The sequence below is a fragment of the Cololabis saira genome, chromosome 23 (genome assembly GCF_033807715.1).
Source record: "Cololabis saira isolate AMF1-May2022 chromosome 23, fColSai1.1, whole genome shotgun sequence".
Lineage (NCBI taxonomy): Eukaryota > Metazoa > Chordata > Actinopteri > Beloniformes > Belonidae > Cololabis > Cololabis saira.
Window position 1 is genome coordinate 8,291,196 of NC_084609.1, and position 142,546 is coordinate 8,433,741.

Consider the following 142,546-nt stretch of genomic DNA (forward strand, 5'->3'; position numbering starts at 1 on the left):
GCCGGTTTTGGGGCAAGGGTGGGCTGTGCCCACCCAAATGTGCGTCCTGCCCACCTGATCAAAGGTTATGGGGATCCTTTATTTTTTTATAATTTTATTTTTTTATAAATATAAAAAAAATCCCAAAATATCTGTACCGTTTCTGATTGGGTCGGCACTGCGCATCATTTTTAGACACAACAATGAACGCATACCGCAAAAGTTGTGTCTCGGCGGAGGAACCCGACGTCCCAGCAAAATGAGCACAACAGAGAAGAGAAGTGTTCAGAACAGCACAGAGCACACACTGAAGGCTGATTTATGGTTCCGCGTTACACCAACGCAGAGCCTACGGCGTAGGTTACGCGGCGTCGCGCCCCATACGGTGCCGGTCACCGTGTACCCTACGCCGTATGCGTATGGTTGGGCAGACGTGGGAAATGCAGTCTTTTTTTTTGCTATTAAAACATGATTTGTAATGTGAATTTGCAACACTTTAAACTACAAATAATAGTTTTTGACGTGACATCAGAGATTGCGCAAGTTTGATTTTCTTACGAGAACACGATTTGTGATCGGGAGCTCATCGTGAGGTGTTAAAGGGATTGTGACATGAAAAACACATTTTTCTTGATTTTTTGTGTTTTGTTGGGTGTCTTGACATCAATTACACCCAAAAAACAACGAACTTTTAACATTCAGTATATTGTGTGCTTTCTGGGATTTTCCGCATAACTGTGCAAAAACGGCGCACCTGGTTTGGTGGCGGATCGTTACGTAACGACCCGCTAAATCACCGCCCCCTCCACCCAGCTCCCTGTCTCCTCTCCTCTCCAACGCACCATAAAGGCTGATTTATGGTTTCGCGTTACACCGACGCAGAGCCTACGGCGTAGGGTTACGCGGCGACGCGCACCGTACGCTGAACCCTACGGCGTAGGTTCTGCGTCGATTTAACGCGGAACCATAAATGAAGCTTAACACGGAGCTGTTTAGAGCCCCCTCTGTTCTCATCACCGGAGGAAAACTGCTAAGAAGACCCGCGGCCACTGACTGGACTTAAGATAAGGGGACAGTGCTGCTTGCATGCCTTTATTTTTATGATTGTTTGCTGTGGTTCGCCCTGCTGCTTTTCCGTGCATGCTTCGCCTGTCGCTCCGACGCCGCTGTGAGCGTATGGCTGGAGGAGGAGGAGGTTTGGAGGAGGAGCGGAGCAATGATTGACAGGAAAGGGGGGAAAAGAAGCATTTTTCACGGCGCAAAAAAACACTGTAATAAAAAGCCAGGAAAAGAGTACTAGAGTGAAGTTTTTCTTGTTACACTCTTTTAGACACATTTGAGGGATGTTGGCCAAGACTTTTAATAGTGTTAAAAGCAAGTTAAAAATGATGTCACAATACCTTTAATCTCTCGTCGTTTCCCCCACGTTTACTGCACGAGGCACGACCAACGATTGGGTCGAAATCCGGCCCAATCCAAAAAATAGTTGCACGACTTGAAAATCGGCTCAAAACGAGCCGATAATTGCACAGTGTATGTCCGGCTTAAAAGAGCTCCCGACCGACGGTTCAGGGCTTGTGTTGCAGGGCGGTGAGCATCGACTTCCACAGGATGAGAGTGTTGGGGAAGGAGCTGAAAGTGAGGCGTCTGGACGACGGCAACACCACCTGGATCTGGTTCTGCACCCTGAAACGCAAGTGGATCAAGTACGGAGACAAGGTGGGTGCAATCGGTTGGACTGAGGTCGGGGGTCATCGGCGTGCATTTGTTAACGGTTTCCTTCGTCTCTGGACAGGATTCAAAAGGGAACCCGAGTTCGGTGAAGAACGCCGACATCGAGGCAAAGTTTCAGGGGAACCCGCGAGGCTGCTTCGGCTTCAGCATCGGTGCAAAAACCTTCGAGATCAAATTCACAGGTGAGGAATTCCCGCCGCGTAAAACCCCTCGTCACCCCCGACTTTATTCCAACTTTTCCTTCCCTGTTGTGTCTTTTGTTAGAAATGCGGCAGGTGAGCACAAAGAGGAAGAGGAGAGTCACCCGGCGACCGCAATACAGACAAAAGCAAATCGGGACGGGGTGAGTTTCACCACCACGAACTCTCACGACAAACTTACCGATAAAAGTTAACTGTGATGGAGTCTAGTTTCAAAAAGATGTGAATCCCAAGTGCCAACACGCAAACTTCTGGGTTGAAGCCGACCCGTAAGGAGGCAACGTTGTCCCGGATGCTCTGGTCTAATCACTTCAGCTGTAATCAGTACTCGAGTTGTAAAAAAAATCAGGGGGGATGGTGGATTTTATCATATGGGGACAGATAATTTGTGCTGATTACAAATAATATAATATATTACAAATAATAGCACTGACCAAAACACCTGCAGAAATACTGCAGGAATGACATAGCAGCAGTAAAATGCAGCCTTCTGTAAGCTTTAAATATCCACTGGGCTTACATCAAATACATCAAAACACAACAATAAAAAACACTTTTCTGAACTTATCAATATGACTCTGTCCTTCACAGGATAAGTAAAATGGATCACTGCAAAAACTCAAAACCTTAACAAGAATATTTGTCTTATTTCTAGTTAAAATGTCTAATTTTTAGTCAAAAAAATACATTTTTAGTAGATTTTCACTTAAAATAAGTCGAAAAATCTGCATGTGGAACAGGATTTTTTTGCTTGTAATGAGAAGATAAATCTTGTCCCACTGGCAGATTTTTCTACTTATTTCAAGTGAAAATTTACTTGAACAGGTGAAAATTGTCAAATAAGTTATTTTTCTGGTGTTATTTTTCTGGTGATGACTCTAAATGTTGAAATAGCAGTAAAACCACATTCATTGATGAAATGACATAAGGGATGGAAAGGGGGGATGGCAGTTTTACAGGGGGGATGATTTTGACCGTTTTTATTTCAGGGGGGATCCATCCCCCCTCATCCCCCCTCAACTCCTGTAATGGTGCAATGCATTATGGGATACAGTGTGTGAAGTAGACGGGTCAGTTCCCAGAACTCTTGACACTCAATACCGCCATAGTCTGGTACTAATAAGATCACTTTGGTTGTCGTAGGAACTTCCTGCAAATGAGTTTAAAACCCATATGCGTTGTTAAAAATGCTCATTTTTGTTCACTGCGTATTTTTGTCTGCGTAAATCAAACAGGATGTGTTTTGTTTTGTTGTTGCAGAGTTGCTCCGCTAACATTTGGCATCGGGAACATTTCTCTGGGCTCCAGACCTCAGTGGCAGTTCGAGGGAAGAGGGAAGTGGCACGAGTTCAAGCGCCGCGTACGTCGTCCGAGGAGTGAGACTTTATGCAGACGATGCGGTGGTTTATGTTGCTGAGATGAAACCTGATGATTGTTTCCCACAGAGAGGCACTCCGACCGAGTCCTCGGTCACCTCCGCTGACCTGGAGACGAACTTCCAGCAGAACCGCACAGGGACCATGGCCTTCACCGTTGGAGGACAACAGTACAAGCTGGACTTCGCAGGTGGAGTCTTCTTGAATACTTGGCTAACTTAATCTCCGTGGTAACGCAGTTTAACGTGGGGCTTGTTTGTCTGATTGCAGCGATGACCCAGACCAACCTGACGACCGGCCAGGCTCGCAGGATCAGACGGGTCTAAGCATTAGAGAGGACCTATACGGTGCAATCCGGACCTTGATATGCCTCTTTTCTGTGGTTTTTTAACATTTTTATCGTTGGATCTTGATGTGTTTGAGGATGGTGTAACTCTGTTCAGTGTGTCTGCATTATTAGAAACAAATATGTATTTATACACGTATCTATGCAAATTAATTTAGCATTTAGTAAACAATCCAGATGAAGGGAGAATGGACCGCCGACAAAAGTGTTCGGAACCGTTCAGCAGCAGCTGGTAACTAGTCCAACTGTTGGATGGCCTTTTGCTATTTAGCTGGTCGCCGTGGCAACAGCCAGCTCATTCAGCCGAGCCACCTTCCAGGCTTATTGATTTGTACCGGACCCAACTCTCTCCAAGTACCGAGGACCTGGAGGCCTCTGGTTCTCTGGGGTCCTTGATAAGACCTCCGCCAGTCCTCGTTTAATAATCTTTATTTGTCAGTGTACTTCCTACGAAACATCCTGAGATGAGTCCTCTGCCCTTAACCCGTCACTCCTTAGACAAGGAGCCGCTTCCAATCCGGTTAAGGGCCATGCTCAAATACCGTATTTTCCGCACTATAAGGCGCACTGCATTATAGCTGCGCTACAGGAAATTCTACAAACAACATCCTACAGCAAATGCAAAAAAAAACAAGAAGAAAAGTACCGTATGTCAAACTTTATTAACAAAATAAAAACTAGCTTTGCTCCGTCTCGTCAAAGTCTCTATTATGCGAGTCAGCGTCGCTGCTGTTGTCTTGAACGTCTGTGACGATTCCTGAAGTTTTTAGCGCCGTTACTTTGGCGACAACAACTACATTACCCACAATCCCCCTGACTACAGTAACAGAAATTACCGTAATGATCATATATAAGGCGCACTGCATTATAAGGCGCACCGCCGGTTTTTGAGAAAATTAAAGGCTTTTAGGTGTGCCTTATATTGCGGAAAATATGGTACCCCTCTGGTTCCAGTGCTGGTTCTGGTACAGAACTTGTTCAACTAGGAACCAGCTGAGAACCAGTTTGTTTTTCCACAGCTCGGGTGCTAAGGGGAACCACGTCATTACGTCTCTGCAAACGTCAGTTTCGTCGCTGCGTTTGCGTGAAAGTTGCAGCAACAACCAGGTATCTGCTCTAATAGGACTTGGTCCTCGTAGCTCCTCCGTGGACACATCTCTAAAAGACAGGTTGTCTCCTCCTCAGACCCATGATGCTTTGCAGCATCCAGATTCATTCTTATTTGAAAATGTCTCCGTCTCCCAGTCTTGCTATTGCCGTTGGTCTTAATAACTCCCCCTCCGCTTATGTAAGCAGTTCTTTCCTCTAAAACCCAGCAAAGAGTTGGTGCTACCTTGGAACCGGAGCCAGTTCTTTGTCCGTGGAAACAGAAAGCCCGGTTCCAAACTCAGCACTGGCCCAGAACCGGAACCAGTCTGGAACCGGTTTGGTGGAAAAGGGGTAAAAGTGGTGTACCTCGGGTGCCGTCCTGGGGTCTTGAAACGGGGACCCAAACCCACCTCTGTAGCCGCTAGCCTAACACTCCCCTTTCACGGCAGTTCCCTAAAGACGGGTGGAACCTCGGCGTAAAAACCCCTCGACGATGTCACACACGAACAATGTACTGTACTGTATCTGACGTTAATGGACGACCGGTGGCCATTTTATCTGTGATGATGCTGAACCAGGTCAAGATGGTTGTTTTATGATATTAAAATGTTTTAGTCTTCATAAACTGACATCTAAAAAACCTGACGCACACAAACTCCTCGTGCCTTTAAAGCACTTTGAAAATCGTGTTTTATGGATCGTTTACGTTATTAGTATTTATGTTTTTCGTGACACCAGAGTGCTTCGGGGGCGTGTCCTCGGCCACCTGGACATCTCAAGGTTTATTCAACATTCATTAATGGGAGAAATAATAAATTAAATGAAACCTATTGAGTCTGTTTTGCCTTTTTTATTTTCTTCCTCCAAACTTTTCCTGTTTCAGATCAGCAGGGATTCACTTTTGTAGTAATTTGTTTGAAATCTGTCTATCTATCTGTTTATTTATCTATCTATCTATCTATATATATATATATATATATATATATATATATATATATATATATATATATATATATATATATATATATACAGGACTGTCTCATAAAATTTGAATATTGTGATTTTCTGTAATGCAATTAAAAAAACAAATATGTCATACATTCTGGATTCATTACAAATCAACTGAAATATTGCAAACCTTTTATTATTTTAATATTGCTGATCATGGCTTACAACTTAAGAAAACTCAAATATCCTATCTCAAAAAATTTGAATATTCTGGGAATATTAAGCTTAAGCTTTTGTTTTTTAATTGCATTACAGAAAATAAAGAACTTTATCACAATATTCTAATTTTCTGAGACAATCCTGTGTATATGTATATATATATATATATATATATATATATATATATATATATATATATATATATATATATATATATATATATATATATATATATATATATATATATATATATATATATATATATATATATATATAAAGCGTTTTGAGTTAATCTTTCTTGTTACTCTTTTAACGTTGAATCGTGTTCTGGATCTCTGGAAAGTGTCTAGAGACAAAATCTGTTGTATTAGACGCTATACAAATTGAATTGAATTGAATCGTTGTCTCCTTCCTTAAAAACAAGAGACTGGCTGATGTTACGTTAAATTACTGGGAGGATTTGTTGATTGATTTATATTAACCTAAAGCCCGGAGCTTTTAAAATCAAAATGTTGGGTAAGTAGCCAAAATACAAACAATATTTAGGCAAAAAAATAAAATGAAAAAGAAGAAAGACTCGTTGAAAGATTCTGAATGTCAGCTGATTTATTTTTGGAGCTTCACCTATTTAAAGATGACATTTATCCTGTTTTTGCGGTTCCCCGGTTCGTCCAGCAGGTGGGGACATGTACCCGGCACCCCTTGAGTCCCGCACAGAGAAGAACTTTTCTTTTCATCTTTTGGTTTCGTTTTTATTTCCAATAAACGACAACACGGTGAACAGGTTATAAGTTTTCCCCGGAGCTCCGTCTCTGGGACTCTGGTCCACTGGTGACGTCACAGCGCGGGGAGCGTCTGAAACCCCGAGAATAAAAAGTGAAACCGGTTCTGCGCGAGAAAAGGGAAGTTTACGGCCGTTTCAGCAGGACAAACATCTCCTTAAACCCTCCAAAAAAAACGCCTCATCGACCCGTGTGTAATGGTAAGTCCCCACTTTGGGTCCCTGGGTCCCCTTTTCCCCTTTTACCGGTTCCAGGTCGGTTCGGGGTTCGGGCTTCTGGTTCTCACTGGAGTTTTTTTTTTTTTTTTAACTGTACAGATTTTGTTTATTAATAACAATCGAGGCAAAACTTTTGTTTGAATTGCAAAACAAATAGTAAGATGGTGTACATTTTTAACAAAAAATAGTTTAAAGGCTTGACATGGAAGACATTTGAAAGTGAAACAAAGGCTATTACAACAACTTTTTTTTATGATTAATTTCTATCTATCAGCACTTCTGTATTTATGGCAGTCTGGTTCCTTCCTCCACTGCTCATCTATTAACTACCTCACAATATAACTGACAACCACAACTAGTCACAATTATAACAATAACTAAGTACCGGACTCTGCATTGCTGCAATCTCAAACTTCATCTACACACCCCGTACAGACCCCTACAAACATTATTCTTTGTTTATTTATTTATAATTTTTGTTTTTTGTTTACTTATTTTACTTTATTTATTTATTTATTTTTATTTTTTTCATTTATTTTGTTTTGCATGTACCATAATCATGTACTGGCAGCACTTTAACATTTACCTATTTATTATTATTTATCATGTACCACAGCAGGTACAAAATAACACTATAGCACTTTAGTTCTCAAACCATTAATTTCCCCAGCACTGTTTTTATCGTCATTGACCTCTATTGTGAATGCATATGCTATGTTATGTGTGCTATATTGCTTTTTTTTTTTTGTGATTATTATTATTGTTGTTTGTATGATTTTTGCTGATTACATCTGGCAGGGGGACTACCGATGTAAACCAGCCTATGGCTGCAATCTGGGTGCATCTACATTTTTTTTTTTTTATGCTGATTGATGTACATTGTCCCTTACCAAATAAATAAATTGAAAAAATTGAAAGTTATAAAAAATGGCCTAACTTTGGAGCTCTCATTAAATATTTAAATCAGTCAGTGATAATCAGAAATCACATATAAATAGTGTAAAATCAATATTAGCAATATTAAGTAAAACAAATTATAACTTGTGTTAAAGAGCAGTTTTTGATGTATTGCTCACTCATAGTTCCATACATTACTTACACCTATAAAACAAATAAAAACCCTATTTTCTTATTACAGAAAAGAGCTTTAAGGATAATTAATAGATCTGACTATTATGAACCAACAAATAATATCTTTATTAAATATAATACTCTAAAATTCCATGATATAGTAGAGCAGAAAACTGTTTTATTTGCCTTTAAAGCCCAGCAGAAACTGCTTCCAAACTGCATTCAGGATTTGTTCCAAATAAAAGAAACCCGCTATGAAACTCATGTTTGAGACGACGACAGCAAGAACTAATATTAAAAAGAGATGTACATCAATTAAGGCAAGAGAAATGTGGAATATTTGTGACAACGACCTAAAATGTGCAGTTCTTTCTACAAGTTCAAGAAAATGTTTTAAGAAAATATTGTAAATAAATATAAAACACTATAACTATAAAGTATATTATCAAAAACATTCTAGAATGTGAAACGTCAATTTTATATTTTGTCTTATTTATTTTTTGTCTTCTTTATGCATTGTTTGTTTTCACGGATTAATGCTAATGTCTCAGATTTAAGTTGATCACAAGAGAAAAAAGGTATAAGCTACGGCGTCAGCCTACACCTTTTCAGCAAAAGCAATGTTTATTTTACTTTTTTCATTTTGTTTTGTAAAATAACTTGTACAAGGCTTAAGACCGAAACAAAGAATATTCATTCATTCATTCATTCATTCATTCATTCATTCATTCATTCATTCATTCATTCATTCATTCATTCATTCATTCATTCATCCCTTTTGCAAACTGAGATGCTACATACAATAGCTAGGGTTATATTGCCCCCTATTACTATCATTATTATCTTATATCATTGTTTGATATCTGACTTTTTTGCCATCTCTGTATCTCACTGCTATTTCACTACTAAAATAAACAAATAAAAAAAATTAAAAAAATGACAAAAAACTGGTTCAACCTGTTAATCAATTCTAAGGTCACCTAAAGGAAGTTTTATTTATACACAAAACAGATTCCTACAATCTAGACCAAACTTTGTTGGCTTTCACAAAGAAATGTATGGGCTCAAATTAATGCCATAAATATTGTGTATCTGTAATAAACTTTGTACTTGTAGAAATATTTTGTGCGTGTGCAAAAAATATTTGTACTTGCAAAAAATATTTGTACTTGTAGAAATATTTTGTGCGTGGACAAAATATATTTGTACTTGTACCGAAAAACAATATTTTTTTAAATATTTTTTGCAAGTGCAAATATTTTTTGCACACGCACAAAATATTTCTACAAGTAAAAATATTTTTTGCACACGCACAAAATATTTCTACAAGTACAAAGTTTATTAACAGATACAAAATATTTATGGCATTAATTTGAGCCCATAGAAATGTGCCTTTTCTTTTCATCACTGAAACATGAAAAGAAAAATGACTGGTGTGAAACTTTTCATGATGGTAAAGAACGTTAACCTCGATATGCCTAACTTGGAACTTTACGAACATTTTTGAAAGTATTTCGTTTTTTGTTAGTGTATATTTTCATTTATTGTATTTTCCTCTTCTTTCCATTCCCAATTTATTTATTTTCTTATTCGTGTAAGTTATTGTTTCTGTTGTTTGTCATCTGACTATCATGATGTTTTTTTGTTGTTTTTTTTTCGGTTCTCACTGAAGTGTCTGCTGATGGTTTGTTGTTGTTTCTCTGCAGGAACTGGACGAGTCTGGGGGCCCCTGGGACCCCGCAGGTGCGTGGACGCGCCTCCTGCGCATGTGCAGTTAAATCTGGACTTTTGGGTGAATAAAGTTGTTCTAAGAGTCGGTTCTTGTTGTGTTTGGCAGCGGGCGGGAAGCGGTTCGAGTGGCAGCTGCTGGTGGGCCAGCAGTGGCTCCGCGTGGACCACGATCACGTGATCGAGGCTCATTACTGTCAGCCGGGGGCCAAAGGCATGAACATCCACACCAGCCAGGGGTGGGTGTCGCTCCCGCCGCCCCCTGCACGAGCGGAAACCAGCGCATCCTCGCGGCTCATTTTCAAGTTTAGACATTTATTCATAGCCTTGTTAGAAAAACACTCCAATGTGCTGTTATTTATTTATTTAATTATTTACTTATTTGTTCATTTACTTATTTATGTATTTATTTACTTATTTATTTACTTATTTATTCATTTGCTTATTTATTTATTAATTCATTTATTTATTTATTTAATTATTTATTCATTTACCGATTTATTTATTTATTTGCTTATTTATTTATTTATTTATTTATCAATTTACTTGATTATTTATGTATTTATTTACTTATTACTTATTTATTCATTTACTCATGTATTTATTTACTTATTTACATATTTTTTAATTTACTTATTTATTAACTCATGTATTTATTTATTTACTTATTTATTCTTTTACTTATTTATTTATTTAATTATTTATTCATTTACCGATTTATTTATTTATTTATTCATTTACTTGATTATTTATGTATTTATTTACTTATTACTTATTTATTTATTTTCTTATTTATTTATTTACTTATTTATTCATTTACTTATTTATTAACTCATTTATTTATTTACTTATTTATTCTTTTACTTATTTATTTATTTATTCACTTATTTATTTGTTTATTTAAAAGAATGAAGCCATAAATGAAAAAACAAAATGTATTTTCATGACTTTTTTCCCCTTTAAACAGGTTTAATTAGGCGGCTACAGACATTGTGTTTAACATTCCTGCACATTTATCTAAATGTTATTTAAAGCTTTTGCAGGTACAAGCGTCAGATGTTTATGCATTATGGTTAATGGATTTTATTAGTGGTAACTACCTGACGGCGTAAAAACACAAGATTTATGGGGATTATTTGTAGTATTTGTGTCGTCAGAAAACTATCTGGACATAACGAGTGCTGACGTCTTTCCCTGCTGGCGTTGTGTTCACCAGGCGGGTGTTCATCGACTTTGACGGCCTGCACAGCGGCGTGACGGCGGGGGTGCAAAGGCTCCGCCTCCCGGCCGGCGGGCAGCCGGAGGACGTGGGCTGGTACTTCCGGGACGACCGGCTGTGGCGCGAGTACGAGTCCCAGGTGAGGCCCCGCCCCCACGGCTCCACCCCTGACCCGCCCCCAGGTGTTGACTCCTCCCCCTTCCCCCCCAGAGCTCCGTCAGCAGCAGAGACATCGAGCAGCACTTCGCCCTGCAGCCTCGGGGGACGCTGCGGTTCAGCGTTGGGGCGACGGCCTACGAGCTGGATTTCTCCGGTGGGTCTGGCGCGTCAGTGCGAGTCCGGAGACCAGAACCAGTTCCAGATTTTCTGACCCGCGGTTTTTATTCTGCAGCCATGACCCAGAAGAACCTCGTCACGGGTTTGTGCAGGAAGGTTCGCCGGCGACCCAGATTCACGCCCAGCACCGCGGGGTGAGTCTCCTGACACGCCTCCTGACACGCCTCCATCCTCCTGACACGCCTTGCTTGCTTCACGCTTGCATCACGCCCCCCCAGGCTCGTCTCCGCCTTGGCCCAGCCCACATTCACCTCCTTGGCTCCGCCCACATTCACCTCCTTGGCCCCGCCCACAGCCTCCCCCTCCTCCCACGTTCCCGGTGGAGGTTTCAGGTGGGAGTTCCTGGGGGAAGAGGGCCAGTGGACAGAATACCAGGCAGATGTGAGTCTTTCTACCATCATCAGTAAACATTCACCACATTCATCTCACAAAGACCAGACGCCGCCACCTGGTGGCCGGACCGAGAACATTTAGTGGTAAATGTAGAAGTGGAGGTGTTTTCATAGTTTTCTACAGTTTTTCTCAGGTTTTTACCCTCCACCAGCTCCTCCACATGTACGTGACCCTCATGTTCAGAGTTCTCTGTCTTTGGTTATCAGTTCCACTTCGGTTTCAGTCATTTAAGGATGGATGGACGTACGTACGTACGTACGTACGTACGTACATGTATGTATGTTATCATTCGTGATCCAGAGCATCTTAGGAAGGGATTAGATGGTGTTGCGATGGCTTCCAGTGCAACTGTGAGAAACCTTGGAGTTGTTTTCGATCAGGATTTGTCGTTTAAACCATATGTTAATCAGGTTTGTAAAATAGCCTTTTTCCATCTCCGTAATATTGCAAAGATTAGGAAAATCCTCTCGCAGAGTGATGCAGAAAAACTAGTTCATGCGTTTGTATCTTCTAGACTAGATTACTGTAATGTGTTGTTAGCAGGATGTCCAAGTAATTTGCTGAATAGGCTCCAGCTGATCCAGAATGCAGCAGCACGAGTGCTGACAGGAATCAGCAGGAGAGACCACGTCTCTCCAGTGTTAGCGTTGCTCCATTGGCTACCCGTAAAATTCAGAATCCAATTTAAAATTTTATTACTTGCGTATAAAGCCCAAAACGGCTTAGCTCCGCATTATTTGCAAGACCTGATAGAGCCTTATGTTCCTGGCAGAGCTCTCCGTTCTCGGAGTGCAGGTTTACTCGTAGTTCCTAGAGTATCCAAATGTGGATTTAGAGGGCGGGTGTCGGAGCCATATTGGTATTGTTTGTATTTTGTGAAGGTGGTGCCTCCAAGTGGTACTGGTGATAAGGTTGACTGATTATTGAAAATGGTGAATGGATTGTGTTTGTTATTGTTATTGTTTTCTGCTGCTCACTTCCTCCTCCTCCGGGTCGGACCGCCCTCCTGCTGTGATTAAGGAGAGGTTCAGCCGGGTGCGCTGGCTGGTTTTTTGTATTGAAGGAGTGAGGAGTGAAACAGTTTTTCTACCGCTAATTAAGTTCTGGTTTTTGTGATTATTGTAAAGTCAACCACGGAGAATATTTAAGTTGAGAAAATAAATTCTAAGTTTTTTGAATCTGATCTCCGCGAGTGCTTAATCCATTTAGCGAGTCATAAACCTCCTCCTCAGACTACTTTGCTATTTAAACATTTTTTATTGAATGCAAGAGTAGCCATAACAAGTAGAAAAACTCCACTAAAGACTCGAAGGAGAACGGAGAGTCGGTGAATCCAGCCGATCACTCTTGAAGGACGGGCCGGCGAGCCGTGAGTAAAATCAGCTGATTGACTTTATGAATGAAAGCGCCGCTGCGCTCTAAAGGAACACTACGGGAGGAAAAGTTGTGGATTGTGGATGTGGATTGCAATAAAGCAGGATGTTGGATGGATGTTCATGGATGAACTGAAGGATTAAATAAGCAGTAATTAAAAGAACGTTTGTGATTACCTGGAATGATGTCCAGCACATCTGAGACTGCAGCCGAGGCTGAGGACATGTTGAAATCATGCATCGCTTCCCGCAGAGGCAGATTGGGAGCATGCACGAGGAGGTTAAATGAAATAAAGGCTTTGATGACTGATGAAAGAAATATTGATAAAGTCAATGATGCATTTGAAGTGTTTAAAGGAGCTGTGGATGAATTTAAAATTGCTCACAAATCTGTGCAAGAGCTCTTATCAGAAGAGGAAAAGGAAAATGATTATTATGACTGGTATGAACCCAGAATAACTAACCTGAATTATTTCTTGAAGGATGTTGAAACATGGAAAAGAGAAATTGCACAATCAAAAGTAGGACCACTGGACAGCATATCAAATGTATCTCACAAATCAAAGTCTACCACTGGATCAAAAGCCTCTAGATCATCCTCAGTCTCCTTAGAGTTAAAAAAGGCCAAAGCAGAACAGGCTGCTGCGAGGGCTCGAGCTGCTGCATTGAAAGAAAAACACACCTTGCAACTGGAGGAAATAAAACTGAAAGCAAAGATGGAGCAAATGGAGTTGGAAGCAGACCTCGCAGCATCAACTGCTAAAATAGAAATCCTCCAAAGTGATTCGACTCATGAAAGTGACGATGGGGCTCAGGAAGCTCCGGGTGATGGCATGACTGAGTATTATGACTCCCATCCTGAACCAGAAACTGTGGAGAAATATGTGGACTTTGTGCAGTTAGGTGCAATACCCAAAACCCCACTTCACCAAACCATCTTAAGTCTCCACAGACCTCCATCTACAACAGGGGTCGGCAACCTCAGGCACGCGTGCCATGATTGGCACGCGGCGGCATAATCATTGGCACACTGGAAAAGGCCCGCTCGGTTGGTCTCAGCAAAAAATGTGAAAAAAAAAAAACGTGAAAAAAAAAATAAAAAAGTAGGGTTACGGCGTAGGTTCTGCGTCGATTTAACGCAGGACCATAAATCAGCCTTCACAGACAGACAGCCAGGACGCGGCAGCAGCAGAAATGAAGAGGAGCGGCAGCTCAGTTTAAAACACATTTTTGCAGCGGGACAAAAAAGCAGCAGCACTGCTTTTTTGCAGCAGGTAGGCTGTGCAGAGATGAGTGTGGGCTTGCCACCCGCCCCTTGAAATACGGAATTGTTACGTAATTGGGAATTAAAAGTTGCGTTCCGTATTGAACCAATACGGAACCCCTTTGCGCTCCGTTGCCTAGTTAAGCCTCATTTATGGTCCCGCGTTAAATCGACGCAGAGCCTACGGCGTAGGATACGCGGCGACCCGCAACGTACGGCGTAGGTTCTGCGTTGGTCTGACGCAGAACCATAAATCAGCCTTTACCTCTCACTGCTGCTAACTGCACCGACACGCGCGGCTTTAAACAAAAAAAAAAGTCAAGTCAAGATGTCTCCAGAGGCTCCAGACACCCCATCTCGTCCTAAAAGAGGAAACAGAGGTCTCCCAGAGGTGTGTCAGGCAGCATGCTGCAGGAACCTCCACAAACGTAATATAACGTCACAGAGGAGCCAGGCATCTGTTGCACAGTTCCTCATACCTGAAACATCCCTTGAGCTTGATGTGGTATGATATGGGACATTTATTATGCTCTTATTTATTGGTCATAATATACAAGTGAAGGTCGGAAAATTAGAATATATTGCTAAACTTAATTAGTTTCAATAAATTCAACTAAAGGTGAAACAAATATATTATTTCCCACTACATGCAAAGTGAGATATTTCAAGCCTTTATTTGTTATAATTTTGATGATTATGGCCCACAGCTAATGAAAACCCCAAATAAAAAATCTCAAAAAATGTGAATATTTTATGAAATCAATAAAGAATTAAATAATCAAAATTATAACAAATAGTTCAGTGGAGCTCCTCATCACTGAACTTTGAGCAGATCTGTTCGGAGTTCCACACTACAGTTCGGAAAGACAAGGAGCTGCTTGTCTTTTGTAGTTTTGTCAATTAATTTAGGTGTGAAAGGGGGATTCTGGCCATTGTAGAAGTTTAAGATATGATTATCTTGATTTCAAGATTTATTCATGCATGAAGAATTACCCATGATGATGAATGCGTGTTATTATGTTATCAAAATGCATCATTCTTTGCAAAAATTCTGATTTTTTGTGTGTATTCTTGCATTGATAAAAGATGTGATTATGGAGCTTTGAGACCACCAGAATGCACCATTTTGAGTCTATTTTTCAAAATTTTCCGGGGGGGCATGCCCCCGGACCCCCCTAGAGGGTTTGGGCGCGATGCACCCTCACTCGTCCGCGTCAAGAATTTTCCTCTTTTTTTAGGACAAGCTGTTCTGATGCTTGTAAAATATGCTTGCATGTGGCCTGTATAGAATATAATTCCAGGTGTGTTGGAAATGTTTTTGTATTTTGTGTCATACCTTAATGTAACTTTGTTTTAGCCTGCTGTTGATTATGGCACATTCATTCACAAGAAAATTTCACACTGGCACTCCATGTCAAAAAGGTTGCCGACCCCTGATCTACAAGGAGCATCAACACACAAGAGGATCAAAATAAACCTCAAAGCAGGAATGCTACTAAAAAACACAGTTCAAGCCATACTCAAATAACAAATCACCCTGCACAAGAAAATGTCAATATTAATGCTCCTCATGGTAACAGGGGTGTGGTCATTCAAAGACAAAGTGACATAGCAGAACTCATTGTCTCACAGCAAAAACTGTCTCTACTACCTGCAAGAGAGATTTCTGTGTTTGATGGTAACCCGCTGGAGTATCAGTCTTTTATCCATGCATTTGAACACCTGATTGAAGACAAGACTAAGAATAATCAAGACAGACTCTACTATCTAGAGCAGTTCACCGCTGGTTTGCCAAGAAACTTAATTCGTAGCTGTTTGCACATGGAGGGGAGTAGGGGCTATAGTGAAGCGAGACGCCTCTTAAAAGAACACTTTGGAAATGAGATGAAAATATCTGGGGCTTACTTGGAAAAAGCCATGAATTGGACAGCGATAAAAGCTGAGGATGGGAAAATGTTGCATGCATATGCGATGTATTTGAGAGGATGCTGTAATGTAATGCAGGATTTACAGTATTTGGAGGAACTTGATATCCCATCAAATCTAAGGATAATTGCATCCAAACTACCGTACAAACTCCGGGAAAGGTGGCGAACCACAGCCTTTGAGACACAACAGAAAACTGGCAGGAGAATCAAATTTCAACACTTGGTGGATTTTGTGGAAAAGCAAGCCAAGATACTTTTGGATCCCTTGTTTGGTGACATTCAGGACCAAATAACAACCAAAAGGCCTCTCCCAAGAAGCAAAGGTGAAACCAAGTCAATAAGAAGCAGAAACAGCAGCTTTGCTACTTCAGTAGCTGTGAATACGGAGAAAGCAGGATACGCTGTAAAATCTTCATCTGTCCCACTACAACGTGTTCAGACCACAACCAGTGCTAGTATCCCTTTATGTGGATTCTGTCATGGGAAACATGCTCTTACCGACTGCTCACAATTCAAAACACAGTCACATGACATCAAGGTTGAATACTTAAGGAGTCATGGATATTGTTTTGGTTGTCTGCTGAAAGGTCACCTAAGCAGAAATTGTAGAAAAAGATTAATGTGTCAGGTCTGTCAAATGAAACATCCTACTGTACTTCACATTCCCCGGGAAAAAGACCCAAAGCAGGAAGATCAACCGAAAGCCACTGCTGAGACAGAAGAAACCCCCATAAGCAGTGCTCTTGTTTCAGCATGTGATGCTACTGGGGCCGGGAAAGACTGTGCACTTGCGATTGTTCCAGTCAGAATCAAGGTGGGAAAAGGGAGCAGGTACATCCAGACCTATGCCTTTCTCGATCCAGGCAGCACAGCAACATTTTGCACGGAGAAATTAATGAACCGACTAAATGTGAAAGGACGCAAGACAGAAATTCTTTTGCGAACCATGGGACAGGAAAAGCCTGTAGGGACCTATGAGGTCAGAGGACTGGAGGTGGGAGACTTGGAAGGCTGCATATATCTGAACCTACCGAAGGTTTACACACAGGACAAGATCCCTGTCTTAAAAGAAAACATTCTCACAGAGACTGATTTGAAGAGGTGGCCACATCTTAGTGGCATCCAATTACAGGAGATTGATGCAGACATTGAACTTCTCATTGGGACTGATGTTCCTCAGGCAATGGAGCCGTGGAATATAATAAACAGTCAAAGGAATGGTCCGTATGCAGTCAAAACCATATTGGGATGGGTGGTAACTGGACCACTCAGTGTTGAGAAAACTGCAGAACATGTTGGGCTCATTGCAGCATCAGCTAACAGAATCTCTGTAATGGAGCTGAAGGACCTCCTCATCCGACAATATAACCAGGATTTCTCTGAAAACATATATGAAGAGAAAAATGAGATGTCAGTTGAGGATAAATGTTTCACGGAGATTGCCTCAAACTCAGCATTTATTAAAGATGGCCACTATCATCCACCACTACCTTTTCGAGATAAAGGAGGTCTATATAAGAAAACAGATGCAAAAATCTCAAAGACCCTTCAGCCCCAACTTGCGAGTAACTTGTCAGAACCTGCATCATCTGATGAGAGGCACAGAAAGACAAGTGGAAGCATATCAGAAAATTCCTGTGACACAAAGAAGCTTCCAGACGAAAACTGCACGCACTGCTTCATCCTGGAGCTGGAGCAGGGCTCCCAAGAGGCTCTCAAACAACGCTCAGTTGGGAAATTTAACCGCTTGTCTCGTAAAGAACCTCATTCCAAAGAGCGCAGGGACAAGGACCGCAGCCTGCCTGATGATCGCACCAAGCTAGAACTGAAGCAGGAGAAGAAATCTGAACATCAGGTCGATGAATCTCAGCACAAAGAAAGCGCAGCTGTGAAAGTGTTGTCTGAAGAAAAAGGCGAGAAGAAAGCTAAGATCAAAAGTGAGAAAAAAACGGCTCGAAATACAAGAGAGGGGAAGGTAACAGAAGGGTCGGCCGAAGAGGGAAGCTCGAAAGATGCCAAGAAGATGAAGGGAGGGTCTGTGGAAAGTGTCAAAACTGAGAAGAACAAGGGGAAGGACAAACCCAAATCTAAAACAGACAGTGAGAAGGAAAATACTAAAATTGACCCAAATAGCCAGAGGTTACACAAGTCAACCCCTGACATGGACAAAGAACCCCAAAAAGTTAAGCTGACAGAAAGGGGAAAAATACCAGAAAAGTCAAAAACAAGACCCAAAGAGGAGGCGAAGACCCTACTGAAGACCGATAAGAAGTTTCAGAGGATTCAAAGGATATGGCCAAAGATGATACAGGGTCTAGAAGACCAACACAGTTCAACGACCTATAGATAAGCTCTGTCTTCTAATGGAGGCAGCATGATGAACTGAGGGGGGCTACGGTTGTCCAGCCTCCTCAACAGACTTTTTCCTTTGGAATTTGATTGGACTAATGGTCAAGTAACATACTTGTACATTATTTAATTGTTCTATTTTGGCTCCTTTGAATATTATTTATGTAATTGTCTTGCTAAAGCCCGCAATTAGGGGCCGGGATGTCGGAGCCATATTGGTATTGTTTGTATTTTGTGAAGGTGGTGCCTCCAAGTGGTACTGGTGATAAGGTTGACTGATTATTGAAAATGGTGAATGGATTGTGTTTGTTATTGTTATTGTTTTCTGCTGCTCACTTCCTCCTCCTCCGGGTCGGACCGCCCTCCTGCTGTGATTAAGGAGAGGTTCAGCCGCTGGCTGGTTTTTTGTATTGAAGGAGTGAGGAGTGAAACAGTTTTTCTACCGCTAATTAAGTTCTGGTTTTTGTGATTATTGTAAAGTCAACCACGGAGAATATTTAAGTTGAGAAAATAAATTCTAAGTTTTTTGAATCTGATCTCCGCGAGTGCTTAATCCATTTAGCGAGTCATAAACCTCCTCCTCAGACTACTTTGCTATTTAAACATTTTTTATTGAATGCAAGAGTAGCCATAACAGCGGGCGTTCTGCTATCAGGCACCATTACTATGGAACCAACTTCCAATCTGGGTTAAGGAGGCTGACACCACCTCCACCTTTAAAACTAAACTTAAAACCTTTCTGTTTAGTAAAGCCTATAGTTAGTGTTTAGTAAACCTCTAGCTGGTGTTGGTAAATCTCTAGTTAGTGTAAACTCTAGTGTGTTAGAGTCGCTCCTGTAGTTTCTTGTGCTGGCCCCCCCTTTTCTTCTCTTTTTTCTCTTTGTACATGGTGCAGCATCCTCTGCCGGTGGCGAAGAGCATCTCTGAATGCACAACACCGGAACCTGCAGCGTGGGAGTGAGAGGGGCAGGGTAACGGCCCGATCAGGCGGGGGAGAGATTTGTCCCTCAAGACTCCTCTCCCTGGCCCTGCCCCTTCTCAACCTTTCCCCGACCCTGCACCCCAACCTGGGACTTGCTGATTGGGCCGGAGCTTCGGGAGCTGCATGCTGGCCTGCGGTCCCCACCCCTGGTCATCCCGCTGCTGCTTCCACCTGCCTGCTGTGCTGTTGCCGTCCCTGACCCCCAGTCTGGCCCTCGGCAGGAGGGTCCCCACTTATGAGCCTGGTCCTGCTCAAGGTTTCTTCCTCCTAAAGGGAAGTTTTTCTTGCCACTGTTTGGCTTAAGGTTTTTCTCCCAATAGGGGAGTTTTTACCTGCCATTGTTTATGTAATAACTGCTCGGGGGTTTATGTTCATGTTCATGTTCTGGGTCTCTGGAAAGCGTCTAGAGACAACTTTTGTTGTATTAGACGCTATATAAATAAAATTGAATTGAAAATTGAATTGGATGGATGGATGGATGGATGGATGGATGGATGGATGGATGGATGGATGGATGGATGGATGGATGGATGGATGGATGGGTTGATTGATTGATTGATTCATTCATTCATTCATTCATTCATTCATTCATTCTGTATCTGCAGATCTGCTCCCTGGACAGCGCTGCCATCGAGAGCCGGTACCAGCTGGACCAGAACGGGTCTCTGGACTTCAGGACCCCCATGTTCTCCTACACGCTGCATTTCTCAGGTATTCTGCTCACAAACCACAGCGTTTAGCGGCCGCCGGTGTTAGCCTGATCATTGGTCTCCCTGCAGGAATGTGTCAGTTCAACAACGACCTCGGGACGACGAGGGCGGTGAGGAGGATCCCCGACACCCGGATACAACCGGTAAACAGGTAAGGGGAGGTGCTGACTCCGCCCACCTCCTGGTGGAGACACGCCCACCTGAGCTCAGCTACCACGAGTCAGCTGTTCTAGCTTAGCTACGATGCTCAAATACTTTTCTTCTTCTTTTTTCCTTTTTTTTATCCTTTTTTCTTCGATGGTCAAGTAAAAACAAGACAACAAATTATGAGTGTAGATTTATTTTTTTTATTTTTTTTTTTCCCTTTTTTCTTTTCTTTACTTTCTCCTGACACACCTCCATCCTCCTGACACTCCTTCATCGTTTTCTTCCCGCAACTCCAGGCTCGTCTCCACTTTGGCCCCGCCCACATCCACCCCCACCTCCTCCCAGGTTCCCGGTGGAAGTTTATTCCTCCTGACACACCTCCTGAGACAGCGCCGTCCTCCTGACACACCATCGGTTTCTTCCCGCCCCTCCAGGCTCGTCACCTCCTTGGCCCCGCCCACAGCCTCCCCCTCCTCCCAGGTTCCCGCTGGAGGTTTCAGGTGGGAGTTCCTGGGGGACGAGGGACAGTGGACAGAATACCAGGCAGATGTGAGTCTTTCTACCACCATCACTAAACATTCACCACAGTTAGCTCCACGCCGCCACCTGGTGGCCGGACCGAGAACAGTTAGTGGTAAATGTTGAAGTGGAGGTTGTTTTTCATAGTTTTCTAGTTTTTCTCAGGTTTTTACCCCCCACCAGCTCCTCCACATGTACGAGACCCTCATGTTCAGAGTTCTCTGTCTCTGGTTCTCAGTTCCACTTCGGTTTCAGTCGTTTAAAGATGGATGGATGGATGGATGGATGGATGGATGGATGGATGGATGGATGGATGGATGGATGGATGGATGGATGGATGGATGGATGGATGGATGGATGGATGGATGGATGGATAGATGGATGGATGGATGGATGGATGGATGGATGGATGGATGGATGGATGGATGGATGGATGGATGGATGGATGGATAGATGGATGGATGCAGGGTGCGATTTATGAAAAAACCAGAGGGGGGGGGGGGGGGGTAATTTTGAGAAATATTTTTATTCACAAAAATGACCACCCAACAGTACTATAGGCTATATGAAAACTTGTTTCTTGTGTAAACCTTAAACTTAAGCTACATAACGTAGGCGGTAGGCCTATTTTGAACATGAACTGAACCACTGCATTTGCAGAAATATTTTCTCCTAATATTGTTTTTAAATGTGCCAAATAAAAATAAATATACAAAATTAATATTTTTTTAATTCTTTCTCGATATCAGTTTAACAGAAAACATGGGAGCTCTCCTCAGCCGGGGAGATGCTGCTGTCCACCATCCGATCAGCAATGTCACATCTTGTTTCATCTTCTGTTGCATTTTTTCTCAGGATTTTTGGTTGTGATCCTGTAAAATATGAGGAAATGCTGGTCTGGATTCTTTTCATTTTTTCATTCATTTGACTGACTGTATCTTTTATTTTGGCGGGCCGGAAGTTGGAATTTTGGAATGCAAGAATATCCGGTTGGTTTTCAAAATAAAACTGCTTTCTGTGGGCGCGACTCGCTCCCGGTATCAAAATCACAGCACAAGCAGAATGAACTCTGTGTATTTTGGTTGTTATTACTTGTTAATAATTACGATTTAATGGTGAAAATACTTTGGATTGGGGGGGGTACATTTTGTCCCCACCGAGGATAAAAATAATTCAGCAGAGGGTAGGACATGTAAACCAGAGGGGGAAATCCCCACCATCCCCACCGGCAAATCGCACCCTGGATGGATGGATGGATGGATGGATGGATGGATGGATGGATGGATGGATGGGTGGATGGGTGGATGGATGGATGGATGGATGGATGGATGGATGGATGGATGGATGGATGGATGGATGGATGGATGGATGGATGGATAGATAGATAGATAGATAGATAGATAGATAGATAGATAGATAGATAGATAGATAGATAGATAGATAGATAGATAGATAGATAGATAGATAACTCTGAATATCTGTATCTGCAGATCTGCTCCCTGGACAGCGCTGCCATTGAGAGCCGGTACCAGCTGGACCAGAACGGGTCTCTGGACTTCAGGACCCCCATGTTCTCCTACACGCTGCATTTCTCAGGTATTCTGCTCACAAAAGCCGGTGTTTAGCGGCCGCCGGCGTTAGCCTGATCGTTGGTCTCCCTGCAGGGATGTGCCAGTTCAACAACGACCTCGGGACGACGAGGGCGGTGAGGAGGATCCCCGACACCCGGATACAACCGGTAAACAGGTAAGGGGAGGTGCTGACTCCGCCCACCTCCTGGTGGAGACACGCCCACCTGAGCTCAGCTACCACGAGTTAGCTCGTAGCTTAGCTACTACTGTGCTACCCTTTTTTTAATAATTTTTTCTTCCATGGTCAAGTACAAACAAGACAACAAATTATGAGCGTAGATTATTATTTTTTTTTCCCTTTCAATCTTTGTTTTCTTTTCTTTACTTTATTTTTTCTTTTTTTTTTCTTTTTTCCTTTTTTTATTCTTTTGTCTTTGAAGCTCGAATACAAACAAGACAACAAATTATGAGCATAGACGAAACTGCAAAAAGTTGCAAAATATCCAAATTGTATTAAACCTGTAAAGTAGCAGAAGTAACCGTGAGCTTTGGCGCCACCAGGTGGTCAGAACCAGGTAGTGCTCATTTCCTGTTTATTAGTAGCAGCTGCTGTTTCCTGTAAGTGTTTAAATCTCTTTATAATCGTCCAGCGGTCCGAGGTGGCAGTTCCTCGACGTCGGAGGAAGTTGGACGGATTTCTCTAAAGTAAGATGCAACTTTCTCCTGACTGTCTCCAGTCGGTCCGACGTGAAAACGCTGGTTTCACGTCTTTCACGTCGTCTTCTCTGCAGGGAACGGGTCAGTGCAGCGTCTCCAGCCAGGACATCGAGCTCCAGTACCAGCAGAACCCGTCCGGCTCCGTGAAGTTCACCACCGCCAGCTTCAGCTACGAGCTCAGCTTCCCAGGTGAGGTGGAGTTTATTCCCTACATCCAGGTACCGGGTCGGTCCGGCTGACTGGACTGACATCACCTGCTGGTTTCTTGCAGTCATGACCCAGAGGAACCTGAAAACCAACACGACCCGGTCGGTGAGGCGGCTGTAGCCGCGGCGCATCCAGAAAGATCCAGAAGGATCCAGGACGATCCGGGAGGGTCCAGGCGACTTATTTATTTTATTTAACCTTTATTTAACCAGGTAATAGCCCATTGAGATCAAGGATCTCTTTCAAAGGGTGACCTGGCCAAGAAGGCAGCAGCGCATGTCAAAACAAATAAAATCACAAGGTTAAAAGACAGAATACAAAACAATAACAGAGGAACAAAGTAGCAGTAAAATGAAAAAACCACGTGTTATAAAGTGCAGATGCATAGGAGGTCACAGCCAGTTAACAGCACATAATCACATCAATCATATAAAGTGCAGATGTTGAGGAAGACATAACTACCGTCAGGTACAGAGACACTAATGCTTTCACGCTCTAGGTCCTTCAGGATTGAACCAAAGTCATTGAAGGATATCAGGTCGGTCAGTTTTAAGTCTTTCTGAAAGGTGTTCCAAGCAAAGCAGCGAATTTAAAAGCTCTTTTTCCCAGCTCAGTGCGAACACGTGGAACAATAAAGTGCTAAGCATCGTGTGAGCCCAGGCCGTAACGGCTTTGGCTTCTATGGAGATATGTACATAGGTAAGCAGGGACCAATCCCAGAAGGGTTTTATAAATAATGCGCAACCAATTCATACGCCTGCATCAGGGCCGGTTCTAGAAAATGATGACTAGGGCTGCATCTCAGATCAGAGGGGGTGCACATGCCTGGCACTAAATTATGCCTTTTCCCATAATTTCAAGCAGAATGATACTAGCAAAACAAGAATGTTTAAAGTGTATTTCAAATGCTTTATTGCAGCAATATTGCTGCAGAACAAAGAAAATGCTACATTTAGTCTGGGCTACCTCACCCATCAGACAATCTAGCAACAGATGTTTCTTACCCTGAAAATAAAACATAGAAATGTTATGATCTTTTAGATCATACCTGTCTAGTTTTGGATTTAAAAATAAAGGAAATCTTCCCCCCCCTGGCCCACCAGCCCAACGCAGGTCCATTATTACATTTTAAGACAGATTTACAAGAAATCTAAAATAACTACCTGTCAATCACTTACAAACTACAATGTAGCTCAGAATCTGATAGTGACCTTTGTTGACACTGAAATGCTGTGGACATTCCTATGTTTGTAATTCCTATAATGGAATTCAATTCAATTCAATTCAATTTTATTTTTATAGCGTCTAATACAACAAAAGTTGTCTCTAGGCGCTTTCCAGAGACAAGAACATGACCCCCGAGCAATTATTACACAAACAATGGCAGGTAAAAACTCCCCTAGTGGGAGAAAAGTCTAAATGAAATGGAATCTAAATGAAAACCCAAAAGGGAATTAAAGCACATTTATTTATTTTAAATATTTTCAGTTTATATACACATTGATTGTCTTCAAGTAACATTTACATTTTCTTTTAATCTGTCATTATCACTCATGTGGCTCTGGCCTTCATGACTGATGACACAGACGCATGTTTAGTACATTTACTATCTCGATTTTAGAGATAGAATAAAGATAGAGATAGATAAAGTCTTTGCTTTTTTAGCAGAAATATCTTCTCTCCCGTCCATCTCTGATTTGTTCCGAGATTGTTTACAGTTTGGAGAGGCTCAGGAATGCTGTTTAAAAATTATTATATTATAAAGCGGGAAATTACGGGTAAATACTAATACGGGAGGACGGCGGGAAAGAGGGGTGAAATACGGTAGTTTCCCGGCCAAAACGGGAGTTTGTTTTAGACGGTGGCAACAACTGCTTCTCTGAGAACAATGCTGATGTTGTTCCCCGTTGGCATTGGGTTAACATGTGCTCTCATGGAGTCTGCAGAGCTGCAACCTCGCTGTGATGCAGCAGTGACGTCTTCGGAGGACGATTAACTTAACTTAACTCACCTTTGCACTTGTAGGTCATTCGTGTTGACGTGAATCAACAGAGATGTTTTTACTGCTCGTTATATTTATCTTTATTGTTGTGGTTTACTGGCGCCGGGATGCGATAGAGTCAAGTGTTTCCTCCAGCCGGAGGTCAAAAAGACCTTAAAATGCTTCTGGAAAGGAAATAACTAAAGAATTAATACATATTATTATATAATCTGTTAGTGAGTGCAGAGACCCGACCAGCGGCCGCTAGGAGGCCTGAACGCCTCCGGCGCCCGTTTACTCTCCAGGGTGGAAGGTTCTGGTCGTTCTGCTAAACCGTCCCGATAAACGGGCATTATCACAAACTGGAACCAGAAGTTTTGTCTTTATTAAAGCTTAAACTGGAAACAGGTTGCAACTGCATTATCCTCGATAACAGTACTGAATATTCCAGTAAACCCCTCAAACACTTATTTTAAATAATTTATGCACAATTAATGCTTCACTATGTCAAAAACAAATTATTGCAGTAAGATGGAAACCACCACACACGCTTAACATCTCCAATTGGTATTTGACTTTTCTTGATATTATCTATCTGGAAATATCTACAGACCGAATCCATAATGCAAAAGAACAAAATATTTTATTTTGGTAAATGGCAGCAGATCAAATTAAAGCTAAACTTGAAAGATTTATTTAAAATTGATATAGACTACCTTGTTGCAGCTATCCTTGTCCAGTTTTTGATATTTTTATGTTTCGCCTTTGTTTTATTTTGCCTTTTTTTTTCTTTTTTTTTCTCCTTATTATTAATTATTAATTGTTTTCATCGAATGCTTAGGTCCGAGGGGTGGGTTTGGAAGGGGGTGAAAATATGTGTATAATGTTTGTTTGACATCATTGTGGATGCCACCGTTTATAATAAAAAAGACTGAAATAGAAATAAAAACATTTGATCACAACAAAAAAAATTAATTAAAGCTTAAACTGTGTCTGACTCATCTGTGGTCTGTATTTGTCCCAGTAGCTTGTATTTGTCCCAGATCTGGCAACCCTGCCCCCGGACCGTTCCAGCCTCCTCTGACCTTAAAGCAAGAATAAACATATTTACAGATTCTGCTTTAACCTTTAACTGCATCTGCTCAACAGTTTATCTAATCCACAAATGGAGGATAAAACGTCCTTGTTTTATCACTTGACCTCACGCTGCTTTCAGGCTCCGGTCGAGATAAACGTCCAACGAAAACACGTTGGAGCTTGAGGAGATGAACAAGAGACTCTTGTTCTTTAAAAGTTATAACGAATAAGTGTAAACGTGTACATGTACACAAGGTAAATTAGTTTTTCACTTTATTGTGTTCGTAAAAACAGTCGTGGAAAAGTTTGTAACCTGCTTTTAAACCAGCTTTATGTGTCTGTAAAAACATAATAGAATTAGACAAATGAAGACAAATCTCCCTACTAGACAAATAAAATAAATCTAAATGAGATGAATAACATTTAACATTTTATTATTATAACAATTATAATAATTATAATTATTATTATTATTCTAGCTATAATTATTATTGTTCGAATAATAATTATGATTGTAATTGTAATTATTTTCATTATAATAACAATAATAATTATTGTTATTATAATGATTATTAATATTATAATTATTATTATACTTATAATGGTGATTATTATAATTATAATTTATATTATAATAATTATTGTTATAATTACTAGAATAATAATGATGATGATTGTTATTATAATTATAAAAACAATTATGGTTATGATCATTATTATTATTACTATAATTATAATAATTACTATACTAATTATGATCGTAGTAATCATAATAATGATTATTATTAATATTGTTGTTATAATTGTTATTATTATAATAATTACTATAATAATAATGCTGGTGATTATTATTATTATAATAATAATACAAATAATTATGATTATGATAATTATTCTTATGACTATAATTATAATAATTACTATACTAATTATGATCGTAGTAATAATAATAATTATTAATATTTTTATTGTAATACTTCATCGTCCCGGTTCTCGAAGACTTGAACCTGGTTCATTGTTCTTCACAGCTCATTCAGGTTTTAAGACATTTGTTAACGTCTATAAAGATTCTGAAACACCATTTCAGTTGGAGGTCTGGCCCGGTCACATGACTCGTCAGGTCCAGACCACCACCCCTCCTCCGCCGTGCCTGACAGTGGAACGTGTGTTTGGATCTGTCCTAACGGGGTTCTGGACACGAAGGTCACACAACCGAACCTTTGTTGTCCCAGAAGTCTGCTGGTCGGTTCAGATGCAGGTTTCTGACCTTCGGTAGTTGTTTTTAGTGTTTCTGTTGAAAACCCGTCCAAACAAGCGTCTTCTCATCTTCTCTGAGGAGTAATTACGGAGGTGAAGAGTCCTGACTACCCCCAGGGGGATTAATAAAGTGTATATAATAATAATTAATAATAATAATTATCCAGCTGTCGTGAACTTTAACATCTAACATGGTTGCTTATGTCTTTCCCTCTTGGCATTGTGTTCACACACCTGCTGATGATCATTTAATCACTGGACCGGTGATTAGCAGCAATTTACACCCTTAAATCCTCTGGGTTCATTGAGGGTGGTACTTATGATTACCTGCAGGATCCAGGTCCTTTTTTAATAAATAAATAAAAATAAAGATTTAAAGGTGAAATTTTTACTTTGCTGAACGAAATAAAAATCAAGTAGTCGAACAAAAAAGGAAGCATGCAGAAAAAAATGAAAATATAAGTAAATAAAAGTAAATATCGACCATGAAGTCAAATAAAGCCATACAGGACTGTCTCAGAAAACTAGAATATTGTGATCAAGTTCTTTATTTTCTGTAATGCAATTAAAAAAACAAAAATGTCATACATTCTGGATTCATTACAAATCAACTGAAATATTGCAAGCCTTTTATTATTTTAATATTGCTGATTATGGCTTACAGTTTAAGATTAAGATTCCCAGAATATTCAAATTTTTTGAGATAGGATATTTGAGTTTTCTTAAGCTGTAAGCCATGATCGACAATATTAAAATAATAAAAGGCTTGCAATATTTCAGTTGATTTGTAATGAATCCAGAATGTATGACATTTTTGCATTACAGAAAATAAAGGACTTTATCACAATATTCTAATTTTCTGAGACAGTCCTGTACGTATGTCAGGGGTGAGCAGTACGGCGCATGCGCAGTGCGTCCCAGTAGACAGCAGCTTCATTTTTGTGAAATGAGTCATAAAAACCGTGAAAAAAGTTGTGTTGTAAATAAAATCCACCCTGGTGGGTTTCAGTGTTCAATAAAAACAACAAAAACACGCAGGATAAAAGCGCGAGCTTCGACTTTTGGGTGTTTTACGTCCAAGTTATGCGTTTTTTCTGACCACAACTCTGCCCAAACTTGACAAACTGCTCGATATTTTCATATATTTTCGCATAACTTGACAAACATAAATGAAGGTTTTAATCGGAGATGATCAGTTAAAAGGTTTCATCAACTTAAGCAGAGTTGCGTGTGTTTCTCGTGGTGATTTCCTGCGTTTGGAGACATATGTTTGGAGACGTGGCACGGAGCAGCGGTGGAGTCAGCGCTGCGCGCTGATTGGCTGCGGCGCTGCCGGCGACCAATCAGCGGCCAGTGCGATGACCGGGCCCTCTGACGTCACCGGGAGGGCCGGCTCTGCGGGGGAGGCGGACCAATCAGAGCGCGGGAAGAGTTCCCCGGGGCACGTGATTGGCTGGAGTGACTGGAAACGGGATTTCATGGGTCTGGAGGAGTCTGTGATGGTCGCAGAAGTTCTGGGTTAAAGTCAGGCAGCAGGACCAGGATCAGGACCAGGACTGAGATCAGGACCAGGACCAGTCAGGACCAGGACCAGCTGCGTGTGAATTAGGTAAATCTTGCTTTTGCAGTGTTGAGAAACTCAGAGTTTTAATTCCTGAACCCCTGTAGACCTCTGTAGTCCACCTACCTATGGACCACTCTGGACCACTGTAGTCCACTATAGTCCACTGTGGACCACAGTGGACCCTTGTAGTCCACCTGTAGATAAACTGTGGACCAACTTTAGACCACCTGTAGACCACTTTGGACCACTGTGGACCAACTTTAGACCACCTGTAGACCACTTTGGACCACTGTGGACCAACTTTAGACCACCTGTAGACCACTTTGGACCACTGTGGACCACAGTGGACCCTTGTAGTCCATCTGTAGACCACTGTAGACCAACTTTAGACCACATGTAGACCGCTGTAGACCAACTTTAGACCACCTGTAGACCACTTTGGACCACTGTGGACAGTACTGGAGTTGAGGGGGGATGAGGAGGGATGGCATCCCCCCCTGAAATAAAAACGGTTCAATCATCCCCCCTGTAAAACTGCCATCCCCCCTTTCCATCCCTTATGTCATTTCATCAATGAATGTGGTTTTACTGCTATTTCAACATTTAGAGTCATCACCAGAAAAATAACACCAGAAAAATAATTTTCACTTGTTTCAAGTAAATTTTCACTTGAAATAAGTAGGAAAATCTGCCAGTGGGACAAGATTTATCTTCTCGTTACAAGCAAAAAAATCTTGTTCCACTGGCAGATTTTTCTAGTTATTTTAAGTGAAAATCTACTTGAAAACGGTGAAATTGTTGTTTTTCCAAGACAAATATTCTTGATAAGATTTTGAGTTTTTGCAGTGATCCATTTTTCTTATCCAGTGAAGGACAGAGTCATATTGATAAGTTTGGAAAACTGTTTTTATTGTTGTGTTTTGATGCATTTGATGTAAGCCCAGTGGATATTTAAAGCTTACAGAAGGCTGCATTTAACTGCTGCTATGTCATTCCTGCAGTATTTCTGCAGGTGTTTTGGTCAGTGCTATTATTTGTAATATATAATATTATTTGTAATCAGCACAAATTATCTGTCCCCATATGATAAAATCCACCATCCCCCTGATCTTTTTTTAAAAACTTGAGTACTGACTGTAGACCACCTGTGGACCCCTTTCGACCACTGTAGACCACCTATGGACCACTGTTGACCACCTGTAGACCACTGTAGACCACTGTGGACCCTTGTAGTCCACTGTAGTAATAATAATAATAATACATTTTATTTCTAGCGCACTTTTCATTAAAAACAAATCTCAAAGTGCTACAAGTTCAAATCAACTATGAATAAAATCACCAGGAAGTCTTTTTTAAAAAGGCCCCGTTTAAAAGCGTCCACAGTCTGCAAGGCCCTCAGGTGGTGTGGGAGGACTATAGGCGAGGTGCAGTAAAACTGAAGGCTCGATCACCCATTGTGCGGAGTTTAGTTTGTTGGGTTTTTAGGAGGTAGTTGGAGGAGGGATTCCAAGTCGGGTTCCACACATCGGTGGGTGAGGAGAGAGACCTTGTACTGAATCCGGAGTGATACAGGGAGCCAGTGGAGGGTTTTGAGAATGGGAGTGATATGACTGTATTTTCGCACCCTCATTAGGATTCTAGCAGCGCTGTTCTGGATGTATTGGAGCTCTTGAGTGCTTTTGCTAGAATTCCCGATGAGTGCATTGCAGTAGGAGAAAACAAAAGCATGGACCAACCTTTCAGCATCTGCCTTGGTGAGTGAAGGACAGAGTTTGGCGATGTTCTTGAGGTGATAGTACGAGGTTTTACAGAGTTGTTGAATGTGGGCCTCGTATGTGAGATGGGGGTCCATTTTTACCCCAGGGTTGGTGATCACTGGAAGTAGTGGAATGTTTTGATCAGAGAAGGTGATACTGGTTATGGTGGAAGTGCGGACCTGGTGCGGAGTACCAACTAGGATGGCCTCAGTCTTGGAGCTGTTTAGCTGAAGAAAGTTTTAGTCCAACTGTGGAGCACCTGTAGACCATTTTGGACCACTGTTGACCATCTGTAGACCATTTTGGACCACTGTTGACCACTGTAGACCACTGTTGACCACCTGTAGACCATTTTGGACCACTGTTGACCACTGTAGACCACTGTTGACCACCTGTAGACCATTTTGGACCACTGTTGACCACTGTAGACCACTGTTGACCACCTGTAGACCATTTTGGACCACTGTTGACCACCTGTAGACCATTTTGGACCACTGTTGACCACCTGTGGACCACTGTTGACGACCTGTAGACCACCTGTAGACCCCTTTGGACCCCTGTAGACCTGTAGTCCAGAGTGGTCCACAGAGGTCCACTGACGGGACAGTCTGGACTCGTACCCAGGTGGACCCGAACCCAGACAGGATGATCCGTCCGGCGCTGGCGCTGGCCGTCCTCTGCATCGTGTCTGGCGGCAGCAGCAAGCCCACGGAGAGGAAGACCCGGGTCCAGGAGGACCCGCCGCTGAGCCAGCTGCAGCACGACGACGACACGAACTTCGAGTACGACCACGAGGCCTTCCTGGGCCAGGACGACGCCAAGGCCTTCGAGCAGCTGGCGCCGGAGGAGAGCAAGAGGAGACTCAGGTGAGATCAGGGGTCGTATATGTTTAGGTTGGTAGTAGAGCTAGTAGGACTTGATGTTTCAATCCCTGTGGTTATTCGACACCCTTGACATCAGCAGTAGGAATAGAATGTTATCATTGCACATCTTAAAGTACAGGGCATATGCGTATATGGATATGTAAATGTGTGTATGTGTACGTGTGTGTGAGTGTGTGTGTATATATATATATATATATATATATATATATATATATATATATATATATTAGGGGTGTAACAATATATCGTGCCACGAAATTGGGATATTGGGTTATTAATATTATTATATTGTGTTGACTAGTAACGCGCATCCGACCGCGCCTCGACCCGCGGACCAAAATCTTACTCCGCTCAGAAGAAACTAGTACCGTTTTGGTCCCGATCACGGGACTCTTGCAGGGTTTTGAGCTCTGAACTTTTATTTATGTAAGGCTGGTGTAGAGTTAAGCCTTACCTTATTAAATTAAACCTTTTTCGGGTCGTGAGTAGGATAAACATGGGGACAACTTCTGCTGAGTTCCAGTGTACTTTAATGTCCCTCAACAGTGTAGGATTTTAGAACATCAACACAGCACCTAGTGCCGTACTGTGGCATATCACTCCGCCCAATCTAAAACAGACTAATCACTACAGATAAACTGACTAGTGTCATTATAGTCCCTGATTTACATCAGAATATAAAGAATATATTTATAAAATAATGAACCCTGAATTACCAAAATAACCTTCGTAACAAAAATAAATCTCCTCATAAAGTGAGCATGAATCAATCTTTTTTATGATGTAAAATTGTATGTATTTATTTACTTTTATTTAATTTTAGTTGTTAAATTTCTGGAAAAGAAAAAAGTAAAATCATACATGAGAGAAACTATTCAGTTTGTGGCAAAATATTTGTACTTGTATGAAACTGAAGATGCATAATGCAAACCTGACATTTACTTTTAGTTCAGTTTGTGGAAAATGGTTGGCCTGGATTTCTCTTTAAAACTTAAACAGTTATACATACATACATACATACATACATACATACATACATACATACATACATACATACATACATACATACATACATACATACATACATACATACATACATACATACATACATACATACGTACGTATGTACGCATATATATATATATATATATATATATATATATATATATATATATCAGTATATATATATATATACATATACATGTATGTATATATATATATCTTTATTTAAACTCGAAAATCATTGAGGCCGACCCCTCATTTACAATGACGTCGGGCATACAAAAGTAAAAACAAAAAAAACAACAAAAACAGAACAACAAAAGAGCAGTCAATTAAACAAATATGAAGTTACAATTAATAAATAATGTAACAATAAAATCAATTAAAACAGATACAAACAGTGCTTAAAAGATTTAAAAGGGATTTAAAATGACCAAAAGACACTAGTGAATTAATTTTTGTGTTTTGTAATGAGTTCCAGGTGGATGGTGCAGAAAAGCTAAAAGCAGATCTAAGAAGCTCAGTATAGACTCGGGGGACCTGTAGTGTAAGTTAGTCAGTGGATCGAGTGTCGTGTAAACTAGCAGGCCAAGCAAGGAGGGAGGAAACATAAGTCGGCAGCAAGCCAATAATAGCCTTATAGATACAGGACTGTCTCAGAAAATTAGAATATTGTGATAAAGTCCTTTATTATCTGTAATGCAAAAATGTCATACTTTCTGGATTCATTACAAATCAACTGAAATATTGCAAGCCTTTTATTATTTTAATATTGCTGATCATGGTTTACAGCTTAAGAAAACTCAAATATCATATCTCAAAAAATGATATATATATATATACCTGTATACATAAATATGTATATATACATATGTGTGTATTTGTGTCATCTGTCTGGTGAACGTTCTTTTCCGTCTCGTCAGCATCATCGTGGATAAAATGGACGGCGACGGCGACGGCTGGGTGTCGGAGGCCGAGATCACAGCTTGGATCCGTCGGGCCCAGAAGAAGCACGTGTCCGATAGCGTGGAGCGGCAGTGGGCCGACTTCGACCTGGACCAGGACGGCCGGGTCACCTGGGCCGAGTACCGCAACGTGACGTACGGCAGCTACCTGGGTGAGCTCTCGGGCCGGGCCAAAAATGAGAGGTGTCACATGTGGAGTTCCACAGGGGAGCTGTTTAGGACCATTATTATTCTCTAAATTTATTAATGAATTGCCCTTTGTTTTAAAGAAATCTAACATTTACGCGGATGATTCTACAATTTACGCTACTGCTCCTTTAATAGGTGAATTGAATGACATATTGCAGGAGGAATTAAATGTAGTAGCTGAATATTATAATAAATTAATTCTTAATGTTGGCAAAACAAAATCAATATTGTTTTGTTCTAAGTATCAATTCTAAGTATTAATTTAAGTTCATTTTTCTCATGTAGGTAGCAAAGATTGGTTTAAGATTCAGTTGAAACAATATCTTTTAAAATTTAATGAATTATGGTTTGACCTTTGAAAGGAACAGAATGAAGGTTGAATAGAATTACAGGTAGTGGAAACACCATCAGAATAAAGGTGAAAAGTGGTCAAGAATTCTAAGATAAGGTCATTTCAGGCAGGTATTGTTTATGAAGGTGTTTTATTTGATTTCATTTCTATGCTTTTATGTCTGAGAATGGCCACGGTTACATGATGTTTTTTAATTCGGAATTAATTGTTCCGAATTAAACTATTTTCCTTCGAGTTTACATGGAAATAGTAATTCCGAATTGAGGTTTACATGGAAAACACGTTTGATCGGCTTTATCCAATTCCTCTTAAGGTCTGGGAGTTGGGAAGGTTCTGATTGGATAGGGGGGCGGACCGGAAGTTACGTCTACCGGAAGAAAAACAAACTTAGCCGCTACAACTTTGAAAAGCTCACAATTTTTATGTTTCCTGCTATCTGTTCTTTTAATTATTTCCAGGTCCTCCAAGCTATTTATTAAATAAATGGTCTCTGCTCTTGACCACTGTTTACTGCGTGCTGCAATCTTGAAACTTTGTTTGGAAAACAAGCCCAGCAGGAATATAAGCGTCATGGAGACAGACGGGCGAGGGAACGAGCAGCGCAGAAAGACCGGAATTAATTCAAAGCTGAATGAGTGTAAACATGATCGCGGAATTATTCTATTCGGATTTAAAATCTGAATAAACCAGCCACTTACTTCGGAATTAAGTTTAATTCGGAATGGCCATTTTCATTCGGAATTAGGTGTTTACATGGTAATTTTTACTCATTTTAAATCGGATTTAAGATTAATTCTGAATTAAAGAGGAATTAAACTTCCCATGTAAACGCACTGATTGATTTAGTTTTCCTCTGTGTTGTTTGTGAATAAGGGAGTTGTGTCTATTATTGTTTAGTTTGTCATGTATAATGTATTCATGTATATGTGTTCATTTGTGTGTTGTGTGTATGTCGGACCCCAGGAAGAATAGCTAACGCTGTTGCTAATGCTAATGCTAATGCTAATGGGGATCCTGCATAAAACCAACCTCTCTCTGATCCGGTCCGGGCTGGGTTGGGTTGCCGTGGTAACCACCGTCTCTCCGATCCCCCCCCAGACGACCCGGCGGACTCGGAGTACAACTACACCCAGATGATGACCCGGGACGAGCGCCGGTTCCGGGCCGCCGACGCCGACCGGGACCTGATCGCCGACAAGCAGGAGTTCGCTGCGTTCCTGCACCCGGAGGACCACGAGCACATGAGGGACATCGTGGTGCAGGTGAGGCTGACGTCGGTACCGGCCTGGTTCTGGTACCGCCGGGCTCGGTTCTGGTACCGCCAGGTCTGGCCCGGTTCTGGAGCGGTTCTGTTTACCTGACTAGTCTGTTTCCGGGCAGGAGACGATGGAGGACATCGACAAGAACGGGGACGGATTCATCGACCTGCAGGAATATATTGGTGAGTGGACCGGACCTGGAGGACGACCCGTCTCCATCGCTCCATCCTCCATCCTTCCATCCTCCATCCTCCATCCTCCATCCTCCATCCTTCCATCCTCCATCCTTCCATCCTCCATCCTTCCATCCTCCATCCTTCCATCCTCCATCCTCCATCCTCCATCCTCCATCCTCCATCCTTCCATCCTCCATCCTTCCATCCTCCATCCTTCCATCCTCCATCCTTCCATCCTCCATCCTTCCATCCTTTCTTCCTCCATCCTTCATCCTCCATCCTCCATCCTTCCATCCTTCCATCCCTCCATCCTTCCATTCTTTCATCCTTCCATCCCTCCATCCTTTCATCCTCCATCCTTCCATCCTTCCATCCCTCCATCATTTCATCCTCCATCCCTCCATCCTTCCATCCCTCCATCCTTCCATCCCTCCATTCTTTCATCCTTCCATCCCTCCATCCTTTCATCCTCCATCCTTCCATCCTTCCATCCCTCCATCATTTCATCCTCCATCCCTCCATCCTTCCATCCCTCCATCCTTCCATCCCTCCATTCTTTCATCCTTCCATCCCTCCATCCTTTCATCCTCCATCCTTCCATCCTTCCATCCCTCCATCCTTTCACCCTCCATCCTTCCATCCTCCATCCTCCATCCTTCCATCCTCCATCCTTCCATCCCTCCATCCTTTCATCCTTCCATCCTCCATCCCTCCATCCTTTCATCCTCCATCCCTCCATCCTTCCATCCCTCCATCCTTTCATCCTCCATCCTCCATCCTTCCACCCCTCCATTCTTTCATCCTCCATCCTCCATCCTTCCATCCTCCATCCTTCCATCCCTCCATCATTTCATCCTCCATCCCTCCATCCTTCCATCCCTCCATCCTTCCATCCCTCCATTCTTTCATCCTCCATCCTTCCATCCCTCCATCCTTTCATCCTCCATCCTCCATCCTTTCATCCTCCATCCTTCCATCCTCCATCCTTCCATCCCTCCATTCTTTCATCCTCCATCCTTCCATCCTCCATCCTTTCATCCTCAATCCCTCCATCCTTTCATCCTCCATCCTTCCATCCCTCCATCCTTCCATCCTCCATCCTCCATCCTTCCATCCTCCATCCTTCCATCCTCCATCCTTCCATCCCTCCATCCTTTCATCCTCCATCCCTCCATCCTTCCATCCCTCCATCCTTCCATCCCTCCATCCTTTCATCCTCCATCCCTCCATCCTTCCATCCCTCCATCCTTTCATCCTCCATCCCTCCATCCTTCCATCCCTCCATTCTTTCATCCTTCCATCCTCCATCCTCCATCCTTCCATCCTCCATCCTTCCATCCTCCATCCATCCATCCCTCCATCATTTCATCCTCCATCCCTCCATCCTTCCATCCCTCCATCCTTCCATCCCTCCATTCTTTCATCCTCCATCCTTCCATCCCTCCATCCTTTCATCCTCCATCCTTCCATCCCTCCATCCTTTCATCCTCCATCCCTCCATCCTTCCATCCCTCCATCCTTTCATCCTCCATCCTTCCATCCCTCCATTCTTTCATCCTCCATCCTTCCATCATTTCATCCTCCATCCCTCCATCCTTCCATCCCTCCATCCTTCCATCCCTCCATTCTTTCATCCTCCATCCTTCCATCCCTCCATCCTTTCATCCTCCATCCTTCCATCCCTCCATCCTTTCATCCTCCATCCCTCCATCCTTCCATCCCTCCATCCTTCCATCCTCCATCCTTCCATCCCTCCATCCTTCCATCCTCCATCCTTCCATCCTCCATCCTTTCATCCTCCATCCCTCCATCCTTTCATCCTCCATCCTTCCATCCTCCATCCTTTCATCCTCCATCCCTCCATCCTTCCATCCTCCATCCTTCCATCCTCCATCCTTTCATCCTCCATCCCTCCATCCTTTCATCCTCCATCCTTCCATCCTCCATCCTTCCATCCTCCATCCTTTCATCCTCCATCCTTTCATCCTCCATCCCTCCATCCCTCCATCCTTTCATCCTCCATCCCTCCATCCCTCCATCCTTCCATCCTCCATCCTTCCATCCCTCCATCCTTCCATCCCTCCATCCCTCCATCCCTCCATCCTTCCATCCTCCATCCTTCCATCCCTCCATTCTTTCATCCTCCATCCTTTCATCCTCCATCCCTCCATCCTTTCTTCCTCCATCCCTCCATCCTTTCATCCTCCATCCCTCCATCCTTTCATCCTCCATCCTTCCATCCTTCCATCCCTCCATCCCTCCATCCTTTCATCCTCCATCCTTCCATCCCTCCATCCTTTCATCCTCCATCCCTCCATCCAACCATCCATCCGTCCCTCCATTATTCCATCTTCCATCCCTCCATCCTCCATAAGTCCAGTTTCGAGCTTCGTCGCCACGGCGACCAGCCTGATCTCCGGATCTTGGTTCGGGTACCGAGCCGACCCCCCAGACGCCAAGTCGACGCTATTTCACGTTAATATTAATATTAATATTTTACGTTAACTGTTGATCTCCGGTCGTAGTATTTATTTATTTATTTATTAACGAGCACAAGACATCTAACGAATCGGCAGAAGAAGAGCGTCTCCGTAACCAAGGCAACAACACACGAACTGCCACTCAAAACATTCCACGTTGCTGTGGCAACGATAGTTCCGATATATATGACACCAAGTCGGTGGCTCCGTTGTGCAGCGGGAGGATTCGTACCTTCTTTGAAGTAGAGGTTAAAGTTCCCCCTGAAGACCGGCAGCGTTCACGTGTCTCTCTTCCTCTGAGTGGTTGTGGTCCGTCGTTGTACGTCACCTCTGAGTGTTTGGACCTTTGGTCCGACCGGGTACCCCTTTACCCCTTTTCCACCAAACCGGTTCTGGTTCTGGGCCAGTGCTGAGTTTGGAACCGGGTTTCTGTTTCCACTGACAAAGAACTGGTTCCGGGCAAGAAAACCGGTTCCAAGGTAGCACCAACTCTTTGCGGAGGGAACGGAGTTTGCGGAGTTATTAAGACCAACGGCAATAGCAAGACTGGGAGACGGAGACGTTTTCTAATAAGAATGAATCTGGATGCAGCAAAGCATCATGGGTCTGAGGAGGAGACAACCTGTCTTTTAGAGATGTGTCCACGGAGGAGCTACGTGGACCAAGTCCTATTTAGGGGTGGGACGATACGGGTAACTCGTAACGATAATATCACGATGCACGATATCTACGATATTCGATATATTGTAAGAAATTTAATCAACGATATATCGCGATATATGTGACTGAAAAAGAAAAAATACCCATAAAAAGGAAAACGTCTGTATGCCTTTATTCAACGCCAAAATTTCATACAATGTCCAAAGAAAGTGCATTTGTATAGTACCTCACTGCCTCCTAGGCTTGTAAATGTAAACACTGTACAGCTGGACAAATTGAAGTGCATGAACAATAGTGCGGTGACAACCGCGTAAATCCATTATGTGTGTTGTAATAAAATATCGATATTTCCTGTCAGTTTATCGATTATTTATTGGGACAGAGAGGGCAACAATATATTGCAATATCGATTTTTTCCCCCACCACTAGTCCTATTAGAGCAGATACCTTGTTGCTCAACTTTCACGCAAACGCAGCGACGTAACTGACGTTTGCCGTGACGTAGTGACGTGGCTCCTCTTAGCACCCGAGCTGTGGAAAAACAAACTGGTTCTCAGCTGGTTCCTAGTTGAACGAGTTGTGAACCAGAACCAGCTCTGAAACCGGTTTGGTGGAAAAGGGGGTATTGTTAGTGAGCCGGCCGGTTCCCTCAGGTTCCCCCCGGTTCCCTACCGAGTCCACCGGTCTGTAGACCTGAACCAGCGTCCTCTCGTCCCCCTCCGGTCCCCAGGAGACATGTTCCAGCCGGAGGACGGGGAGGAGGAGCCCGAGTGGGTCGCCACGGAGCGCCAGCAGTTCGCAGAGTTCCGGGACAAGAACGGCGACGGCAAGATGGACAAGGAGGAGACGCTGGACTGGATCCTGCCGTCGGACTACGACCACGCCGAGGCCGAGTCCAAGCACCTGCTGTTCGAGTCGGACACCGACAAGGTGAGGTGTCGTCGCCCCTGGCAACGCCCGGGCAACGCCCGGGCAACGCCCCAGCAACGCCGCCGTACCTGACCCGTCTCTGTCCTCTGTCCTTGTTTCAGGACGGGAAGCTGAGCAAGCAGGAGATCCTGGACAAGTACGACCTGTTCGTGGGGAGTCAGGTGACCGACTTCGGCGAGGCTTTACTACGGCACGACGAGTTCTAGACCTGTTTTTTATTTGTCCCACAGAAGAAGAAGAAGAGTTTCGTCACTTTTTAGGTCACAGAGAAGGTTTTAGACGTTTAACCTCCTCCACCCGTCACCGTCGTTCCTCTGGTTTTGCCATCACTCTTTTTTTACCATGTATTTATTTCACCTCTGTTCACCGTGAGGTTGATGTTTGTCACTCGTGTAAAGAGACAATAAACTCCAGAAGAGCTTTTAAAACCTGGTTTGTTGTGATTTTTATCTTCTTTTTCGACCGTGAAAGTTCCAACGTCACACAGACACAAACCGTCGACCTCCACCGGCCTCTAGGGGGCAGCATGCTGATATATGGTGTAAATATACTGGCTGTAGATGATTAATTTGAGTCAGCTATGAGAATAACCAGGATGTAAGTGTGTATGTGTATGTGTTTGTGTTTGTGTTTGTCTTATATGCAGGTGCGGCTTATAGTCCAGAAAATACGATATATTCTGGACTATAAACCGCACCTGCATACAAGCCGCATTCGCTCTATTTAAAAAAAAAAAAGATTTGCAAGCCGCAGATATTTATGTTGTTAGATTAGATATTTATTACATGTACAGAAGGATTTTGAACTGTAAATGATGTACATGTTTGTACCTAAATAGATCCTTTCCTAACAGTGTCTTTAAACACAGCAGAAACTTTGCTGATTAAAACAGGACAGAACCAAGAGAAAATAACCGGTATTTATTAATCTATTTATCTGTTTGAAATCTGCTTCTACTTCTATCTGCTAAAGAAGAAGTAGCGTATTCTTCTTTGCATTTATTTTGTCTTAGACCCCGTCCACACGTAGCCGGATATCTGCGGATATCTGCTAAACCGGAGATATTTTCCTACGTTTGGACCTGTCATCCACACGAAAACGCAAATAAACGAAGGTTTAAAAAAACTCCGGGCAAAGTGAAGATTTTTGAAAACTCCGTTTATGTAGATGCGTGTAGACAAAGACAACCGGAGTTTTGCGTTTTCGAACATCACATTATGCTCCAAAACAACAACAAATCTGCTCTGACGTGCGACTTTTGTTCACTACAGAACAGATGATCCAGCATCTGTTCTCCAAGCTATTTATTAAATAAATGGTCTTGACCACCACTTACTGCGTTACACCGACACAGAGCCTACACCGTAGGGTACGCGGCGACGCGCACCCTACGGTGTAGAGCCCGCCCGCAGAGCCGCAGAGCCGCGGAGCCCGCAGAGCGGCTCAGCGGCTCTGCGGGCTCCGCGGAGGCGCAGCTTCCCCGGGAGCCGCAGATGATCTACAGGTTTGGAATGCTTATGAATGTGGTCGAAAACGCAGATCTTCGGTTACGTGTGGAAGGGTTTTTTTTTAAAAACGATGTAATGTGGATGCAAATTTTTTTATAAACGGAGGGGGGAAATATTCGTTTTTAAAAATACCCGGCTACGTGTGGACGGGGTCTTAGTTTTGATTCTAATTCCGGTTAGAGCGCCCCGAGCGGTGGAAGAAAAATCCACAGAATAGCTGCAACTTTGTATAAGCCGCATGGTTGAAAACCTATGAAAAAAGTAGCAGCTTATAGTCCAGAAAATACAGTATATTATATATACACACACACACACACACACACACACACATATACATGTGTGTGTATGTATCTCTCACTCTCTCTCTCGCTCTCTCTCTCTCTCTCTACATATATATATATATATATATACTGGCTGTAGATGATTCATTTGAGTCAGCTGTGAGGATAACCAGGATGTAAGTGTGTATGTATGTGTGTGTGTGTGTGTGTGTGTGTGTGTGTGTGTGTGTGTGTGTGTGTGTGTGTGTGTGTGTGTGTGTGTGTGTGTGTGTGTGTGTGTGTGTGTGTGTGTGTGTGTGTGTGTGTGTGTGTGTGTGTGTATGTATGTATGTATGTATGTATGTATGTATGTATGTGTATGTATGTATATATCTCTCTCTCTCTTTATATATATATATATATATGACTAGGGTTAGGATTAAACAAGTTTATTACTTCTACTCTTCGTGTCACAGTTTGGTTATTTAGTTCGTGGCTGAGTCCGAAATTGCATACTTCCACCCTAATGAGTATGCAAAATGAGTATGCAAGATTTTTTAGTGCGTCCGAAACATTAGTACTTACACAATAGTAGCTCTATCCATACTCATTCCCGAGAAATGTATTAGTGTGGATTGATGGACACTAGCTAAGCAGAAACTTCCCACAATGCAATTCAGCTGCGTTTGGTTGCTAAGTGCTGCGTATATGTCATAAGTATAATTATAAGTATAATAATATTATTATATAATATTAATATTATAATATTCGTATATAATAATATATAATGTCATCTTGTTTAGGCCAGGATAAACGGGAAATAGCGGAGCGGTGCTGCTACTGCTACTGCTACACGTCACTTCCTCCCAACGGCAGGAAGTGACGTGTGCGCTCTTAATAATACGTCCGAATTAATGCACACTACTGATATTTACTCAAAAGTGTGCCGAACTTAAGTATACTTTTTAGTATAAACTGTTTAGTATGGCATTTCGGACGCACCGCTTGTTTTATTTTGTGTTTCAGTTCTGTCTTGACTTCCCTGGTTCCCATCTGCCCTGATTGTTTGCACCTGTGTCTCGTTAAGGCTTCTGTATATCTGGTCTTGTCTTTCTCTTCCTCCCTGCTGGTCTGGACTGTTTCCTCCCTCCAGGTTTCTGCTCAGGTTTGTCACATTCATATTCTCATCTTTGGATCCTGCTCAGCAGCACTTTTGGTATTTATTTTTATTCATTAATTCTCATCTAATTTGTTTACGAAGGTACACTTATTATTATTAGGTTATTTTATTGTTCTTTTTTTATTATTTTTTTTGCCGTTTTTATTTGTTGGTTTTGTTGTGCTTGTGTTTGAGATAAAAGATATCAATCAAAAAATCTCCCACTTTTCAGCATTTGGACCCTAGTGGTCTGTAGAGGACCTGCAGGTCTGGATCTGGACCCTAGTGGTCTGTAGAGGACCTGCAGGTCTGGATCTGGACCCTAGTGGTCTGTAGAGGAACTGCAGGTCTGGATCTGGACCCTAGTGGTCTGTAGAGGACCTGCAGGTCTGGATCTGGACTCTAGTGGTCTGTAGAGGACCTGCAGGTCTGGATCTGGACTCTAGTGGTCTGTAGAGGACCTGCAGGTCTGGATCTGGACCCTAGTGGTCTGTAGAGGACCTGCAGGTCTGGATCTGGACCCTAGTGGTCTGTAGAGGACCTGCAGGTCTGGATCTGGACCCTAGTGGTCTGTAGAGGACCTGCAGGTCTGGATCTGGACCCTAGTGGTCTGTAGAGGACCTGCAGGTCTGGATCTGGACCCTAGTGGTCTCTAGAGGACCTGCAGGTCTAGATCTGGACCCACCACTCATGTTGATATATCGATCATTATCTGCTCATCAATAACGATCGATCGGGGAGACATTTAGGATCAGAACCCGACAGAACTGAGGACCGACAGACGAGGTATTCAAGATATTTTTATTTGCTTTTTTGTCGTTGCTTTTCAATCTAAACAGTTCTACAATAAAATAAACAAACTTTAAACGATATAAACTGTATTTACATGTCCATCCGGGACCTTGAAACGTCCCAAATGTCCGGCAGAGTTCGGTTCTGTCTGCGGTCCAGACACTAAGACGCCGTGGACACCTCAGTCTTTGAAGACACTTCGGATGCTTCCTCCATCTGCTTCCCAAACACCATCTCCATGATGCAGCTGTTGAACTGGAGAAGGAGGAGAACACAGGGGTCAGGTAAATAATATTATGTTAACAGACTAGAGTAGACTACTGCTGCCAGCACATTTTATTTGGTTATTCTATTTAATAATGTCTGTTTTTGTACATTTGAAAATATTCTTACATGGACAACATATTGACGGGGTTCTGTTTATTTAAGTTGAGTGATTTTAATTATAGTTCTAGTGTTTTTTAGTACTTTGGGACATTTTGTACTTTTAGGAGTAGTTTTGAATCACTATACTTTGTACTTTTACTTGAGTAGATTTGTGAAGAAGAAACTGTTACTCTTACTCCGCTACATTAGGCTACATTGAGCTGTTACTTTTCTTTTATCCCTTTTATCCGCGTACGTGTCAATCTCATGACGTCACTGGGTGATTCTTTGGGAAAAATGTTAGTTTTTGCATGTTTTGTCACATTTACACAGACTCAAACACACAGAGTTTCTATGAGTTCATAGTTCTGGTTAAAAAAGAAAAATACAAAGGCTTGAAATTTTGTGCTACTTGTGCTAAATTAATTTTTTTATTCTGTTATTTTATTTATTTTATTATTTATTAAAGTACTTTCATTTACTTTAAGCTCATTTTAATTTAAGCTATTTTTTATTAATTTATTTTATTCTTATATTGATTTAATTTGCCTAAAGATTCTTATTTTGTACTTTTGTCTGTTTGAATGGTTGTTTAAAAAAAAATAAATCAGACGTTACTCAACAGTTACTCAGTACTTGAGTAGTTTTTTCACCAAGTACGTTTTTACTTTTACTCAAGTAATTATTTGGATGACTTCTTTTTACTTCTACTTGAGTCATATTATTCTGAAGTAACAGTACTTTTACTTGAGTACAATTTTTGGCTACTCTACCCAGCTCTGTGTATGGCTATACTGTAATGTGATGTATTGTAATGTTGTATGTTTTCTTGGGACCCCCTTGAAAATGAGATGGCACATCTCACGGGGCTATCCTTTAATAAATTCTGAAATTATGGTTGGGACTCGGGAGTCCTAACCGGGTCCTGGTCCCGGCCCAGACTCACCTGTTTGTTCATGAAGACGTAGATGAGCGGGTTGTAGACGCAGGAGCTCTTGGAGAAGAACGCGGGGATGGTGACGAGCCGGTAGTCCTTGTTCTCTTCAGTGGAGTAGGCGAAGTAGAGCGCCGTGATGGCGTAGGGCCCGTAGCAGGTGATGAAGGAGCCCACCATCACCACGATCATCCGGGACACTTCCTTCTCCGCCTTCTGCGTGGAGGCCGACTCGGCCTGCTGGGCGGCAACCTGGGGAGACGACGGACCGGAGGGTCAGTGGGGGTCAGGGGGGGCGGCCAGTAGGGGGCGTTAGGGCCTCCATCAAATCAAGAGATTAAAAGTAAAAAAAAAAACAAAAAAACATGTATACGGAAGAGTATTAGGGCCAGTCAGGAGAAAAATAAAAATATTTGAGAGGAGGAAGATTTTTTTTTTTTCATTATGCACTTTGAGAAAAAAGTCGAAATGTCGAGAAAAAAGTAGAAATGTCGAGATTAATGTTGAAGTACAATTTCAAGTTAAAAGTTGAAATGTTGAGAAAAAAGTAAAAATTTTGTGAATAAAGTCGAAATTTTGAGAAAAATGTAGAGGAAAAAGTTGAAAATGTCGAGATTAATGTTGAATTACAATTTCGAGAAAAAAGTTGAAATGTTCAGAAAGAAGTCAAATTTTTGTGAAAAGTCAATGTTGAGAAAAAAGTTAAAATTTTGTGAATAAAGTTGAAATGTCGAGGAAAAAAAGTCGAAATGTCGAGAAAAAAGTCCAAAATGTCGAGAAAAAAGTCAAAATTTTGTGAATAAAGTCAAAATTTTGAGAAAAATGTAGAGGAAAAAGTCGAAATGTCGAGATTAATGTTGAATTACAATTTCGAGAAAAAGTTGAAATGTTGAGAAAGAAGTCAAAATTTTGTAAAAAGTCGAAATGTTGAGGAAAAAAGTCGAAAATGTCGAGAAAAAAGTTGAAATGTTGAGTCAAAATTTTGTGAATAAAGTTGAAATGGTGAGGAAAAAAGGCGAAATTTCAACTTTATTCACGAAATTTTGACTTTATTCTTGAAATTGTATTCTAACATTAATCTCGACATTTCAACTTTTTTCTCGACATTTTGACTTTTTTCTCAAATTTTGACTCAACATTTCGACTTCTCTCAAATATTTTTTTCTCCTGCATGGCCCTAATACTCTCCCGTACATGTGAGATGCAAATAATTATTAAAAGGTGTTATTTCAGTCTGTGGGTGACTGTCAATAATAATTAAATGTTGTTTAAATATTTATTTGGCTCCAAAAAGTTTTTATTTTATTTACTTCCGGAAGTAAGGAGCGCCGGTCAAACAGAGTCCAGTGGAAGTTCTCCAACATTTGATAAGCAGGTGTCCTGAGGATCTGGTTTGAATTAGATTCTAAAGGGACGCAGTCGTGTGCGTCCCAGAAACTCAGTACTCAGCGATCAGCATCGTGACGTACTCGTATTGGTTTTTGAATCTCGGGGTACTCACGGCTCTGAGCGCGCTCAGTAGTTGGGAGTAGGAGAAGATGATGATGGTGAGGGGCATGATGAAGCAGGTGACCATCAGGAACCAGGTGTAGCTCTCACAGCTGTACTCCACGCACTTGGTGTACCAGTCGGGCCCGCAGGAGCAGCCCAGGCCCTCGGGGATGTACCTGCAGACGGACACAACCATGACCACACCTGTCAGGTCTCCCTTCAACATTCCTAATGAAATTTACCCAACAAATGAGTTTTTAAGATTACAATTTAATTTTGAATTGAATAATTGTGTTTTTTTTGTGAAAGGGAAATTGAAACTTTGCAACATCTTTTCTTTCATTGTGATTCAGTGCAATATTTCTGGAGTGAGATGCTGAGCTGCTACAGTCCAAGGACATTGAGCTACATTTAACAGTGTAGACAGTTATATTTGGTGTTTTTGTTGAGCACAAGAATTTGGACTTCGTCCTTAATAATTTGGTGTTATTGGGAAAGTTCTTCCTTCACAAATGTAGATATTTTAAGACCAAACCGTGTTTGACCCATTGGAGAAATGAGCTAAAGCTCTTGAGTAAGTCCTTGAGTGTTGTTAAAGAAAAGAAAGCCCTTAAACTGTTTTCTTTACTTGAAAGATATGATTTAATATGAGATGGCCCTTGTGAGTTATTTTTTATTTACTTCTTATTTTATTTGTATTTTATGTTGTACAATAATTAGATTCTCAGTGTATATTTTGTAATACTGATGTTGCTCAACCCAAGGCAAAAGTTTGTAATTCTGATACGACTATTATGTGCCTTGTTTGTTTGAATCTATTTTTCAATGTACATTTAACAGTGAAGACGGTTATATTTTGTGTTTTTGTTGAAGACAAGAATTTGGACTTTGTTGGTGTTATTTGGAAAGTTCTTCATTCACAAATGTAGATACCAAACCGTGCTTTTTATCTTTTAATTCTGTAACTATGTTGCTGCTCCCTTGTAAAAGAGACCCCCGATCTCAATGGGACTAACCTGGTTAAATAAAGGCTAAAGAATTACAAAATAAAAATAAATATTACAGGAATTAAACACATAGGAATGTCCACAGCATTTCAGGGTCAAAGGTCGTCCTATCAGGCTATGAGCACATAATTGTAGTTTGTAAGTGGTTGACAGGTAGATATTTCGGATTTTTCGCGTAAATCTGTCTTAAAATGTAAGATACTGGACCTGGATGTATTTTTAAATCCAGGTATGGGCAGTACTGGAGTTGAGGGGGGTTGAGGGGGGGTTGGCATCCCCCCTGAAATAAAAACGGTCAAAATCACCCCCCTGTAAAACTGCCATCCCCCCTTTTCATCCCTTATGTCATTTCATCAATGAATGTGGTTTTACTGCTATTTCAACATTTAGAGTCATCACCAGAAAAATAACACCAGAAAAAGAACTTATTTGACAATTTTCACTTGAAATAAGTAGGAAAATCTGCCAGATGTATCTTCTTATTATAGCAAAGAAATCTTGTTCCACTGGCAGATTTTTCTACTTATTTCAAGTGAAAATCTACTTTAAACTGGTAAAAATTGTTTTTTCCAGTGATGAGTCTTGTTTTAAGTGTAATGAGATTTCTTTTACCAAAATGAGACATTTTAACTAGAAATAAGACAAATATTCTTGTTAAGATTTTGAGTTTTTGCAGTGATCCATGTTACTTATCCTGTGAAGGACATAGTCATATTGATAAGTTCAGAAAACTGTTTTTATTGTTGTGTTTTGATGTATTTGATGTAAGCCCAGTGGATATTTAAAGCAAGAAGGCTGCATTTAACTGCTGCTATGTCATTCCTGCAGTATTTCTGCAGGTGTTTTGGTCACTGCTATTATTTGTAATATATTATATTATTTGTAATCAGCACAAATTATCTGTCCCCATATGATAAAATCCACCATCCCCCCTGATTTTTTTTTTACAACTCGTGTACTGGGTATGGGTGAGTGGTCCCCCACCTGCTCCAGCCGAAGAAGGGCGGGATGGCGCAGCCGACCCCCATGAACCAGGTGAAGCCCACGGCGCCCAGCGCGTGGTTGTTGCTGAACTTGAAGGATCCAAACGGCTTGCAGATGACGATGTAGCGCTCGAAGGAGAGGACGGCGAGCGACCAGCCCGTCACCAGCCCTGGGGGGAGAGAGACCCGTCAGCACCCGTGGGTGCACCCCCACCCACCCAATCCCCCGGCACTAGGGTGGCCAACTTTTTTTTAGCCACTTTTTTTGTGAGTGAAATTATTTTTTAAGTATTTGACTCGAACCTGAATTGAATTGAATTTTGTCTGCAATATATATTAATGGTTAATACCATGTTGGTAAAAACCTAAGGCATATATATATATATATATATATATATATAGGCTATATATGAATTTTTAATATATATATATATATATATATATATATATATTATTTTTTTAAACGAGATCCATATTTTTGAATGCCATGAACGCATGGAAAACAAATTATTATCCAGCAATTCCCTTTTAATACAAATGATAAAAATCAACTGAATATAATAAGTATCTTTCTTCAACAGAAACCTGTCCTGCCTAACTTAAAATTGTATAAATTAATATAAAACAACAGAAAGCAAGCAGAACATACGCAAGAGTATTAGGGCCAGGCAGGAGAAAAATAAAAATAATATTGTAGAGGGGGAAGATTTTTTTTTTTTCATTATGCACTTCGAGAAAAAAGTTGAAATGTCGAGAAAAAAGTCAAAATGTTGAGAAAAAAGTTGAAATGTCGAGAATAATGTTATAGAATAATGTTAATAATAATGTTAATGTGTTAATTATGTTAATAATGTGAATAATAAAGTACAATTTCGAGAAAAAAGTTGAAATGTATTTCAACTTTATTCTTGAAATTTCAACTTTATTCACGAAATTTCGACTTTATTCTCAAAATTGTATTTCAACATTAATCTCGACATTTCGACTTTTTTCTCAAAGTGCACATTAAAAAAAAAATCTTCCCTTCTCAAGTATTTTTTCTCCTGCATGGCCCTAATACTCTTCCGTACTTTTCAGCTCAATACGGGACGCGAACTTTAGTTTCTAAATACGGGACGATTCCGTTTTTCAAGGGGACGGTTGGCAACCCTAAACCCTAAAGTTTTAAAGTCCCCGACTCTCACCTGCTATGGATCCCACCGCCGACTCGGCAGCGCACATGGTGTGGCCCAGGAAGTAGTAGCCGCGCAGCGACGACAAGAACACCTGGCTCACGGAGAAGGAGGCGAAGATGAAGCCACCGAAGGAGATGTTGACCAGGATGTAGTTGAGCGGCGCCCGCAGCTTCTTGTACTTGGCGGTGGCGAGCAGCACCACGAAGTTGAGCGGCGCGCCCACCACAAACACAAAGCCCATAAAGGCGGCCTGCAGGTAGAAGGCCCAGATGGGGGCCAGGTAGTACTGTGGCCCCTCGAAGGGGCTCACCTTGGAGACGTTCTCGTACAGGTGGAAGTGCTTCCCCATGGCGAGCCTGAGCCTGAGCGGTGTGGCGGTCCGCCGGCCCGCCGCCGCTTTATAAACGCCCCTAAACCCCTTACACCCGGGGATAAGCCGCCCGGCTTTTTCCGAACTTTACGGATTAAGAACATTTGCTTATGACACTTTAATCTGCTTACGGCGGATCCGCGATCACATCAGCCCCGGCGTTTACACACCAGCTTTATTTTTACATTCATGCTCAACTCCACCCGCTCTAGGCCCGTTTAGGGGTCTGGAGGCGGAGGTCAGGCTGAACGTTTGCAGGAGAAACGAACACGGGCGACAGTTTTCAGGAAAAGATAAACGACTCTAATTAGTGTTTTCTAGCAAAGAATTTGCATTTCAGCCCACGAATAAACATTTGTGACCTTAAATAAGCTTTTTTGGGGTTTCCTGGGCTGAAATTAGCATTATTTAGCATCCCAAGACCTCACATTTGTATTTCCTGGTTAAACATTACAAATTTGAGCCCTAAAATTAGTTTTTGCAAACTTTTCAACCATTTTAAAAGCTTGCAAAAACTGATTTTAGGCCTCAAAATGCTCAATTTGTTGCCTAAAATGAGCATTTCGAGGCTTCAAATTGATATTCTTTGGGCTGAACCCGGTACCTACCGGACTCTCTATACTGTTTTAAAGCCTTAATTCATAAATTGCTTATGACACTTTAATCTGCTTACGGCGGATCTGCGATCACATCAGCCCGGCGTTTACACACCGGCTTTATTTTTACATTCATGCAAACTCCACCACCCGCTCTGGGCCCGTTTAGGGGTCTGGAGGCGGAGGTCAGGCTGAACGCTTGCAGGAAAAGTTAAATGAGTCTAATTCGTGTTTTCTAGCAAAAAGTCTAGCCTTAAATACGTTTTTTTTTTTTGGCTTAAATGAGTCTTTACTGGACTGAAATTAGTAGCATTTAGCATTCCAAGACCTCACGTTTGTATTTTCAGGTCAAAAATAGCATTTTGAGGTCCAACATTTATTTTTGCAAGCTTTTAAACTCTTTAAACTTTAAATTCTTAAATTTTTACATTAATGCAAACTCCCCCCCCTCTGGGCCCGTTTAGGGGTCCTGGAGATGGAGGTCAGGCTGAACGTTTGCAAGAGAAAGGAACACGGGTGGCTGCTTTCAGGAAAAGATTAACGACTCTACTTACTATTTTCTAAAAATGACAATTTTGAGGCCTAAAAATTAGTTTTTTCAAACATTTCAACCATTTTAAAAGCTTGAAAAAGCGAATTTTAGGCCTCAAAATGCTCATTTTGTTGCCTAAAATGAGCATTTCATAGCCTCAAATTGATATTCTTTGGGCTGAACCCAGTACCTACCAGACTCTGTTTACTACATTACAGCCTTAATTGATTAATTCTTTATTTTTATATTCATGCAAACTCCACCCGCTCTGGGCCCATTTAGGGTTCTGGAGGTGGAGGTCAGGCGCTCTGCGCTGAACGTTTGCAGAAACGAACACTGGTGGCTGCTTTCAGGAAAAGATTAACGACTCTACTTACTATTTTCTAAAAATGACAATTTTGAGACCTAAAAATTTGTTTTTTCAAACTTTTCAACCATTTTAAAAGCTTGAAAAAGCTAATCAAAAAATGACTCAAAATGCTCATTATGTTGCCTAAAATGAGCATTTCATAGCCTCAAATTGATACTCTCTGGGCTGAAACCTGTACCTACCGGACTCTGTTTACTATTTTACAGCCTTAATTGATTAATGGAGGTGGAGCTCAGGCTGAACGTTTGCAGGAGAAACGAACACGGGCGACTGTTTTCAGGAAAAGATAAACGACTCTAATTAGTGTTTCCTAACAAGAAATTTGAATTTCTTTTGTGGCCTTAAATAGGTTTTTTTTTGGGGCTGAAATGAGTCTTTACTGGACTGAAATTAGTAGCATTTAGCAACCTCACGTTTGTATTTTCTGGTCAAAAATGACAAATTTGAGCCCCAAAATTTTTTTTTGCAAACTTTTCAACAATTTTTAAGGCTTGAAAGAACTAATTTTAGGGCTTCTGAATGGAAGGGAGCAGAAAGAAGAATAATCTTTTTTTATCTGCACCTTTTGTTAAGAAATCACTTTATGTATGTTTTTATGTAAAATACAAAAAATTCAATTCATTAATTTTTTTGTTTTGTTTAATCACAAATTAACACACAAGACACAAGTGTGTTAACACACAATTAACACACAAGACCCGGTTCAGAGAGTTTTTATCCTCCAGCTGGAACCAAAACAAACGAGGGATTTTTAATTATTTATTGGTTTTAATCAGTTATTTGTTTTATTGTTTGTTGTGTGAAAGTGCTTTATTTACTCTAGTATTTATCTGTTTGTTTCTCAGCACCGACTGATGGCACTTTTAATGTCCTTGTTACATCACAAAGACTAATAAAGATCTAATCTAATCTAATCAGGGCTCTCAGCAGCTCGGTACCGGCAGAGATCCGGTCGGACCGGTAGGTCCTTGTCTTCCACCAGAACCAGAATCCTTCCTCCTGAGGGAAACACAGATCCAGTTTTTGTGTGTTCTGGTTCTGAACGGGAGTCAAAACGCGTCAGGAGGCCAATTACTGACTTCCTTTCTCTGACCGGGGGGTGTTGTGTTCTTTTGTGTGTTGTTGTTCACTAGGCCTGTGTTGAAAAAATCGATTTCCCAATTCTAAATCGATTCTCATATTAATTCCTAAAAATCGATTCATATGTCTAAAGATCGATTTTTTTTTTTTTTCTTTTTTGGGGGAGGGGTTATTTTCTTTTATTTATTTATGTTTTTTTTTTCATCATTACATTACAACTTTTGGTTATTTTTTTGTTTATCCCCAAAAAAGGAATGTTTTGTTGGACACGAGAATAACTGGTGTCATGTTTTTGCCTTTAAATATGTTTAAAGGTATGAAAACATTAAAATGTCCAGTTATAATTGCATAAATTGTCTATATTTCATTACTTTATATACTGTCTTGGGGTTACATTTGCAAAAAATGCTAAAAACCAAATTCTCAAAAATTAAAAACCAAAATAAACCGAAAAAGGAACAAATAGAAATGGAATGTGGGAAAAAATAAAAGCGATTTCATCCGTCTCTGTTTCCTCCCTGGATCTGTTTGGTAATTCTGACCCACATGATGTTTCTGAAAGCAGTTCTATCAGCATTCTGGGAGCTGATTGGTCCTTACAGCATCATCAGCTGCCAATACTTGCTGTTTAATCTCAATATAATACGAGTAGTAATATTTTGCATAACTACAGTCATATAATTCATGCAACAGCTCAAAAAACAGTTTTATTAACAGTAACCCAAATCAATATCGGAATCGAATCGGATCGAATCAAATCTTGATAATCGATTCTGAATCTTAAGAATCGGAATCGAATCGATTCTTGACATTTGAATCGATCCCCAGCCCTATTGTTCACGTTTGTTCATCTGTAAAATCTGTAAAAGTTGATGTTTTTTGTCACTTTGCTGCTCCTAACCCAATGCCAGCAGGGTAAGACATAAGCAACGGCCCCAGAGGAGCAGCTCTTGCTGTGAATCCGGCAGGATCTCTGACCAACAGAGGACCATCCCGGCTCAGCAGATGGCCAACGGATCAAAAGCCCCGCTAAGAACCTTTCTTTTTCGACGACTTTAGTTCTAATCCGGATATTTGAGGACTTACCTGAGCAGGTCATCCTCCTCATCCCCGCAAATCCCCAAAACAGCAGCGAAGCTAAATCAGATTAGACGTAATGACTCCACGAAACAAGGGGGTCAGTGCGAGGTAGACGCAGACCGGGAGGGAGATCCAGACCGGGAGGGAAGCTGCTGGGGAGACGACCTGCTGATGTTGCTGCTGGTTCTGCTGGTGCTGCTGATGCTGCCGGTGCCTGTTGTGCCCGTCCCGCGGCCCGTCCAGGACCTCCAGGACCTCCAGGACCTCCAGGACCAAAGGTGTCAAGTAACGAAGTACAAATACTTCGTTACCTTACTTAAGTAGAAATTTTGGTTATCTATACTTCACTGGAGTAATTATTTTTCAGACGACTTTTTACTTTTACTCCTTACATTTTAAAAACAGCCTTGTTACTCTATATCATTTCGGCCTTTAAAAAAAACTATCCAGTTAAATTGCTCCATCCGGATAGAGTGAATGTGGTTGTGGTTGTTTCAGATGTTCTTGTCCAGTTTTGTTCTTACATCCTTCAGATTCCTGCAACTAAACTTGGATGTTTAGATGTTTTAGATGTTTAGATCTTTAGAATTAAATGCTCAAGAGAGCATTTAATTCAAAAATGTAGTTAAGAAAGCTCTTAATGTTCTTTTGCACTTCATATTCTGTGTTGCCATTTGTTCAGCTTAATACTCATATTTTCATGATCATGTGTACAGTAATTTTTTTATCTTTTTATTTATTTATTTTTTTATTATTTTATTTTCATTCATGAGAATGAATGAAAATAATTTTAATTCATTCACACAAATTGCATGTGTGTACATGCAATTTTTATGATTTATTTTTAATTTTATGATTTTATATCCTCATAAGGATTTTGTTAAATGTTATTAGGTGGGGGCTCCTCATAAGCCTACTGGCTTGCTTGCTTCTCCCTGCACAGTTTCTTTTAACTCAACTTACTTGTGTAATGTCATTTTTTTTATGTTATGTGCTAAATAAAACTAAACTAAACTAAACTGATGTACATTCCAATAAAGGTTAGGATAAATGATAACATACCTCTGAAGTTTGACTTTTTGCACCATTACAATACTTATAGGCAACTAGTAATCATATCTCCTGCTCTCTGAAACACATGTTAGTGCTCAATAGTACACATATATGCTTCTTTAATATATTTACATTATACTAAGATGCATGCATTTTCAATGGCTTTTGTCCTTAATGGCTTTTTTCCCCCTTACATTACTTTTACTTTTATACTTTAAGTAGTTTTGAAACAAGTACTTTCATACTTTTACTTGAGTAAAAAACTTGAGTTGATACTTCAACTTCTACAGGAGTATTTTTAAACTCTAGTATCTATACTTCTACCTGAGTAATGAATGTGAATACTGAAGACACCTCAGTCCAGGACCAGGATCTGTCCTCCAGAGCAGGGGCTGTATCATAACCAGGCTGTGAGCAGGACGGGCATGGGTATGATACGACCTCAGTTTGGAGGAGCCTCGCTGCTTCTTCCATCACCGAACAGGAGAAACCGGAGACCTGGTTTCAGTTCCGTCCATCCGTCTGTAGCTGTTTTATTCTTGTTTTGTTGTAAAAGTCTGTTTTGTTTCCATCGTTGAATAAAAAATAAATGTAAGTGACCACCAGGGGGTTTAAAGGAGAAGTTTAAGGTAAAGATTTACGCCCTTGGTAGGCGAAGTGAGGTGAATATTGTTTATGTTGTATGGACTATGGCTGTCATCAGTTGTTTTTATAATTAATATATTTTTGTAATTAAAGCTTTTCATGTGTTTTTAAGTTTCACAGTGCCAAGAGGAAATAAAAGTCTGCACCAGTCGAGCTCCAGCCTTTTGTCTTGAATGCCGAGGGACCGTAACAATAAATGTGTTTCCATTTGCGTCGCGTGAATCTAATTTATTTATTTACAGATCAACAAATCAGCGATCGATGCGGCAGCTGATTGTTTAATGAGGTTATCGGTTCAACACCGGCGATTGGATTAAATCGGGCCGCCGGTTCAGACAGAGTTCTGCTGCCGCGGGACGGACTGGTTTCTGGGGTCTGATCTGATCTGGGGCTCCGGGATCTTCAGAATCTTTCAGGACTTTAATCGACTCATTTCTGCGTCTGTGTTCTTGTGTGAGCGGGTTTCTGTAAAATCAATAAATGATTGATCTGTTTTTCTGTTTTTACTTTATCACTTTTAACTACTAAAGTACTCAGCATCTGTTAAAGTCAGTGGTTTTATTAGATGAGCGGGGCGTCGTCAGAATTAATCGATTATTCGAAGGAAGGACTTTCTCGACTTTACTTCTTTTTAGATATTTATAAATCTGATTTTGAACAACTGAGACAGCAGAGAATAAAACACTGTGTTTATATGCACTGATACAAATATTGTGCTTGATCTACTTTAAAAAAATAAGTCAACTTTTTGCATGAGATTATTATGTAGATCAAGAAAGACTAGTCTTTGTATAAACTACTTAATTTTTTGTATGTAAATAATACATTTTGCAAGTACAGTCAACTTAATTGTGTTAAGTTTACTTTATCAAAATTAAGTTGACTTTACTTGCAAATGAATTTTGTACATACTAAAAATTAAGTAATTCATACAAAGACTAGTCTTTCTTGATCTACATAAAAATCTCATGTGAAAAAGTTGCCTTAATCTTTTTTAAAGTAGATCAAGCAAGATATTTTTTACTGTGGTGTTCTACTTAAACAAATAAAGCATGTTTCATCTAAACGTTGGTCAATCTGCCCAATCGATTAAAATTGTTAAAGGAAAAGGTAAATACAACAAGATCATTGCTTGTTGTTTGTGTGTAAATGAAAAGATTGCCTTTATCACATAAATACTGCTTGTTAAGGAAAAAATGCACAATGTCTTGTTTTTTGAACAAATGCAGATTAAGTTCAAAACTACATGTATTCATGTAAAGCAACAAACTTCATTTTTAATTGTTAATATCACAGATTTAAATGTTATATTTACATGCACTTAGATTTATTTTTTCAGTGTGGCGGGATTTACATCCGTAGGTAAACCTGATGTCCCGGGAGACCCGTTCCCCCCCGGGACAGAGGCCCTGCAGGTTGGGATTGAGATTGAGCTGGAAGTCGATGCTGAGGACAATATTTAATTTTAAATAGTAAAAATAATATCAGAAGTTGCCCTAAATTGCGACAGAAATGCGAGATTTGGAGTTTAAACAGACCGACTGAGGCTCATTTGGTGATGTGATTGTCCTTCACGTATTCAGGGATCGATAGTGGTCGATAGATGAAGCTCAGGGTTCTTTTATTGATTGAACATTATTAAATGATCCCAGTTAATTGGCTAAATTGGGTTTTTATTTTGTACCAGATCAAGTAAAATTACATTTATAAAACAATTGAGTTTTATCAGGCTCTTTGGATTTGAAACGGAAAAGGTTTTGCTGTCAATCACATCAGGGGGCAGGGCCACCGGCCGTCAATCAATGTGTACTTGTGTTCTTGTGTGTTGTTGTGTTCCTTTGTCTTGTTGTGTGTACTTGTGTTCTTGTTTTTTGTGTTGTTTTTGTGTTGCTTTGTGTTCTTGTGTGTACTTGTGTATTCGTGTTGTGTTCTTGTGTGTTGTGTTCTTTTTGTGTTTTTTTGTGTTGTTTTTGTGTTCTTGTGTGTTCGTTTTGTGTTCCTTTGTGATATTGTGTGTTCTTCTGTGTACTCGTGTTGTTCTGTTATTGTGTTGTTTTGTTCTCTTTTTGTGTTGTGTTCTTTTTGGGTTATTTTTGTGTTTTTGTGTATTGTTGTGTTCTTGTGTTCTTGTTTTGTTCTTGTGTTGTTTTTTGTTCTCGTGTGTTGTGTGTATTTGTGACTTATACTCAGTACTGGAGTTGAGGGGGGATGAGGGGGGATGGCATCCCCCCCTGAAATAAAAACGGTCAAAATCATCCCCCCTGTAAAACTGCCATCCCCCCTTTCCATCCCTTATGTCATTTCATCAATGAATGTGGTTTTACTGCTATTTCAACATTTAGAGTCATCACCAGAAAAATAACACCAGAAAAATAACTTATTTGACAATTTTCAGTCAGTCACATTTTTCTACTTATTTCAAGTGAAAATCTACTTTAAACAGGTAAAAATTGTTTTTTTTCCAGTGATGAGTCTTGTTTTAAGTGTAATGAGAATTTTTTTACTAAAATGAGACATTTTAACTAGAAATAAGACAAATATTCTGTTAAGATTTTGAGTTTTTGCAGTGATCCATTTTATCCAGTGGATATTTAAAGCTTACAGAAGGCTGCATTTAACTGCTGCTATGTCATTCCTGCAGTATTTCTGCAGGTGTTTTGGTCAGTGCTATTATTTGTAATATATTATATTATTTGTAATCAGCACAAATTATCTGTCCCCATATGATAAAATCCACCATCCCCCTGATTTTTTTTTACAACTCGAGTACTGGTTATACTTGTGTACTTGTGTTCTCGTGTTCTTGTGTTGTTGTTGGACCTGCTGGTTGGATCCAGAACCTGGTGGTCAGTGAAGGAACTGCAGCTTTTGTAACCAGGAAGTCAGATTGTTTGGTTCCTCCATGGAACATAAATACAACTTTAATCAGTTCCCAGAACCAGGACAGAATCTGCGCTCAGCTTCTAGTCTCCACATGTCTGGAACAAACTCCCAGAAGCCTCAGATCAGCAGAAACACGTGAATCCAGGTGGAAGACTCACCTGAATAAAGATCAGTTAAACAAAACTTTCATTTTATTTTATCTATTGTTCGTATTTCTTTCTATTTTGTTTAAATTTTAAATCACGCTTTGTATTTATGTTTTTCTGTATCTGTAAAGCACTTTGAATCAGCTGGTTGTTGATTTGTGATACACAAATGAACCAGGAAGCTGCCGGGGACACGCCCACCACCTGTCAATCAAAGCTCGCCCCGCCCCCTGCTGAAGCAGTGTGTGTGTGTGTGTGTGTGTGTGTGTGTGTGTGTGTGTGTGTGTGTGTGTGTGTGTGTGATGTTTACAGCACAAAACACGTTTAAAATGTTGATTTGATGGTGAAATCAAGAATCAGTGCCGTGTTTATCCAAGGCTGAGTTAGTAATTCCTACTTATTACTCCCTTTAGCTGTAGCGGGACCGTGACCATGAGACACACGTGTGTTGATTTCTATGAATTTCCCTGACGTGATATAAAAAGAGTTGTCATGGATGTTAAATAAATATAAATATAATAAAGACAATTTTTTTGGTACCAGAATGTATTTCATTCATTCATTCATTCATTCATTCATTTATGTATGTATCTATTTATTTATTAATTCATTCGTTTATTTATTTATTTGTTTGTTTATTCATTCATTCATTCATTCATTCATTCATTCATTCATTCATTCATTCATTCATTCATCCATCCATTCATTCATTCATGTATGCATGTACAGTACAGATCAAAAATGTAGACACACTTCCCCATTTGTTTGAATGAGAAGGTGTGTCCAAACTTTTGGTCTGTACTGTAAATATATGTAGGCCTATGTATGTATTTACCTATTCATTCCTTTATTTAGTTTTTGTTTATTTATTTATGTATTCATTCGTTTATTTATTTATTCATTAATTCATTTATTTATGTATTCATTCTTTAATTCATTCATTCATGCACTCATTTATTAATTCATTCATTTATTTATTTGTTTATTTTATTTATCAGAATCAGAATCAGAATCAGAAAGGGGGTTTATTGCCAAGTTTGTTAACATACACAAGGAATTTGTTGTGGTGATTGGTGCAATACAGTAAAAATAAAAATAAAAATATAAAAGCAAACAAATATATGGAGATAAACTAAGAGATAGAATAAAGTAAAATGTATAAACAGAAATAAACAGAAATGTACAAATGTACAAAGGATTAAAAAGTGCCGGATATGAATCTTTACAAAAAGTGACGTAGGATGACAGATGACAGATAAAATGTATAAACAGAAATTAACAATATAGACAGAAATGTACAATATGGGGTTTTTAAAGTGTCGGATGTGAGTCTGTACAAATGTTACGGGGTTGGAATATTTACGTATTCATTCGTTTATTTATTTATTCATTCATTTATTTGTATATTTATTAATTCATGCATTCCATATATATGCCATAATTTTCTGTATTTTATTTTTCTTGTTGTATTATTTGTATTTTATTTATTTTTTAATGTAGTATTATTCATATTTTCTATGTTTTTTACTGTAGGGTGTCCTTGGGTGCTCAGAAAGGAGCCAACAAATACAATCTAGTATTATTATTCATTTATTCATTCATTTATGTATGATATTTGATGTTTATTTATTTATAAATAAATTCATTAATAATTATTATTATTGTTAATAATTTCCCTGTAGTAAAGTTACCACCCCAACCCCGGCCCCCTAGCGGCCGGTGCAGGAACTGCCCTTCTCCTCCCCCGGAAGTGTGCACCTTGCTATTGCGCCCCCTGTCGGCGCCGCATCGCGGGGGGACCCGGAACTAATATTGTCCTCGCTGTTTCCTGGCGGGGCCAGTAGCTCGGCTGCACCGGGGGAGCCTGTGTGAGATGGCGGTCGACGACGCTGCTGCTGGTTCTGCTGCTGTTTGAGGACGGTTCCGGACCCCCGCTCAGCCCGCAGCCGGTCCCAAACTACCGAACCGCTTCCGAAGCGTCATGGAGGGCGGAAAACCGAGCCTGGCGCTGGTGTTCCAGGCGGTCCAAGCCCTGTACAACGACCCGGACCCGGCCGGGAAGGAGCGAGCCTCGCTGTGGCTCGGGGAGCTGCAGAGATCGGTGAGGATATCCCCGAACGAGGGACCCGGTTCGGGGCCGGTCCCGCCCCGGGTTCCGGCCCGGGTCCACGCAGTGGCCCGGGCCGGAACCGGGGCGGAACCGGCCCCGGTTCCGGTTAGCATCACAGCTATTTGGGCTAGTAGCGTCCAAATGAATGGGGGGAACCGGACTCCGTCCACGGAACCGATGTTTTTACACTCACGTGCACGCGCGCGCCCCTGGGGGGGTTTCAGAGCGCGTGCGTGAGTCGGAACCAAACACCGGGTCGGGGTCGGGGATTCGGCCCGGTTCTGGTGGCCCGGTTACCAACTTTACTCAGGGAAACTTCCTCATTCAACAAAAGTTCAACCAGAACCAGAAGCAGCTGTTATTAAACTTAATAAAATGGTTAAAAACATGCTGAATATTCTCTCTTAAAATGAGTTGGTCTTATTAAACCTAATAAAAAAAAACAAATAATATTGAACATTCTGTCTTAAAATCATGACATTCTCTCTAAAAATCATTTAGTTGTTAAACTTAATAAAAAACAAAAACATATTGAACATTCCCTCTTAAAATCGGCTAGTTAATGTTATACTACTATTAAACTTAATAAAATGGGTAAAAAAATATTGAACATTCTCACTAAAATTAGTTATTAAACTTAATAAAATGGGTGAAAACATGCTGAATATTCTCTCTAAAAATCTGTTAGTTATTAAACTTAATAAAAAACAAAAAAAGTATTGAACATTCTGTCTTAAAATCATGACATTCTCTCTAAAAATCGGTTAGTTATTAAACTTAATAAAATGGGTAAAAAAAAATATTGAACATTCTCTCTAAAATTAGTTATTAAACTTTATAAAATGGGTAAAAATATGCTGAATATTTTCTCTAAAAATGAGTTAAAATTATTAAATTTAATAAAAAATGGGTAAAAACATAATTGAACATTCTCTCTAAAAATCAGTTAGTTATTAAACTTAATAAAATGGGTGAACACATAGAAAATTCTCCCCAAAAATCAGTTAAAGTTGTTAAACTTAATAAAATGGTTAAAAACATATTGAACATTCTCACTAAAATTAGTTATTAAACTTAATAAAATAGCTAAAAACATATTGAACATTTTCTCTAAAAATCAGTTAGTTATTAAACTTAATAAAAAAAAACAAAAATATTGAACATTTTCTCTAAAAACCTGTTAAGTTTATTAAACTTAATACTACTACTGTCTCTAAAAATCAGTTGGTTATTAAACTTAACTATTTGGGCTAGTAGCGTCCAAATGAATGGGGGGAAGCGGACTCCGTCCACGGAACCGCTGTTTTTACACTCACGTGCACGCGCGCGCCCCTGGGGGGGTTTCAGAGCGCGTGCGTGAGTCGGAACCAAACACTGGGTCGGGGATTCGGCCCGGTTCTGGTGGCCCGGTCACCAGGTCCGGTTCTGGTGGCCCGGTTACCAACTTTACTCAGGGAAACTTCCTCATTCAACAGAAGTTCAACCAGAACCAGCAGCGGCTGTTATTAAACTTAATAAAATGGTTAAAAACCTATGGAATATTCTCTCTAAAATTAGAACTTAATAAACTTAATAAAATTGTTAAAAACATGCTGAATATTCTCTCTGAAAATGAGTTGGTGTAATTAAACTTAATACAAACCAAAAAAAAAAATTGAACATTCTCTCTAAAAATCAGTTAGTTATTAAACTTAATAAAATGGGTAAAAATATGCTGAATATTTTCTCTGAAAATGAGTTAAAATTATTACATTTAATAAAAATGGGTAAAAACATAATTGAACATTCTCACTAAAATTAGTTATTAAAATTAATAAAATGGGTAAAAACATGTTGAACATTCCCTCTAAAAATCTGTTAAATGTATTAAACTTAATACTACTACTACTACTGTCTCTAAGAATCAGTTAGTTATTAAACTTAATAAAAACCAAAACAAATATTGAACATTCTCTCTAAAAATCAGTTAGTTATTAACCTTAATAAAATGGGTAAAAACATATTAAACATTCTCTCTAAAAATCAGTTAGTTATTAAACTTAATAAAATGGGTAGGAACATTCTGAACATTCTCTCCAAAAATCAGTTAAATTTATTAAACTTAATACTACTACTGTCTCTAAAAATCAGTTGGTTATTAAACTTAATAAAATGGGTAAAAACGTGCTGAATATTCTGTCTAAAAATGAGTTACCCTTATTAAACTTAGTAAAATGGGTAAAAACATGTTATTTAATAACAGTGATGATGAAAGTCCCTGCATCTAATTCTCTTCAGGTTCATATAGATTTACTAAATTCAAATATGTGATCAGGTTCTCCCCACAGAGCCTCACGGTCCGGTTCCTGTTGACAGCTGTGCTACCGGACTCCGTTCACCAAACGGCTGTTTTTACCGTCACGTGCACGCGCGCCCCTGGGGGGTTTCAGGGCGCGTGCGTGAGTCAGAACCGAACACCGTGTCGGGGTCGGGGATTCGGTCCGGTTCTGGTGGCCCGGTTACCAACTTTACTCAGGGAAACTTCCTCATTCAACAAAAGAAGAACCATAAGCAGCTGTTATTAAACTTAATAAAATGGGTAAAAACATGCTGAATATTCTCTCTAAGATCAGTTAGTTATTAAACTTAATAAAAACCCAAAAAAATATTGAACATTGTCTTAAAATCATGACATTCTCTCTAAAAGTCAGTTAGTTATTAAACTTAATAAAATGGGTAAAAAAATATTGAACATTCTCTCTAAAATTAGTTATTAAACTTTATAAAATGGGTAAAAATATGCTGAATATTTTCTCTAAAAATGAGTTAAAATTATTACATTTAATAAAAATTGGTAAAAACATAATTGAACATTCTCTAAAAATCAGTTAAACTTATAAAACTATTGAACATTCTCACTAAAATGAGTTATTAAACTTGATAAAATAGGTAAAAACATCCTGAATATTCTCACTAAAAATCGGTTAGTTATTAAACTTAATACTACTACTGTCTCTAAGAATCAGTTAGTTTAGTTTATTTCGGTCATGACATCACAAAAAAAAAAAGAATAAAAATGACAACAAGAAAACAAATACACTGTTCAAAGAAAACATTACAAAAAAGTTTCCAATATACAAATACCATCTAAACCGAAAAATGTGTAGGCTGAAGCAAAGCTTATTATTTGCCTACCCTTAAAAAGATTAATTAAAGTAATAAAAGCAAGAAGTAAGAGAAAAGACTGCCAGTAAAACAAATTGCCTCCATGGGGATAACAAAGATTCCTCAAGAAATAAAAAGAAATTAAAAATAAAGGTGCAGTCTACATGTTACCCATCCATGTTTTTTTAAATAAGTTAAGGTTCTACATAATTTCAAATCCCTATCTAATTTATTCCATACATCCACCGCTGCCACAGTAGTGCATCTCAGTTTGGTGTTGGTGGTATTATTAAACTTAATAAAAACCAAAAATAATATTGAACATTCTCTCTTAAAATCATGATATTCTCTCTTAAAAAATCAGTTAGTTATTAAACTTGATAAAATGGGTAAAAAAATATTGAACATTCTCACTAAAATTAGTTATAAAACTTAATAAAATGGGTAAAAACGTGCTGAATATTCTCTCTAAAAATTAGTTAACGTTATTAAACTTATTAAAATGGGTAAAAACATGTTATTTAACAACAGTGATGATGAAAACATTCTGATCATTTCAAGTCAGTTAACGTTATTAAACTTAATAAAATGGGTAAAACATATTGAATATTCTCTAAAAATCAGTTAGTTATTAAACTTGATAAAATGGATTAAAAACATTTTGAAAATTCTCTCTAAAAATCAGTTAGTTATTAAACTTAAAATGGGTAAAAACATATTGAACATTTTCTCTAAAGTTAGTTATTAAACTTAATAAAATGAGTAAAAAACATTGAACATTCTCTCTTAAAATCATGACATTCTGTCCAAAAATCTCTTAGTTATTAAATGTATTAAACTTAATACTACTACTGTCTCTAAGAATCAGTTAGTTATTAAACTTAATAAAAACCAAAAGGAATATTGAACATTCTCTCTAAAAATCAGTTAGTTATTAAACTTAATAAAATGGGTAAAAACATGTTATTTAACAACAGTAATGATGGAAGTTCCTTCATCTAATTCTCTTGAGGGTTAATAAAGATTTATTAAATTCAAATATGTGATCAGGTTCTCCCCACAGAGCCGACCGGTCCGGTCCCAGCTGGTTCTGGTTCCAGCTGGTTCCGGTCCCGCCGCGCATGCGTCCAGGTGTAGTGACATCACTTCCTGTCCCGTGCCAGGTGTAGTGACATCACTTCCTGTCCCGTTGCAGATGTACGCCTGGGAGATCTCGGACCAGCTGCTGCAGCTCCGGCAGGACGTGGAGTCGTGTTATTTCGCCGCCCAGACGATGAAGATGAAGATCCAGCTGTCCTTCTTCGAGCTTCCGGCAGAGACCCACAATGCACTGCGAGACTCCCTGCTGATTCACATCCAGAACCTTAAAGACCTGTCCCCGATTATCGTCACCCAGGTAACGCCGTTTCCCGGGAAACAAACCGCCGTTGGTTGTTTTACGGCGTGACAGAAGCGGAGGGGGCGGAGTCAGCTCCGGTTGTCCAGTTCTTCTTACTCGCTCCATGACTCGGGTTTTCAGGATCCAGATTTGAGGTTGTGATTGGTCAACAGGTGCTGACTCCGCCCCTTTTTATCAGTAAAGCGTCTCCAGGAAACACCAGAGTCACATGATTTAGTCCCATGTGACCCGGACAGATTGTTTTGTCTTTTCTTCGTGTGTTTTTCTATTTTAAAATCTCGCCGCTCGCCTCCTGATGTGACGGCGAGCAGCATGTTCATGATTCCAGCCGGTGGTGTGTTTTCCTGAGAGCGTGGATGCAAATCCCTCCATCCAAACACGCATGTTTGTACTTCTGGGGGTTTATTTGTGTGGGGATGCAAATTCTGAGGTGATCCACTGTGACTACGTTTACATGCAGTAAAAATTGGGGTTAAGGTCAATATTCCAGTTACTGAAACATTGGGAATAATCTGTTTCCATGCGTGAGCAAACAGGGTTATCCCTGTTTACATGGTGATTAATCATTTGGGATATCTGGATCAAACCAGCAACGCATGGAGAACATCATGACGCAATTCCCGTCATTTCCTCTTCTTCTTCCTGTATCCAAATCCACAACAACAACAATAACAGCAGCACGGCGGATAATCAACAGCCCAGTAGAAGTTGTTTTGTTTCGTGGCCCTGTAGTTCTCCTTTTCCAGCGTCTTCCAGCGGAGCTTGATCTGGTCTGACGTTCGTACAAATGCTGCTTCGCCCAACTTTTCTCTCACCTTTTTGTAAATCTCGCTATCCCGGTACTTTCTACCGTCTACAAATGCCAAAATGTTCATATCCTTCATTACATTTATGAAATGATTAGTCTCCTCCTGGTCTTGCGTTTCTCCATGTTTATAAGAACTTCCTGGACTCAAAAGACCAAGATTCTTTGCGAATAGAACATGCGCAGAAAACAAATTCCTGTTCCTTTTGATGGGGGTATCCCGTTAGGTGATACATGACCAAATATTCGGTGTTACAAAAGGATAGGCCTTTCTTCGTATGTCTGAAGATCGATTTTTTTTTTTTCATCATTACATTTTCGGTGAACTTTAATGCCAGTATTCACGTCATTTAATTCACACATGTGTCTGGTGTGAAACTATCAAACAATGAACATGGCGTTGAAGAGCAGCTGCAGCGTTAACAAAGCGCCGGCTTTGAAAACTCCTGAACTAAATGAACTTTTCTTTAGAGAAAATGCTGGGTATTTCAGCTTAAATTTCTAAATGTTATATTGGTTCAATGAAGTTCATAATATTTATATTTACTATAGCTTGTTTGGTTTCTTTATCGGACACAGTTTGTCATCACGTACCTTAAAAAATACCTGGTGCATCATAGAAAGCTGTGTGTCTGGTAACAGAATAAATCAGACAAGCTAAAATTATTTGTTTACTGCATGAGCTGTTGCAATTTACTTCTTTTTTTGCACTTTAAATGGATATTTATTTCACAATAATTATTGTGAAATTATTATTTCACTAGTTATTTTACAGTCATATAATTCAGGCAACAGCTCAAAAAACTGTTTTAATAACACTAACCCACATCAATATTGGATCGGATCGAATCAAATGGTGATAATTGATTCTGAATCTTAAGAATCTGAATCGAATCGATTCTTGACATTTGAATCGATCCCCAGCCCTAGAAAAGGAGTAACCCAGGGATCATTTTTGGGTTTTTAGTACAGCAATATGAGCAAATTCCGGTTATTCAAAGGGGTTATTGGTATTTACATGGCCGTTGTGCAACCGGGTTATTGCTAATGTTCTGGTTAGAAAAGGGTTATTGATGCATGTAAACGTAGTCCGTGTTTCCGTCACCAAGCTTCAGTTTGTCCTCATTTCCTGTTCTCGCGGGCGTTTGTTACGTCAGCCGGTGGTTTTATTAACCGACCCGGAGGAACTCGGGATTGAGAAAGTCTGTGTTGAGCAAGTGGAAGTTTCAGGCGTGTGACCAAAGCTCTCGTTGTCTCAGCTGGCGCTGGCGATCGCCGACCTGGCGCTGCAGATGTCGTCCTGGAAGGGATGCGTTCACACGCTCATAGAAAAGTAAGACCTCGCAGCATCTCCCGGGTCCTGTAGCTGATTGGCTGTTGGGAAGGTAACTGACTCACCTGTTGTCTCCCCCCCCCCCCACAGGTACAACAACGACATCAGCTCCATGCCCTTCCTCATAGAGATCCTGACGGTGCTGCCGGAGGAAGTGCACAGCCGCTCGCTACGGATCGGAGCCAACCGCCGGACGGAGATCATCGAGGATCTGGCGTTCTGCTCCAACACCGTCGTCACGCTGCTGGTTAGACCCCCCCTGTTATGTTTCCTATGTACCGCCGTGACTCGGCAGCGTTGTAGATCTGAAGTAGGTGAAATGCTTAGTCGGGTTCTGGACGTTACGAGCAAACGTTGGTCCCAGGAGGCTGCAGGTTTGTGGACCCCAGTCCTGATCTTCTGATGCTCCCTTTTCCACCAAACCGGTTCCAGGGCTGCTTCTGGTTCACAACTCTTTCAACTAGGAACTATCTGAGAACTGGTTTGTTTTTCCAAAGCTCGGGTCCTAAGGGGAGCCACTTCATTACGTCTCTGCAAACGTCAGTTACGTCGCTGCGTTTGTGTGAAAGTTGCAGCAACAACAAGGTATCTGGTCCACGTAGCTCCTCCGTGGACACATCTCTAATGGCGCTTTTCCACTAGTACCTACTCAGCATGACTCGACTCGCCATGTCCCGGTTTTGAGCTTTTCTACTACGGGTGGAGGCGTGACGAGTTGATACTTTTCTGTATCTATTCTGCCGAGGTTCTAAGCGGCTGAGTCGGCTGTATCTGATGTCATCACACTACAGGCCACCGATTGGTCGGGGGATTGGAGTCAGACGTCTGAGTCAGGATGTGACATCAGAGAAAGACGGCTTCCTCATTTTATTTCACCAGCAACGGCAGCAGAAGTCTGTTTGGTGATCCAACTCTGAGGTGCAGATGTTCATAAACCTGGTGCTGAGGAGAGAATTGAAAAGGGATCTAGACGATAAGGAACGACCAGATCTACCAGGAGCTCTGTCACTTCATAGCTGCTCACGGCTACCAACGGACTTTTCAGCAGCAGAAACAAACTAAAAAACATTAAAAAAGCGTTGCCGCGTAAAGCTTCTCTCACTCTCTCTGTTTTTTACTTGATATCAAACACAAGTCACAGACCCAGCAGAACATCTATCATCTCCTCCAGGTTCTACATCTTTAGTGTTGTTGTCTTCTTCGTTTAGATCACACAATCAAATACGTCACAGCAGCTTCGCTCCAACCTCCTACTTCTGATCTGGGTATTGAAAATAAACGAGGGCGAGTCGAGTCGGGCTGAGTAGGTACTAGTGGAAAAGCTCCATAATAGGACTTGGTCCATGTAGCTCCTCCGTGGACACATCTCTAAAAGACAGGTTGGCAAAGACTTGGTGCTTCATTGGAACAGTTTTTTTCTGGCCCGGAGCCAGTTCTTTGTAAGTGGAAACAGAAAACCTAGTTCCAAACTCAGACCTGGCCCAGAAACCAGAACCAGCCTGGAACCGGTTTGGTGGAAAAGGGGGTAATGAGACAGAAGAGGTTTCTTCCTGGACTCGTCCAAACAAACCGTCCCGGACATGTTGACCCGCTCACCGAGGCCTTTAGGACCTCACGGATTCCTGCGTTTACCTGATTGTTGCCGAGCCTTCTGAGAAGTCCGAGTGTAACCTTTCCCAGCAACAATCCACTGCTTATATCTTGCCCCTTTGGCATCGTGTATAGAACCCCCTGATGCTCCATTAGCATCAGGCCCGTGTTTTTCCGGAGGTGTTTGAGCTGCTTAGGGCGTCCTGGTGACGGTGTCTTTGCTGCTCCCCAGACGACGTGCGTGGAGAAGACGGGGAACGATGAGAAGATGCTCATCAAGGTGTTCCGGTGTCTGGGCAGCTGGTTCAACCTGGGCGTCCTGGACAGCAGCTTCATGGCCAACAACCAGATCATCATGGTCCTCTTCCAAGTGCTGGTGAGCTGCCGTCACACACCTGGAACTGTTTAGTGTTTATTATTGTTTAGGCAAGGCTAGTTTATTTGTACAGCACAATTCAACACAAGGTCATTCAAAGTGCTTTACATCAACATTAAGCGACAAGACACAATTAAACAGTAAATGACACATAAAATGATGAGAAAAGAGGTAAAATAATAAAAAGCTGTTAAAGCTTGTTAAAAGTAAGGGCAGTAGAGTACAGCAGGTACATCTCATTCCCACAATGGCAAGAATTACGTTTCTATACGGTCAAAACGTACAAAGACCAGGTCAAATACAGTATTACAGAAATAATCTGTAACAATTCGTACGGTGAATTAAACCGATTTGACAATTCTATGCCACAATGCCTGCATTCAGGGCTTATCCATCACTATTGTTGTTGGCTTTATCTCGAACAACAACAAATCACCATCAAATTAAAAGCGTTGAAATACCAAAAAAAGCAAAACAATTTAACAGTCTCATCCAGAAATAAAGAACAACAGCAAAATAATGTGTTGGAGAGGGAACAGGAGGAAGCAGAACGCTTATTTAGTCCCTTCCTCACAATATCATGTGCCATAGAAAATATACAAATTCAAATAAAATAAGAAAAGAAAGAAAAAACTAAATTATAACTTCAATGTTTTCAAGGCCTGAAAAGTGCTTGAATTTTAGTTAAAGTGCTTGAAATTATTACTCTCTTTCACAAAATTGGGATCAGACTGTATAGTTTAGTTATTACAATGAGAAATAAAATCAGTAAGATGAAACATAACTAGATGTTTACAGCACGATACAATGTACATAATTGTGATAAAAAGCGGAAACAATAATTATGAGTGTATATATATTCCTATAGATGTTTTACCTCAGCTATAAGGTGCTTGAAGATTTTGAAAATGACCCTTGAACGTGCTTGAATTTGACCTTGAAAATGTGTAGGAACCCACTGTAATACAGAGTTGTAATCCATTCGTGAGGCGGTGTGAGTGACGGGTCTGTCTCCACAGCAACGGGACGAGACGTCCACCAACCTGCACGAGGCGGCGTCGGACTGCGTGTGCTCGGCGCTCTACGCCATCGAGAACGTGGAGACCAACATGGCGCTGGCCCTGCAGCTGTTCCAGGGCGTGCTGACGCTGGAGACGGCGTACCACATGGCCGTGGCCCGGGAGGACCTGGACAAGTACGGCGGCGCGGCCGGTGGCCCGGTGGGGTGTTCTGGGGGGGTTCCGGGGTCTAAGCTCCCGCTCACGTCTGCCTTGTGTCCCCAGGGTGCTCAACTACTGCAGGATCTTCACTGAGCTGTGCGAGACGTTCCTGGAGTCCACGGTCCGGACCCCGGGTCAGGGTCTGGGGGACCTGAGGACGCTGGAGCTGCTGCTGATCTGTGCAGGGAACCCGCAGTACGAGGTGGGGAGTTTCACTTTCATTTCTCTCTCAGGTTTTGTAACTGGGCCCGGCAGGATGTTTACTCACGGCTCACTGCCGTAAAGCCGTCCGACCGCATGCCGGAGGTTTAGATTCAGATTGTTGGTGTGTAAGACGACCTGGACAAGCTGTGATGTCACCGCTTTTCTGGAGGGGGGATTGTTTCTTAAACCTTTTCTTTTTGCTCCGAACAAACGCGTCTGGATTCTACGGAAGAGTATTAGGGCCAGGCAGGAGAAAACATATTTGAGAGGGGAAGATAATATTTTATTGTGCACTTCAAGTAAAAAGTCGAAATGTCGAGAAAAAAGTCAAAATGTCGATTTAATGTTGAAATACAATTTCGTGAAAAAAGTCAAAGTCTAAACTGGACCTGGACCTACCAGGACCAGACTCCCTGAAGTGGCGTGAAAAACTCCAACCTGCTGATGCTGCTGATGATGAACGTGTCGACGTAGGACGAGCTGTGAACACGAACCGGATCTATAGATAACCCACAATGTCAATTATGAAGATTTTTCGCAATTTTACTGGTTTATTATGTGATTATTTTATTTGTATTTATTTTTTTTCCTTCCCCAAACGATTTAATGGATTAAAACTCTGGGACACTAAATGCAGGATATTTAAGTAAAAATGTTCCTGTTTAACATGCAAGTACAGCTCTGTTTTATTTTGTTGTAATTGTACGTATGTTTTTATTTGTATTTTTTTTTATTATTTTTTACGTACGTACGTTTTCTATTTTTCATTTTTTATTTAATTTTTAATTTGATATTTTTTAAATTTTAAATTTTTAAATATTTTTTTTAACGTGTACGTTTCATTTTTTTATTTAAATTTTTTTTCGTTTTTTTTTTAACCTCCGTACGTTTTAAACAGGAGCGGTCTTAAAGGGTTAACACTGATAATTCTGTGGCGTCTTACACCCGGCAATGATGCACAAATGATGTTGACACGCTGCCCCCCGGTGGTCAGGAGTGGTATTACTACATAAGGGGTCGTGTGACTAACGATCCGGTTTAAAGAGCCAGATAATGGACCTAATAAGTCAGTCCACCTTTAGTTGACCCCTCGTGGCCATCTGGGTGAGGGGAGCTGGAACAGACCTCCGGGTGGTTCAGTTACCCTCCGGGGTCTCGGTACCGGCGTTGCTGGTTCTGGGGTTGTTGTTGTTTTCTGTGTGGGGGGTTCTGGTCCTCATGAAGGTCCGGTGTGTTTCACATCCTGGTTCTGGTCCCTGCCGTCCAGGTGGTGGAGATCTCCTTCAACTTCTGGTACCGGCTGGGAGAACACCTGTACAAGATCAACGACCCGGCTCTGCACAGCATCTTCAGGCCGTACATACAGAGACTCCTTCACTGTCTGGCCCGGCACTGCCAGCTGGACCCGGACCACGTAAGAGCCCGACCAGAACCAGAACCAGAGCTGTGATCAGCTGAGCACTAACATGTGTCTCCTCCTCCCCCCGACAGGAGGGAATCCCCGAGGACACAGACGACTTCGGGGAGTTCCGGATGAGAGTCTCGGACCTCGTCAAGGACGTCATCTTCCTGGTCGGGTCCATGGAGTGTTTCTCTCAGGTAACGGCAAGATTCAGAATCCATTATCAAGATTTGATTCGATCCGATATTGATTTGGGTTAGTGTTATTAAAACAGTTTTTTGAGCTGTTGCATGAATTATATGACTGTAGTTCTGCAACACATTAATACTAGTATTATATTGAGATTCAACAGCAAGTATTGGCAGCTAATGATGCTGTAAGGACCAATCAGCTCCCAGAATGCTGATAGAGATGCTTTCAGAAACATCGTGGGGCAGAATTACCAAACAGATCCAGGGCAGTAAACAGAGACGGATGAAATCGGTTTTATTTTTTAACACATTCCGTTAAAATTTTTTTTCCATTTTCGGTCTATTTCGGTTTTACATTTTTGAGAATTTGGTTTTTAGCATTTTATGCAAATGTAACCCCAAGACAGTATATAAAGTAATGAAATATAGACAATTTATGCAATTGTAACTGAAAACTTTAATGTTTTCATACCTTTAAACATATTTAAAGGCAAAAACATGGCACCAGTTATTCTGGTGTCCAAAAAAAACAAAAAAATACCAAAAGTTGTAATGATGAAAAAAAATCGATCTTTAGACATACGAATCAATTTTTAGGAATTAATATGAGAATTGATTTAGAATCGGAAAATCTATTTTATCAACACAGGCCTACTCGCTATAGCGCGGTTCACCTTTCACATCTCGCTGCATCGTGTTTCCAGCTCCATGGTGTGGTCAGTGGTGCCAGTGGTGACCTCAGGAAGACTAGCTGGTTGCTATGGCAACAGCTAGTCGGGATCCTTAATAAAATCAAATGAAAAGGTTGAGCTTGTGTTTGCAGCTGTACTCCACGCTAAAGGACGGGAACCCGCCCTGGGAGGTGACGGAGGCCGTCCTCTTCATCATGGCCTCCATCGCCAAAAGTGTCGACCCGTGAGTTCTGCCGGGCCGGAGGCGGGTGGGGGGGGTTGTGTGTAGAGATGCACCGATCAGGATTTTGAGGGCTGATCACTGATCTCCAAAATCCGTATCTGCCGATCACAGCGTGAAATCCATAAATTCATTAGCAGCAGCCAACTTTGGAAACTCAATATTCTCCTTCGTGTGAAAATCTTTCAAATGTCTTATCAGCTTCATTGTGTTGAAAATCTTTTATAACATTCCTCCTCGGGGTATTTCCTTTGCATACAACTTGCAAATTTGTTAATTTGTTGTCCTATTCGGACATTCAGTGCGTTTACATGGGAAGTTTAATTCCTCTTTAATTCACAATCAGATTTTAAAATGGGTAAAAATTACCATGTAAACACCTAATTCCGAATGAAAATGGCCATTCCGAATTAAACTTAATTCCGAAGTAAGTGGCTGGTTTATTCTGATTTTAAATCCTAATAGAATAATTCCAGATCATGTTTACACTCATTCCTCTTTAAATTAATTCCGGTTTTTCTTTCTGCTCGTTCCCTCGCCCGTCTGTTTCCATGACGCTTGTATTCCGCGCTGGGCTTGTTTTCAAAACAAAGTTTCAAGATGGCAGCACGCAGTAAACGGTGGTCAAGAACAGAGACCATTTATTTAATAAATAGCTTAGAGGACCTGGAAATAATTAAGAGAACAGATGGCAGAAAACATTGAGTTTTCAAAGTTGTAGCGGCTAAATTTGTTTTTCTTCCAGTAGACGTAACTTCCGGCCCTCCTATCCAATCAGAACATTCCCAACCCCCAAACTTTAAGAGGAATTGGATAAATGCGATCAAATGTGTTTTCCATGTAAACCTCAATTCGGAATTACTATTTCCATATAAACTCGAAGGAAAATAGTTTAATTCGGAATAGTTAATTCCAAATTAAAAAAAAACATGTAAAATCATGTAACCGTGGCCATTGTAAAACTCCCATACTGGCGACGCCATTTTCAGTGTTGATGCTCTGTAGAGATGACCACGCCCCTCTTAGGAGACCTGGGAGGTGTGGGAACGTTGTTGTAAAAGTCATCTGATCGGCTGCTTTGAACTATTATTGTCCGATCTCCGATCAAAACCGATCGGTTGCCGATCGATCGGTGCATCTCTAGTTGTGTCGGGGGTGTGGAGCCGTCTGACCCCCCGTGCGTCTGTTTCAGGGAGAACAACCCGACGCTGACGGAGGTGCTGCAGCAGGTGGTGCTGCTGCCGGAGAACGTGCACATGGCCGTGCGCTACACCAGCATCGAGCTGGTGGGGGAGATGAGCGAGGTGGTGGACCGGAACCCGCGCTTCCTGGGTGAGTTCTGCTCCGTTCTGTCCTGTCCCCGCCTGGACCCCTGACCAACCCCATCTATCGCTATTTTCAGTAGAATACTGCTGAATCAATCTTGTATTTTAACTTATTATAGCTTAATTTATCCATATATTGTAATTCTGTATGGGCAGCTACTACTTTTCTCAATAAGATCCTGCTAGCTCATAGAAATTTTTGAGAACTTACTTTTGCCAAAAAAACTGAATCTTCTATTCTTATTTTTTAGAAAATTTATGTATCTGTCTTCAATGTGAACATCTATCAAACCTGTGTGTTTATGTATAAGTGTTTATATTCATCTCATCACCTGCCACTCAGCTTCCAGAATTTTTAAAAGTTTTCCTCAGACATCCGTTCATATCAGACACGACACTCAAAGGACTTTCACCTTCACACAATCAACGCACTTTAAAATACAGACGACCGTCCCTATGGAACCTACCTACATCACTAAAATCAATATCTTCACTGGCTTTGTTCAAAAAACACTTGAAAAAATCATTCTTTAGTTAAGATCAGAAACACTTCTGGAGTTGTTAAATTGTACTTCTTTTCATGCAATTATCCTACATCTTCTTTCCTATCTTTCAATAATTCAGCATTGTTTTTCTTTTTTTCATGATAAATTGTCTTTTTCTGTTTTATATTATGCATTTCTATATTATGTTCTTGCTTTGAAGTCAGCTGCTACTACTGCTTATGTTTGTTTTATAAAGGGGGGGATTTTTCATAAGCCTTTTTGGCTTCTAGCTCTCCTGCACAATGCTTAATTTGACCATTGTTTTTACTGTTTATACAGGTTTTGTTTTATGTGCAAATAAACTAAAATAAAAACTACCCCCCCCTCTGATCCAGACCCGGTGCTCAGCTACCTGATGAAGGGCCTGAGGGAGAAGCCGCTGGCGTCGGCGGCCGCCAAGGCCATCCACAACATCTGCTCCGTGTGCCGCGACCACATGGCCCAGCACTTCCAGGGGCTGCTGGAGATCGCACGGTCGCTGGACTCCTTCGCCCTGTCCTCCGACGCCGCCGTGGGGCTGCTCAAAGGTACGCGGGCAGCACCGAGGGGAGGGGAGGTCACAGCCGGGTTACGGGTCGTAAAGGTCACATGTGGGTTAAGTCAGTGTCCACACCTTTCATATTTTGTACCGACTCACATCTGAGGGGGCGGGGCTCATCGGTAACTCTGGAAGCTCCGCCTCCTCTTTAAAAAGTCTTAAATTCCATTTTTGCTAAAATAAAGCCTTTAAATGTCTTAATTTGTCTCTAGTCTCAATCCAAGTGTCTTAATTTTAGAGATAATTTATCTGGTTCTTTAAAAAAGTTTTGAGGAGAATCTCCTGCGGAGGTTCTAAATCTCTGTTGCCAGGTTGGGCAAGTTTCAGCCCAATTGGGCTGAAAAATAATTATTTGGGCTGCTTTTCCTGGTTTTTACTAAATATTTAGGAGAATTAGTTTCCCTTATGGCAGAGAAAAGTAGAAACTTACACAATAAACTCACTGATATTATATTTGCTTTAATCTGGGCTATTATTATATTATTTTATATTATTTGGGCTATTTTGTGGTGTTGTGAAGCTTCATTTGCTTATGACTTGGAATTTATAACGCATTTGACATTACGGTTTTAACATGGAGAATGTATTTATTTTAGCTGGTTTTTCGTTATTTCGGTGGGTTTTACATCACATTTTGGCTGGAACCTGTCAGATCTGGCAACCTCAAATCAGCGCTGGATTTCTTAGTGACTTGTCTTTTTGGTCTTAAATTTAGTTTGAAAATGGTATTTAAAAAGTCTCAAATTTAAAGCCGTCAAACCTGAACACTCGACAGGAACGTTTGAGAGGATGTTGAAGCCTCGAATGTCAGGAAAACATCATAATTGCCTAAAAAAGCTGGACCCTGGTGGTCTGGATCTGGACCACCTCTGACCCTCCTCCCTTCACCTGTGCAGGTACGGCGCTGGTTCTGACCCGTCTTCCTCTGGAGAAGATCGCCGTGTGTCTCAGCGACCTCTGCGCCGTTCAGGTCATCGCACTCAAGAAGGTGAGTGGGCGTGGCTTTAGCTGCCAGGGGGCGGGGCTGCAGGGACACCTGGATGAACCCCCCTCACCTGTCTGTCGTTTCAGCTTCTGACGGAAGATTCTACCAACGGGAAGTCGGCCGACCCGACCGTGTGGCTGGACCGGCTGGCCGTCATCTTCAGGTGGGTTAGTGACCCGCAGGTGGAGAGAGCAGATAGAAGGCAAGCTTTACAAGTCACAGTACTTAACTACAGTATCAATCAACATGCCCAGCAAATACTATAATCATTTGTGGGGCTGAAACAATTCCTTGAATAATTCGATTACAAAAAATGATCGAGGAATCTTCTCTGCCTCGAGGAATCGTTTGATTTTGGGGCCACGAAGGCGGGGTAGCCTGAGGTTTCAGTCCTAACTCTAACGGTCCGTTCTCCCCTCAGACACACGAACCCCATCGTGGAGAACGGCCAGAGTCATCCCTGCCAGAAAGTCATCCAGGAGGTAAGACCCGTGACGCGGCGCCGCTCCCCGTCCTCGGCGCGTTTGAGTGACTGCCAATGAAACGTGTTGATGAAAAGCCGGTTGTGCTGCAGATCTGGCCGGTTCTGTCGGAGACGCTGAACACGCACCAGGCGGACAACCGCATCGTGGAGCGCTGCTGCCGCTGCCTGCGCTTCGCCGTGCGCTGCGTGGGGAAGGGCTCGGCGTCGCTGCTGCAGCCGCTGGTCACGCAGGTGAGAACCAGGTCCCCGAGGTTTACCTGAACACGCCGCCGTGGTGGTACCTGTCGTCATGACAACCCCCGTTTGTCCTCAGATGGTGAGCGTGTACCAGGTGTACCCCCACTCCTGCTTCCTGTACCTGGGCAGCATCCTGGTGGACGAGTACGGCATGGAGGAGGGATGCAGGCAGGGGCTGCTGGACATGCTGCAGGTGAGTCGCCCGGCCACACCCATGACTCTGGAGCGCTGCGTTACCGCTGGGCTCAAACCAGGGCGGATCTTCAAAATAAAAGGCCCTCAAGGGCCTCCGACAGTCTGACAAGGTTAACGGTCTGGAGATCTGAACTAGAGATGCACCGATCGATCGATCTGCAAGAATAGAATAGAAAGTGTGAAGAGTTTTGCCTCACTCACAACAGTTTTCTTCACAAGCGGCGGATGCTATCCCTAAAGCTTTCACAAAGCTTAATAATTCATTTTTATTTTAAGATTTAATTCATTTTCCACAGGAAAACTAAGGTTTAGTTTACAACTTGTATCAACTCAGAGAGAGTGGCATTAATGTGTGTGTTGGTCACATGTTGTTTTTTTCTTATTGCCATAAGAAAGCTGAAGCTGGTAGGCAGAGTCTGAGTTGTCTCTAAGAGTCTCTAGAGGGAAATATTACACATCAGCCTGCAATTTAACTATTATAAAACTATCTATTCATGATACCTTCTCATGTCCTAATTTTTATATCTAATAATAAAACTTCAGTGTCGTACATGAGGCAACAATATTGGAGATTTTATGGATTTCACGCTGTGATCGGTCCTCAAAATCCTGATCCACTTTTAAAAAGCTGACGGCGGCACCTGAGGCACCTGAGCTTTTAACGGACGGATTAAAGCCAGAAAAAGCAGATCTGCAGATCCTACGGGACCAGAGTTTCCTGCCGCTGCACATTAATAAAACTCCCCACTTACACCTGCATTTACAACTGATGAAAGATCCAGACACCCGTCTGAGCATTTATAGACAAACACAGGGACGCCGTCACAGACGGCTCCAACGCCGCCGTGTCAAAGTATCAAGACGTGGGTTCATTAAACTCACGACATCCCCGTTGGTGGCAGACGGACGAGAATAAGGACCAGGAGGAGGGACGCCCCGATCCGACGGTTAATAACCACACAGAAGAAGAAGTACTGTTAACTCCAGAGTATTAGCCGCTACTTTTAACACTGAGGCTTATAATACGGCATGTTTTTTTTTCATGGCGCCAAAAACCATAGACCAATAGAAAATTATGAGTAGTTCACAGCGGTCCAATGAAATGTGCGATATATCAAGTTTACGTTCACAGTAAATCAGTCGTTAGTATTCACCCTCATCAACATTAAAGACACTTGAGGAAAAGCAAACGAAGCTGCTTTTAAATTATAGTAGGGATTAATCCCGATCAGGTGGTTTTGGCCGCGATCCGATTCCGAGTGATTTGATTGTGAGTATGACTACTCATTAAACTGACGTTTGCAGAGACGTAATGACGTGGCTCCTCTTAGCACCCGAGCTATGGAAAAGCAAAACGGTTCTCAGCTGGTTCCAAGTGGAACGAGTTATGAATCAGAACCAGCCCTGGAACCGGTTTAGTGGAAAAGGGGTATTTTAGAATCTATTTAGATATCTCACAAAAAGTAAACAAACCAAAGCACTGTTTTGATCACCCTCGATCTCGTCCTCTCCTACGGTGTCGAACCCCATAATCTGTTGCCTGTAAACTCCCTCCTATCCGACCAATACTTAATAACAACCACATCTGACCTCGGAGCCTCCCGAGCAAGACTCTGGTTTTCTTCTGACTCGTCTCTCTCAAACCAAGGGTTGGGGTCTCAGGGGACTTCCTGGTAAAATAAACCCTCGGTGACCCGGTCTTGCTGCTCTTTCGTCCCCCAGGCGCTGTGCATGCCGACCTTCCAGCTGCTGGAGCAGCCCAACGGGCTGAGGAATCACCCCGACACCGTCGACGACCTGTTCAGACTGGCCACCAGGTGAGTCTGCTACCTCCGGCTCGGTGCCCGGTTCACCCGCGGGCCCCCCGCTGGTACCGGTTTAGTTAGTAGTAGTGTACAAGTTCAAGTTAACTTTATTAATACCCGTAGGCAGATTTGTCTTGAAGTAAATGCATCTCACACACAATCATTACTGTCATTAATTTGACACAGGACAAAAACAGTAAAAACAATGAACAGCTTTGCAACAGCACAAGACAGACATGGCAGGTTCTCACAATTCTCACTGACAGGATAAAAGTAGATGTTGCCCACAGGGCAAAGAACAATGAATGAATAAAGAAAGTAAAAACCAAGGTCAGGGTTTCTAATAAATAGAAATAAAGAAGTTAGACCTCAGTAATAAATAAAAATCATTAAGATTTGTTTAAAAGAGAGACAGCAGCAGGGACGAAGCTGTTCCTGTAGCGTGTGGTCCTAGTTCTGGGGACTTTAAACCTGCGTCCTGATGGCAGTAGCTGGAACTCACTCGCCAAGGGATGGAAGGCATTATTGGGATGGAGCTGGAGCCGCTGGAACTGTTTAGCTCCAGCGACTCCAGGCCCAGCTGTGTTTCCCCAATCAGCCGACCAGTTAATGATCTGGTTGAGTGAGCTCCTTTCTTTTAGGGGCAGGTTTCCGAACCCTGATGCTAGTGAAAAAGTTCAAACATATTCAATAAAAGCATGATAAAAAAGTGTCATCATGGTCCTATCAATGTGGAAACGGGACAACTTCCTCAAACAGAACAGCCGCTGGTGTCCCTTCCTGCTCACAGCTTTGCAGTTTTCTTTAAATTTTAAGGTAGAGTCAATGATTGTCCCCAGATATTTATAGGACTGTACCTGTTCAATGACTTGTCCCTTAATCTTAACTGGTTCAGGTGTTTTGGCATTCTTCCTAAAATCAATAGCCAATAGCTAAATCAATAGCCTTGGTCTTTGTCAGATTGAGCTGTAGGTATGAGTCTTCACACCACTTGACAAAGTTTTCAACCACAGGGCTGTGGTCATTTTCATTTCCCTGCAACAGGCTAGCAATCGGAGTCATCTGCATACTTTAAAATGAGGCGGTTGTTAAAAGTACTCAAGATATATAACAAGGGTGAGAGCACACACCCTTGTGGTGAGCCTGGGGAGGAACACGTTTTGTCAGATAAAAAGCCCCCTGCTGGTGCCAGTTTTGTTAGTGGTAGTGTACCGGCCCTGCCTCCTGCTGGGTGCCCGGTTCACCCGCAGGCCCCCTGACCCCCTGCCGTCCTCTCCCTGTCCAGGTTCGTCCAGAGGAGTCCAGTCACGTTACTCAGCAGCAGCATCATCGTCCACATCATCCAGTGTGCCATCGCCGCCACCGGACTGGACCACCGAGACGCAAACTGCAGCGTCATGAAGTTCGTGCGGGACCTGATCCACACGGGCGTGGCCAACGACGTGAGTCCCGCCGGCGGTTCCCTGGTTCCCCGTGGTTCCTGGTGGTTCCCCCCCAGTTCCCAGCGTTTCCCCTGGTTCCCGGTCTCTAAGCAGGTGTTTTTGTTGTGTGTATTGCAGCACGAGGAAGACTTTGAGGTGCGGAAGCGGCTCATCAGCCAGGCCATGGAGCAGCACGGCCAGCAGCTGGTCAACCAGCTGCTGCACTCCTGCTGCTTCTGCCTGCCTCCCTACACGCTGCCCGACGTGGCCGAGGTTCTCTGGGAGATCATGGTCTTCGACCGGCCGGTGAGTCCAAGGAGACTGGCTGTCAGGAACCAGACTAAAACTAATAAAACTAAAATGATGGCTCCACCCAAAGACTAGAACTAGAGTTGGAACAGGCTGAGAAAAATAACAATCCATCCATCCATCCTTCCTTGCTTCCTTCCTTCTTTTCATCCATTCATCCTTCCTTCCTTTCATTCATCCTTCCATCCTTCCTTCCTTCCTTCCTTCCTTCCTTCCTTCCTTCCTTCCTTCCTTCCTTCCTTCCTTCCTTTCATCCATCCTTCCTTTCATCATTCCTTCCTTCCTTTCATCCATCCTTCCATTCATCCTTCCTTCCTTTCATTCATCCTTCCTTCCTTCGTTCGTTCTTTCCTTCCTTCCTTCCTTCCTTCCTTCCTTCCTTCCTTCCTTCCTTCCTTCCTTCCTTTCATCCATCCTTCCTTTCATCATTCCTTCCTTCCTTTCATCCATCCTTCCATTCATCCTTCCTTCCTTTCATTCATCCTTCCTTCCTTCGTTCGTTCGTTCCTTCCTTCCTTCCTTCCTTCCTTCCTTCCTTCCTTCCTTCCTTCCTTCCTTCCTTCCTTCCTTCCTTCCTTCCTTCCTTCCTTCCTTCCATCCATCCTTCCATCCTTCCTTTCATCCATCCTTCCTTTCATCCATCCTTCCTTTCATCCATCCTTCCTTCCTTTCATCCATCCTTCCTTCCTTTCATCCATCCTTCCTTCCTTTCATCCATCCTTCCTTTCATTCATCCTTCGTTCCTTCCTTCCTTCCTTCCTTCCTTCCTTCCTTCCTTCCTTCCTTCCTTCCTTTCATCAATCCTTCCTTCCTTTCATCCATCCTCCCTTCCTTTCATTCATCCTTCCTTCCTTCCTTTCATTCATCCATTTCCTTCCTTCCTTTGATCCTTCCTTCCTTCCTTTCATCCATCCTTCCTTCCTTCCTTCCTTCCTTCCTTCCTTCCTTCCTTCCTTCCTTCCACCCTTCCTTCCTTCCTTCCTTCCTTCCTTCCTTCCTTCCTTCCTTCCTTCCTTCCTTCCTTCCTTCCTTCCATCCATCCTTCCTTCCTTCCTTCCTTCCTTCCTTCCCTTCACCCATCCATCCATAGTTTTAGCTTAAATACAGACTTCCAGCATGCGTATAGAGCGGGCCACTCAACAGCAACTGCTTTAACATCTTTAACAGACTAGTTAAAACGCAACGACAAAAAGGAAGTAGTGGGTGCAGTACTTTTCGACAAAACACTGTCATGGACATCTCTTATTGGTAACATAGTTGCAAAAATGAGTTGTAAGGCTATTTCCATCACCAGAAGTGCTAGTCTCTTAGATGAGTCATGTCTAAAAATTGTTCCTCAGTCTCTAGTCTTGTCACATCTGGACTATTGTCCACCAGTCTGGTTTTGTGCGTCACAAAAAGAAACTCCAATTAACTAAAAATAGAGCGGCTGGCCTCGCACTTCAGTCTCCATAAGAGACGATGTGTTAGAAAAGCATCACAGATTATCATGGCTAATGGTGAAAGACAGGCTGACATGCTCTTATTTTGTTTTTAAAGAATATATATTATGTTAGTAAACCTAACTGCTTCTATCTAGAGTGGAAGAGCTTCCACCTGAGCTCTTATTACTGGACAGCAGAAGTAGTTTTAAAAACAAACTGAAAAAGATGATTTTAGAAAGGTGTGTGTATAATATCTGACTAATATCTGACTTCTTGGTTTCTTGGTAAGCTTCTGTTTTTGTTGCTTTTTGGTTTCATAAGCATATAGGTATTGAGTTGGTTTGAAAACAGTTTTAACAATCTTTTCCAATTGTAATTAGCAGTCGACACTGAGGTAAATTATTGTAATATTGTATTTTTTTCCCGTGTTACTACCATGTATAATTCTATACTTGATTGTTATTCTGTATGTTTTTATTCTGTATATAAATGTCTTGTGTGAGGAGCCCAGGAAGAATAGCCATTAGGAGGGATGGATAATGGGGATCCTAATAAATAAACATCCATCCATCCATCCATACATCCAAAAACAACTCTACTGAAGTGTCCGGGTCGTGTCTGCACCGGGGGTTCGAGTCCCGCCGCTGACGCTGGTTTCTGTCTTGCAGACGTTCTGCCGCTGGCTGGAAAACGCTCTGAAAAGCTTACCGAAGGAGACGTCGAGTGGGGCGGTGACGGTCACTCACAAGCAGCTCACAGACTTCCACCGACAGGTGACCAGGTGAGACGCAATTCCTCTTCCTCCTCCACCGAGGATGTTGGGTTGTTCAGCCGTTCAGGTGCAGGAATAAATACACGGGGGCAAATACTCGTCACAACGTGATGGAAACAAGCCGGTGAGGCGTTCAGGGACAGATGAAAGGAATTGTGGGGCATTCAGGGACCGGTCCACATGATCTTGGGGCGTTCATGGAAAGGTGTACGTGATCGCGCAGGTTTATTTCCATTTGATTTGTTTAATGACTGTTTATTTGTATTCTTTTCTGATGTTTTGTGTAATAGTTTTTTTTCTTATTTAATGCTGGAAATAAAGATTTCAATCAATCAATCGTGGGGCGTTCAGGGACAGGGATATTGTGGCGTTCAGGGAAGCGTAAACCAGAGTGGGGATTCTTCATGGTTACATACAATAGACAACAGGTCCTTAAAGGACCATGGGGCATTCTGGGACATGCTTAGCTGGCGGTGGTGCCTTCAGGGTCATGTGCAGTTTACTACGTGGCGTTCAGGGACTGGTGCAGGGAATCGTGGTGGGTTCAGGGGCGTAAACCAGAGTGGGGATTGTTCAGGGTTAATACATACAGTAGACAACAGGACCATGGGGCGTTCAGGGACACGCTTACGTGACCGTGGTGCCTTCAGGGTTGAGGAACCTCGGGGCGTTTCAGCGACGCCTGCTGCATTCAGGGACACCTGCAGCTGAGAGTGAGGACCCTCGGGCGTTTGAGCGACGCGTGCTGCGTTCAGGGACACGCGCCGCCGCCTGCGAGGGATTCGGGTACACGCTGAGAGAGCGGGACGTTGTCGAGACTCGCCCGTCTTGAGGGTGGAACGCAGGAGAACCGGAGTCTGAGACGAGCGAGTCGAGACCTGAGGAGCCGGGGGAGCCAAGCCCCGCCCCCCCAGGCGAGGTCCCGCCCCCAGGTGGATGATTGACAGCTGTTCTCTGCTTGTTTCAGCGCGGAGGAGTGTAAGCAGGTGTGCTGGGCCATCAGAGAGTTCACCAGACTGTTTCGATAGCTGCGACCTTCTCAACGCCAGGTAAGCCCCGCCGCCGTGCCCCCGCCCCCTCATAGACATATAAACGTAGACGCCCCATCGAGCACTGAGCCGTACGTCAACGTCACCGCCATATTGGATGTGGCAAGACTGCACTGTAAACTAATACAAATAAATTGACTTATTTTCATAAAGCCCCTTTCTACAAAGAAATTTACATTTTACGTCTCGTTTATTCATTCACACACGCACTAATATACTTGGGAAACAGTTAGGCAACAAATATAATATATTTAATTTTCTCAGATGGCAAAAATAAGAGCTTTATTGATCCCACATAGGAGTAATTCATGTTATATCAGCTATAGAGAACAATGTAGTGCCAGAAAACAATATATATCACCCCTCACAAAAATAAGAAAAATAGAAAAACATATTTTCTCATCAACAAAACAAATTTTTATTTAACATATTTGAACCATTTTTCAGACAAGACAGGCGGTAATTTTATTTCGTTTTTTATTTCACTTACCGGTAGTTGTTTTTTTTTTTTATTTTTAATTTGTTATTTGTGAAGTTATTTCTTTGAAAAAGGGGCAGATCAGATATGATTCTTCTTCTTTCTGCTCCCTTTTCATTCACAATTTAAGAACATTTGTGTTTGTATTGAGTTTTATTTTTTTGAATGAAATAAAGAATAAAATGAAAATGACAATAAAATAACATTTGAACCATTTTTCAAACAATAAAATAACTGAAAAAAATCTTTAAAAAGGTTCAAATGTGTTATTTTGTTACTTGAAAATTTTTAAATATGTTTATATAAAATTTGTTTTGTTGATGAGAAAATATGTTTCTCTATTTTTCTTATTTTTGTGAGGGGGGATGTATATTGTTTTTCGGCACTACCTTGTTCTCTATAGCTGATATAACATGAATTACTCCTATGTGGGATCAATAAAGTTCTTATTTTTGCCATCTGAGAAAATTAAATATATTATATTTGGTACCTAACTGTTTCCCAAGTATATTAGTGCGTGTGTGAATGAATAAATGAGACGTAAAATGTAAATTTCTTTGTAGAAAGGCGCTTTATGAAAATAAGTCCATTTACTTGTATTAGTTTACAGCGCAGTCTTGAACATCCAATATGGCGGCGACGTTGACGTATCGAGCAGCGGGCAAGAACACTCGATGCGGCGTCTACGTATATATGTCTATGCCCCCCCTCCCATAGAAGCCCTGCCCCCCAACTCTCCATCCATCCATTATCTATTCCCCCCCGTCTAACCGGACTCTGCTCTTTCAGGGTAAATTCTTAGTTGACCAACATTCAGAGGTGACGGCAAAAAGCTGCGACGGCAGACGAGGTTCCAAAGCGCTGCGACGGAGACGGAGATGGAGACGGAGACGGGGGGACTTTGAATGTGAAACAGGACGAACTTCTCTGAATCTGCCAGAGACCAGACTGACCGGACCGACCGAGTCCACCTCCACCCCACCGGACCGGACCTGACCTGACCCTACCTGCAGCAGGTAGTGGGCGGGGTCAGGTCCAGCAGGTGGGCGGGGTCAGGGCTGGATGACGTTCCAGAGGACGTGCCCGGTCGACAGTTTTTAAGAGATTTATTTTTGGGACTTTGGTCGTGATGTTCTTTTTGTCCGTGCCATAAAACAAAAACAAGAAAAAGAAAAAAAATTTAAAAAAATACAGCCAAAAAAAAAAGAAATGTTTCCCATGATGCTCTTGGCTGAGCAGCGGCGTGAGGATAATGCTGGAGGATTTGGCGTCACCTTTGACCTTTTAAACTTGGGTTTAATTTTAGTTCTTTTTTTTTTTTTTTGGTTTTATTTTATTTTTTTTCCCAGGCGAGGCAGAGAGGACTCTGGGTAATGAAAGACTGATACCATGACATCATCAATGATGTAGCCTTGTTGAAAACAACAATAAAAAAACAAAAAAGACTGAAACAACAAACAGTTGATTCAGTGTTTAGTCTTTAATCTTCAGCTTCAGAAAACAAACGCACCAAAGATGGAAGTTTAGTGTTGGTTTTGGGGCTTAAACACCCAGAAATTGAGGAAAAACCCGATGACTGAAGCCTATTTTGTTCTTTTTTTGTTGTTTTTGTTTCCACACCCCGTTCGATTAGTGATAAACACACCAGCGGGAGTCAGGAGCCCTCGCTTTTTAATCCTGCTGCTCTTTTGTTTCTTAGCAACCAACCATGGCGCGTGATTGGTCGGAGTTCAAGTGTCAGGCAGCTACAACCTCGGATGGATCAACCGTCGTGTTTCATTTCTTTTCAGTGTGCCATTATTTATTTAAGAAGCAAAAAAAAAAAACAACAAAAATCCAAAACTGTTCCTGTAAAATCAGCTTCTCTAACATCACTGCTGATGTCTTACCTTCTTGGCTTTGTGTTACACACGGGCTCTTAAATCCTGCAGTTGGATACTTAGTATTGTCTATTTTTAAATAAATAATGGCTCTAAAGGGTGAACAAACATCGTCCATCCGAGGTTTTATTTGCCGAAAACTCCGACCGGAAAACAATCAGGTGTTTTTTGTTTTTATTTTTTAATTTTTTTTTTAAATAAATTTAGTTTTTAGACACTAAAGCGGGAATAAAAGGCGGGCGTCTGACTCCCGCCGGAGGTGGTTTTCACCACGATCCCCAGCGAGAAGCAGATCAGCACCAGAGTGTACAAACACACACATACACACACAAAAACACAAAAGTTTGTATCAATAAACTGGGAAAGTTGATTGAAGCACCTGTGACTCATTCACACCTGAACTACAGGTGCCGCCGCCGTAATCCGAGCCGGACGCAGAACCGGGAGAACTGGTTCGATACCTGACACCCGGGGCCGGCTTTCTTTCCCAGAATCCCTCAGGAACCAGGTTCTAGTCAGATATCGGCACCGTTGACCCGCGACAATCGAGAAAAAACGGCTAGAAAACGGCCGTCATGGTTTTCTCCTCTAATAAAACGGTAATTAAAACATGTTTTTCGGATCAATAATCTGGATTATTCTCCAATATAATCTGATCAGGTGGGTCTTAGATCCTGTAGTCTGAAGGAATCAGGAATCAGCTGCTGACAATCGATCACCTGCAGGCTGGATAAACACAATGCCAAGAGGGAAAGAGACCAGCAGCTGTCGGCACTTAAGAGCCTGGTTCCGGTTCCAGGAGTCCAGAACCAGCTCCGACCCCTAAAACCGGACAAACCGGAGTTTGAAGGGCACTAACTGGTTAATTCATGTAAAAAGTGGAGGTTTCCTCCGGGGCTGTTGTTGATACCATGGTAACGGGTCGGTCATGTTCAGGCAGGAGCATCATGTGAATAAAGAGGCGAACGGCTGGCGTAGGAGAGAGAGAGAGAATACTGCTGCGGTGTTTATTGAACTCTGAACACTCAAAATTCACTGAAATAAACCAGTTCAACAGTGACGTCCGTGTCGTTGCTCCAGGCCCGCCGGGTTTCCGGGCTGCTCTTATTTCACACTTTAGTCGAGAGTCACGGGTAACCGTGGCAACGGGAGAGCCGTCGCCGCCAGGGAGCAGCTGATCCGAACGGGAGACGAGGAAGAGGAGGAGGAGGAGGAGCGACCCGGAACCCGAGTCCTGGCGTCCCGGATCTCACCATCACCCACTGCCAAAGAGGCACAACATCAACGTAACATGGAAGATTCGGTTAGCAGCGGCAACCGTGAAGGAAGGCTGCTGGTTCCGGTTCCAAAACTTCACAGTTAAGAGTTTAACGGGGACGTCTGGGCCCGTTGTCTCGTCGGTCCTGGTTCCGACGCGGAGGGAAGACGAGTTTCAACCTGGAATCTTTGGGGGGGCTGGTGATTCAGGGCGGTCCGTGCCATCCGTCTTTTATTTTGAAATTACAAAATAAAAATAGAGAGAATCCAAAATAATCCGTTCCCCATCTTTTGTTTTGATAACGTAAAACGGATCGTTATCCATTATCCGATTTCATTGCGTTTGAAAATCGAAATTGTGAATTAAAACAGCGAGTGGAAAACTCTTTTCTCTATTTCCTATTCGTTTCCAAGGATACTGAAAACAAGGATTGGACAAATGGGGGGATTGCACGTTGGAAACGAATAGGAAATAGAGAAAAGAGTTTTCCACTCGGTCCGTGTATCTTTTGGTCATTGGATTTTTCCATCATGAGTGGGAATCAAAAAACAAAAAACGATTGGTTTATTTGATTTTCCTTTTAAAACAAAAAACAAATATTGAATTACACTGCATTTTTTCTTTTTCTGTGTTAATATGATTTAACAAAGATTCAAAATACGCTTTTATTTTCGTTTTCTATTTCATATAAGAAAAATGAAATCAATAGTCAAAAGGAACGAAAAAACGAACCAAAAACAACCGTTTATTCATATTCGTGCACCGGAAGCTGGCATTTACAACCGAGTGAACTTAGTTCTGGATATTTAACAGGCATTCCTGTGACAATTCTCTCCAGGGGAAGTTTGATTTTAATATTTTATTGGTCGGGTTTACTCGGAAATGGCTCTGTATGCTGCAGTTCGGGTAACCATGGCAACCATAGCGGCGCTGAAACAACAGATTAAGGATTATTTTTTAAAGATTGATTAAGGACTTGTTCCACAGCGGTTTGACGCACAAACACATTTCCTGCACGTTGCAGCAGATGTGTCTCCTGCAATGCTCAGAAATGAGCGTCAGAAGATTCTGTGCTCGGCATGATCTGAGGAGAAAAAGGCTACGCAGAGCTGGAGAGCGCTTTGATTCAATCTATTTATGAGGTTTTTATTCAGATGTCCACAGTATATTGCAAATATACACACTGCATGCGACGCGAGCGAGAGTCAGCGTCAAAAACAGTTCCATTGCTTTATTTTTTATTTGCACTGTCTACACTGGTTGCGAGCGATGCAGCGTCGTTTTAGCTGGACTTTTGTCGCACGCCCTGCTTCTATTTTCTTCCCGTCGCTCGCGTTGAAAGCCGGTTGAAAGTTGAAAAAAAAGTGTAAAGCGCTGTAGGAAACAGTCATTTCAATACAAGAACTTCAATAAAGTGGCAGCTGCTGGAGGGAGATCGCCAGGCTGGAAGGTTCTGATAAGATAATAAGATATAATAAGAATCTTATCTTAATCTTATTAGAGCTTAATTTGTCCCGGATCCTGCCGGATTGATCGTGTCCTCTGCTTTTTCCCCACATCCCAGTAATGATCTGACATGCTGACATGTTTGCACCGCACGCCGGTCACTCCAGCTGTTCGCTGTTTGATTGCGTAATCACACGCCGTTATTAATTGTTCGGTTTTTTCCCCACTTATTCCACCGAATAATAAGCTTGTTTTCTGTTTAGAAAGTACAAACGTAGGGAGATTACAAGTAATCACCCATCTTTTACTTGTCCCTTTACTCTTTTAGGAGTCTGCTAATGTTAGGAGTTTCTTTCAGGAGCGCACGGGCGGGTGAATAAAGGCTGATTTATGGTTCCGCGTAAAATCGACGGCGTAGCCTACAGCGACGCGCACCGTTCGGTGACCGCGCCGCGTACCCTACGCTGTAAGGTCTGCGTTGGTGTAACGCGGAACCATAAATCAGCCTTCTAAAAGGCGAGTCTCAGCTGTCAATCAAAAGAACGTGGTAGAACGTGGGGCCGATAACGCGTTCAGAGCGGGTCCGATGCCACGCATTGCGGCGCGACAGTCGGACGCTCGCGTGCAGTTAGGACAGGCTGTTAGGGAGCCGTAGCCTAATTTTTGTTGACCGCTTTGTACTGATCACTGATCACCCCGATCAGGTTTGCAGTGTACACGTTTAAAACCCATTAAGCATGTCGGAAGGCCGTTGTGGCTGAGTTTTGTCATTAAACGCCATAAAACTTCTCTCGGACTCAGCGTAGCCTACTTCTCTGTCAGCAGCGCGTCATGCAAATATACAGGACCTAACAATAAACTCTCAAGCGGCTCTTAAAAGTACAGGAAAGCCGCAATACCGGCTATCTGTGTTCACTGGGGGTGCATGCTGGAGAAGGTCGGGTTGGAAGAACCTGAGAGAGCTCCATCAGCCATACCATGAATTCCGGCGTCAGGTAAAGTTTGTGCTGCAGTGCAATTTATACATATAATGATAATCACGTGGATTCCTCACGCGTGGGACTAAATTAATTCTTCCAACCCGACCTTCTCCAGCATGCACCCCCAGTGACACAGATAGCCGGTCATTCGGCCATGATGAATCAAAGCGCTCTCCAGCTCTGCGTCTTTTTCTCCTCAGATCATGCCGAGCACAGAATCTTCTGACGCTCATTTCTGAGCATTGCAGGAGACACATCTGCTGCAACGTGCAGGAAATGTGTTTGTGCGTCAAACCGCTGTGGAACAAGTCCTTAATCAATCTTTAAAAAATAATCCTCGATCTGTTGTTCCAGCGCCGCCATGGTAACCATGGTTACCCGAACTGCCGCATACAGAGCCATTTCCGAGTCACGTAAACCCGACCAATTAAATATTAAAATCAAACTTCCCCTGGAGAGAATTGTCACAGGAATGCCTGTCAAATATCCAGAACTAAGTTCACTCGGTTGTAAATGCCAGCTTCCGGTGCACGAATATGAATAAACGGTTGTTTTTGGTTCGTTTTTTCGTTCCTGTTGACTTCATTTTTCTTATATGAAATAGAAAACGAAAATAAAAGCGTAGGCCTATTTTGAATCTTTGTTAAATTATATTAACACAGAAAAAGAAAAAATGCTGTGTAATTCAATATTTGTTTTTTGTTTTAAAAGGAAAATCAAATAAACCAATCGTTTTTTGTTTTTTGATTCCCACTCATGATGGAAAAATCCAATGACCAAAAGATACACGGACCCCACTCGCTGTTTTAATTCCCAATTTCGATTTTCAAACATTAATGAAATCGGATAATGGATAATGAACCGTTTTCCGTTTTTTATTATCAAAACAAAAGATGGGAAACGGATTATTATTTTTTATTAAAGAAAAAACGGATGGCCGTGAAGTACACGGACCCAGGGCCCCTGGATCGGGGGGTTCAGGGCCCCTGGATCGGGGGGGTTCAGGGCCCGTTGGGGTTCCAGGGCCCCTGGATCGGGGGGTTCAGGGCCCGTTGGGGTTCCAGGGCCCCTGGATCGGGGGGTTCAGGGCCCGTTGGGGTTCCAGGGCCCCTGGATCGGGGGGGTTCAGGGCCCGTTGGGGTTCCAGGGCCCCTGGATCTGCTGGCTCTGCAGGAGCCGCTGCAGCTCCTTGAACTGCTCCACCGTCCGGTCCTTGACGTCCGGGTTGGAGATCTGCAGCCGGATGCTGTCGGTGGACCAGCTCAGCTCCCCGGAGAACATCTCCGTCAGGATCCGGGCCACGACCGGAACCACCTAGAACCGGACCAGAGGAGACGTTAGAACCCGGGGCCGGGGCCAGAACCATGACCAGAACCTCTGTTCACGGCGGGCCGACCTGGACCATGATGAGCTTCTTCTCTTTAGGTTTCTTGTCGGGCCAGTCCTCCCCGAAGCAGAAGTAAACCTCGAAGGGGGGCGGGTTCGGGGCCTCGCCCTTCTGGAACAGGATCAGGCCTGGAAGCAGAGGAGCGGTGGTAAACGGACCGGGACCAGTACCGGTGGGAACTAGGGCTGAATGATTTTTGAAAATAATCTAATTGCGATTTTTTTCCTCAATATTGCGATTGCGATTTAATATGCGATTATTTTTTCAAGGTCCTGTTCTCATGTATTTTTCAACTACACAAGCAGTACCGTATTGGCCCGAATATAACAGTGTTTTTTGCATTGAAATAAGACTGAAACAGTGGGGGTCGTCTTACATTCGGGATCTAGACATTATACCCGTTCACAATGCTAGATGGCGCCAGATATCTTTAAAGCCAATGCCGAACTTAACTCCTCAGGTCAAAGCGAACGCCTGTCACTAAAAATAAAAATAGTAGTAGCACGAAGAAGAAAAATTCAAAATAGTGGTAAGAAAGGAAAGAGAAGAAAATGAGAAAAGAGAATGGAGAAACGTAGCGACGATCTGGAGAAAAGTGGGTGGAAGATTGGCAGGTTAACCGGCAGCTGAGGATAAGTTATGATGCAAACTTCAAAATGATGACTTGAATGAGGCAAAATAACATGCTTTTTCTCTCTTATATATTTGTTTCAGATGTACTGTAATCATTTTCTGTATAAAAATTTAATTTGGTGTTTAAAAAGTCTTTTTTCAAACTTGAGTCTTGAAAAAGAGGGGGTCGTCTTACGATCAGGGTCGTCTTATATTCGGGCCAATATGGTAAATCAGTCTGTTTTATAATAAACTGTCAGATTTGTTTAAAGCACAGATTACAACAATAAAGAAAACAAATCTGTGGCTTTACCTCTTTAACACGTCTATAAACGAGTGTTATGGGTCGTTCTCTCTGAACCCAATCGCACCAAACCGGGTTAAACTTTAGCCAAAACGAGGCATAGTTTAAAAGAAAAATACAAAAAAACTCCCATAGGGAACAAAAAAAACTTCAGAACTTATTAACACAAATAAATCAAAAATCCCAGGGAGAAAATAAACCCCAGCAAACTAACCAACAAAGCTCAGAGTTAACAAAACGAACCAGCAATGAACAACTCGCAGTCTTTAACATGCAGGACTGTCTCAGAAAATTAGAATATTGTGATAAAGTTATTTATTTTCTGCAATTAAAAAAACAAAAATGTCATACATTCTGGATTCATTACAAATCAACTGAAATACTGCAAACCTTTTATTATTTTAATATTGCTGATTATGGCTTACAGTTTAAGATTAAGATTCCCAGAATATTCAAATTTTTTGAGATAGGATATTTTAGTTTTCTTTACCTGTAAACCATGATCAGCAATATTAAAATAATAAAAGACTTGCAATATTTCAGTTGATTTGTAATGAATCCAGAATGTATGACATTTTTGTAATTGCATTACAGAAAATCACAATATTCTAATTTTCTGTGACAGTCCTTTAGGTTACTTTAACACTGTTGACTTTTTTTCCCTGCCGGCTCTGCTCTTTCCGCTCTGCTCACTCACTCATTACGTGACCAGATCACGTGACTGGTCAAATCGCAGCCTTTGCAGTTAGAAAATCTCGTTTTATCACATCGCGATATTATCGCAAATGCAATTAATCGTTCAGCCCTAGTGGGAACCCCAACAGACCCCCAGGAAACCCACCTTGCAGGAAGTCGTTGAGGCTGAAGACCCGGATCTTGCGCTCCCGCTCCATGGGGTTGGGGGGGCCGTGGCCCCGGTCCGGCAGGCCCGGCCCGGACCAGAACACCTTGCACTGGCAGAGGCGGACGGCGTAGATGTCCTGCTCCACGATCTCCAGGATCAGGCCCCGGTCCATCACGTCCAGCAGGGCCTCCGTGTAGAGCCGCTGCTTCTGGTTCTGGACCTCGGCCGTGCCGGGGAACCGGACCTGCTGCAGGGATACGGGCCCGAACAGGTCCACCTGGTCCGGGGTGGGCTCCAGGTGGCCATAGTAGAGCCGGCAGCCCTGGGGGTTGGAGACGGTCAGGGAGCCCATGGACCTGCCCCGGTACTGGAACCTCAGCTCCAGATCTGTTACTGGACCAGAAACAGAGACCTCCATTAAACGGGGGGGGAGACGCGGTTCTGGAAAGATGTTGCACCAATGCTGCACCAATGTTGCACCAGTAGCACCAATGTTGCACCAGTAGCACCAATGTTGCACCAGTAGCACCAATGTTGCACCAGTAGCACCAATGTTGCACCAGTAGCACCAATGTTGCACCAGTAGCACCAATGCTGCACCAATAGCACCAATGCTGCACCAACGCTGCACCGGTAGCACCAACGCTGCACCGGTAGCACCAACGCTGCACCGGTAGCACCAACGCTGCACCGGTAGCACCAACGCTGCACCGGTAGCACCAACGCTGCACCGGTAGCACCAACGCTGCACCAATGTTGCACCAGTAGCACCACTGATGCACCATTAGCACCAACGCTGCACCAATGTTGCACCAGTAGCACCACTGATGCACCAGTAGCACCGACGCTGCACCAGTAGCACCGACGCTGCACCAGTAGCACCGACGCTGCACCAATGCTGCACCAGTAGCTCCAACGCTGCACCAGTAGCACCAACGCTGCACCATTAGCACCAACGTTGCACCAGTAGCACCAACGTTGCACCAATGTTGCACCAGTAGCACCACTGATGCACCAGTAGCACCAACGCTGCACCAGTAGCACCACTGATGCACCATTAGCACCAACGCTGCACCAGTAGCACCAATGCTGCACCAGTAGCACCAACGCTGCACCAGTAGCACCGACGCTGCACCAGTAGCACCGACGCTGCACCAGTAGCACCGACGCTGCACCAATGTTGCACCAGTAGCACCACTGATGCACCATTAGCACCAACGCTGCACCATTAGCACCAACGCTGCACCAGTAGCACCACTGATGCACCATTAGCACCAACGCTGCACCAGTAGCACCAATGTTGCACCAGTAGCACAATGTTGCACCAGTAGCACAATGTTGCACCAGTAGCACAATGTTGCACCAGTAGCACAATGTTGCACCAGTAGCACCAGTAGCACCACTGATGCACCATTAGCACCAACGCTGCACCAGTAGCACCAATGTTGCACCAGTAGCACAATGTTGCACCAGTAGCACAATGTTGCACCAGTAGCACAATGTTGCACCAGTAGCACAATGTTGCACCAGTAGCACAATGTTGCACCAGTAGCACCAATGTTGCACCAATGTTGCACCAGTAGCACAATGTTGCACCAGTAGCACCGACGCTGCACCAGTAGCACCGACGCTGCACCAGTAGCACCGACGCTGCACCAGTAGCACCGACGCTGCACCAATGTTGCACCAGTAGCACCAACGCTGCACCATTAGCACCAACGTTGCACCAGTAGCACCAACGTTGCACCAATGTTGCACCAGTAGCACCACTGATGCACCAGTAGCACCAACGCTGCACCAGTAGCACCACTGATGCACCATTAGCACCAACGCTGCACCAGTAGCACCAATGCTGCACCAGTAGCACCAACGCTGCACCAGTAGCACCACTGATGCACCATTAGCACCAATGCTGCACCAGTAGCACCAACGCTGCACCAGTAGCACCGACGCTGCACCAGTAGCACCGACGCTGCACCAGTAGCACCGACGCTGCACCAATGTTGCACCAGTAGCACCAACGCTGCACCAGTAGCACCGACGCTGCACCATTAGCACCGACGCTGCACCATTAGCACCAACGCTGCACCATTAGCACCAACGCTGCACCATTAGCACCAACGCTGCACCATTAGCACCAACGCTGCACCATTAGCACCAACGCTGCACCATTAGCACCAACGCTGCACCATTAGCACCAACGCTGCACCATTAGCACCAACGCTGCACCAGTAGCACCGACGTTGCACCAATGTTGCACCAGTAGCACCACTGATGCACCATTAGCACCAACGCTGCACCAGTAGCACCACTGATGCACCATTAGCACCAACGCTGCACCAGTAGCACCAATGTTGCACCAGTAGCACAATGCTGCACCAGTAGCACCAATGTTGCACCAGTAGCACAATGTTGCACCAGTAGCACGACGTTGCACCAGTAGCACGACGTTGCACCAGTAGCACGACGTTGCACCAGTAGCACCGACGTTGCACCAGTAGCACCGACGTTGCACCAGTAGCACCGACGTTGCACCAGTAGCACCGACGCTGCACCAGTAGCACCGACGCTGCACCAGTAGCACCGACGCTGCACCAGTAGCACCGACGCTGCACCAGTAGCACCGACGCTGCACCAGTAGCACCGACGTTGCACCAGTAGCACCGACGCTGCACCAGTAGCACCGACGCTGCACCAGTAGCACCGACGCTGCACCAGTAGCACCGACGCTGCACCAGTAGCACCGACGCTGCACCAGTAGCACCGACGCTGCACCAGTAGCACCGACGCTGCACCAGTAGCACCGACGCTGCACCAGTAGCACCGACGCTGCACCAGTAGCACCGACGCTGCACCAGTAGCACCGACGTTGCACCAGTAGCACCGACGTTGCACCAGTAGCACCGACGCTGCACCAGTAGCACCGACGTTGCACCAGTAGCACCGACGTTGCACCAGTAGCACCGACGTTGCACCAGTAGCACCAATGTTGCACCAGTAGCACAATGTTGCACCAGTAGCACCGACGTTGCACCAGTAGCACCGACGTTGCACCAGTAGCACCAATGCTGCACCACGTTTGGTTTCAAAGCTGTTCTCTTGTTCAGTTCACTAATTCTTCCCTACTAAGAGCGTTCCGAGTCTGAAGCCGCTTATTTAAACTCCAACCTTACGGCTTCTTCTTCTTGAAAGGGGGCGGAGCCGAGCGTCAGCCGGGCCTCCATGACCTTCAGAGGTAACGTCAGCGAATCTCGTGGCTGTTTTTACTGCAGTTACACAACTTCCCTCGGGGCTAAATCAGGTTTTAGTCATTTAACTTCAACATCATATGATCGTCTGATTCACCTCAAAAACACGCTGATGCTGTTCCCTGAACAACTGGTACCAGTAAGATCCAGACTGGATTAACCCACACACGGGTCCGTTTGGATCCTCCTGGACCGGTTCTGTGCTGGTCTACTATAGTCCAGGGGCCAGAGCCCAAAATTTCACTGGTCAGTTACCACTCAAGGTGACAAAACCTACTTATGATTTTTGAAAAGATCCATGTCTATAGATGATATTTTGGTATGATAACCCGTCCTGAGTGGCAGCTGGATCATAGTTATCAGCTCATGAAGTTAAAACCCCCTTCAGAAAATTACACTTTAGATGCCGGTGCATATCCTGGTTTAGACTCATGTACAGGATATCTGTCAATGTTTCACAATATTGTCTTTGGTATCATTTTAAAGGTGACCTTTTAAGCATTCATTCAAGCTAAGATGTGAATCTTTCTGACCAACATAGAGGTCACTGCAGCTCTTTAAACTATAAACAACACACATTTTTACACAATTTTCGGCAAAATGATATATTATCTTTTAGCCCTGTGTCATCTAGGAACAACAGACACACAAAATACAAAAACTGGAATACTCACAGGACCATAATGATTCAGGAAATGTATAATAGACCCCATAATATATCATTGTTACAGGTTATTGTGAGCCTTAAACTAGAAGAGCATTATTAACTAGACCAGGCTTCAACATCCTGACTGGCGGTGATATGATTGTCATCCCTGACAATGTAATCTATCTGCCTACCATCAATGCTCCAGCGACACAAATGTCTACTGCCAATGAGGTGCTTAACCAGTCACTAAGCATCATGCGGTGCTTAGGCCCGACAAAGATTGTCTGTGTCTTTGACCAAGCAAGTTTTGTCACCTTGAGTGGTACTGATATCTGGTCTGGCCCATGGACTACTACTGGAACCTCAGGAGAGGAGAGGGGGGTCGGACTCACATGGGATGCTGCTCAGCAGGTCGTACTTGCAGGGTTGGTTGTTCTGGGGGTCGGTCTGGTTCTGGGCGGCGCCCATGGAGCTGGTCTCCATCGGGTCCAGACCCGGGTGGGAAGAGGAGGCCGCCGAGGAAGGGAGCGGGTTCAGGTCCTGGAGGGTCTCGGGGAGTTTGGCCGGTTGGGCGAATCTACCCGGATCCACCATCGGACCCCGAGCCTGGTGGTCCGGGGCCATGGCGAGGCCGGAGGTCACGGCGAGGTCGGAGGTCATGGGGACGTCCGATACCAGGGTACCGTTGGAGAGCCAGGGTACCGGGATCACCGGAGAGGATCCGAACATCCCGTTGCCGGGTAACCCGAAGGGGCTGAAGGCGGCCGGCTCCCTGATCCGGGGGTCTGGCAAGACATGACATCATCAGCCTGCGTCAGTTTCCATGGAAACTGATTGAGTGCGTTTACATGGGAAGTTTAATTCCTCTTTAATTCAGAATTAAAATTAAATCTGATTTAAAATGAGTAAAAATGACCATGTAAACACCTAATTCCTAATGAAAATGGCCATTCCGAATTAAACTTAATTTCGAAGTAAGTGGCTGGTTTATTCCGATTTTAAATCCGAATAGAATAATTCCGCGATCATGTTTACACTCATTGCTCTTTAAATTAATTCCGGTCTTTCTGCGCTGCTCATTCCCTCGCCCGTCTGTCTCCATGACCTTATATTCCGCTGGGCTTGTTTTCTAAACAAAGCACGCAGTAAACGCTGGTCAAGAGCAGAGACGATTCATTTAATAAATAGCTTGGAGGACCTGGAAATAATTAAAAGAACAGATGGAAACAGGAAACATAAAAATTGTGAGCTTTTCAAAGTTATAGCGGCTAAGTTTGTTTTTCTTCCAGTAGACGTAACTTCCGGTCCGCCCCCCTATCCAATCAGAACCTTCCCAACCCCCAGACCTTAAGAGGAATTGGATAAAGCCGATCAAACGTGTTTTCCATGTAAACCTTAATTCGGAATAACTATTTCCATGTAAACTCGAAGGAAAATAGTTTAATTCGGAATTATTTAATTCGGAATAATGAATTCTGAATTAGAAAACATGTAACCGTGGCCAATGAAAGCGTCCACTTACTGATGGTGAGGTGGTCCATCAGGTTGGGCATCTGCAAGGATCAACATCATTTTAGTCAGTCAGGTGATTTAAAAAAAAAAGTTAACAAGCTGCTTTTGTTTCAACCAACGTTCTTCCTCACCTCCTCCTCGTCATCCTCGGCGCCGTCTGAAACAGAGAGCAGGAGAGTCAGAACATCCCATAAACAGAGGCTACCCCCCCACCAGCTTCCTCCTACTGAGGCCCGCCGTTTAAAATAAACAGCAGGGGTCCCAGGATAGATCCCTAAGGAACCCCAGGATTGATCCCTGAGGAACCCCAGGATGGATCCCCAGGAGGAACACCTTCAGGTTCCCATTTGTTCAGTTTGTGAGTTTTGTTTTGTTTTTTAACTTAAATCTTTATTAACTAAATTTACAAACCACAAAAGTAGGAAATAAAACTAAAAATGAACATAGAACTGCTGGGGAATTCCCTTCGTATTTTCACAGCCTTTCAGATTAGTGTATCTATGAATATCTCTCCGGTTCAGTCAGTACGTGCACATGCAGCGATTCAAGGTGGTTGGAGATCTGATCAGATAATGACATGCAGAAGATTGGATCAACTTGTCTGATTACACATGCTGTTCTGAGATCAGACTGAATCAGATTGAATAAACCACTGTAACCAGAGCATGGCTGACTCCGTGACGCTAGGTGGCGCTGTACCCGAGGTAACCATGGTAACCATTTCAACAAAGAGCCACTTCCGGTTGACCTCCGCTTAACAACAAGGAAATGAAAAAGTGCATTCTAAGGGCCAATCCCAATTCTCCTTCACTCGCCCTTCTTTTCTCCACTCGCACTTCTTTTCTTCCCTAACCCCTAAAAAAGAAGGGTGAGATTTTAGGGCACTTGAGATCTAGGGCACTTGGCCCAGGTGCCTGTCCCATTTCTCCTACTCCCCCTCGTTTTCATCCCTAACCTGATCAGGAAGCTGAGAGCCAAAAGCTGTTTTAATTTCAGCTGTAGCGCTGTTAATATGGCACTTTATTAAGTTTTAATATTTTTTCCAGGTATAAAGGTAACCTTAAGATCCGCAACCGGGGCTCAGTTTATCCAAATAACGCCTGTTTAGAAATTTGACCCGATGTTTTCGGAGATGAGAAGAGCCGCCGCCCCCGGGGAGCAGCCTCAGCTCACAGCCCGAGAAGAGTAGTGTCCGCCGGGTCAAGCTGCTGCGTCAGCCCCGGGAGAGAAACTCTCTCTGGGACGCTGCTCTGTTGAGAATCACGCCGGCTGAAATAAATCATTTAGGAAGATGTTGGTTTAATAGATGAAATCTAACAGTTGTAGCTACGCCTGTTAAGAAATTTGCTCCGAAATTTAGAGATTTTTGTCTGCCGGCTCCGGAGTTTAGGTCCGCGTTAAATCGACGCAGCCTACGGCGTAGGGTACGGCGTATTTTGTTTTTTTTATGCCACAGTTTGCAGATTGATTGTTGATGCGTGGGCTAACGTGTCTGCTGGGATTATTTTGCGAGCTTTTGCAAAAGCGTGCATTTCCGAGGCGCCGCACGGCACGGAACGTGACTCTGACAGCGAGGAATTCGGACTGGCACAGCTGATTTAGCGGAGCTCTTTAATGCAGAAACAGAGGATGAGACTTAATGGGTTTGATTAATGTAAAAACTGAAATAAAGTAGCCTACAATCAAACAAAGTTTTGCTCCCGCTGTATTTTTAAATACGCACACTCCTGTGCGTGTGTGTGTGTGTGTGTGTGTGTGTGTGTGTGTGTGCAGTTTCGGTCGGTGCGCCGTGTGTGTTTTAAATACAGAAATATGACACAAGACTGAGGCTATGCCTTTCCACACGGCGCCCGTATGGTCGCGAAAATACAGTATTTATATATGAAATGTCAGAATAGGAAATATTTTGACGACACCCCTGAAGCAGTCACACGACACCCCAGGGAGCTACTACTGAGCAGCGTTGCGTCGTCTCCTTTCACTTCCTGGTGAATCCCCTCCCCCGGGGGAAAACCCCACCCGGGGGAAATTCTCGAGCATGCGCAGACTGTAATATCCATGTTCCCGTACACATGGCATTAACAAGGCGGTTGCGACTGGCTTATCTAGGTGCTGCAAGCGGGTTGATGAATCCAGTCTGATCAGATTACTTGACTGATTTAAGGTGTTCACATGCAGTTTAAAAGTCAGTACGATGTGTGCAAATGATCTCCAACCAGCTTGAATCGCTGCATGTGCACGTAGTGAGTGTCGTCTTTGAGTCTTTTTGAGTCAATTTTCCCCACTTGTGAGTCAGTTTTTCCAAAAGAAAAACGTCTTCCACAATCGTTAACCATTGATCTTTTGTTGGTTTCCTTTAACTAGTTCCTGGTAATAGCTTTCTTGCATGCTACCAACAATATTTTGATCAAATTTCTGTCATTAGCCTTAACACCTTTTTCAGAGAATTTACAATTCTTAGGAGCAATATAGCCTAGTATTTGCTGTATCTCCTTGGACGCCATTTCCCAAAATACGGTTATTTTCTGACATTTCCAATCTTCCTCCGAAATTTGTACTTTGAGTTCTTTCTCCCATTTCAACTTGGGACCTGTGGTCCCAGGATGGATCCCTGAGGAACCCTGAGTGTTTTGTGTTGAACTGTGTGCGATTGAAAAGGCTTGGATGATATTTTTCCACTCTGCAGCTATTAACAACAAAAACCTGGTGGGCTCCATTGCCCCCACTCCTCACCTGTGGTCCCAGGATGGATCCCTGAGGAACACCTTCAGGATCCCGTATGTGTGTTTTGTGTCGAACTGTGTGCGAGTAAAAAGGGCTTGAAGGATGTTTTTCAATTCGGCAGCTTTTGACAACAAAGACCCAGTGGACTCAGGTGCCCGCCCCAGCCTCACCTGCTGTCCCAGGATGCTCGCACACCTCGTATATCTTGTACGGCTGCACCGGCGTCTCCTTGGTGCCGTCATATTTCAGCTGGAACTCGCGGCTCTTGTTGAGCGCGCAGCGGAGGTTGGCCTTCCACTTGGCCGGGTCAGGTTCGTCCACGCCCTCCTGGTACTTCCCCGTCTCCACGGCCCAGGCCTGCGAGACAGGGGACAGGGGGAATGACCCGGAGACCTGCGGCGGCGCCGCCGTGGGAGCGCTCAGCGGTCAACGGCACCGAAAGCAGAGGATTGAGGAAACGGGCCCGAGTGTTTTCCTGCCGACACCGAGACGAGAACTTTGCTTCTACTTTCACAAATGTCCCTCGCGTCCAGACAGGAAGCGTCTCTGCACGTAGTCCAGGAACTAAAACCAAGAAGCACTTACTGCAGCAACAAGTCCTGGACACATCAGCGGGTTCCTCTACAAAGGACATTGTTTCCATGGCGACTTGTTGGACTAAAGTGTCCCGTCATGATCATCTCTGGTGTTTAAAGGGTTCAAAGTGTCCCTTTGCTGGTTGGTACCATGGTGTCCACCACTGGACCTGGACCAGAGGAGACTAGAAACCTCTAGACCATCATGATGGAGACTAGAAGACCGGCTCCAAGCAACTGGATGTTGCCCTGACAACAGAAGTTTAGGCTGCACAGGACTGGAGATGGACGGAATGGAAACCAGAGAGTCCAAATCAACTTCCAAAGAGGTTCAAGGGGAGCTTCAGGGTCCAGGTCCATCATTCAGATTATCCATCACCGTTGGGACCAAGGTGGACCACCGTGGAGGACTCCACCGTTGGAACCAGTGATGCACCAAAATGAAAAATTGTGGCCAAAACCGAAACTAATAATAATAAACACTTGGCCGAATACCGAATTTTCATTTATTTTGCCAATTTTTTCACCATTGCATAAATCAAATAAATGTGCAGTGAAATACCCGCCAGTCACAATTTGTCTTACTGTACTTATTGTATTTTTTCTCATAATCCTTTTTCATTTTCTCCCGTTCAAATCCAATTAATCGGGTCGTGGTGGGGCTGATCTCCGCAAGCCTTGTATAATAATTGTAAAAATCTGGGTTATTTTCTTGGAGGATCTCGTCAAACATATCAGACAATGAGGGTTATCCACCGCATCGGTAGTTCGGGCCCTTTTCTCTGCTGTGCGTCCCGTAACCGTCTCCATCACCAAGCGGTTTCCCAAATCCAACTCAGCCTGGATCATTTCTTGTGTCCTCTGCTTTTTCCCACATCCAAGTAATGATCTGACATGCTGACATGTTTGCTGCGTTTAACACCGCTCGCCCCCTCACTCCACGCTGTTCGCTGTTTGATTGCGTCATCACACGCCGTTATTAACTGTTCTTTTTTTTCCCATTTATTCCACCGAACACCGAAAGTGTTTTTTTTGCTGTTTTCGGCCGAACAATTTCGGTTACCGAACATTCGGTGCATCACTAGTTGGAACCAAGGTGGACCACCGAGCAGGACTCCATCATTGGACGAACATCAGAAAAAACCCTATTGACAAACCCAAAAGTCTTCTGGGATGACGTCCTTTGGACAGATGAGACAGAACCGAGAACTTTTGGACCTCACATCACCTCTACGTCCACAGACGCAAAAACCGAAGAAGACTGGATCTGCTGTGGACCATGTAAGGAGGCTCGGTTTGGTTCTGGAGACCAGGGGTCTTGGACCTGTGCAGGTCCAGTAAAATCTCCGCCCAGAACCGGTCTCAGGGACCCGTTGGTACCACTAAGTCAAAGTCAAATCTTATTTGTATAGCACATATACAAACGGCTGAGCCGCAACCAAAGTCATTCACAGAAAGTGCTTAAATGCTAAAAGCGAAGACATAAAAAGGGACATTTTTTAAAAGATATAAGAAAAGAAAAGGGCTAAAAGACAAAATCTGGATAAGACAATGTAAAAAGACACTAATTGAAAGCAAGAGAAAAAAGGTGGGTCTTTAACTGAGATTTAAAAATATTTAAAGACTGGGCCATCCGGATGTGTAGGCGGGAGTTCCAGAGTCTGGCACTAACAGCACAACGAGACTTTAAAATAAGAATCATTAATGATGTTTTACGTAACTTTACATGATAAAACTACAAAATAAACGCCACCTGAGAACTTGTTGCCATGGAAACCAAAACCATCTTTTTATGTTCATATCTGGAAAATGTCAAAAGGTCAACCAATGAAACTGATTTGGGACCGGGTTCTTTCAGCAGATTTTCATGTCGACTGTTAGTCAGGGGGAAAAAAAGACACGAAAGAGGAACCACGGTCCAGCGATGGAGGAAGTGACATCATCGGCACGGCAGCAAAAACTCTACTGGGAGGCCAGAAAAGGAGGAAGTGGGCCTCATGTCTCGTGGTACCGACCCGTAACAAACCGTGACCCCCGGTACCTTGAAGATGGTGTTCTCCTCCTCAGAGACGGGCGTGTGGCGCGTGGCGTGTTTCCAGGGGATCTGGAAGAGCCGGTGCTCCGGTTCGAGCCACTGCAGGCCCGGGTAGCGGCCGCCGTCCACCTGCAGCAGCAGCCAGGGCTTGAGCCGGATCCTGCGGGGCTGGACGCTCATGGCCCCTCGCACTGAGACAAAGAGAGATCTGTGAACACCCTGTAATTTTCTTTTTTGACATAAATTTCTATGTTTCAAAATGTGTCACCTATCTGCAAGAAGTCTTGGTTTGCCATCTAATCTGGCAGTCGATATTAAAAATAATCACCCAAAAACTTCACTTTCAAAACTTCGATTCAACTGCAATAATTTCAAGCACTTAAACTAAAATTGAAGGACTTTTCAGGCCTTGAAAATACAACATTGAAATTCAAGCACTTTCAAGGATTTCAAGCACCAAGTAGGAACCCTGTAGAACTGATCCGAGGTCAGCTGACCCGGGTCCACTCAGGGGGCTCGGTTCGGTTTAGGGTTGCATTGCTTTCAGAAATAGAAATAAGGGACACCCCGATTTCAGCAGCGCAGGCGCCAAAAGAAGGGACATCCCCAAAACTTCTATAATGCATAGAAATGTACTTATTTTATATGAAAAAACAAAACGCTTTGATTTAAAGTTTAAAGTGCTTTAATAGCATTGAACTTGCATGACTGTACAGACAGCCAACCATACTAGCAACTGAACTAGCCTCTTATGCTTGTACGTCCGCATCAGCCCAGTTGTATAATATAGATACAGGTGAAGAAAATGGTGTAAAAGTTAGTTTATTTCAATAATTCAACTTAAAAGGTGAAACTAATATATTACATAGTCTCATTACAGGCAAAGCAAGATATGTCAAGCCTTTATTTGTCATGATTTTGATGATTGAATTGTTTATTGATTTCATAATATATTCAAATTTTTGGATATTTTTTTATTTGGGGTTTCATAAACTGTGAGCCATAATCACCAAAATTATAACAAATAAAGGCTTGAAATATCTCACTTTGCATGTAGAGGCAAATAATATATTTTTGTTTCACCTTAAGTTGAATTTACTACGAATGAAGTTTTGCAATATATTCAAATTGTATATGTTGTATATTATGACATCAATAAATAAGAGCATAATATATGTCCGTATTGGTTCAATACGGAACTTTTAATTCCCAATTACGGAACAATTCCGTATTTCAAGGGACGGGTGGCAACCCTAGTTCGGTTGGATGTTTTATTCTGCCCACTGAACCCGGGTTCGATCCCAGGTTTGGGTCAAATCTTCCAATCCACCAGTTTACTCCACAGACCCTTTTTCCGCGGGGGCACGGGCCGGTCTGCGCCTGCGCAGGAGCGCTCTCGCCCCCTGATGAGGAACTCACCTGGTCCGCTCGGTCCCGGTTCTGGCTCCGATTCCGGCTCCGGTTCTGGGTCAGACGGGGCTCGGTTCCTCAAACAAACAAACAAACCGCACGAACAAACAAACAGCAGCGCGGAGCGCAGCGGCAGAGAAGTGTGCGCAGGTAGGAGAAAGTCGTCGGTTCAAATGCCGTGAAGCGTCCCACCACAATAAAACTACTTCCTGCCGGCGCCGAGGCTGATGACAAAATAAAAGCTTCGGTTTAGGTTCATTTGAATTCGGGCGTTTCCGTTTAAAGTAGTTTCCTGTTTGTTTTTAGTCACTTGTGTTAAAGTGAACGAATCAAAGTGTGGTTGAATTGTGTTTAAATGAAAGATAACTTGAAATAAGTTCTCTAAACATTAGTTTCAACTGTATTTATTAAAAAAATGCACTTTTATTTTGAAGGCGATGTTTGCAGCCTGTGACGCCTCTCTACAGGTGAGATTAAAGTTTTTAAATTCTTCATAGAAACTAAAAGCGTTCATTTTATAACTATAATAATCAATAATCATGTCGATATAAACTAATTTAATTCAATTTTTCAATATAGAACATCTGAGTTTCTCACTTTGTATAAATATACCTATTATGGCATATTAATGTCTATTTTAAACAGGTCTTGAATGTCTTTAAAAACAAGCTTTTGATCGTTTTTTCTATATAAATTAGAAATTCAGCCTCTGGGCCATGTCTTTATTTTTACCGTTTCTAACCTCATTATCTATGCAGGATTCTGAGTGGGCGGGGCTATGATAATGAGGCTCTGTGCTGATTGGCTGCCTGAATGACGCGATACACCGCTACGAAAAAATGGCGGAAGCTCCGGCCGGCGGAGTTAATCCTGAATTATGCTTCTGCGTTAAATCGACGGGTACGCCGTAGGGTCTGCGTTGGTGTAACGCGGAACCATAAATGAGCCTTTACACCGTGTCATGCATGCGATGCGAGCGAGCGTCAGAGACAAAATCAATTCCATTGCTTTATTTTCTATTGGACTGTTCTAACTGGCCGCAGTGACGCGACGCGCCGTTTTGAGCTGAACATTTGTCGGATGCCCTGCTCCTATTTTCTTCCTGTCGCTCGCGTTGAAAGCCGGTTGAAAGTGCTGTAGGAAACAGTCACGGATGGGGAACGGCTGATCCAGTTAGACCCCGTCCACACGTAGCCGGGTATCTGCTAAACCGAAGATATTTTCCTATGTTTAGACCTGTCATCCACATGAAAACGCAAATAAACGAATGTTTAAAAAAACTCCGGGCAAAGTGAAGATTTTTGAAAACTCTGTTTATGTAGATGCGTGTAGACAGAGACAGAGAGCAGTTTTGCGTTTTCGAACGTCACATTATGTGCCAAAACAACAACAAATCTGCTCTGACGTGCGACCTTTGTTTACTACCGAACTACAGATGATCCAGCATCTGTTCTCCAAGCTATTTATTAAATAAATGGTCTCTGCTCTTGACCACCGCTTACTGCGTTACACCGACACAGAGCCTACGCCGTACCCTACGCCGTAGGGTACGCGGCGACGTGCACCCTCATTAGACAATTTATTAATCTATAATTTTATCAATCTATAGTTAAAGTTTTTAGGTTCTTCATAGAAACTAAAAGCGTTCATTTTATAACTATAATAATCAATAATCATGTCAATATAAACGAATTTAATTCAATTTTTCAATATTGAAGATCTCAGTTTCTCACTTTGTGTAAATATTTAAAGTTCATTAGACAATTTATTCATCTATAATTTTATTAATCTATAATTAAAGTTTTTAGGTTCTTCATAGAAACTAAAAGCGTTCATTTTATATTTTTATATATATATATATATATATATATATATATATATATATATATATATATAAAACTATAACTATAACTATAATAATAATAACTAATAACTATAATAATCAATTATCATGTCGATATAAACTAATTTAATTCAATTTTTCTATATACACCTCAGTTTCTCACTTTCTATAAATATTTAAAGCTCATAAGACAGTTTATTAATCTATGTTTTTTTTACAAGATGTGGTACAAATAGAAAAATCACCTCCGTATTGTTGTCATAAATTTAAAATCTACTTTTAGAAACCTTTTTTTTGTACCAGGCTGTAAATATGTTTATTTCTGATGAAAGGGTGAACGTTTTGACTTGGAGGTTAATAATAACTCACCTTCAGCAGAGGAACTGTCCGTCTCCTGCGTGGGTTGGACCCGGTTCTGCAGGTCGGTGCTCCAGAACCTGCACTCGGAGCAGTTTTGGGGGTGAAAATGCTCCAAATACTCCGGTTCAAACCTGTAGAAGTACCGACACTCGGTGGCCACCAGGTGGTGCTGTAATATCAGTGTTTGTGTGCCTGAGAGGACAGAAGCTGGAACACCCTCGAGGCAAACAGATGTATTGATCTCTCGAGACTGCCACCGACCATTGTGGATGATTTTTACTTATTTCTGTGGTTGTTTTTAATGAACACCCTACAGAACGGAAATAAAAAAAGAATCTGTATTTTATTTTTAAGGCGCGTCCTTCCCCTGGAAAACAGCGCCCCCTGCTGGTCGCTGTGGTCACTGCTCTGATTAAAACGCACCGTTGATTCAAACCACAACTTCTTCATAGACTTGTAGTTCTCCAGACCGTTCTTGGCCTCGATTTGATGTCGTTGTGATTGATTAAGCATCAGGTCAATTTCAGTGATGCTGATATACGGTGTAATCTGATTACTTTAATGGTAAATAATGTAATTTCAATCTTTAATATCTAAAATTCAGGTTTCATTTCCAAATTCAGTCCAATTTAAATCAGTAACATGTACTCTTCATTCCTTTTCTGAGGTGGAGGGGGGTGTTGGAGCTGGTTATTCTGCTAGAGGACTTTGGGACTAGTTAGTAGTCGTGTCAATCCTTAAAAGCACTGGAGTCAATCCTCCAATAGTGTAGAAATAGCGGTAGTGCAGTCGCCACACATATCTGATCTCAGCAGATGGATGGAAACATTTATAGTGAGTTCAACATCATCATCCACTTCTCTGTGTTATTGAGCTGCAGTTGAATACAACCTCATATATTTGTATTGTGTTGCACCAATCACCACAACAAATTCCTTGTGTGAAAACTTGGCAATAAACCCTTTTCTGATTCTGATTTCTGATTCTGATTCTGATATGGAAACTAGCTGAACCAGGATGGAGCTGATGTTCTACAATCACGCAGGATCAGGAAATAACTATGTTTGTTTTTGGTTTCGGTCTGGAGCTGAACTAGTCTTGGTCTTGATACTCTCTGGTCTTGGTAGTGTCTTGGTCTCAGTTTAGGCCATCTTGACTGCAAGTCTACTTCTTTATGCCTGTTCTTTGGAAATGTGTTTGAAATAAACCCCTCTGAGGTCGTCGGCTGTACATTTTTATTCATAGATCAATATGAGTCGACATCCGATAAAAACATCAAAAAGTAAACATGATTTGGTTCCTGGAACTATCAGGCTGACGTCTCTGGGTACATCTCAGGTGTGGTTGGTTTTTCTGCTCTCTCATCGACTGGATAAAGGATCCGAAGTTTCCTGCACTGCTCTGTTTTCACGTCCTCGTCCTCTGCGGGGACGTCCTCGCCGGCCGACCGCTGACCTCCCGGGACGTCGTCTGCTCTGAGCGTTTCCCAGGACGAACTTCCCCCTTCGGGTTCCTCCACAACGACGAAGAGTTCGGTCTGAAGCCGGCGGAGTCCGACCGGCTCGCCCATGAGGACCTCCGGAGGGGCGGAAGGTCTGGTCCACGATGGCGGCGCTGGATGAGGAGGAGGAGGGGGTGGCAGGGACGGCCGCCGGGTGTAAACACCTTCTCTACCGTGGAAACTGCCTGACTGGTGACTGAAAGCTGTGCCGTGGTACGCGGCCGCTTCCATGAAGGCAGGCGGACTCGGGTTCACCTGACAACCACAGAGGACAGGCCTGAGATGGGGAACCATGACTCAGCAGTTTCATCTGAAGCTAGATTTCATTACTGTTAAGAAGCGCCGACCTCCTCTCGTAACCTCCATCACCTCTGTCGGTTAGAACCACCCAAAGCAACGTTGGGCCGACATCCCAAACTCCGGGTCTGAGGCCGACCCGGAAGCAGGGACACGTGTGCAGTTCCTTGACGGACCACTAGGGTGCGGGCTCCTGATCTCAGCAGAAAATAAATATATTTACAGCCTGTTCCGTTAACTTCACTAAGAGACCACCGAGGCCAGTTCTGGCTTGGGCAGTGGGGGTTCTTGAAGACTTTAAACCTTTCATACCAACAGTTGGTTGGAGTAACTGGGGTGGAGTTTCAAGCGTATATGTGGACGCTGCTGGGCCAAGTCCAAGCAGGGACCGGTCCAGACTGCACCTACCGGGATCTGAACCCCCAAAAACCCCCTCAAAGGGCAAGCGAGCGCTTCAATGCTTCTCTTCGTTGGTGTTACCAGAGCAGAGCGTCGTCGTCGGCATATTGAATTGCCATCGGCTGTTGTTCAGGTTCAGGGTCAGGTCCAATTTGGGGTTCCGAGTGGGGTCCTGGATGGGGTTCCATGTGGGGTTCCGGATGGGGTTCCGGGTCGGGTTCCGGGTTGGGTTCTGAGTCGGGTCCCGTATGGGGTCCAGTGTGGGGTCCCGTCACCTAAAACAGTAAAAAAACAAAAACCCCGTTGACGTCTCCTAAAGAAGAACTGACTCAACCCTGATTAGTCCAAAGATGGAGAAATGGGCCGAACAAACAAACCCGCCAACTCACTGGACCCCGTCTACGTAACCTCAGTCACTACGAGCTAGCAATTTAGCTTAGCTTGGGCCGAGACATGGCGCTGGCCAGCGCTACCGTTGTTTCTGACCCAATCCGTCTTTATTTCTGACGTCGCTGCTTAGATTATCTTTGAAACAAGTACTGCTGGTTCTGAAACAAGCTCTGACTGGTTTTTACCAGGACCCTCCACAAGGGAGTGCTCTTGGCACCATCTGAACCCGGTACTGGTGGAGGTAGCTGGTCCGGTTAGTGGATCTGGACGGGTCTAAGGATTCCTGGAGCGGAAGACTCAGCGGTTCCGGAGGCTTTTGACACCAGCAGTGATGAGCCATCATCTGGTTCGGGCCGGTTCTTCTTCTCGTCATTGTAGCAGGCTGGAAATACGTCTATTTCCATTTTCAAGTTGGACATTTGAAGATTGAGGTCATTGGACATTGCCTCTCTTTTGGGGCCGGACCCTAGTGGCCATTCAAGGAACTGCACTTTCTCTCCAAACCCAAAGAACCCGCGTCGCCTTCGTTCAAACCACACATGACGGGTTTCTGAGATCCACAAGAGTCTGAGCAGCGAGTTAAGTGCCGCCGACCGGGTTCGTATTCAGGGGGGCGTCTGAGCTCCTACCACGCGGGGGAGTTTCCCAGAGGCCTCAGCATGTTGAGCGGGGTTCTCCTGCTGCCTCCTCCGGATCGTCTGAAGCATCACGAACAGAACCGCCGCCAGAATAGCCAGCAGGATCAGCACGGCGACTCCTCCCGCCAGCCGGCCGTCCACGTCTCCGAACAGCTGCTGCTCCGTGAACGCACCGCGTGGCACTGAAACACAAGAAGATTGGGTCGGCGAAGGTGCATCGGTTGTGGTTTTGTCACGAACGCAACACCGGGGACCGAAGGACATGTGGAGTCTGGGTAATTGAACACACCACGGGACACTGAAATGTGAGCTTTGGGGAAGGGTTCGTGTCACTGAACGCATCACCGGGAACCGAAAAACAAGGGCTTGTGTCCTTGAATGCACCACAGGGCATTGAATAATGAGGGTTGGTGTCCTTGAATGCACCACAGGACATTGAATAATGAGGGTTGGTGTCCTTGAATGCACCACAGGGCATCGCATAATGAGGGCAGGTGTCTTTGATCACATCCTGTGGTACGTTCAAAGACACTAAGCGTCTTTAACCCAGAACGCACCCCTGAGAACAGAAACACAAAGTTGGATTTGGTCATGAATGCAGCACCAGATACCGAAGACCATAAAGAGTTTGTGTCCTTGAACGCCCCACAGGGCACTGGAACAGGGGTAGTCTTGAACGCATCGCAACAAGCTGCACCACGTGAAGAGTTCACATCACTGAATGCAGCACAGCTTTGTTGTTGGCGTTGGCGTCTTTGAACGCACCCTTGGGACCCTGAAGGCATCACCAGTTGTGCACATCAGCCGGCCGCAGCTGTTCTGATTTAAACAGGTTTTTGACGACTCACCTGATCTGATCAGTGATCAATCTCACCCCCGAACCTGTAAAAAACAGAGCGGTGCGTTCAGGCTCGTTTTGGTCCTCACCCGTTTGTCCCCTCTGCAGGACTTCGATGTCCACCGAAGCCGAAACCTCCTCTCCGGACTCCTCGTCCCTGGCGATGACCTGCAGGGTCGACACGGACATCAAACACATTTGTGAGGTTGTTTTTGTTTCCTCCCGCGGCGTTAAAACCTTGCTGTGTTTCCTGTCTGGAACAACTCCCGCTGGGAAGCTTTTAGTCCGAGTGTTCCCTCAGGTGTTCCTGCTGTGGGACATTTACTTCCACCTGAGGACTCTCACACCGGCACCTGAACAAGCGTCACACCTGAGACCTAAGTCCTCACCGTCCGGCTCGTTTCCTCTGAAGCCGGAAGAGTTTCCTCAGGTAAAACTCACCTGGAGGATGTGTCTGTCGAAGGCGTGTAGCCGGTCCGTCCGGCCGATCAGGACGCCCTCCCGGGTCACCTGGTACAGGGGGGACGGGGGGTGGAGGTGGTAGCGGATGTTGGGGTTGACGCCCTGTGTTTGGAGAGCAGAGATGACTCAGCACAGGTGGGGATAGCAGGTGGGGATAGCAGGTGCCACGTGGTACCAGTGTTGGGTGTAACGAGATTACATTCGCCAGTAACGCAGTAATGTACCGCGTTACAGTTGTAATTTGGGTAATCCCGTCAGCCTTTAAAGCAGTACTATGTAACTTTTCCACCTTAATATAATATTTCCAGAGTCATTGTGATGGAACATCAACTTCCAACAGGTTTAATGACACCTCTGTCATGATCTGAGGGGTCTGTATCGCCTTCACTGGCACTATGTAACTTTGAGGAGCATGGTAGGAACCCTGCCACACTACTGGTAAAGCACTACCGCTTTTGTCCAAAGGAGCCGCCAAACTCAACAAAAGCTGAAAGTTACATTGTGCTGCTTTAACGTGATTTTACGGGATTTTACGAATACACATTTGTGCTGATCTGGGCACTGCAGTAATAAGGTTCCAACTACAGGACTGTCTCAGAAAATTAGAATATTGTGATAAAGTTCTTTATTTTCTGTAATGCAATTAAAAAAACAAAAATGTCATACATTCTGGATTCATTACAAATCAACTGAAATATTGCAAGCCTTTTATTATTTTAATATTGCTGATTATGGCTTACAGTTTAAGATTAAGACTCCCAGAATATTCTAATTTTTTTGAGATAGGATATTTGAGTTTTCTTAAACTGTAAGCCATGATCAGCAATATTAAAATAATAAAAGGCTTGCAATATTTCAGTTGATTTGTAATGAAACCAGAATGTATGACATGTTTGTTTTTGTAATTGCATTACAGAAAATCACAATATTCTAATTTTCTGAGACAGTCCTGAATATGTTGTTCATTGGCAATCGAGTTATGGTGCAGCTCAGGTGATATTGCGGAGTAATCCAAAAGTAATGTAACTAGTAATGTAACTAGTTACTTTCAGCAACCAGTAACTAAGTAGTGTAAGGGATTACTTTTTTTTAAAGTAACTAGTAATATGTAATGGATTACTTTTTTTGAGTAACTACCCTGGGTGGCACTAGCAGATGGGGGTAAGGATAGTAGGTGGTGCACAGGTGGTGCTAAAAGGTGGGGATAACGGGTGGGGATAGTGGGTGGTGCTAGCAGCTGGTGCTAGCAGGGGGTGCTAGTAGGTGGTGCTAGCAGGTGGGGATAGCACGTGGTGCTAGCAAGTGATGCTAGCAGGTGGTGCTAGTAGGTGGTGCTAGCAGGTGGTGCTAGCAGGTGCTCTTACATCAGCGAAGTCTCCGTCCAGCGCCTGCATCTGCAGCACCCGGTTCCCGTAGGTGGAGACGATGGAGGCAGGGCTGGAGTTCTGGATCACGAACCCTTTGAAGGTGGTTCTGTTGAAGGCTGGTGGAAACACGTTCTCACACAGAACCCGGACCAGAACCGAGGCCACGCTGTACTTCAGCCGGTCGTCCGCCTGGCTCACCTGGACAAGGAGAGAGAGCGGCAGGTAAATGCTCTGACGGAGCTCACAAACACCTGGCTGGGATCAGAGCGGGCCGTTAAGATGCCGTTACCACGACGCTGATGGTGAAGTTAGCCTCCTGCAGTCGGTCGTCCACGGCCCGGGTCAGGTTCACCTCACCTGTCGTCTCGTTGATCACAAACCTGCCCTGGTCATCACCTGCGACCACAAACACACACCTGTTCAGACCTGCGTTCACCGCTAACTCCCGCGTCCTCGTGGTCGTACCGACCTGAGAGGATCGTGTAGACGAGCGGCGCGTCGATTCCTCTGTCGCCGTCCTCGGCTCGGATCGGACCAGGAGAGAAGTCCAGGATGCCGGCCTGAGGTTAGACACAGGTGAGTCAATCAACCAGGTAAACCACCAGGTAAATGGAGGTGAACTAATGGCGCTTTTCCACTAGTACCTACTCAGTGCGACTCGACTCGCTACGCCCCCGTTTTGTGCTTTTACACTACGGGTGGAGGCGGGTGAAGTCGTGCCGAGTAGATACTTTTCCTGTATCTATTCTGCCGAGGTTCTAAGCGGCTGAGTCAGCCCTGGGTCTGACGTCATCACACTACAGGCCACCGATTGGTTGGGGGGCCGTCAAAACGTTTGAATCAGGAAGTGGGAATCAGCGCAAGAGCGGCTCTCAGCTCTTCATTTTATTCAACAGACAACGGCAGCGCAAAAGTCTGTTCTGATCCAACTCTGAGGTACAGATGTTCATAAACCTGGTGGCTGAGGATAGAATTAAAAAGAGATGTAGACGGGCGATAAGGAACGACCAGATCTACCAGGCGCTCAGTCACTTCTCAGCCGCTCGCCGCTCCAGCTAATTTCTCAGCAGTGCCGACACAAACAACGTTTAAAAAAAAGTGTTGGCGCTTGAAGCTTCTTTCATTCTCATTTTTTACCTTGATATCGAACACAAGCCACAGACCCAGCAGCACATCTATCATCTCCTCCAAGTTCTACATCTTTAGTGTTGTTGTCTTCTTCGTTTAGATACACAATCAAATACGTCACAGCAGCTTCACTCCAACCTCCTACTTCTCATCTGGGTGTAACAAACGAGGACGAGGCGAGTGGAGGCGTGACGATTCGAGTTGTGCTGAGTAGGTACTAGTAGAAAAGCGCCATAAGGGTGGAGGAAGGTTTCCTAGGGTGCTGAAGGTGCTGACCTGGTGTTTCCGCGTGATGTTGGCCGTGTAGACAGGGCTCATACAGACGGGGACACCTGGGGACACGGGTGTGCAGGGCAGGAAGTGGGGGTACTGGTCGTCTCCGTCCACCACGTCCACCGTGAGCTCCGTCGAGACTTTGAACTTCTCGGCCGTGTTCGATTCCTGAGACGTTCAGCAGACACACCGGGTTACTGCGTTCAGGCTGAAACCGCACATCTGGGAACATCTGGACCAGATATTTACAGATCCACCAAATATCTGGACCAGATGTTCTGTGGATCTATGAACACTTGGACCTGATGTTCGTTGGATCTGTGAACTTCTGGACCAGATGTTCGTGGATCTGTGAACTTCTGGACCAGATGTTCGTGGATCTGTGAACTTCTGGACCAGATGCTCGTGGATCTGTGAACATCTGGTCCAGATGTTCGTGGATCTGTGAACTTCTGGACCAGATGCTCGTGGATCTGTGAACATCTGGTCCAGATGTTCGTGGATCTGTGAACTTCTGGACCAGATGTTCGTGGATCGGTGAACTTCTGGACCAGATGTTCGTGGATCTGTGAACATCTGGTCCAGAGGTTCACACATCCACAAAGAACTGGACCAAATGTTCGGTGGATCTGTGAACATCTGGATCAGACGATGGCGGTACCTGGGCCCACATGACAAGCTGCAGCTGGGTCCTGCTCTCGTAGTCCAGCGGTTTGTCCAGAACCACCTTCCCGGAGTTCGGCAGGTCGATCCTGAAGAACCAGGCGTCGCCCTGCGGGGACCAGAAGTCAGGTGACCGGTGACGTCAGGGGGGAAACACATCGCCACGGACAGATGTTTGTGTCAGAACCGAGCGCCAACATCTGGGCCAACACCCGGGAGGGTCTTACCGATGACTGATCAATGACGTAGCTGATTAGGTCCCCGTCGGGGTCGACGGCCTTCACAGTGAAAACCACTGAGTTCACCGCCGTCAGCTGCAGACACAAACACAACCGTGAGAGGAGCCGCCAGGTCGCCGTGACGACGCCAGGCCGCTACCTCCTACCTCGCTGACGCTGAGCGGCCGGATCGTTTCCTCCACGAATATGGGCTTGTTGTCGTTTTCGTTCAGAATCTCCACCAGGATCCGGAAGCGGGTCTGAAAAAGGGTTGTGCTGCGTTACCGGGCCGACCCGGGGGGGAATTGCAGGTGTCTGGCAGCGGTGGGGACTCACCTGCAGGACGTCGTCTTCGTAACAGGTGAGCTCTGCGATGAGGATCGGACCCTGGACCTGAGGTTCAAACACGAGTCAGAAATCCTGAAGTCAAGACGTTCATTAAGAAACAACTTAATCCTGAACAGACGATGGACAAGTTGTTCTTTTATAAGTATCCATCCATCCATCCATTAATCTATCATCCATCCATCCATCCATTAATCTATCATCCATCCATCCATCCATTAATCTATCATCCATCCATCCATCCATTAATCTATCATCCATCCATCCATCCATTAATCTATCATCCATCCATCCATCCATTAATCTATCATCCATCCATCCATCTATCCATCCATTCATCCATCATCCATCCATCATCCATCCATCCATCCATCCATCCATGCATCCATTCATCCATTCATCCATCCATCCATCCATCCATCCATCCATCCATCCATCCATCCATCCATTAATCTATCATCCATCCATCCATCCATCCATCATCCTTCCATTCATCCATGCATCTATCCATCCATCCATCCATTAATCTATCATCCATTCATCCATCCATCCATTCATCCATCCATGCATCCATTCATCCATCCATCCATCATCCATCCATCCATCCATCCATCCATCCATCCATCATCCTTCCATCAATCCATTCATCCATCCATCCATCCATCCATCCATCCATGCATCCATTCATCCATCCATCCATTCATCCATCCATCCATCCATCATCCATCCATCCATCCATCGTCCATCCATCATCCATCCATCATCCATCCATCCATCCATTAATCTATCATCCATCCATCCATCCATCATCCTTCCATTCATCCATGCATCTATCCATCCATTCATCCATCCATCGTCCATCCATCCATCCATCCATCATCCATCCATCATCCATCCATCCATCCATCCATCCATCCATCCATCATCCTTCCATCCATCCATCCATTCATCCATCCATCCATCATCCATCCATCCATCCATCCATCCATCCATCATCCATCCATCCATCCATCCATCATCCTTCCATCCATCCATCCATTCATCCATCCATCCATCATCCATCCATCCATCCATCCATCCATCCATCATCCTTCCATCCATCCATCCATCCATCCATTCATCCATCCATCCATCCATCGTCCATCCATCATCCATCCATCATCCATCCATCCATCCATCATTCATCCATCCATCCATCAATCCATCATTCTTCCATCCATCCAGCATCTTTTCATCCATCCATCCATCCATCCATCCCTCCATCCATCATTCTTCCATCCATCCAGCATCTTTTCATCCATCCATCATCCTTCCATCATCCTTCCATCCATCCATCCATCCATCCATCCATCCATCCATCCATCCATCCATCCATCCATCCATCCAGGTCCGGCCACCTCCCCCAGTTCTTTAAAGGGAATATGGAGACATTTATGGGACTTCTGTCCATAACGTTGTAACACTTATAAACAGAATCGGTGACGGAGTCCAACTCCGACTTAGTTCCTGTTCGGACCAAACTCTCTCTTGCAAAGTTGCAACTGAACTTTGTAAGGTACGACTGATGTGCTTCACAATAGTGTATGTTAATGTTTTTGTTCAGACGGACACAGTTGAAGACTTATTCCTGCCCAGATACTGTAAGTTGAGGCCGACCCCGGGTCTGAGGGGCGTCCTAGTAGCTACCAGGGTCCGGGCCCACAGGGCCACGGCTGAGTACCTCTCGGTCAAGAACTCTGGATCCTGATAAGTTGAGTCTGATGGATCGACCCTCCAGGTAGAACCAGTCGGCGTTCTGTCCCGCCAGACACAGGCGGACGGTGTTGGATCCCGGGTCGACGGTGATGTTGATGTCGGAGATGAACTGGCCCTTCGGACTGTTCTCTCTGACCGATGTGAAGATGTCCGAGCCGCCCAGACACAGGGTGGCTGAGGAAGGAGACAACGTTCAGCCGGACTCCGGCACCGACACAGCAGAAGGAGGGAAACGTAAGCGGACTCACCTGTAACAAGGTGGCAGGACACTCTGAGAGCCACCTGCCACAGGAGCAGCCTGCAGGGCGTCATCGTGCTCCCCCTGATCAATACACAATCAGACCGATCAGTGACTGAAGAGCATGGAGGTCCAGACTAACAGAAACTGTACCAGACAAAAAACAAAACTGGAGCGTTTGGTCTCAAACTGTTGATCTGCGTTTTGGCGATTGTATCCTTGGGGGATAAAAACCTTTTGAAGCCCTCCAAGTTTCACCTTTACTGTCATTTCTCTTGTAATTATTGTCAGCAAATGGAGATAAGCAGATAAATCAGGGTCAGCAGTGGAAAGAAGAAGTATGTGAACCCCCCTGGAAATGTGATATGATCTTCAAAATAATAGATAAACACAATGTGCTTAATTTATCTGTAATTTCCCAGGTGCGGTATGAGTAAAGTTACTTACCTACCACCCTTCCTACCTACATACCTACCTACATCTCTACCTACCTCCCTCCTTATATCCCTACCTACCTACCTATCTACCTACTAGAGCCCTGCGCGGGACTGTTTTCTTCATCCCGCTCCCGCCCGCCCCCGCTGAATTTCTGACCATTACCCCCCGCACCCGCAACATGTGTGTTACAGTCCCGCCCGCTCCCGCAAAACTCTGATAATTCATGCCGCACAATGATAGAGATGCATTGATTTAGTGTTTTCTTCTCCCGTCCCGCAAGAGAAATGTCCTACACAAATCTATCTGATTTAATGTTAACATGATCATTGTGGAGCTTGATGGATAATTGACAGTTCATAGGAAACCTGACCGAAAGTTAGATGCAAATCCATCATTGTCATCATTGCACGCTTTTTTGCCTTTCGCGCACGCATCAATCATGTGATTGAGGTTATGGCAACGAGGCTGTGAGTGGCTCAAATAACACTAATAAATAACATAAAATAAACAAAGTTACTGAATGAAACAAATTAATTTAACAAATTAATCACGTGGCCATTACATTGCTGTGGAGGAAGAGAATGCTGCTGACCGACTGCTTCCCAATCCTCCGTCTCTCTTCCAAGATGCGCCACAGACACTAAACGCAGTTTCTCCAAATATCTGACTTTCCTTGCTTTGTCTTTGTTTTGTAAAGACCTTGTTTGAGGTTTATTTTCCACGTCATTGATTTCCACCTTGTCGCTAGACTACATCCCAATCCTGTATTGTTTTTTTTTTTGGCCGCCCGCTCCCGCCCGCAGGAGAGTTCAAACCGCCCGCTCCCGCGAGATTTGCGCTGGGTCCTGCGGGACCCGATCCCAATGCAGCTCTCTACTACCTACCTCCCTCCGTACCTACATCCCCACCTACCTCCCTATAGCCCCCCCAATGGACATTTGAGATGACTCTGAATCAGTTTCCAGTCTCCTGCAGATCAACTGCTCTTCATCCTATGTCTTCAGGGATCTTTTTTAACTAGGTCATGGTTCGGTAGACGCTTCTTATGAGCAGCAAATGTTTTTTTTATCACCCAAAGTGTTTCTAAACCACATTCAAATAACTGGACTTCAGATGTGCAGATTACCGTCTCCACTGAACTTTCATTGGGTTCATTTACTTTTTCCTGTTTAACAAGTGTTCAGTAAAGACTCAGTAAAGACAGTTGTGTGTCATCAGCTCAAGAACCTTGATATTATCATATCATTATACTCTTTACTAGCTACTTCAGCAGATTTGAATTAAGCACAACTTCCGGATTAATTCCTTCCTGCAGCCACTTCACGTTCCCCCGTTCAAATCTGAGATCTCTTAGAGATGAAACAAAGCGAAACTCGTTGGGGACGAGGAACAGGAAGACCCTGAACGCTGGACGAAGTCTCGTTGTGACTTCCCGGCTCCTCGGAGAAACGGTGATGGGTAAAAGTGAGGGTGTAACAAGATTAACGTGGGCTGTAATCAAAACAGAGCAGGACGCTCCCGAACAGCAGCAGCCCCTCCAAACATCTCGTTTCGAATTGTCTCGTCTGATTGTTGGTGACTCAACTCACGCTTGAATGTTGTCATCGAACCCGGGGGTTCCCCGTGTCGGCCATGCTGGTCAGACTGGTTCCTGCTGGTGGAATCCAGCACATCGGTCCTTTAGGAGCAAGTACTTTAAACCACTCACCTCTCTCTCTCTCCGTCTGGCCTACAGATGGCCGGTGTCTCTCGGCCTCACTGGCGTCAGACCCGACTTCGGCCTCATGCTGTCACAGATTCATGTTTTCGTGTTTTCATGTTTCCAGCGGCGGAGCCTCGCTTTGTTGATGAGCTGTCGTCGCAGAGCAGAGTGTGTGTGTGTGTGTGTGTGTGGGCGTGGGCGTGTGTGTGTGTGTGTGTGTGTGTGTGTGTGTGTGTTGGTGAGGGAGCTTTAGAGGGCTTACACAGCATTACTGTGCAGGATAAGTAGGCCAGCGTGCTACAGGACTTTAAACCAACAGGAGCCTGTTAGTTCCACCTGCTGCAGCTCAATGTGCTCGTTATCAGCTGCTAATCAGCTCAAGCCTGACTCCTTCACATCATAATTAACGCAGTTTGTTGGAAAATCGAAGGAATGTGCATCCGGACCGACCAAAATCAGGATTCGAGCCCGACTGAAGCCGGACGCCCCAAAGACGGGGTCACCTCGACAACAAACACGAGTTCGGTTCCCCTTCATTTGTGTGTTTTTGTGATGGAAATATGACAACCGTCCACCACGACTGTGTTTACAGTTAGCGTGTCCCGGTCCTTTGAAGCCTCGTCTCCTGCAAACGTTGCAGGACTGATCTTTAATTACCTCCAACAGGGATTAACTGCCTTCCTGTCATCATCCATCACCCCCTCCCTCATCTGACACTCTTTGTTGTCACGCTTCGAAGAAAACGTGATGTTGATTGGATCAGCAGATTCTTGAAATTCTGTTCTTAAACTCCTCCCCCAAAAGGGGGAGGGGCCTCGAGGCGGCCGAACTGACCAGTGATCCCCCTCATGTGCTTGTAAAAGTGAATATTTGTCACTCATGCATCACACCATGTTGATAGTGGGCGGAGCAAACAGACCTGGAACACGCCCACCGCATGTCAATCAAACGTAGCCATTTTAGCTTTATGGACTTAGCATATGCTAAGTTATAATGCTAAATAATATTAAATTACATTCAATGTTTAATGAAACATCCTCATTTCAAGGTCCAATACTGAAACATCCGACATGGTTGTTGCCAGAGCTCGATCGCGGTCACCTAACCTAACGCTAGCGGGGTTAGATACGTTGTAGACGCTAAAACCCTAGCGGCATCGCGGCCAGAAGACGTCCGCTAGAGTGATCCTGAAATGATCGACTGTAGCTCCTCCAGACGATCATCCTGGAGAAGCTGTGGATCCTCTGGTGAACATTTGGTCCTGGAGCTTCTAGACTTCAGACGTCAACACGGCTCCAAGTAGCCATTAGCCGAGCCCCCTGTCAATCAAACACCCACGCCCTTAATTTATTATACGCCAAAACCCTTTAGCTTAACCTCTTCAAGCAGTAAGGTGGTACTTTGTATTGCCCACATTAAATTTTTTTATTTTTTGTTAAATAAATATTGAATTTGTGCAAAAAAAAGTACTATATTGTTGTCCTTTAAAGGTTGTATTTGCTACATGATGACGTGGGATTAAAACCGCGGATACGAACATTTTCACAAGACTAAACTGAATCAACACATGGACTCATTGACTTCAGCTTGTGGATTTTTTTCCTTCTTTTCTTTATTTCTTTATTTCATTCATTAAAAGAAAAAACAAAACAGTTCAATATAATTACAACAAATCTCTTTCCTTGAATGAAAGGGAACAGAAAGAAGACTAAACTTATTTTATCTGTCCCTTTTTCCTAAGAAATCAAATTTCAATTAATGTAATAATAAAAAAATAATAAATTACAAATTATGCAATTTAAAAAAAACAACACTTTCCAATAAACGTAAAAAACAAACAAAAAAAACCCCAAACTACAACAAAGTTATAAAATAACACAAAATAGCTGTCGTCAAACATGTTGTCATATTCTTTTTTGATTCAAATAAAAAAATATTACAATGGTGCTAAAAAGAGAGAGAGAGAGAAAAAAGAAAACCCACCTAACTTAACTAACAATTATCATGATATTTCTTCATCAAACTGGCTTTTATTATTCTTTTAAATGTAATGTTTGATTTGCATTCTTTGCCTTCTGTATCCAGATTGTTCCATAAACTGTTATGTTTCAGAGAAACACAACGTTCCATTAATTTTGTCCTGAATTTTTTTTTTTTTAAGATATCTGTTCCTTTTAGGTTGTACTTACTGTGTTTTCTCTTTTTTCAATTTTTTTCTGTATATTGATTGGCAACATGTTCTTATTTGCTTTCCACGTAATTTTTTCAGAATCCATTGGTCCACTAATTCAGGGAATTTCAACTGTTTTTTTTCCCCGTGTTAAGATCTATTTAAGTTTAGAAAAATCTGATTATTCTTATTGATTCTAATTTCCATCCACCTGCTGGATTCGGGTCGATCAGTTCGTGTCTGTCTGAATTCAGGTTATAAACGTCGGTTCTGCTCCGACTGACGGTGGGCGGCTGGATCGCTCCGATCAGCTGCTGCAGGTGCTCCGTTTCATTCATGTCACAGCTAATTACACCCTGATCATCCTGGAGCAGGAAGCTGATGAGCGAAAGAGCCCGACGCAGGATTTAACTGTGATAACGGGCCTGAGCTGGTTTACAGGCTTCGCCTGTGTTTCTGTTTGGTTTACACGAAGGGCAACATCTGGTTTTTGAAAACTTCACCATCTCTGATGAAAAATGTAGCCATGGCCCCTTAAGTAAAACTCAAACTGCAGCAAAATAACAGCCACAAGTACAGACTGGTAGTCTGCACAAATAAAAATGTAACACTGACCTTAAAAAGGTTTTGTCTACTCGAATCGTAAGAATGAATCATCCTTTATGCCTTAAAATCATTATGCTTCCTTTGTTTCATCGTCATCCTGCATCGAGACACTAATGTAGGTTTAATTTAATCTACTGAAATCTATCTCATTCTTGGTAATTTAGACACTCAGTTTCAGTCCAGTTATTCACCTGGTTGGAAAGAACCTGTTAAAGAGCATTTGATGTTTTTTTTCACAACAATCTCCACTGACCTCCATGTTGAAAGGTCCAACTTTACAGCAGAAATAAACCAATTTACAGTCTGGTTTTGATCTTCATAGCCGGATTTAGCCATGAAGACTAGATTATCTGGAACTAATCTTGTGTTAATGACCCAAAGAGGTAATCAAAAAACTTTATAATTTCAGTTTTACTTTCTCTGAGATGGAAAAAAGTTGATGTCCAACCAGTTCTTGGAGCCGCTGAGGCCGTTTAGGCCCCCAGAGTTACAAGATTTTCCTCTCAGATTAATTTGAATATCGTCTGCAAAACAATGAAAAGACGGGTTGTATTTCCTAAATGTTGATCAGAGAGACGGCATGTGAAAAAAAGGAAATAGCAGTTGTCCCAAAATGGACCCTTGAGGTACCCCAAAAGAGAGAGAAAATATGCTGCGCTGTCGGCTTTAATGACAATAAACTATTCAAAATGGGATTGAGTGGTGGATCGCATCAAAAACATCCTGAACCAATGGTTGAAAGAAGATTATTAAAATCATTATTTTATATAAATACCAAACTCGTCTTAAAGATTTGTAAGTTGGTGAAAAAAATCCTCCAGCCGGGCCAGTTCCAGGTTGGCCCAGACCGTTACCCGGACCCTCATTGGGGCTGAACTCCAACCAGTTGACAGATCTTTAAATGAGGAATGAGTCGAGAGAAAAAAGTCGAAATGTCGAGATTAATGTTGAAATACAATTTCGAGAAAAAAGTCGAATTGTTGAGAATAATGTTGAAATACAATTTCGAGAATAAAGTCGATATTTTGACTTTTTTCTCAACATTTTGACTTTTTTCTCGAAATTGTACTTCATTAATCTCGACATTTCGACTTTTTTCTCGACATTTCAACTTTTTTCTCGAAGTTTCCACATACAGATGAAAGATGATGTGGAGCAGCTGACAGTCTTGACTTTGAAATACTTTCACGCATGCGAGAACACAGTGCCTCTAAGATATTATTTTTATTCTTGTCCTGCCTGGCCCTAATACTCTTCCGTACAAAGCAGCAGGTTTTATTACTTTGAGGGTTTTTATTTTCACCTTTACCTCTGTTGTACTTGGACTGATGGAGGATAATCTGTGTTATTACTCGACTAAACGTACTTCATCTCCCGAACTTCTCTGTCCTTCCCGGGTCAGTGAGGTGCATCATCATCATCATCGGACTGGAAACTACCTGCTGAACGCACTCAGGTGTGAATCCTGTGATAAAAACACTGACGCCGTCCTTCTGTTCATCTCACAACTAAAGGCTGCTGCTAAACATTCACCCCCCCAAACCTCACCCTCCGTTTTTCCATCTGTGTCCCTTCAGTCTTATTTAAAGGTTAATTCGTCCGGCTGACCTTTTGTGTCTTCAGTGTTGACCTTTATTTGGACCTCGTGATGAGGTCTCGGATTCTGCGGATGACGGGCCTTCAGGTCCGTCTCTGATCCATCTTCATTCAGTCCTGGACAGATCTGGAGGACGGGGGGGGGGGGGGGCTAATCGCAGGTCAGACACCATCAACAATCAGCTGCTTGGTTTCGTTGACGTCGAGGACAAACGCCGCAGGATCGTTCGTCTCCTCCGACACGAATCTCATCAGTGTTGATCCTGGTGCTGATGCTGATGTCGTCGCCACGGTTACGCTGCCTCATCCCGGGGCTATTTCAAACCGGATCCAGTCGTGGTAGTTTGTCGGTGAATTAGCAGAACAACAGATAAAGATGCTCTTAACTCTTAACTCACAGCTCAGGTCCTTGAAAACGTGACAACGTCTATAGTCATTAAGACCGAAGACAGAAACACAGCTGTCACTCAAAAAACGCTGTGCACCCACCGTAAACCCGAATAATGTTAACAGAACTTTAAATAATTGAGGCAATCGATTGTCACAGTTTTTTTTAAGTAGATCAACTTAAAAGTCAAAATCTTCGAGAACATAAAAGTTGTACTTTTTTTGATAAGAGGGGACCTATTATGGCATCTAATACCTTTTTTAAACAGGCCTTGGATGTCTTAAAAACAAGCTTTTGATTGTTTTTGCTAAATCAATTAGAAATTCTGCCTCTGAGCCATGTCTTTATCTTCTCATTCTCTAACCTCATTATCTATGCAGGATTCTGAGTGGGCGGGGCTATGATAATGAGGCTCTGTGCTGATTGGCTGCCTGAATAACGCGATACACCGCTACGAAAAAATGGCGGAAGCTCCGGCCGGCGGAGTTACCGTATCCTAACTGCATGCGATGCGAGTGAGCTTCAGCGACAAAATCAATTCCATCCATCCATTTGCTTTATTTTCTAATGGAGTGTCCTAACTGGCCGCGGGCGACGCAGCGCGCCGTTTTGAGCTGAACATTTGTCAGACGCCCTGCTTCTGTCGCTCGCGTTGAAAGCCGGTGGAAAGCGCTGTAGGAAACAGTCATGATGAGGAACGGCTGATCCAGTTAGTTGAAATGAGAAGTTATCTCTATGATTCCTCCTCATTTCACTACAGAAACCCCAATAAAGTGGCAGCTGGCTGGAGGGAGATGGACAGAGAGTGTCTGATGTCACGCAGTGCGATGCGATAGTCGGACGCTCGCACGCAGTTACACGGTTTTATAGTTGTGGGTGTGGTTTGCATTTTGGTTACGTAACGAAAATGCAAGGAATCTGAATGGCTCGTAGATCCACATCACACTGGACGGCTCATCCGGGCGGCTGTACAGACACTGCAGAATTTGGTTGCTTTCCTCCTTCTCTGAGTTGGCAGGCTGAGGGGAGACCACTTTATATATGTTAAAGCAAGAAAAAACCTCACTCACTCACTCATCTTCTCCCGCTTTTCCGTTACCGGGTCGCGGGGGCAGCAGCCTCAGCAGAGATGCCCAGACTTCCCTCACCCCAGACACTTCCTCCATCTCTTCCTCCAGCTCTTCCGGGGGGAGTCCGAGGCGTTCCCAGGCCAGCCGAGAGACATAGTCTCTCCAGCGTGTCCTGGGTCTTCCCCGGGGTCTCCTCCCGGTGGGACATGCCTGGAACACCTCCCTAGGGAGGCGTCCAGGAGGCATCCGGTACAGATGCCCAAGCCACCTCAGCTGACTCTTCTCAATGTGAAGGAGCAGCGGCTCGACTCCGAGCTCCTCCCGGGTGACCGAACTCCTCACCCTATCTCTAAGGGAGCGTCCAGCCACCCTGCGGAGGAAACTCATCTCGGCCGCTTGTATCCGCGATCTTGTCCTTTCGGTCACTACCCAAAGTTCATGACCATAGGTGAGGGTAGGGGCGTAGATTGACCGGTAAATCGAGAGCTTTGCCTTTCGACTCAGCTCCCTCTTCACCACGACGGTCCAGTACATCGACCGCATAACTGCGAACACTGCACCGATCCGCCTGTCAATCTCACGCTCCATTGTTCCCTCACTCGTGAACAAGATCCCGAGATACTTGAACTCCTCCACCTGAGGCAGGACTTCTCCACCCACCCGGAGAAGGCATGCCACCCTTTTCCGGTCGAGAACCATGGCCTCGGTCTTGGAGGTGCTGATTCTCATCCCTGCCGCGTCGCACTCGGCCGCAAACCGCCCCAGCACATGCTGGAGGTCCCGGTCTGATGAAGCCAACAGGACAACATCATCTGCAAAAAGCAGAGATGAAATCCTGAGGTTCCCAAACCGGAACCCCTCCGGCCCCTGGCTGCGCCTAGAAATCCTGTCCATAAAAATTATGAACAGGACCGGTGACAAAGGGCAGCCCTGCCGGAGTCCAACATGCACCGGGAACAAGTCTGACTTACTGCCGGCAATGCGAACCAGACTCCTGCTTCGATCATACAGAGACCGGACAGCCCTTAATAGAGGGCCCCGGACTCCATACTCACTCAGCACCCCCCACAGAATGGCACGAGGGACACGGTCAAATGCCTTCTCCAGATCCACAAAACACATGTAGACTGGTTGGGCAAATTCCCATGAACCCTCGAGCACCCTGCGGAGGGTATAGAGCTGGTCCAGTGTTCCACGACCGGGACGAAAACCGCATTGTTCCTCCTGAATCCGAGGTTCGACTATCGGCCGTAATCTCCTCTCCAGTACCCTGGCGTAGACTTTCCCCGGGAGGCTGAGAAGTGTGATCCCCCTGTAGTTGGAACACACTCTCCGGTCCCCCTTTTTAAACAGAGGGACCACCACCCCGGTTTGCCACCCCAAAAAACCTGTTTTTCATAATAGGTCCCCTTTAAATTAAAAGTGCTGATTTAGTCAACTGAAATATTTGCAGTTAATAAGACGTACAGTTTTACATTATAACTCAATGATTTATGTAATAATATGTCTATTAGTTCGTGTTTAAATGTTTTGAGTAAACATTAGTCAGATATGTTGAGTTAGTTTACTTAAAAACATGTGACTCAAAACTTAAACATTAAATCGAGTATAACTTAGTTAATATATGAAAGTCAAACAGCTTTTGAAGAGTATTTGTTTGCCAGGTTCCCTTTTAGCACACTTCAATGTTGAAATTAAGTAGGAATAATAATAAAATAAACAAATATTTAAAAATAACCTCAAAATGTGGATTAATAAGTAGATTTACTGGATTATTTGCAAACTAACTCTTGCAGCGCCGGCGGTCCTCTGAAAGGTCAGATGTAAACGAGTTTCCACCTTAAGGAGCGAAGGGTCGACCCGATCCCGCCCGAGGACCCGCGTCAGGCCCGTCTCCGTTTAACAGAATTACCCAGAACCACGTGCAGCCGCGCTGTGATGGAGCGGTGAATGACACCACCGGGAGCTGTTTCCATGGTTACCACCGCCCCGTTCAGGTACCAGAGCCCCGTCGTCAGCTGAGACACAAAGACGCTCACGGAACTGTCGACGTAACGAGACCCGGAGGTGCGAGAGAAACCCGTGTCACAACAGTGACTACGTTTACATGCAGTCAAAATTCGGGTTAAGGTCAATATTCCAGTTACTGAAACATTCAGAATATTCCGTTTCCATGCGTGAGCAAACAGGGTTATCCCTGTATACATGGTAATTAATAATTTTTGGATATCTGGATCAAACCAGCGGCGCCCGGAGAACATCATGACGCAATTCCCACCATTTCCGCTTCTTCTTCCTGTATCCAAATCCACAACAACAACAATAACAGCAGCACGGTGGATAATCGGACCCGCTGGTACCGTTTTGTTTCTTGGCCCTGTAGTTCTCCTTTTTCAGCGTCTTCCAGCGGTGCTTGATCTGGTCTGGCATTTTTCCAGGTCCTAGTCTGTTTGGGTCGCCATTTTCAGGAAAACTCCCATGAAGGGAATCTTCTAGACCAGGGGTCGACAACCCAAAATGTTGAAAGATCCATATTGGACCAAAAACACAAAAAAAGTCTTGTATAAGCCTTAGAATGAAGGCAACACATGCTGCATCTATCTATATTAGTTATAACTGGGTACTGGGCTGCAAATGTAGCATGCAAATGTCTTTCCACATGACTCTTTTTGTTATTGGACAACTTCTCGCTACAGAGCAAACATTCAGGCAATGAATGCAAATTATTCGGTCCAAGAAACGTTGAATCCTCTTTTCTCCTCAGTTATTTTTCTCTTTTTCCCTTTGGTTTGTTTACAACAGCCGCCCTGCTGGTAGAAACGTGTGTCGCAGGCTCCGACGCAAATCTTCGTTAACAGAAATGTTCAAATTTAATATTTATTCTACACATTTTACAGCATTGGAAAACGTTAAGAATGTTTGTGTCATGTTTGTCCTCCTACAGAAACCATATTAAAACAAAAAATAAATTTCCCTCCCCCATCTATTTCCATTTTCAAACATTTTTGAAAAAGCTCCAGGAGCCACTAGGGCGGCGCTAAAGAGCCGCAGGTTCTAGACCTTAAATGGGACCAAGACCAGTCCCTGCCTTGTGTTGGGTTCTCAGTTGGTGTGTTTCCAGTTCTCCAGGACCGGATCGTTGAGGCTCGTCTCCATTACCAGCTCCTCCTAGTTTGTCTTTGTTCTTCTCCTTCTTATACTTTATTGGTGGACAGCGGATCACTACCGCCACCAGGTGGTACGGAGTGGTACTTCACCAAATCAGTGGATCCTACCGGGTCCAACACTATGATGGAGACGCAACGGGTCAAAGGACCGAGCTGGAGGTCGGCCCAGTTCACCTCCGACCCGACACTAGAAAACCTGGCTGGGGGAGGAACATCAATGACCACACCGAACCCTGGACCGGGCCGGATCCTCATCTGGTTTCTTCAAACAGAGCGTCTTTTTATTTCCCGTCAACGACACCGACGGTTGATCCGGTTACATTTCTTTACATTCACGTCACAAACACGACCCACAGAACTCTCTTAGAAACATTCAGATGTTCGTTTGTGCTTCTCGTTGTTATGTTTCTGTCATGAATACATCAAGTACGTCCACACGTTGTCATGGAAACACTCAGGTACCATAGAACATCCACGATTGTATTTTATGCCTCTGGGCTGCGACGTTAATCTGACTACGACTAAAAACGGACACGTTTCAAGACTTCACGTAAGATAAAGTGTTTCAGTTCAGCTTCCTGTTGGTGGTGAAGAGTTTATGGCGTCCTGAAGGAACTCCGGCGTCCGGCTTCGGCTTCACATCCGACAGCAGAGCAGTTTGTGGAAGACGTTCCTGAACTCGGCGTTGAACACGGTGTAGATGATCGGGTTGACGGCGCTGTTCACGTAGCCGAGCCACGTTACCACGGAGATGAGGGTGGGGCTGATGTCGCAGGACTCGCAGAACACTTTGGTGACGTGGACGACGAAGAACGGCGTCCAACAGGCCAGAAACACACCTGAGACACAGAGAGAAGGACATTTCCTATTAATCTAAGAGCCACTGCTCCTTCTCAAGATGGTTCGTGTAGCAATACCACCCCTCACCACAGGGGGGCGTTTAGAAGACGTTTATTCTTAACTTCCAAAACTTCTGCCCAAAACGTACGGAAGAGTATTAGGGCCATATGGAGCTAGAACAGTCTCATAATTCGCAAATGCACACACCGTTTCACAAATGCACAGGACAAGTTTCACAAATGCACAGAACAATTTACACGTGCGTAGGACAAGATATACAAATGTATTTTTGATGCACACACAAATATATCCTGATTTACAAATGTTTTTTTGTCTGTGAGCTGCGCTGGATTTGTGTGTGACTTTTGAGACTCCCCTGACGTGACTCGATCCACAAATACGTTTTTTTTAACACGGAAGGATCTGCAACCGATCAGATATCTTCCTTTGTTTCAGCCAATCATAAGAGCGCACCCCACTTTGGGGACGCAGAGTAGTGGATAAAACACGATTTACTCGTAAACCAATCAGATTAAAGGTGCGGATACACCTGCTGTTTGAGCTGCGTTAGCGCCGTTCGCTTAGAATAATATTTGGAGTTGGTGGAGTAAAGATAAATAAACAAGAGAGCAACACGGGATGGAGAGGAGAGAACTGCTCTGCTTTTCTTGTGATCTCGGTAAAGAAAACAGCGCGATCGGAGATGTTCAGAGGCCGGAGAAACCGTCCTGGACCCTAGTGGTCAGTAGAGGAACTGCAGGTCTGGATCCAGACCCTATTAAGTTGCATTAATGCAGTCATTTTTACAAACTATATGGTTCTCCAGGACATGAACCAGAACCAGGACCAGTTTCAAGTCGGTCCAAAAGAGTATTTCAGTGTATTTATGTTAAATGAAACCCATTAGCACCATTAGTTTGGTGTTTTGGCATCTCACAGACGTGAGACGTGACGCCTGGCATGAAGCCGCCGCTCAGATGTGACGTTTCCACGGAAACTGAGAAGCAATTTCTATTTTCACCGACGGGATCACAGCTTCGCCGCGGGGCTGGGAAAACACGGAGAAGTGAAAGAAGAAGTGAGTGAAACTGTGACGTCCAGCTGGGAGGCTCAGTGAGGCGCCTGCCATCTTTCTTCTTCTCTGGCACTTTATCACCCTCTTTTTGATTCCTTTACCCAGAATCCAGCAGTTAACAGGCACAGATTTGCTACTTGCATGAGATTCAGGTCACGGTTCAGTTCCAGGTTCTGCAGGATGTTGGCGCTGCGTTTGATGAACCGGACCGAACCGCTCTTTTATGTTTCACCAGACTGCAGCGCCTCGCAGCTCCAACACGTTTCCCGTAGCAACGGGACATTTTTCTTAATTAGTCTGTATAATAACAGTGTTGTGATGTCACCAACAGGTTTGCTGAAGGCTGCTTTTAAAACCTCTTTGTGTTTTTGTCTTGGTCCTGTGTGGCGCCGGGATCCTGATGAGGCCCGCAGGTCAGCTGGAGCAAAGGTTGGTGCTTAAAACATTGCTTCTTTGAAAACCTGCATTCAGGTTTTCTAGCAGCTTATTATGGCAAGGCAAGGCAAGGCAAGGTAAATTTATTTATATAGCACAATTCAACACAAGGTAATTCAAAGTGCTTTACAATGACATTAAAAGCGGCAAGACATAATAACAAATAGGTAAGAATAAGAAAAGAAGTAAAATAATAAAAAGCACAAGCTGTTAAAAATAAGGGCAGTAGAATACAGCAGGTAAGTTTAATTTAGTTGTACGCTTGAGTAAACAGTCATGTTTTTAGGCCTGATTTAAAGGAGCTGACAGTTGGAGCAGACCTCAGGTCTACAGGAAGTTTGTTCCACCAGTGAGGAGCAGAATAACTGAACGCTGCCTCACCTTGCTTGGTTCTGGTTCTTGGGACAAACAACAAACCAGATCCAGAAGACCTAAGGGGTCTGGGAGCTTCATAGGAACTAACAGATCAACCATGTATTTTGGTCCAAGACCATTCAGTGCTTTGTAGACCAGCAGTAAGATTTTAAACTCTATCCTTTGACCTAGAAGCCAGTGTAGTGATTTCATGGCCGGTGTAATATGGTCCAGTTTCCTGGTGTAATATGGTCCAGTTTCCTGGTGTTTGTAAGGACTCTGGCGGCAGCGTTCTGGATCAGCTGCAGCTGCCTGATAGATTTCTTGTTAAGGCCTGTAAAGATGCCATTGCAATAATCCAACCTATTGAAAATGAATGCATGAATAAGTTTTTCCATGTCTTGCTTAGACAGAATACCCTTAATTCTAGCAATGTTTTTTAGGTGGTAATAGGCAGATTTGGTGATAAACTTTAGATGGCTGTTGAAGTTCAGGTCTGAGTCAATAATTGCACCCAGATTTCTGGCTTGATTTGTAGCTGTCAATGACATGGAGCCAAGGTGAGCGCTGATCTTTTCCCTTTCATTTTTAGGGCCAAAAATTATCACCTCTGTCTTTTCTGCATTTAGCTGGAGAAAATTCGGGCACATCCACTCATTGATTTGGTGAATACAGTTACTCAATGAGATCAGGGGACTGTAGTCATGTGGTGACACTGAAATATAAAGCTGTGTGTCATCGGCATAAGTATGGTAGGAAATGTTGTGATGTTCCATAATCTGAGCTAGGGGTAACATATAGATGTTGAATAGAAGCGGTCCGAGTATAGACCCTTGAGGAACCCCACATGTGATCTTGGTTCTCTTAGACTCATGGTTTCCTATTGACACAAAAAAGGCCCTATCTTGTAAGTAAGATTTAAACCATTGAAGCACAGTGCCAGTAAGTCCCACCCACTTTTCCAGTCTACTGAGAAGAATGTTATGATCAACTGTGTCGAATGCAGCACTGAGATCCAGTAATACCAGAACAGAGGATTTGCCTGCATCATTATTCAGATGAATATCATTTAGGACTTTGATGAGTACAGTCTCAGTGCTGTGGTGTGGCCGAAATCCAGACTGAAATGCGTTAAAAAGGTTGTTTTGCATCATAAAAGCATGAATTTGCTGGAAGACCACCTTTTCAATGATTTTCCCTAAAAATGGCAGATTTGATATTGGCCTATAGTTACTAAGTGTTGTAGCATCCAGATTTGATTTTTTTAGAAGAGGTTTTATTACTGCAGTTTTCAAGGCCTGGGGAAACTGGCCTGTTTGAAGAGAAGTATTTATTATCTGCAATACATCCGGCGCTATGCAATTAAAAACTGTTTTAAAAAAGTTTGAAGGCAGAATATCAAGACAGCATGTTGTGGGTGTTGTTTGAAACTGTTTCCGTTAGGGTTGTATTATCTAATATGCTGAACTGTCCAAGCTTTACTACAAGATAGGAAGGCCAGAGTGTTATCGTTCCTGAGGTGGAGCACATTGTTTGTCTTATCTGTAATATTTTGTTTGTGAAAAAGTCAGCAAAGTCGTTACAGGTCTTTTTTGATATCAGTTCAAGTGGGATTGAGGCTGCAGGGTTTGTCAGTCTTTCTACCACAGAAAACAATGCGCGAGTATTATTATTGTTTCTATTGATAATCTCTGAAAAATACGATTGCCTTGCATTCTTCAGTTTCTGGTTATAGTTGCGAAGACTCTCTTTATAAATGTTGTAATATACCTGAAGTTTGTTTTTGCGCCACTTGCGTTCTGCTTGTCTACATTTCCTTCTCTGTTCTTTAACTAGTGTGGCGTTTCTCCAGGGTGACTTCTTCCTCCCGGACAGAACTTTGGTCTTAATTGGGGCGATAGAATCAATAACAGCCATAACATTGGAACTGAAACTGTTAACAAGGTCATCAACTAGAACTGAGGACAGGGTTGTTGATGGTGTAAAACCCTGGGTGAATAATGCACAGGTGTTATCATTTATATAACGCTTTCTGATTACCTCTGCTTCACCTTTCATAGGATTGGCAACAGTGGTCATTTTAAACAAAACACAGTAGTGATCAGAGAGAGCAACATCGTTCACCACAACCTCTGAGATATTAAGACCCTTGGAAATAATTAAATCTAAAACATGTCCTCGGTTATGCGTTGAATCTTTGACATGCTGGGAAAGCCCCAAATTATCCAGAATATTTAAAAGTTCCTTAGCACAGCCATCTTTGGGATTATCAACATGAATGTTAAAATCACCCACTAAAACAACACAGTCAAAATCCATGCACATTATTGACAGTAGTTTGGCAAACTCATCAAAAAACCATGCATCATATTTGGGTGGTCTGTAGATGGTTACCGTATTTTCGCGACCATAAGGCGCACATTTTTTTATTTATTTTTTTTTTAAATGTGCCGGGCGCCTTAAGAAACGGTGCGCCGTGTCTATTAGCTGAATTACGGTAATGGAAGGCCGGCCACCATGAGAACGGTAAAGGGAGAAGGGGGCGGGTGAAGCCCCAGTGAGTTGCGACGTGAATGAGACTCCACTGAGCTGTTTAATGCGGAAACAGATGATGAAAACTTTTAAGGATTTGCTTGATGTGTAAAGTGAAATAAAATACAATAAAACTAAGTTTTGCTCCCGCTGTATTTTTAAATAAGCACACTTGTGTGAGTGTTCTGCAGCGCGCGTGTGTTTTGCTTGTCGGTGATGGGCGCTGCTGCAGCCGACTTCCTGGTTCCCAAAGCGGTCCGATCGACCTGGTTCCTGGCCGCTTTACGAGCAGAGATTTCTGGGGTCTGTCTCAGGTCTGATCAGCTTCACTCTCCGAAATTTTCAGCAATATCTGTCGGTTACAAACCCGGTACCGGCTCCCCGACATGCGCGTGTGTTCGCGGGACCAGCGCGGGGAGCCGGGACGCGGGACGCGGGACCGGGACCGGGACGCGGGACCCGGGACCGTGACGCGGGACCGGGACGCGAGACCCGGGACCGGGACGCGGGACCAGCGCGGGGAGCCGGGACGCGGGTCGCGGGACGCGGGACCAGTGCGGGGGGAGCGGACCGGGACCCGGGACCCGGTCCAGCGCGGTCGGGATCCGCAGCACAACGGGGTATGAAAAGTTTATTTACTCTCGTGCTTGCCTGCCACGCTGATGGACAGAAACTGCCGGCTATGGTGATTTTTAAAAGAAAAACGTTGCCTAAACAGACTTTTCCAGCCAGAGTGAAATGAAAAGGGCTGGATGGATGAGGAGATGATCGGGTGGCTGAGACAGGTTTATGTGCAGCAACCCGGTGTTTTTTTTTAAAATTCTTTAATGCAGAAACAGAATATGAACCTTTGAAGGGTTTGATTGATGTGAAAAGTGAAATAAAATATCAAACTAAGTTTTCCTCCTGCTCTATTTAAATAAGCACTCTTGTGTGTGTGTGTGTTCTCCAGCGCGCGTGTGTTTTGCAGCGCGCGTGTGTGCAGCTCCGTCTCCGTAGACGGCGCCTTTTGGGTCGGTGCGCCGTATGTATGTTTTAAAACCAAAAATGACACACAAAACTGAGGGTGCGCCTTTCCACACAGTGCGCCGTATGGTCGTGAAAATACGGTACTAAGATTGCTCGACAGGGGGATTTTAACTGAATGGCAACATATTCAAAGGAATCAAATTGACCATAAGACATTTTCTTACATTGGAAGCTGTCCTTGAACAGAGAGGCAACTCCGCCTCCTCTCCTATGTGTTCTTGCTTCACTAAAGAAACTAAAATTCTGCGGCGTTGACTCAATAAGAACTGCTGCACTATTATCCTGACTTAACCAAGTTTCAGTTAAAAACATAAAATCAAGGTTGTGCTCGTTAATAAAATCATTGATTAAGAAAGATTTCCCAACCAGAGACCTGATATTTAAAAGGGCTAAATGTACATGTAAATCCTTAACAGGAGACACTTGTGAGATTCGAGGATGACATGCTATACTCAACAGATTAGCAGATTTAACTGAACTTTTTTCATTTCTCACCAGTTTGATACGTTTTCTGTTACCTATCATCACAGGGATAGAGAAAGCTGATTTAACTCCATGGGGCCCAGACTTTTCCTGGGACAGAACAATGTTAACATTGACATCACAGCCTGGACCCGGCCCATATCAGACATCACAGATATGGTAGTTCAGAGGAGGTGGGGGGGGGGGGCGGTGACTTTTGGTTGACCGCGGTTTCCGGAGTGGTGGTTTGGGAGGGGTTGGGTGATGTGGGGGGTTAAACAAAGGATTTTGGCGTGGTGTTAGTTGTAATCCAATATTCACCAACTTGTTCATCCTGTCAGTAAATTCCAGAAGTGGGGACTCCTGACTCCCTGGAGAACTGGGTGGGCTCTGGGGGGGTGAGGATTTGGTGTTTCCTGTTGGGGCTGAGGGAGACTCCCCCTGTTGCGGTGATGATGATGATGATGATGATGATGATGATGATGATGATGATGATGATGACACTGCAGTACTTTGTTCTCCTTGTTCAGTCCTTATCTCAGCGCACTCAGCACAGCGACTTATCAGTTGTTTTGGAACGTCCTGCATCTTGTTCTTCTTCTTGACGGGGGCTGCTTGTTTGTGACGTAGATGTTAGAAAATGTTGCTGGTTAGCAATTTTGATCCAGCTTTGTTCAAATGACGGCCATCTGCCCTAAATAAATGTTTTCGACCCCAAAAAATTCTAAAGTTGTCAACATAATGAAATGATTTAGCAGCACATGCATCTTTCAGCCATCCATTTAGCAACATTAGCCTGCTAAATCTCTCATCTCCTTGCCGAATCCTCGGCATTGGTCCACTGAAGAAAACCTCAGTATTTAGGCATGCAACTGTGTTCATCAGATCAGTGAAGTCTTGTTTTAATATCTCCGATTGTTGTTTCACAACATCAAGGGCTCCTGTGTGTATGACGACAGCTTTAGCTGTCGGATGCTCCGCAGCAATGCTCTGGATCTTCTTTGTGATATCAGACACCATGTCGTTGGTAGAAGAGAGTACTTTTGTGTTTTTGCTGCAGAATGATTTTATCTCATTCACAGCTCCGTCGCCCACTATCAGCGTACGAGGCCCAGTAGTTAGCTCTGCCTGTAGACCTTTAGCAATGGATTTAGCCTCATACCTGTCTCTGGAGCCGGAAGATGAGCCTTTTCCCAAGGATTCTGGAGTTTGAGAGAGTGGAGTAAATCTGTTCTCCAGTAGAATCCCTGTGTCTTGGGGCGATTTGCTCTTAGCTTTTGTTGTAGTTGTAGCCTTCCTCCTCTTGCCGGCTACTGGGGTTGAAGACCCCAGTACCCCATTCCTGCGCGACGGTAATGCAGGCCACTCGATGTCGTCCAAGGTCACCAGGTGCTGGGTTCTGCCTGATAACCGTCTTCTCAGATCTGAGGGAGGCGATTTGTAATGCTTTGGCTTCGCACCAAGAGAGTTCCAGGGAGGATTTGTTGATTTCTTGCCATTTGTTCCCAGCTCCTGTTGCGTCTTGGTGGTGTTAGTTAGCTTTCTGTTAGCCTGCTCCCTTTCGCTGTTTTGGGAGGTCAGCAGAGTAGATTCATTCCCATATTGTCAATTTTTATTTCTCCATTCACTTCGAGCCTGTGAATTTTTGTTTCCAGTACTGCTATCTTCTGGAGCAGTTTGTGGTAATCATCCATGGAAAAGGAAAAGGGAGGCATCTTGCTGCTAATTAGCTTCTGCTAGCTGCTGCTAGCTGAGTTTCTCAATCCCAGTCACCATAGCGCAGACTCGTGCTGCTGATAAGCTACGCTCACAAAATACTAAAACAGTTTAAAATAAAAATGGTAGACTTGAGGAATAGCTCCCGGTGGTAAGGTATCCTGGTCCTGCTTTCCAGAAATTGTTTTGCAGAAAAGAAAAGATTGCAGAGGAAAGAAGAAAAACAAAACAAAGCGGGGGAGCGGAGCAGAGAGCGAAGCGTCTGCACTCAGCAAGAGGCAGATAGAAAATGTGACATGTTCAACATTTCTTCTGAAGGAATCTCGACAGGTGTGTTTCTGTTATAAAGTTGGATAAATTAGCGCATGGTACAGGTTAGACCGTCTCGCTGGGGGAACCGGCCCCCTAGTGGTCATTTAAGGAACTTTCCCATATCTGGGTCTATCTTATGGCGCTTTTATACTAGTACCTACTCAGGGCAATTCGACTCGCCACGCCCTCGTTTCTTTTTAGACACCCAGATGAGAAGTGGGCGGGTTGGGGTGAAGCTGCTGCGACGTATTTGATTGTGTGATCTAAACAAAGAAGACACTAAAGATGTAGAACCTGGAGGAGATGATATATGTGCTGCTGGGTCTGTGGCTTGTGTTCGATATCAAGTTAAAAAATGAGAGTGAGAGAAGTTTTGTTTGTTTGTGTCGGCGCTTCTGAAAAGTCAGGTGGAGCCGCGAGCAGCTATGAAGTGACAGAGCTCCTGGTAGATCTGGTCGTTCCTTATCGCCCGTCTAGATCCCTTTTTAATTCTCTCCTCAGCCACCAGGTTTATGAACATCTGCACCTCAGAGTTGGATCATGAAACAGACTTCTGCTGCCGTTGCTGGTCGAATAAAATGAACAAGAAGCCGTCAGAGTCTCTTTCTCTGATGTCACATCCTGACTCAGACGTCTGACTCCAACCCCCCGACCAATCGGTGGCCTGTAGTTTGATGACATCACAGCCCGACTCAGCTGCCCATGGCGCTTTTCCACTAGTACCTACTCAGCGCGCCCCGGCTCGGGACGGCTCGTCACGCCTCGTCCTGGCTCCACCCGCTTTGGCCTTGTTTGTTTTTCCACAGCCAGGTGAGAAGTGGGCGAGTTGGGGTGAAGCTGCTGTGACGTACTCGATTGCACAACCCCTTTGTTTGTGTCGGCGCTGATCAGAAATCAGCTGGAGCCGCGAGCGGCTGAGAGTAAAACAGAGCTCCTGGTGGATCTAATCGTTCCTTATCACCCGTCTACATCCCTTTTTTAATTCTCTCCTCAGCACCAGGTTTATGAACATCTCCACCTCAGAGTTGGATGACATATAATAAAATCGCCGCGAGTCGTTCTCGCGCTGACTCCCGCTTCCTGATTCAAACGTCTGACGGCCCCCCGACCAATCGGTGGCCTGTAGTGTGATGATGTCAGATCCAGGGCCGACTCAGCCGCTTAAAACCTCGGCAGAATAGATACAGAAAAAGTATCTACTTGGCTCGGCTCCACCCGCCTCGGCCCGTAGTGGAAAAGCGCAAGACGGGGGCGTGGCGAGTAGAAGCGCGCTGTACTAGTGGAAAAGGGCCATTAGAACCTCGGCAGAGTAGCTACAGAAAAGTATCTATGTTAGACCCCTAGTGGGAAAGAACTAAACGGAGGAGAGCCGAGTCGCGCTGAGTAGGTACTGGTGGAAAAGCGCCATTAGGTCCCCTGCTGGTCTCCATGTTCATGACCCTCCTGAGAAAACGATCCAAAACTGACAAGAAAAGTGAAAACCTGCTCGGAGGTGTGGAGACCAGGACTACCAGGCCAAGCCTCCTCTCATCCATCCATCCATCCATCCATCCATCCATCCATCCATCCATCCATCCATCCATCCATCCATCCATCCATCCATCCATCCATCCATCCATCCATCCATCCATCCGTACTCACCAACCACCACCGGCAGGACTCTCATGGCCTTCCGTTCTCTCCCGCTGACTCTGCTGGTCTTGCTCGTCCTCCTCCCCCCCTTCCCTGATCCTCCCTTCAACCCGTTCTCCCTCCGGCTGCTTCCCGCCCGCCTCTCCGCCGGCTCGCCGTCCGACACGCTGTCCATCTGGGTCGTCATCGGGTCGCTCTCGGTCGCCGCCGCCGCCTCCCCCGTCCCTGGTGTCGTCCCGGGCGTCGCCATGGAGACGGCGGACGGGGAGGTGGGGCTGAGCCCGTCGGGGACGGTGTACACCACCTTCTCCCGGCCCCCGGCCGTCGTGGCCTTGGCCCGACACAAAGCCGAGCCCAATCGCAGGGAGAGGCGGTGGCGGCGGTGGCCGGAACTGGCGGACCCGGCGGAACCGCCGGTCTTGGAGCGGCTCCGGTCGCTCCAGCGCCGCAGGCCGCGGAACATCCAGTAGTAGAGGAAGAGCATGACGGGGCAGGGCACGAAGAAGGAGCAGACAGACGAGTACACCACGAAGCGGTCGTCCTCCAGCCGGCACACGGCCGGGTCGCGGCCCGGGACCCGGTTCAGGCCGAAGATGACGGGGCTGGCCACGCCCAGGGACAGGACCCAGGTGGCCGCGATCAGCGCCAGCTGCCGCATGCTGAACTGGTTCCGGTTGTACTTCAGGGGAACCACCACGGCGATGTACCTGGGGGGGGGACAGGCAGGTGAGACGGGAGCTCAGGTCCGACCGGGCCGCTGCTCCCAGATCACCGCGGAGACGCCAGATTACAGTTTGTAGCTGCACATGAAGATTACAAGTAGAGTATTAGGGCCAGGCAGGAGAAAAATAAAAATAATGTTTTAGAGGACGATTTCTTTTCATCATGCACTTCGAGAAAAAAGTCAAAATGTTGATAAAAAAGTTGAAATTTTGAGAAAAAAGTCAAAATGTCGAGTTTAATGTTGAAGTACAATTTTCAGAAAAAAGTCGAAATGTTGAGAAAAAAGTCGAAATGTCGAGATTAATGTTGAAGTACAATTTTGAAAAAAAAGTCAAAATGTCGAGAAAAAAGCCGAAATTTTGACTTCATTCACGAAATTTCGACTTTATTCTTGAAATTATATTCCAAAATTAATCTCGCCATTTCAACTTTTTTCTGGGACATTTTGACTTTTTTCTCGAAGTGCACAATAAAAAACAAGTATATTTTTCTCCTGCCTGGCTTATGGGCACTAGTGCCCATAAGTATGGGCACTAACAGTGCCCATAAGTACACTGACAGTAGAAGCAACATTAAAAAATAAATGAGTAAATAAGTAATAAAATAAATAAGTAATTAATAAAAGCTTTAAGAGGAACTTAAGAGGAATAAAATGACATAGAGGAAAAAATTAATAAGTAGTGCTAAACAAGTAAAAGGAGATTCAGTTAAAAGCTAATTTAAAAGGTGAGTCTTGAGCCGACCTTTAAAAGAATCGACAGTCTCTACGGCCCTGAATTCCTCCGACAGGCTGTTACACAGGCGTGGGCCATACAAATGAAATGAAGCTTCACCAAAGGTTTTGGTTCTAACTTTGGGAACAGATAAAAGACCGGTACCGGAGGATCTCAGGGTCCGCGAGGGCCGATATGGTAAAAGCAGATTTGAAAGATAAGAAGGGCCAAGGCCGTTAAGATACTTAAAAACAAGTAAAAGAACCTTAAAATCGGTTTTAGCAGTGTTTTATTGAGGTTTTCAGACTCCTAGCTAAAAGCGTTAGTGAACTATGCAAAAGAAGACACAAAATAGGCCCCATTCCATTTGTCAGGAGGCTCTGAGACTTATACGTTTCTACACCCTCCTAACCAGCCAGGATGTTTTGGAGGAAACACTGTTGCAGAAGTCATAGAAGTCTGTTGTTTGGGGGCATCCCCTGAACAGACAGACGTTAGTTTGGTGCAGATCGGACCTGTACTTTTCGATGGGCGGGGCTTTGAAACTTCACCTTTTCCAACATTCGAACGGACGCCGTTGCCACAATATTTGACCAAACCAAGTAAAACTTGACCTGTGGCCTCCATATGGGGCCTTGATTAGGCTTGCCAAGGCTCAACTCTGTGAACCCTCTGCAACGCCAACTAACTCTGTGGAAGTCGTACAGCCACGGGACCAAAAGATCCTAGCAAAGGGCCTTCTGCATTGCAACATAGTCAAAAATCAGCCTCCCAGCTCAAAGCGTTAGTGAATTATTAAAAAAACACACAAAAAAGGCCCAAAAAAGTCACCACACACGGTGACCTTTGGCACTTCCGAAGGTCGCACGGGTCTGGACCTTGGCACAGTGGATGAGAGTCACCTCCTGATACAGAGTCTAGAATTTCAGCCTCCTAGCTCAAAGCGTTAGTGAACTATGCAAAAAAAGACACGAAATAGGCTTTGCAGGGCCGAAAAAGCAACACACACAGTGACCTTTGACACTTCCGAAGGTCACACAGATCTGAAACTCGGCACAGTGGATGAGAGTCACCTCCTGATACAGAGTCTAGAATTGCAGCCTCCTAGCTCAAAGCGTTAGTGAACTGTGCAAAAAAGACACCAAATAGGCTTTGCAGGGCCGAAACGCAACACACGCGGTGACCTTTGACACTTCCGAAGGTCACACAGATCTGAAACTTGGCACAGTGGATGACAGTCACCTCCTGATACAGAGTCTAGAATTTCAGCCTCCTAGCTCAAAAGGTTAGTGAACTGTGCAAAAAAAGACACAAAATAGGCCCCATACCATTAGTCAGGAGGCTCTCAGACCTACCAAGTTTCTACACCCTAAGCATTAATAACTT

General features: G+C 43.5%; 8 protein-coding genes and 1 long non-coding RNA gene across 10 annotated transcripts in view; 5 read left to right on the plus strand and 4 right to left on the minus strand.

Annotated features, from left to right (window-relative positions):
- si:ch211-244b2.4 (uncharacterized protein LOC541512 homolog) overlaps positions 1–3,615 on the plus strand; it is a gene marked incomplete at its 5' end in the record, with an annotated part of 4,412 nt that extends 797 nt beyond the window's left edge. The window contains 6 exons of the mRNA XM_061715246.1: positions 1,566–1,698; positions 1,775–1,895; positions 1,978–2,056; positions 3,174–3,313; positions 3,363–3,479; positions 3,560–3,615. Of these exons, the coding sequence (XP_061571230.1) occupies positions 1,566–1,698; positions 1,775–1,895; positions 1,978–2,056; positions 3,174–3,313; positions 3,363–3,479; positions 3,560–3,615 (646 nt within the window). The remainder of the gene's footprint in view (positions 1–1,565; positions 1,699–1,774; positions 1,896–1,977; positions 2,057–3,173; positions 3,314–3,362; positions 3,480–3,559) is intronic.
- Positions 3,616–6,622: 3,007 nt separating this feature from the next.
- si:ch211-244b2.3 (uncharacterized protein LOC557230 homolog) lies at positions 6,623–23,525 on the plus strand. Its single transcript, XM_061715247.1, has 13 exons — positions 6,623–6,873; positions 9,669–9,705; positions 9,800–9,995; positions 10,907–11,048; positions 11,120–11,379; positions 11,464–11,626; positions 20,140–20,245; positions 20,314–20,395; positions 20,688–20,940; positions 22,401–22,506; positions 22,575–22,648; positions 23,219–23,387; positions 23,470–23,525. Exons 1-13 carry the CDS (start codon positions 6,871–6,873, stop codon positions 23,523–23,525), a joined length of 1,647 nt encoding a protein of 548 aa, XP_061571231.1. The 5' UTR covers positions 6,623–6,870.
- Positions 22,398–23,190, plus strand: LOC133423858 (uncharacterized). Its single transcript, XR_009770836.1, has 3 exons — positions 22,398–22,506; positions 22,575–22,656; positions 23,132–23,190. It is a non-coding gene; the product is annotated as an uncharacterized LOC133423858 (long non-coding RNA).
- Positions 23,526–29,195: 5,670 nt separating the features above from the next.
- On the plus strand, positions 29,196–40,366 carry calua (calumenin a). Its single transcript, XM_061714179.1, has 7 exons — positions 29,196–29,329; positions 31,666–31,907; positions 33,851–34,044; positions 35,532–35,695; positions 35,814–35,874; positions 39,739–39,938; positions 40,040–40,366. The coding sequence occupies exons 2-7, from the start codon at positions 31,687–31,689 to the stop codon at positions 40,142–40,144; spliced, it is 945 nt and encodes a 314-aa protein (XP_061570163.1). The 5' UTR covers positions 29,196–29,329; positions 31,666–31,686; the 3' UTR covers positions 40,145–40,366.
- A 3,286-nt stretch (positions 40,367–43,652) lies between these two features.
- On the minus strand, positions 43,653–50,112 carry opn1sw1 (opsin 1 (cone pigments), short-wave-sensitive 1). The gene is made up of 5 exons (XM_061714953.1): positions 49,623–50,112; positions 48,440–48,608; positions 46,459–46,624; positions 44,970–45,209; positions 43,653–43,912 (listed from the first exon to the last, which is right to left on the minus strand). Exons 1-5 carry the CDS (start codon positions 49,960–49,962, stop codon positions 43,820–43,822), a joined length of 1,008 nt encoding a protein of 335 aa, XP_061570937.1. The 5' UTR covers positions 49,963–50,112; the 3' UTR covers positions 43,653–43,819.
- Positions 50,113–60,205: 10,093 nt separating this feature from the next.
- tnpo3 (transportin 3) lies at positions 60,206–86,871 on the plus strand. Of its 2 annotated transcripts, none has more exons than XM_061714265.1 (23): positions 60,206–60,469; positions 64,818–65,018; positions 67,086–67,159; positions 67,250–67,406; positions 68,982–69,125; positions 70,145–70,320; positions 70,409–70,547; positions 71,817–71,963; positions 72,041–72,148; positions 72,966–73,057; positions 74,247–74,386; positions 75,260–75,451; positions 76,359–76,450; positions 76,534–76,649; positions 76,869–76,929; positions 77,022–77,162; positions 77,245–77,361; positions 79,086–79,180; positions 80,454–80,610; positions 80,728–80,895; positions 82,991–83,103; positions 84,062–84,143; positions 85,411–86,871. In XM_061714265.1, the coding sequence occupies exons 1-22, from the start codon at positions 60,350–60,352 to the stop codon at positions 84,120–84,122; spliced, it is 2,811 nt and encodes a 936-aa protein (XP_061570249.1). In that variant the 5' UTR covers positions 60,206–60,349; the 3' UTR covers positions 84,123–84,143; positions 85,411–86,871. The 2 variants fall into 2 exon arrangements, with proteins under 2 accessions (XP_061570249.1, XP_061570250.1); XM_061714266.1 differs by having other exon boundaries at positions 76,534–76,610.
- A 4,315-nt stretch (positions 86,872–91,186) lies between these two features.
- On the minus strand, positions 91,187–105,837 carry irf5 (interferon regulatory factor 5). Its single transcript, XM_061714090.1, has 9 exons — positions 105,495–105,837; positions 104,082–104,266; positions 101,636–101,822; positions 98,873–98,898; positions 98,752–98,782; positions 97,622–98,014; positions 93,330–93,725; positions 91,582–91,700; positions 91,187–91,499 (listed from the first exon to the last, which is right to left on the minus strand). Exons 2-9 carry the CDS (start codon positions 104,253–104,255, stop codon positions 91,311–91,313), a joined length of 1,515 nt encoding a protein of 504 aa, XP_061570074.1. The 5' UTR covers positions 104,256–104,266; positions 105,495–105,837; the 3' UTR covers positions 91,187–91,310.
- A 3,076-nt stretch (positions 105,838–108,913) lies between these two features.
- On the minus strand, positions 108,914–118,394 carry cdhr5-rs (cadherin-related family member 5, related sequence). Its single transcript, XM_061714399.1, has 14 exons — positions 118,211–118,394; positions 117,928–118,136; positions 116,199–116,255; positions 116,030–116,122; positions 115,872–115,958; positions 115,643–115,753; positions 114,985–115,149; positions 114,050–114,140; positions 113,870–113,976; positions 113,578–113,778; positions 112,193–112,315; positions 111,841–111,919; positions 110,905–111,095; positions 108,914–109,444 (listed from the first exon to the last, which is right to left on the minus strand). The coding sequence occupies exons 1-14, from the start codon at positions 118,272–118,274 to the stop codon at positions 108,998–109,000; spliced, it is 2,025 nt and encodes a 674-aa protein (XP_061570383.1). The 5' UTR covers positions 118,275–118,394; the 3' UTR covers positions 108,914–108,997.
- An 11,579-nt stretch (positions 118,395–129,973) lies between these two features.
- drd4-rs (dopamine receptor D4 related sequence) overlaps positions 129,974–142,546 on the minus strand; it is a 17,855-nt gene continuing 5,282 nt past the window's right edge. Inside the window, exons 3-4 of the mRNA XM_061715250.1 lie at positions 139,734–140,431; positions 129,974–130,176 (exon numbers count right to left, since the gene is read on the minus strand). Of these exons, the coding sequence (XP_061571234.1) occupies positions 129,974–130,176; positions 139,734–140,431 (901 nt within the window). The remainder of the gene's footprint in view (positions 130,177–139,733; positions 140,432–142,546) is intronic.

Bases quoted from the DNA above. Each gene is read 5' to 3' on its own strand.
- si:ch211-244b2.3 (XM_061715247.1), top strand. The intron at 9,706-9,799 runs GTGCGTGGACGC...TGTGTTTGGCAG, and splicing joins GGGCCCCTGGGACCCCGCAG to CGGGCGGGAAGCGGTTCGAG. The intron at 20,396-20,687 runs GTAAGGGGAGGT...CCGCAACTCCAG, and splicing joins CGGATACAACCGGTAAACAG to GCTCGTCTCCACTTTGGCCC.
- calua (XM_061714179.1), top strand. From the start codon at position 31,687: ATGATCCGTCCGGCGCTGGCGCTGGCCGTCCTCTGCATCGTGTCTGGC. The intron at 34,045-35,531 runs GTGAGCTCTCGG...ATCCCCCCCCAG, and splicing joins GACGTACGGCAGCTACCTGG to ACGACCCGGCGGACTCGGAG. The intron at 39,939-40,039 runs GTGAGGTGTCGT...TCCTTGTTTCAG, and splicing joins TCGAGTCGGACACCGACAAG to GACGGGAAGCTGAGCAAGCA.
- opn1sw1 (XM_061714953.1), bottom strand. From the start codon at position 49,962: ATGGGGAAGCACTTCCACCTGTACGAGAACGTCTCCAAGGTGAGCCCC. The intron at 48,609-49,622 runs GTGAGAGTCGGG...CTCTCCCCCCAG, and splicing joins GGCGGTGGGATCCATAGCAG to GGCTGGTGACGGGCTGGTCG. The intron at 43,913-44,969 runs GTGAGTCTGGGC...CTCCTTCTCCAG, and splicing joins ACGTCTTCATGAACAAACAG to TTCAACAGCTGCATCATGGA.
- tnpo3 (XM_061714265.1), top strand. From the start codon at position 60,350: ATGGAGGGCGGAAAACCGAGCCTGGCGCTGGTGTTCCAGGCGGTCCAA. The intron at 69,126-70,144 runs GTGAGCTGCCGT...CTGTCTCCACAG, and splicing joins TGGTCCTCTTCCAAGTGCTG to CAACGGGACGAGACGTCCAC. The intron at 80,896-82,990 runs GTGAGTCCAAGG...TCTGTCTTGCAG, and splicing joins TCATGGTCTTCGACCGGCCG to ACGTTCTGCCGCTGGCTGGA.
- irf5 (XM_061714090.1), bottom strand. From the start codon at position 104,255: ATGAGCGTCCAGCCCCGCAGGATCCGGCTCAAGCCCTGGCTGCTGCTG. The intron at 93,726-97,621 runs GTGAGTCCGACC...TTTCTGGTCCAG, and splicing joins CCTGCTGAGCAGCATCCCAT to TAACAGATCTGGAGCTGAGG. The intron at 91,701-93,329 runs GTGGGTTTCCTG...CTCTGCTTCCAG, and splicing joins CCTCAACGACTTCCTGCAAG to GCCTGATCCTGTTCCAGAAG.
- cdhr5-rs (XM_061714399.1), bottom strand. From the start codon at position 118,274: ATGACGCCCTGCAGGCTGCTCCTGTGGCAGGTGGCTCTCAGAGTGTCC. The intron at 116,123-116,198 runs GTGAGTCCCCAC...ACCCTTTTTCAG, and splicing joins ACGAAGACGACGTCCTGCAG to ACCCGCTTCCGGATCCTGGT. The intron at 111,920-112,192 runs GTGAGTTTTACC...TCGACCCTGCAG, and splicing joins TCGACAGACACATCCTCCAG to GTCATCGCCAGGGACGAGGA.